At 46.7% G+C, this 144179-nt stretch overlaps 1 protein-coding gene across 1 annotated transcript; it reads right to left on the bottom strand.

Annotated features, from left to right (window-relative positions):
* Window positions 1-79286: 79286 nt before the first annotated feature.
* LOC142589606 (glucose dehydrogenase [FAD, quinone]-like) lies at window positions 79287-132563 on the bottom strand. Its single transcript, XM_075701105.1, has 11 exons — window positions 132281-132563; window positions 120776-120978; window positions 107388-107583; window positions 104473-104610; window positions 102951-103075; window positions 98054-98224; window positions 96148-96295; window positions 91536-91690; window positions 87938-88115; window positions 81624-81840; window positions 79287-79529 (listed from the first exon to the last, which is right to left on the bottom strand). Exons 1-11 carry the CDS (start codon window positions 132432-132434, stop codon window positions 79379-79381), a joined length of 1836 nt encoding a protein of 611 aa, XP_075557220.1. The 5' UTR covers window positions 132435-132563; the 3' UTR covers window positions 79287-79378.
* Window positions 132564-144179: the final 11616 nt, after the last annotated feature.

Here is a 144179-nt window from a genome sequence, read left to right as displayed (position 1 = left end):
GCAGTCAAATCTGCTCCAGCCACCAAGACACAGAGGCCGGCTACCCCGGGTACGTTGGGCCTCAAGACCACGCCTCGCCAGGCGAGATCTGACAAACAAACTAGGAGCCCGCAAGCGCGGGCATCCAGTGCTTCCCAGGAGGCAATGGACACAACACCGGCACGTTTGGTGCCGAAAAACCGGCGTGGCTCTCTTGAGATCGCCAAAACAAACAAAAAACCCATAACAGGGCCAGACGGCGGTCCTGTTACCTAAGGTACACCGCTACACACCTGAACACAGAACATTTCTCATCCTAATAAAATGGCTGTACAAATTATTGATTGGAATGCCCGTGGCATTCTAAACAACTTGTATGATATCAAAGAAATAATACAAGAGTTTAACCCTAGGCTGTTCTGCGTTAAGGAAACACACTTGAAAACATCAAATACAAATTTCTTAACACAACACACATTATTCCGCAAAGATCGCGATGATGGCCATGCCGCGTCTGGTGGCGTGGCTATTGTAGCTCAGAGGTCAGTTGCTTGCCAACACCTCCACCTTCAAACTAATTTTGAGGCAGTAGCGGTTAGGGCGATTCTATTCGACAGGCTGATTATGGTCTGTTCACTCTAGTACCACCCGAACATCGCTTGCAACTAAGGGAACCTGAAACGCTTGTCAATCAGCTTCCGGAGCCATTCATTTTAACCGGTGACGTGAACGCTCATAATACGCTATGGGGCGACTCGCGCTGTGATGCAAGAGGGCGTACTTTAGAAGACTTGCTTTTATGTACCGGTGCGGTTCTTCTGAAAAAAAAAAAGAACCCACCCTTTATAGCAGTAGACATAAATCATATTCTTCAATAGACCTAACCATAGCCTCTCCATCTCTAATGCCGTACCTTGATTGGAAGGTAATAAAACACCCATACGAAAGTGACCACTTTCCTATTCTCTTAAATTTAACAAAACGAGCTGATTGCCCTCCACAGATTCCCCGATGGAAAATCGACTCGTCGAATTGGGAACTGTTTCAGGAGATTACATATTTACAGTACGATGATTTGAGCGCTTTAAACATAGATGATGCTGTGGAATATTTGACACGTTTTATTATTGACGCCGCTGAAAAATGCATAAAACAAACTAACGGACTTGCTAAGAAGCGTCGTTTGCCTTGGTGGCACGACGAATGCAAAGAAGCACGGAAAAAACAAAATAAAGCTTGGAGCCTGCTTCGTGACTCTCCAATGGCGGACAACCTCATTAATTTTAAGAAGGCAAAATTACAGGGCAGGAGAATACGTCGACGTGCTAAGCGAGAAAGTTGGGAAAGGTACATATGGTAGTATCAATTCGCACAAGGATGAGGGTAAGGTGTGGAACCGGGTGAACAGATTAAAGGGTAGGGAAACACAACCGATTTCTTTAGTAAACGCTCAAGGCGACACCATGAAAGATCAGGCAGACTTCCTGGGTAAGCATTTTGAAAATATCTCTAGTGCATCACACTATGCGCCAACTTTCCTAAAGTTCAAGAAACGCACAGAGCGAGGGTGCCTTGCACGAAAGTGCGCAGCAGATGAACCTTACAACCGTCCGTTTAGTATCGCTGAACTGAAGGCTTCTCTGAATTCCTGCAGCAACTCAGCACCAGGTGGTGGCCGCATAATGTATGCAATGATCAAGAATATGCACCCAGAAACATTGAACACACTTCTGTCTCTTTACAACACCATGTGGATATCTGGGCATATTCCATACTCGTGGAAAGAAGCAATCGTCATCTCAACTCATAAGCAAGGCAAAGACCCCGCATTAGCCAGCAGTTATAGACCAATAGCAATAACAAGCTGTATGTGTAAGTTCTATGAAAAAATGATAAATCGGCGCCTAATCTATTTCCTGGAAAGCAGCTCTCTGCTTGATCCCCTTCAATGTGGCTTCAGGGAAGGTAGGTCAACAATAGACCACCTTGTTCGCATTGAGGCAAACATTAGAGAGGCTTATATACACAAACAACTTTTTCTCTCTGTATTTCTCGAGTTGGAGAAAGCCTATAACACAACATGGCGATTCGGAATCCTCCGAGACCTATCTGTGATGGGCGTACGCGGCAATATGCTAAATATGATAGAAAACTACTTGACTAAGCGCACGTTCCGTGTTAGAGTGGGCAATGCCCTGTCCAGGCTATTCACTCAAGAGACTGGTGTGCCACAAGGAGGCGTGCTTAGTTGCACCCTCTTCATTGTGAAAATGAATTCTCTTCACAAAGCCATTCCATCCTCAATGTTTTATTCAATATATGTGGATGATGTACAACTAGGATTTAGGTCTTGTAACCTTGCAGTCTGCGAGCGTCAACTACAACTCGGACTGAACGAGGTCTCAAAATGGGCAAATGAAGATGGCTTCAAGCTAAACCCCCTCAAAAGCACCTGTGTACTTTTTTCCAGAAAGAGAGGCTTGGTACAAGACCCTGATAATATGCTGCATAGCCAACACATGCCACTCAACACTGAACATAAATTTTTAGGCCTAATACTCGTCTCAAAACTAACCTTCATTCCTCATATCAAGTATCTGAAAGCTAAATGCCTTAAAACAATGAACACTCTGAAAATACTGTCACACACAACATGGGGAAGAGACAGGAAATGCCTCATGAACCTCTAGAGGAGCCTTGTATGATCGCGGTTAGACTACGGTGCCGTAGTGTCAGCGGATCCCTTGTGCTCAAGGGATCCGCTGATGCTGTTGTGCTACTCGTCCACAACAATCACCTGTCCATTTTTATTCATGTAACGCTATTAAACCGTTGGTGTACATGTTATACTTATTATACTTATATCATACCTTACTTCAGCCATTCTCATATTTTTATTCCTTATGTATTTTAAACAACTTATAGCTCTCAGTTTTAGGCCTCTCTACAGCCACGTCACATCAGCCATTAGTCCACTTAGTACTCATCACCACTGCTTTAGTGCGCTTTGGCCACACTTGACCTTTGTGCCAATAAACACTACATATCAACATCATCATCAATCTTCAACCCCACTCTTACGCTCTCTCTGTTAAGGTATTGAATCATTTGTTGTAACTCGTCTGCATTATTTCTGAATAGAACAATGTCATCGGCAAACTGAAGGTTGCTGAGATATTAGCCGTCGATCCTCCTAAGTCTTCCGAGTTTAATACCTTGAATACTTTTTCCAAGCACGCAGTGAATAGCATTGGAGAAATTTTGTCTCCTTGTCTGACTCCCTTCTTTATACGTATCTTCCTAGTTTTCTTGTGTAGAATTAAGGTAGCTGTGGAACCTCTGTAGATATTTTCGAAGCTATTAATATGAGTGGTCTGTACTCCTTGGTTACGTAATGCCTCCATGATTGCTGGTATCTGTGCTGAATCAAATGCATTTTCGTAATCTATGTAAGCAATATAGAGAGGCTTACTATACTCTGCGGATTTCTCGATAACCTGATTAATGACATGGATGTGATTCATCGTAGAGTATCCCTTCCTGAAGCCAGCCCATTCCCTTGGTTGACTAAAGTCTTGTGTTGCCCATATTCTATTGGAGACAATTTTGGTAAATAGTTTATATAATACTGGGAGTAAGCTAATGGGCCTATAATTTTTCAATTCTTTAACCTCTCCCTTTTTGTCGATTGGTATAATGTTCGCATTCTTCCAGTTTTCTGCGACTCTTGCAGTCGATAGACACTTCGTATAATGAGCCGCTAGTTTTCGAAGCATTATGTCTCCTCCATCTATTCTTTTGCGGTGGTACGTTTAGCACGCTCGATGTCTCCCTCCACACACACACAAAAAATAGAAATCAGTTGTCGCTAACGCTGCCATGTCTTTTTTTGCCTTGTTTGCTGATTTTGTAATTCACGACTCATCTGGTCTACAACGTAGTTGAAAACGTCTTGCGATGATTACGTCCTTTCTGCGCCTGTATTTTGAATGATAGCTTCATAAACGTTCGGTTGGGGCCACAAGCGCGAACTTTATTTCGAAACATTTCATGAAATAAGCGAAGACGCACCGAAAACAATTCGCGGTCTTCGAGGCTCGAAACTTACTCTAGCACTTGGTTTATTACAAACGTTCAATTCACCTCTGCTTTTGAGGTGAGATGTAAATATAATGATACACGCACGCATAAAACCGCAAAAGAAACTATTAGTATCAGCAAACCCAGATCATAAATTTGCGGTGTCTCCCACAGCGCGCCGCTACGTGCCCCGACACAGTATGGCGGCGCTGCCGGACGTGTCACCACCCTGTACGGAGTAGCGCGGATCGAGGCACCCTATTAGCAGCCCAACACTCGCGCCATCTGTCGTACTGCGCCTCAACCAGACTGACTGCCACGGGCATCACGCAGGCCACGCGGCGAAGCCGGATTGCAGGAGACGGAAGCTATGCGGGAAACAACATTCAGGAGACGCGTAAGAGTCGCGCATCCCCCCAGATTGTATCACTAGGCGTTATCACCTGTTTTTAACGCATAATTGATCGAGTGCATACAGATACCGTGGCAATTGGGGGAGACTTCAGCTTACCGGATATTAAATGGCATACATCAAATACTATCACAGCTACTGGAATAAGCAATACAGAAATGATAAATATGATGAATCTGTATGCACTGCACGAGCTAGTCCTCTAATATTCTGGAAAATATTCCGGACTTGCTGCTAACGAATCGACCTGATCTTGTGCATTCAACACTCGTGATTCCTGGTATAAGTGACCACCAGGCGGTCGTGTCGACGATGTCACTAGCCTATGTTAAGATTACAACCTATGTTAAAAGAAGAGTGTACAATTATAGAAAAGCAGATCTAGATTGTATTAATCAAGCGTTAGACGCCTATTTGATAGCGTTTGAACAGAAGCCGAGTGTAGGAGTGTGGAAACGTTGTGGCGGTTATTGAAGCAAAAAATATTGGAACTGCGTGAGCGGTTTGCCCCATCTTGGGTACTGACGACATGAAGAAGTAAAAACAAACCTTGGTTTACGAAAAGGTTGCGTCAGCTCGCACACAAAAGGCAGAGAATTTATCGCGCCTTTTGCAGAACATCAGCAAGAGAAACAGAGGTAAAACTGAAAGAGATAACTCAAGAAATTAAGTAAGCAACACGCACTGCTAAAGACAGTTATTCGAAAACTAATCAATCATGATTAAAAGATAAACCAAAAGAATTTTGGAGACATGTGAAAAAGAACGGGAAGGATGTAGTAAATATTACCGCTCTCGTGTACGGTGCTGTCACAGTTCATGACGACACTGACAAAGCAGAATGCTTCAAAGCCTACTTCTGTTCCGTTTTCACTCCTGCAACAATGCCTTCTGCGGACGAGCCAGCGCGGCTCGAAACGACAAGTGACATAAATGATGTTGTAATCAGCATGCGCGTCATCTAATCGTTGCTTCGAGGGTTCGACACTTCTAAAGCCTGTGGTGCCGATGACTTACCCACCTTCCTGTTCAAATCAGGTGCTGAACCGCTTTCCAAGTACTTGAAATTAATTTTTGACAAGTCGCTGCTCGAAGCTTCTCTGCCTGATGACTGAAAAACAAGTATTGTGGTCTTTGTTCATAAGTCTGGCCCTAGAAAGGACATTTCAAGCTATCGCGCAATATCACGGACATCCATCGCATGTAAAATACTAGAGCGTATTCTATTCACCAGCACTGTAGCCCAATTGAATACTAATTCTGTGATTACGTCCTCCCAACACGGATTTCGTAAGGGGATTTCTTGTATTACACAGTTAGAATTCACAAATGATATTGCTTCTGCTTTGGATAAACGGCTTTCAGTTGAATGTATCTTCCTCGATTTCAGAAAGGCTTTCGACACGGTACCCCATTCATTGCTCAGAGAAAAAAATGCATAAATATAAAATTCACCTGCAGGTTGTCTCATGGGTTAAAGAATATCTTACCCTGCGCCGGCAGTTCGTGGTTGTAAACGGGGTTCAGTCGCGCCCGTAAGAAGTTACATCCGGTGTACCCCAGGGCTCCGTCCTGGGGCCTTTCCTTTTTTTATTGTATATAACTGATATTGGCGAAAGGCTGACATCGCAGCTAAGGCTGTTTGCAGGTGGCTGCTTGTTATACAGGGTGCACTAGCAGCATGGATGATGCCTGTCTGATCAGCAAGACCTCAATCTAATTAGTGAATGGTGCACGAAGTGGCGCATGCAAATAAACCTAACCAAAACAGTGAACATGACATTCACTTGAAAGAAGAACTCTATAAATTTTTCTTACACCTTTAATAACAATTTAATAGCTAAAGTAACACAGTTTAGATACCTGGGTGTTTGGTACACCCCAGAATTATCATGGTAGAAACAGGTAAACTATGTAACCGCTAAGGCAGGGAGAATGCTAGGTTTTCTTCGTAGGAACTCCAGAGCATTCAGCACGTCTACACGAGAGCTGCTGTACAAAACGTACGTAAGATCCATCCTTGAGTACGCCTGTGTAGTGCGGGACCCTCTGACGGCACGTGACATTGATAAACTTGAGAGGGTACAGAATCTAGGTGTGCGGTACGTGTCAGGTCGATACAAAGTTAATTTAAGCGTTACGAGTGCAAAGGAAGAGCTCAAACGGCATACCTTGGAGGTATGACGCAGATGACTGCGACTGAAGCTTTTTCATTCCATACACTATGGCACAATTCGTATAGAAAGGGACAAATATATAATGCCGGCTCATTACCGTTCATAACGCGTGAGCCATGCGCTACAGGTACGAGAAGTTCCGTGCAACACAGAGCTGCATAAGAATTAATTTTTTTCCCCAAAACTGGGCAAGAATGGAATAGGTTACCTGCCGGTGTCGTCAACGTCGTGTCAAATGATGTATTTTTTGCCCTGTTAAAGTGACTCAACTACCCCGTTTGTTTTACCTTTTGGTCGAATTGCCCATGTGAATGAATCAATGTGCGGTGTTTATTGGCGCCAAAATTGCCCATGTATAACTTACCGTGTTTTGAAACTTTTGTTGAACTTTTGTCGTTCTTTTTTTTTCCTCGCACGTCGTGTAAAAATAGTTTGTGAACGTTTGTTTTGTAAAACCTCCCCCCCCCCCACTGTAATGCCTTTTGGCGCCTGTGGGCACTATATATATATATATATATATATATATATAGAGAGAGAGAGAGAGAGAGAGAGAGACGAGGTTTAGGCAGCCAGCCTCTTCTTTATTCTCTCGAGTATGAGCCCCACCACCAGGACCCAAACAGTGATGATGAGTATGTACAGGCGAAAATATGAAGCGTATGAATAATGCTCACAGAAATTTACCCGCGCGCATGCGGCCAGTCAGGCCACGACTTAGCCAGGAGGGAAACGCCGAACGAATCGTTTGAGGCTCGAAACGTGAACTATCTCTGAACCACGACAGCGATGGTCCGAATAAACGTCGACGGGAGTAACGCGATAGTTCACGGGGGATGTTTGTTCATCAATAATGTAGGATCCATGGAAGCGGGATTCAAATTTCTCACACAAACCGGGTGTACGGATGGGCGTCCAAAGGAGCACTTCCTCTGCAAGACGAAAGGAGACGTCGCGACGAGAGATGTCGTAACGTTGCTTGCGGTCTAGCTGACTAAATTCTGTGTTGAAGCGAGCACGTTGACGACATTCCTCAAGTCTCGAGACGAACTGTTCGGGTATACTGGCCGAGGTGTTAGTTGGAACATTGAAGAAAGCGGCGTCGATTCCCCCTCCTCCCCCCCCCCCCCCCTCTTGAAAATTTTTCGTACTGTCATGCGCTGCCGACCAAAACAACCCCCGGCGTCGGAAATCATGCTTGATTTTGTCTAAAATGTCCTTTTCACGCTCGAAAAGATATTTCAGTGCGAACATTGCGCAATCGGGCTGGATTTCGCGGCAACGCCCATGCACAGGGAGTCGCATGTCGTAACGGTAAGGAGCTCCATCGGAGCACAAGGTTTCAGAGGCGTTTGGATGGCGAGCGGGCTCGTCGCGGCATTTCGCGGAGGCTGCGGAAGGCCGCGGAATCTATAGGGAGCGCTTGGATTTAAATTCTGAAACTTTATGGGTATAAAGTATTCATAAACTTTCGATGCGAAAGGTGTATTGACATTTCCAAAGTAGTGCTTTAGATTTTCAATTCTTTAACTATGTGGTTTTAAATTTGAGGCACTATAACGCAAAACTATTCCAAACATTTCTATTCCAATTCAGCGACTGGTCGAGTACTTTTTTCGCGACATCACGAAAAGCGCGATAGCTCCCCATCTGATATGACGTGTACATAATGGTTATGCATGATTTGACCGAACGAAAGAAAAATAGTTATTTCTAATTTGACGCCTTTTCGCCATTATCCTTCAGCTACTGGTCAAAAGTTTTCAGGCTGCACCCACTTCACCTGTCTCTCACGCGACGTCACAAAACCGCAAAAACTCCCCGCATCAAAGTGACGTGTACGCGTTAAAGGAGCATTAATGAGCCAAAAAAAACTGAATTTTCTTCTTAATAGCCGCAGGCTGCGCCGCTCCGAAAGGAATAAAATATGGCTGCCGCCGATCGCTCAGGCGCTGGACTCGCACCTGTCGAAGCGCACGGGTTTATTTGATTGTAATAAAGGCTTTTGCGTATCCGTGTAATGTTTTCGAGCACTTTCGGCATGTTTACGACCTCGTTCTGCCTATTATTCTTTGCTGAGGATCCGCTTTAGCGTAATTATTAGGCTTCCGTTGCATACCGCTGCTATTGTCGACGAGCCACCGCAAGCTAAGTAATGGAAAGAGACCAATCGCAGGCGTCGACACCATCCTCTTCATCCGGATATCAATTTTCAGTGCAGTGGCTCGGCCCCATCAAATCCCTCTCCACTTGAGCGCGCTGCTCACCTCTTGTGAGCCAATTAGATAAGACAAGCAGCTTAGTGTAGGCAATGTTATTCGTTTTTCAAACAAAGAAAACTGACCTCCTATGAACGAGGAGAGCGTTTGATTGGTTTGTTCAGACAACCCTGTGGTTGACCGCGTGATGCTTGCGCCGAAGGGTACGCAAATTTGACGTCAGGAGATTGGAATAAAAAACATATCGGAATAGTTTTACATTATAAGGCCCTCGTTATAAACATTTGACGCCAAAGGTGCATTGACTTTTCTAAAGTCGTACATCAGACCGTATACAACGAGGCAAGCCAAATTAACACACTATCAGACAAGTTGACAAAGCACACAACGAGGTCCGATGAGAGGAAGCGTTGTGGTGGTTCATTTGTGCCGTCATGCCACAGAAAAGAATATCAACATTTCTTTTCATCTGCGCCAAAGCATCCATGTCAAGACACTAAAGCCACCAAAGGTAACTACGTTCGTGCTTATTTTTCTAGTTGGGCTTTTATTCGCGAGGATACACTGAGCCTCTTCAATTTTATTGTTCTCGCTACGCGCGGGCTGCCAGAGCCAGCAAGAGCGCATGCGTTTTTCTCGTGTAACCCCGACCACCACCAACATGTTTATTTGCCTTGTTTGACGCATGATATATAGTGACTCTGTCTTAGATACGTATACTTATTGGGGACTCATAGGTATATTTAAATATCTTGTTGAGAAGTTTTGTGTATACGTGCAGTGAACTTTGTTTCCAGTGACTTTTTGCCCTCTATCAAGCTGTATCTTCGCATTTGTATATTCCATTGTATCTTCGCATTTCTAATGTACAAAGGCGAGTCAAATGATAGTGAGCCAACCCACCCTGCGCAATAATGGCTTGGTTCATTATCTGCGAGGCATGCACATGGCACAGAGGCATCTCTTATTTACAAAAGTGGCACACAGGTGTGAGGATCAAGGTTCTTTAATGCTCTCATACACTGGGTTGAACATAGTTGTCTGACATAATGGACACTGCAAAAGTTAAACAGCGTGGTGTCGTGCGGTTTTTGACAGATGAAGATGTTTCCCAAAAAGAAATTAGTCCCCGTATGGTTGCAGTGTACTTTGAACATTGCATTTCATTGGCCACTGTAAAGCGTTGGAGCAAGCGGTTCGAAGAAGGACGTGAAAGTTGAAAAGACGATCCAAGAACAGGCCAAAGCCACCGTGCAACCACCCCCAACACAATTACAAAGCTTGGCTAGGCAAGAACGGAGGTTAGGCATCGATGAATTAGCAGGGCGTATGAACATCAGTCGCGGTTCGGGTCACGCCTTAATTCATGAACATTTCGGTTATCCGCTATCGTGTGCGCAATGAATGCCCAAGATTTTGAACTGCCGCCAGAAGGCGGAGAGATTCGGCGCTCTTTACTCATCCAATACGACATCACGATGATGGTGAGCACTTTTTGTCAGCAATTGTGACCGGGGAAGAATCATGGGGCCACTACTACGAGCCTGAAACACGAAGGCAAAGCTTACAGTGGAAACATTTGAATTGATCGCCCCCAAGAAAAGCAAATGCCGTCATTTCTGCCGGAAAGGTGTTGTTGACTTTTTTTCGATCGTCAGGAGCCATTGTTGATCGAATTTGCTAAACCTAGAGAGGCTATTAATCGTTTCCGATATTCTGAAACGTTGGATCGGCTGCTTGTCGCAATCAAGAACAAACAACGTGGACAATTGAGGAATGGAGTCACCTTGCTCCACGACAAGGCCCATCCCCGCGTAGCTGATGTGGTTAATACAAAATTGGCAAAGTTCAAGTGGGAAACGCTTGAATATCCGCCATACATCCCAGACCTGTCGCCTTGCAACTTTCACATTTTGGAGCATTTGGAGAAACACTTTAAGGGAATTAAATTCGTGTCAGACGGTGACGTGAAAAAGTCAGTTATAGACTTCTTGTGAAACAGCAGCCCAACGAGTTTTATCAGACGAGAATCACGCAACTAGTTAGTCAGCGGGACAAATGTCTAAACGCTCATGAAGACTACTTTTGAATAAAGTACCCCGTTTGTCATATATTCGCATTGGCTCACTCTCATTTGACTCATCCTCGCATATTTTCCGGAACTTCTGCTTTTTATGTGTGCTCTCTGTTGCGACTACAATTTCTCAGCAATTACTCGCAATACACGACCGGTGACAGCTGCTTCTGCGCAATACATTCTAGCAAAGGACAGCGTCAGTGAGATTTTTCCCTGGTCGTCGCATACGTATAAAAATGAAAACAAGGTTCTTGAATGATAAAGAGAGAGAGAGAGAGAGAGAGAGAGAGAGAGATATGCAGATGAGAGAAATACTAGGCTAACAAAGTTGTTTTAAAATATTTGCCCTCAATTTGTTCATTTCATGGCCTTTACATTTTTCCTATCAGCGCCATGCACTCCTTTGCTGGTTTCAAACTGATATAGTTCTAAACTTCGTGGGATATTTGCTTTACTTCTTAAATATACAGAAAACATAGAAGCATTTATAACGTTTATTTCGGGCACAATTTTTGAGACTTACGGGTATATTCTTATATGAAAAAAATCATATTTCTTTTTTGTCTTGACAATGCGTAGCGTTCAAGAATCCTTTTGCAGTATCTTTGGGAATGGCAGCGCAGCTGTTAATAATGTTTAATGTATTTGATCCCTCGATAATTTCTATAAGGAGGAGGCAGAGCTGCAAAGTGAGCCCCCTCCCCCTCCCCCCCCCCCCCCCGCGAACGAAAATTCTGGCTACGCCACTGCCAGCGGTGTCCGTCGGAGTTGTAAATGTAGCGAGCACATCGTTGTTGAGCCTAAATAGTCGCAGTTGTCGACGTAGTCAGGCATTTGGTGCCGGAGTAGTTCCGCACAGGCGTTGGATAATGCTGTTGCAGTAGGGGTCAGAATGTTGACACGAGGCGAGATGAGTGACGCGATTAGAAGATAACGTGTCAGTAACTGCTAGAGGTAATAACGGAAGTGGCGACTTAGTTTCATCATCAAGAAGCGGGCAATGGAGAGATGTACTCGAAGATAACAGTGGCAGCGGGCAGCGAGAGAGAGCGTAGGCATCTTGATGCTTTTTCGCAGACTTGTAGACAGCGTCAAAATCGTACTCTTGTAAGCGGACAACCCAGTGACCAAGGCGTCCAGACAAATGTTTGATTGACGACAACCAGCATAAGGCGTGGTGGTCGGTTATGACCGTGAAGTGGCGTCCATAAATATATGGTCGAAATTTTTGTATCGCCCAAACTACTGCGAGCCATTCCTGCTCTGTGATCGAGTAGTTCTTTTCGGCAGCCGTTAATGCGCGGCTGGCATAGGCAACAACTCTCCCTCGTGAGGTGGTATCACGCTGTAGAAGGACAGCACCGATGCCATGGCCACTAGCGTCGGTGTGCAAACAAGTTGGTGCGTTCTCATCCAAGGTACAGATGACAGGGTCGGTGGTTAACGCTTGCTTGAGGGCTTGAAAAGAAAGTTCGCAGTCGTCTGTCAGGGAAAACAGTGCCCGACGTGAGCAACTTGCGCAGCGGCGACACCACGGCAACAAGATGACTGATGAAGCGGCGGAAGTGGGATGCCAGGCCCAAGAAACTTCGTAATTGTATTTGATTTTCAGAGCGAGGGAAGCGAAGCACGGCAGCAACCTTGTCGGGATCTGGTCGAACGCCATCTTTGCTGATAAGGTGGCCCAATACTTTGATGTTATTTCTGGCAAAATGGCATTTCTTTGTGTTGAGTTGAAGTCCACCGTTGGAAATGCATGTGAAAACTTCGTGCAAACGCTCAAGGTCCTGACGAAAAGTTGTATAAAAAATAACAATGTGATCTAAATAGCACAGACAGGTCTTCCACTTAAGGTCACGTAAAACTGTATCGATCATGCGTTCAAATGTTGCAGGAGCATTACATAAACCGAATGGCATGACGTTGAACTCGTAAAGTCCGTCGGGTGTTACAAAGACTGTCTTGTCCTTGTCCGCTTCGTGCATCGGGATTTGCCAGTACCCGGATCGGAGGTCTAGGCTAGAGAAATATTGTGCACCCTGGAGGGAGTCAATGGTATTGTCGATTCTTGGCATCGGATATGCGTCTTTGCGCGTGACCTTATTAAGGGCTCGATAATCGACGCAAAATCGCACAGAGCCGTCTTACTTGCGAACCAGCACAACAGGAAACGACCAAGAACTGGACGATGGCCGAATGATGTCTCTTTTGAGCATGTCATCAACGTTATCTGCAATGATTTTCCGTTCTGCGGAAGACACGCGATACGGGCGGCGGCGTACAATCCAACTGCCTTCGGTTTCGATGCGATGTACTGCGATGGAAGTGCGCCCCAGAAGCTTGCAGTGAAAGTCAAATAAGGCGCTGTGTTTTTGCAGAAGGGCCAAAAGGTCTTCTTTCTGCGCAGTGGTCAGATTGGGATTTCTCGCGGCTGTTAAAGCAGCGGCAGCAGTATGCTAATTAGTTGTGGTAGACAAAGGTGGCGAGTCGGTGTGAAGCGGTACCAGCGAAAGAGGTTCGGTGTCAGTAAAGCAAGTCACAGTAGTGCCCTGGGAGAGCGCAACTGGCGAAGTAGGGTTACGAACAGCTACGAATGCTCTACCGTCCTGAAACCGCGCCAGGCTAGGAGTAAGGCTACGCCCACCAGAAATGCAGTGACCGCTCGGCGCAAGGAACACATCACCATTAAGAATAGTGTCGGAAGTCAGTGTGAGAATATGCTCATTGCCCGCGGGAATGAAACAGTCAGTAGACGTGACAAAACGCAGGCTATGAGCACCGACAGCGGACGAAGATTCAGTGTCCGTCACCTGAATGGTTCTCTGACGGCAAGAGATGAAAGCTGAGGCGGAGGACAGGAGGTACCATCCCAAAATCATCGCATAGGTACACGAAGACAGCATGACGAACTGAATGTAGTGAAGGATGCCGTCAATGAAAACAGGCGCAGTGCAAACACCGGAGGGCTGAACAAGAACTGCCTTAGCACAACGAAGGGGAGGGCCATTATACGGTGTCTTCAGTTTTCGCAATCGAGAACACAAGTCAGTACTAATAACAGAAAGCGATGCACCCGTGTCAACCAGGGCTTCGATTCGGACACCTTCAACACATACCAAAAGTACATTTGACGGGCGCTCCGGAGGAGATTCGCGTTGTCCAAAAGATGCAGCTTTCCCCCCTGAAGCTGCACCATTTAGTTTTCCGGGCGGTGATCGGAGGACGAAGTAGCCGGTCGTAGAGGGGAAGAAGAGCGCCGCATCGGGGATGGAGAGCGACAACGCGGCAAATGCAATGAACCGGCAGTGCTGAAGTCCTGTGGAGATGGGGAGCGTCGTCGATAATAATCGTAGTAAGAACGCCGACGTTGTGGTACAGGGCTAGAGAACTGATCTCTTTCGAACCTGGCATAGCCACGTCTTTCATCTTGCTGACGGCGTCGGCAAAACCTTGAAATGTGGCCACGGATGCCGCAGTAGTAACAAACTGGTCGAGGTGAGCTCCATGCGCTGTAAGACGAAACAGGTGGTGGTCTTGTAGTGATGAGATTCATAGACACGTGCGGTGCCGGTGCCTCTTGCGACGGCTGCTCATTTAATTTTTTTAATTATGGGGTTTTACGTGCCAAAACCACTTTCTGATTATGAGGCACGCCGTAGTGGAGGACTCCGGAAATTTCGACCATCTGGGGTTCTTTAACGTGCACCTAAATCTAAGTACACGGGTGTTTTCGCATTTGCCCCCATCGAAATGCGGCCGCCGTGGCCGGTATTCGATCCCGCGACCTCGTGCTCAGCAGCCTAACACCGTAGCCACTGAGCAACCACTAGATAATATATATATATATATATATATATATATATATATATATATATATATATATATATATATATATAGGCAACCTGAGCATATCTTGGTGTTGGGATAGGTTGCGGGCTCGGGACTTGCGGGCAGGTCACGGCAGCTATGTCTTCTCTCACGATATGGCGTAGGCCGCCCCCAGGAGGCGTCAGATGGATTTCAGGAGGGTTTGACGAAGCTTGGGTGTGCAGTTCCTCACGGATGATGGAGCGAATCAAGTCACGTAGCTCTTTGTCATCAGGACGCCTTGAAAGCACATGTGTCAGGCTGTAAGCGGAGCATATGAAGCTCATCGAGACTCTGACACGTAGTGATGATGCCGGCGACGGTAATGGGATTCAGCACTACAAGAGCATTGAATGCCACAGTCCCAATACCTTTGAGCAGGTGGCGTACACGGTCAATCTCTGCCATCGAGGTGTTCACGTGGCGGCAGAGGGCGAGGACGTCCTCTATGTATGAAGTGTAAGACTTGCCCGAGTGCTGAACACGCTCAGCACGCTTCTTGACGTTATCGGAGCGGACAGACAAGCTCGCGAAAATCTGGCGTAGGTGATGTTTAAAGGTGCTCCAGTGGACGAAATTGAGCTCATGATTAAAAAACCAAGTTTTCGCAACGCCGGTTAGGTAGAAGGCGACGTGAGCAAGTTTTGCGGATTCGTTCCAGTGGTTAAAGTCACTCAGGCGCTCGTATAGCTCCAACCAGTCTTTTCGTCACCTGGAAGCCCAGCTAACACCGGTGGATCCTTCTGAGGGGTGGTGACTGTCCAAGAAGGGGCTCCCGCAGGAGCAGGCAAGGTGCATATCGTGGTATTGGTCTGCTGGTCTTGTGATATGGTTGAGTGCATTTGGTAGAGGCGGCGACCCGAGCGCAGCTCCAGGGAGGTAGCGTAGGTGAAGCTGGAGAGAGACCAGGAGCGAGAGGACGAAGGAACCGGACAGCACACACCACCACTTGTGAGACAAGGTTTAGGTAGCCGACCTCCTTATTCTCCCGAGTGAGAGCCCCACCCCCAGGCCCCAAAACAGTGATGATGAGTACGTACAGGTGAGAGTATATATATATATACATATATATATATATATGTATATATATATGGCGCAGGAAAGAGACAAGCTTTTGGAACGACTTATTTACTCAACGTTTTTGGCTGGTGGACCAGCCTTCGTACTCTGACTCTGACGAAGGCTAGTCCACCAGCCGAAAACGTTTAGTAAATAAGTGTCTTCCAAAAAGTTCGTCGCCTCTTTCCTGCGTATGTTACGTCGGGTCCTGCGTGCTGAACTTTAACGAAACTCCGTATATATATATATATATATATATATATATATATATATATATATATATATATGACGGATCCGTTTGAAAACTTGCCCTCATGTAATCATTTGGAGCATTTGTTGGGAATCGAAAAAAACAGAAAAATTGGAGTACGCTTAGGCTTCGTTTTTAAGAAAAAAACGCTATAGCATTCGAAGATCCCTGACTGCTTCTCATGCTTCCCGGTAACTGCAGCTTATGTTACCGTAATATTTACCGGGAAACACTGGCGGCGAACGCTATGCTTGGTGTATGAGTGACAGCTGCTGCAAGCGTCCATATCGCCGACGTCACTTTTCCAGATATTTTTTTTTGCTTATTACGGAACTGAATTATGTTTTACGTATACTCTGATTACAATCTTGTGCTATAACGTCTGTAGGTTGTGTTTAAGCCGCATTTCACGATTTTTCTAGGTATTTTAGCTTGAGAAATTCAGTTAGTTCTGTAACTTCCTCAAGAACGGCCGTGTACCACGCATTGCGTGCACGTTAAAGAACCCCAGGAGGTCAAAATTAATCCGGAGTCCCCCACTAAGGCATGCCTCATAATCATATCGTAGTTTTTGTACGTAAAACCCAAGAATTTTTTGTTCGGAGCCAGTGCAACATATTCGTAGAGAACAGTTCACAGATGCGTCTCTTTGTGTCAATAAAGTACTTAACAATACTAGCATAAAATGGCACCAATTATGCCAGCAAGTCTACTATAAAAGAACGGCGAACTTTGACGTACGTGAGAAATAATCACTGCGAAAAGGAATTACTTGTTAAAAAATAAAAGGGAAAGGAACAAATGCCACACCAAATGGCAAAAGAATATATATATAATCCGAGAACAGGAGCCCTATATGTAAGAATATGCGGAACCGCGATTTGTGGTCTAAATAGCGGTTATTTGGACCCGTATGCGTTCATCAAACGCTAGCATTGAGGGTAGGAGAACGTTGCGTGAGCTTGATTCTTTCTTTTTTTTTCGAATAAGAAACCTCAAGTTATGTACCGTGCGATCGCGCTTGCTTTATTTTACGCGGCACCTGAAGTGCAGCTTTCAGCACAACTTTCATTTCTAGTGGCAGTTCTCCGGAAGGACACATGGGGAGCCGTCACTTGGTCGCCGATATCCATCATTACAGTAACAACCGGATGTCTTGTCCCGGGTGCAGAGGCCACGGTTGCTAGTGCTGTCAAGGCACGTCATCTCTGTGCAACTGTTCCCGCCGTCAACCCAGTGTTCGTGCTGTGGGCAGCTATGATCGTTCCGGTTTCCAGTGGATGAGACAGGCTGGCCAGATTCACCGTTACCGGTAACTTTGAGAACGAAAAGTAAAGAAAGGCTCGTGACTACATGGTTTATAAAAAGCCCCAGGGGCCAGTAAGCAGTTATAACTATTCGTAAAGAAGAAGCCACCTTGCCTATAGTAGCTAGAGTTACTTCCTAAATATAATTTAATAATTAATTTACTTATTTACAGCGCACTGCAGATTTTGCGAACCTAGTAGGGAAGAAAATTGTTAAACTATACAAAGCAAATTCTAGAGGACTAAACGTATGTTTTAGACGCCAAAAATAAAAAGCAGAAACTGTACATTAGGCACAAGAGTAGAAAAGGGTGCCAATAGAATATGTGATAAAATATTTCACGACTCGTCATCAGCAGCTAAACAATGTCAAAAATGCTAATTCGTACATTTAGAAAGATAGCAGTGACGTTCCCTATGCAATGATTTCAAATATGGACCATATCTGACCCATATCTGTTTCATACATATACTATATATATGAAGATATAAGACCTCATATATTGCTGTGTATCAGTATATGAAGGCGTATATTAAGTAAAATATGGTCAGCGCTTTATTTGTATCACATATGGTCATATATAATTCCTTATACACTGCGTTTCTTATTTTATGCTGCTTAAATGACTTGCACGGTTCCAGATTTGGTAGTATATTTCTATATAGGACATCTTATATGGTTCGTTCCTCTTATTACTTGCTCCTCGTGTGACTTCCGAAGTTCCAGGTGTGGCACTACATGACCACACAGACAGTATAATCGTAAGGAATATGGTAAGGAACGAAGGTTTTCTTTTCAAGCAACAATTACTCGCGATGTGTGGATTTCAAAATGACGTGTTAATATGTAACATGTAGCTTTTCTGATGAATATTTAGCCTTGCCAGATACTTTTGCGCGGGAGATTTGCGTTTGTTCATAATGACCTCCTGAGCGCAATTGGTTTGTTCCATTTCATATCGCTCATGCATTCTATGGTGGGTTCCCGGAGGCACCGCCTTCTCGCTCGTTCCCTTATTTGCAGTGTTACTTTTATACCCCGTATAAACGGTGGTGCAAAGACAGAAAACTGCACATAAAGAAACGCTCGTCTATTCAGACGCCCTCATTTTAATACTTGTGGAATATTGGCCTATAGCTCGCTAAAAAATAAACAATGAAAGCTTCACTCCTAGTTTACTAACTGTATTGCGTAACATTCACAGGCATGGATCACTGTAATTGCGTGAAGGCTTCTTTGTGACAGCATTTAACACTTTCTGGTCTCCAGGCTGGAAAGCCCTTCAGTCAGCCAGGCCCGCGCTTCTCGGACTATTTTCCCAAGAAAGTGTAATTATCACAACGGCTATATCTGGTGAAGCTCTTTCCAGTACGCTACCTGAAAATGAGTTTTCGTTCATTATTAGATTGAATATTACCCTATCACTGAACATACAGAACTGAGGATAGTAATTACAATGAAGATGCACTCGAACGTGAACGGCGAAGTTCGTAAATCAATCAATCAATCAATCAATCAATCAATCAATCAATCAATCAATCAATCAATCAATCAATCAATCAATCAATCAATCAATCAATCAAAAAATGTATTCCATCCACAAATCTGTTCTTTTGTGGAAGACGAGGGCGCGAAAAAAAGTGGATCTATCCACTTGAGAAGCTTCGAGCCCCCGTTTACATGACATACACTGACAGCGTGGAAATACAAAAATGTGTGTACACGTTGAACAATGATAATTCCCTCAGGCATTCATGACAATAAATTCATCGATGCTTTATACAATTGTAACACTGCAAAAAAATAATTCGGACATCTGGAACAAAATTGTATATAATATGTAGCTTTCATACAAAAGAAATGGATCAATCTTTCGCAACAAAAAATGCCTTGATTGCATGGTTCCCAGTTGTTTCTAATTTTATTCCGTATTGATGAAGTTCGTTTAACAGCTTTGGAAGCGTGTGACGAAGCATTTGTTTTGTTAACATAAGGTGTGTAAAGGGTATTTTCCAGGTATCATCTCTGCGTGAATTATAAGACCTTGTGAGTGGTGTCAACTCTGAAAGTCTATGTAGAAGACCGTCTTAATCATATTTATATTTTATGGCTAGATTTAGAGGGTACAATTTATGCACAGTTACAAGATTGTATTTTATAAATAGAGGTCTTGTGTGCGCAGTTTTTTCAGTGCATGCAATGTGACGACGTGCTTTCTTTTGTAACATAAGCAACTGGTTCAGGTTCGTTAACGTGGTTGTGCCCCATACTAAACAGCATAATTTAAATGTGAAAAAAGTAGTGCGTTATAAATATAAAGTTTGACAGCTGTTGGTAAGTGGAACTTGAATTTCGCCAGAATTCCTACTGTCTTTGCAATTTGCGTACAACGTGGTTAACATGGATGTCCCAAGACATATGCTTTTGGAAAACTACACCAAGTGACTTTACTGAGTCAACAATTTATATACGTGAATTCCCTAAGATTAGATTCAAAGTGGATGTTGCAGGGGACTGTCGAGGTGTGAAGATAATAGCTTTTGTTTTATCTATGTTAATTTCAAGCGAATTTATTATGCTCCACTTGTGTAAATCGCAGAGAGCTTCATTAATTTTACTTTCAAGAGTTTCATAATGATGGCTGCGAAGAAAAATTGTTGTGTCATCTGAATAAGTTATGTACTCTGCGCCGTGGTTACCTTGTGTAATGTCATTGATAGAGAAATTAGAGGAAGCGTTCCAAGTAGTCTCCCTTGGGGGGACCTGAGGTAACTGTTTTGCACGTAGATAAATTTCCCTGAATGCAAACATATTGCATTCTATGTTGCAGGTAGGATGTTATAAGCGCGAGCGGTGTGCCTCTAATTCCATATAACTCTAGTGTTTTAGCTAGTGTTAAGTGGTTTAGACGGTCGAACGCCTTTGAGAAATCGATATATATATATATACCAGCTATCAGGCGTTTTTCATTGAATGCTTTCAGAATGATTTCTTTTCGCATGACAAGGGAAAGTTCTGTAGACCTGCCTTTTTTGAATCCAAATTGGGTGGGGCTAATCAAATTGTATTTGTTGGCAGGCCCAATTATTCTAGCGTACATTATTTGTTCTAAACCTTTGGAGAGCACGAGTAATATGGATATCGGATAATTTGATAAGTTGTTCCTTTCTCCGCCTTTGAATAGCGTAATAACTTTTGCTATTTGCATTTTCTTTGGAAAAGCACCTGTCGAGAGAGCTAGATTATAAATATGCGTGAGCTGTGTCAATATGATGTCAAGAACGCACTTTACTGGCCTGATATGAATGTTGTCAATATTACACGTTAAGCTGTTCTTAAGAGATTTGTACACGTTATTTATTTCACTCTGAGTTGTGGGATTCATATACATGCTGGTAGAATTTCTCGAGATTCCATTTACTGCCTCCAGAGAGTGAGAGCTAGTGACTAGATTTGTGAAGTAGTGAATAAGTTCTTCTGCTAATTCAGCTCCTTGTTTAAGTTAATTGTTCAGCGTTATTTTACCAACCTCCGCATTTTTTGGTACCCGATTTAGCATCTCATTAATTTTCCTCCACATTAGGTCCAATGTCTGTTTTCTCCCTATATCGAAGTAACTGTAGAGATAGTATCGCTTTGTATTCCGTAATAAGGCATTAGTTTTGTTTCTGTGTGTCCGAAATATGTCCCAATCATCAGTGTTACGCGTTTGGAGGAACCTGTTAAAAAGCTTATCTTTCTTTTTAATCATTTTAAGGCATTCCTTATTTATCCAAGGCTTGCGCGCTTTTTGCTTTTCCTGTGTACGATATATGGAAATGACGATGTACGCATCAAGAAATAGGCGCAAGAATTCGTCATATGCATCGTCAGATGTATGAGACATGTATACGGCATCCAATACACAACAGATGGCAAAAGAAAGTTGTTGTTTGTGTTGCTTTTATGATTGTGAGTTTCTTTATTGCAATTGCATTCTTGCCCGAATCAGCCCAGCTTTTGGTGTGCACCACGGTGTTTCCAAAGGTAAAATTCTTTGAGACCAAATATTGTCTTAATATACTGCCCCTATGCGTCGGCGCAAAAGGCCACAACGCCAGGCAAGGGAAATGCTCCGTGCTTATCACACGTGCCCTAGGCCAATGCTACCTTCTCCCACAATACCTTGCATCTGTCCATCATCTTTGGCGCTGCAGAAATCGCAGCGCCGCTCCCTCCACTGGTGGTTAGACGCTAGGCATTGTGGGAGAAGGAAGCGCCAGACCGCACGGGGCCCCCACGCTGCAAGCAAGGCGAACAAGCTAGTTTCCGCTCCGACTTCCTATACTGCCTTGAGGCCGCCGCTGACGGTGCACGAACATTTCTGCAAAGGTCCATTGCCCCTGAAGGATTGGTAACCGCAAAATGCTGCTACATCGAAAGACATCTATGGGCACTGAAGAGAGGAAACGCAAGCGCACAGAGGCTGCGCACGTTCAATCGGCCAGCGAGAGGACCGACGTTAGTTAACTACGCGCCAAGGAGGCCAGGAATACGGCCAGAGCTCACCAGGCCCGTATCGCCCAAATGCGTAATACAACGAGCGTCTCCTACGTTGCAGGACGGGCACGCGGACCCAATGGGCATAATTGTAATTGCGCGTGAAATACGATATAATTAAGATACAAGTGAATCATAGACAGGAATTAGACAGGATAGACACATATAATCAACATTTAATCATCGAATCATTTTAACAACAATGTACGTCGATTTTGTCTCCTTTAGCGTCGACACTTGGTTGACAGTTTCCTTTTGATCTATATTTTGTGCGTACACTCGGACAGTGAAACAACATATATGTAATTTCATGCCGAAGTATATTGGCGTGCAACGCACAGATTGTCTTCTCGGATTCGCCTCCTTTATTACATCACGATCTCAGATATCTTGTTCTATAGCCTCAAAAAGAAGCCCACGGCCCCTCGGGTTATCGTTGAACATTTCCTTCTAGGAATAATCAGAAAGTGGTTTTCGCACGTGAAACCCCATAATTTAACTTTTTTTCCTTCTAGGTCTTTTTTTTCTTTCCAGTTTTATTCGTTTTTCAATCTTGTCTTCGTTTCCATTTTCTTCAACCCTTGCTCACTATTTGCATATCTAAGATTTTAAGCTCTTTTTCGTCTCACTGCCTGTACTGTGGACTGCATGCTTACAGGCTACATTTCTAATTATGTTTCGCAGGCGAGAACCACATCTTGTCTTTGCAAATACATGGACAACACTGCAGCCCGTCTGATGCCCTCAGAGACACTCACTGGTGGCACCATCTGTTTTCACTAGCAGAAATTCGTGTATGACCTGCCGCCACGAATACGTCTCCTATACGAGTCATGAATCTCCGCAGACTTTCGCAGAATGAAGCCATCGAGCTCATCACCGTGACGGTGGTTGGCGTATGTAGGCTAAAATATCGCAGCCATATAAGCCGCGCTCTGTTGTAGCCATCGCGAAGTTCTTCTAGATTTCAACTTTTGCACTAGCGTTTAGAACCACTTTGTTATTGGGGCGTGGTGAAGCTTTCTGTGAAATGCCACATGCATTAGGACATCGCGCTCCGCGTCGAGATGAAAGCTTGACGAGTGCCGTTACAAGCATATCGCAATATTCTGACTACAAATACACCCATAGTACCGTAGTACCGGCTGCAGCAACTATAAAAAAAATACTACAGCGAACCAGAACTTCAGGTTTTCAGTATACGGAATATCGGCGAATAGCTTGATACGAAACAGGCGCCACAGTGCAGCTGCACTGGAGACAGTGCACACTGTGCACAATGCAAATGAAGCATGAACAAATGCAAATATGCAAATGAAGCAAAGAATCACGCTGCAAATGAAGCTGCACAGTTTTAAGTAACGTGCGTGTGCGTATGTGTTGCTATTGGTATCTCTTTGGTAAAATAAATTTCTTAACACAGATGGTATTTGCTATAACTCACCAGCCAAGGCCACTTCCAGAGAGATCGCTGGAATGAATGCTAGAAAAAGGATCCTCATTGTTCCCTCCCGTGCAGGGTGCAGCGTTCACGGTGGAGGGCCTGAAATGCCGAAAGGCTGGATATATATATTGCACTAGAGGCCCCTGTGTGGCAGAAACGAGTATTGTGTAAATGGTTTAGAAAGAAGCTTATACCTGCCTGCAAATATTCTGCAGATTATGACGTGTAAGTCGGCTTGTGCGGGTGATTGTTCTCACATTTTTCCTTTTTCAGGAACTGCACAAAGTGGCTGCACAGACGTTATTTTCTTGCAGTAAAATGTTAACAATAGAAAAAAAGATTTCGTTTGGCGTTTCTTTTTTTTTTTTCGCATAGCGTCCAATGCGAGAGTGTCGCGTAGTTTTGCGTTTGAGGGCTACATAACGCATGTTTAAGTAATTTGCGTTGACAATTGTTAATAATTTTAAAAGCAACCTGGCGTTAATGTATTCTGCGAAAAACTTTGGTATTTAGTTGGTAACGTCACTGAGAGATAGCGAATAAGGATTAAAAATTATATTCTGGGGATTGGTGGGCCAAGTTCACGATGTGATTATGAGGCACGCTATAAGGTGGGGCTGCGTATTAATTTTGACCACTTGCGGCTTTTTAACCTTCACCCAATGCAGAGTAAATGAGCGTTTTTGCATTCTGCGGATTCGGCGGGTGTTTTTCACAGCCAAGACATATAAGCCCGAAGTTCCGTTTCTAGTGAAGAAGGATCACGGCAGAAGTATGTTAGCCAGTTTTTGCTAAAGACGCTTAATACGCTTGCTGTGAACGACCCATTTCTTGTAAAGAAAGCCGCCGCAGTAGCACATTCTTTAGAGGAAAATGATCATGTTGGTTTCGGTGTTTCGGTAGACGTGCAGCACTTGCTTCACTCTGTTCCGCAGAATCAACTGCTAGTGTGTGCCAAAGCGTGCACTGAAGAAAACGGTGACGTATCCCTCCAGAACACCATCGGTTTGTCCGCTGATAATTTTCTATCTTTATTGCAGTTTTATTTGAACTCTACTTTTATTGCATTTGACGAGCAGTCGTTTTTGCAGCGCGATGGCATTTGCATAGGGTCTTGCGTAGCCACTATTCCTTGTGACATTTTTATGGCCAAGGTGGACAATACACTGGAACAGGTGTGTAATGGGGGGGCCGGTTTTCAAAATTTTAGGTATGTTTACGATTTTTAATGCTTTTAAAAAAGCAGCCAGCCTTCACCTACCCCTCTACAATAGGCGAAGTTTTATCTATTTTTAGCAAACATAGGGCATGAGTTGCGTTTCACCCATGAACTCCCGGACCTTTCAGTTTTACAGTTTTTAGACCTAAAAATCACGTTCTGTGATGGACGCGTTTGCTGGGGCTACGACGCTCGGGCTAAGGAGGAGTTGCTGCCCTTTGACTCTGCACACTCCAAGACAATTAAGAGAGGAATAGCGGTGTTGTGTATGGAATCGGCTCTCCAAAAATTGTGTACACATCAGAATAAGCCCAGTTCTAATAATCAGGTGAGCCGTCTTTTGGCTGCAGGGTTCCCCGTCTCGGCCTGGACTGCTATCTCAGAAACCCTCCTTCAAAAATTCAAGCCTGTATCGGGAAATACAATGGCTGGGGATCAACGGAAGGCACCTAAGCCTGAGGTGGTCCCTTATACACATAAGCTTTCCCACAACCTTAAGAAAATGGCAAGTAGGCACGGCGTGCCAATTTGTTTCTCTGCCCCAAATAGGCTGGGAAAGTTGTGTCCACGTATCTGTAACGCCAGAAAACGTGGATGCCAGAAAAACCGCCGACCGCCGATAGTAAAATGTTCCACTGGAGTGATGTATTGCATTCTTATGTCATGTGGGAGGCTTTACGTCGGCGAAACTGCTCGCTGTGTCAACGACCGTTTAACACGCTCAAAAAACGAAAAAATAAATAATAAATACGTACATTTAGTTGCGCACGTTACCAAGTGTACGGATTGTGTGGCCCGGTTGAAAGAGACGACGATTCTAGGAAAGAGCAGTGACAATACCGCGTGCATCACTTTAGAAGCCTATCACATTAGAAAATTTGGTAGCAAGTGCCTTTAGCACCCCTTCCCTTGCTCTCTTTGATGCTGAATTTGATCTTCTGGATGCGGCTATCGGGGGTTCAGATTGCAAAGAAAAAGAAAAATAATTGTTTGCGTTTTGTTACGCTTGGCTGGGTGTATTGCGCTTGCGTTGTTGGCACCCTTGACCTTTTCTATCACCCTTGACATGTTTCTCCCCTTCATTGCCCTTGTTTCACTCTGGCATATATAAGGCGGGCTATCCTTGCCAATAAAAGCAGTTGTTAGTCAGCGCTTGTGTTTAGGTGTCTCCCTTCATGTGGTCGTCTGTTTGCGTTGTTACCCATATGTTTTGAGTGATGCACCATTGCAGTACGTGATGCTCGGGCCGGCAAGCAGCAGCCGCAGCCTACGGTGCCAACGCCGCATGCCACCGACGTCCTGCATGCGCGACGAGATACCGAGGAAGCAGCAGCGGCCCGCAAGGTCAGGAGACGCGCGCAGTAGCTAAGCCTAGTAGGGGTGAGAAAGACACGGGCCGCGCCTCGGCTTGGTGGAAAGACGGATGGCTATAGGGGACAAATAGTTACGTAGGCGGATTTACTTAATCAGGTATGCTATATATGTTCTTCATCTAGCATTTTTGTATACATCTCTTTAATCTTTATTTTTCCCTTCAAAATCTACCTTGTACGGCTAGTTATGACTGTTATCAATCTCTTCCCTGCTTTTTTTTTCTTCAATACTCTAAACGTCTCTTGCTTATCTCGACTGCTGATCGGTTGACGCTTCCGAACACTTTAAAGCCCAGTGCGTTAGCAAGGTGTTCGTTACTGGGTAAATCTCTTCGCATTCCACTGGGGTGTGCTGAGTGGTCTCCATATTTTGCTGCAGCATACACATGCCTCATCTTGATGCGAATGTTTGCTCTGGTATGTTCTTGTCCTTAGGCAACCAGCTGCAGCTTCAAATAGCAAGGAACTTCCGTTTGTGTTTTCTCACAGCAAGCAACACTGAGCTATCGCTCGGCAAACTTGGCTTAATCGCGTTCAACGACGGCAATTTTTTCGATTCATGGGTCACATAATGTTTCCGTATTTATAAAGAGTACCCCCCTCAGCACTTGCAGTGGCAGTTTCTTACGGCTTCTTTTCTCATTTATTTTTCATTCGTGCATTCAGCGGCTGCAGAAGTTCAGCCTATTCAACAGTTTCAAGTCGGGAGCAGTACCTGAGGTCAGGCCACACGTGTAGCGCAATAATTTGCTCTGGTTTCTCGCAGTCAGTTATTAAAAAAAAAAGAAAACAAGAAGTGCAACGAGGCGCATGATTACATTGGAACATGGTAGAACTTTAGTGGGGGCGTGATCAGCAGGGCAAATGTATTTGTTCGTTCTAGAAGTGCTGACAGCAAAAACAATTAAAGGTGAAACGAACGCAGTCTATAAATAATCATGCAAACTTATCGGTGATCCCACGTAGGCATTTCGGTTTTAAATTTTTATGAATAATTGTGCATGGCTGTCGGCCCGTCTGTGTTTGCAAGAAGAGCATCGCACATAAACCACACGCTCTCGCTTTTCATTTTGAACCGTCTGCACATAGTACTCGGAGCAGGCGCTCCCGAGACGGAACATCTACACAGTTCCGTAGAAACTTCTGCGCATAATAGGGATAAGACGTGAAAAGCAGTAACTGATTGCTCTGCCACGACAAAGCAGCCGTGCAAGACGTCACATCGATTGAACAATCACTCAATGTGCATGCTTTTCAATGCAAATGAAGCGGCATGTCACTTTCCAGAATGTACGTGTTATTGCACTGTCATGCTTTTTTTATGGATTGCTTTAGCCTGTGGTAGATTTACACGATGGAGGGTGATACCGTATTTGCACGATTCTAACGCGCACATTTTTTTTAATAAAAGGTACGTTGAAATTTCCATGTGCGCTACAATCGTAACTAATTCCACTCAAGCTCAATGCAAGGTAGCTAGCCACACTGTCATCGAACGGATGGTTCTTTTTTTTTTAATGCCTTGGTTACCGGTCGCCATCTTCGAATTTGCTATAGGTGCGGCCATTCCAGCGCATTAGATGGCACTGAACATGACTTTCTGTGGTCCGTAGACAGCGAAAAGGAGGTGTCGTCGGACTACGACAACGACTAGCGGCAAAGATTAAGCTGTGTGTGCGTCTGTGTGCCTTTGTATGTTCCGTAGCCTTGTTTCAACACAGTATGCGTCGACTCAGGTTTCGTTATAGTTGATGGGCGCGCTAGAATCAGCACCAAGTTATTTTTTATATATTTTGGTGGTAATATATATAACTGCGCGTTGCAATCGGGGGCGAGGTAGAATTGTGCAAATACGGTAATTTCTAAATAGCGACCTGCGAACAAAATGTGCAACAAGCTTTTTTTTTTTTTGATCCGCGAGGCGCTGAAGGCAAAGGGATGCTTATTAGCACGGCGACGAAAGCGACATATGAGGTAGGAAGTAACGGAGCGCGCTCTCTGACCCACCGCTTCGGTCCTTCCTCGCTTTCTTTCATCGTTGCTCTAAAATGTCCCCTAAAGGGAAGCTGAAAGCTTTTTCAGAAAAAATGAGTGCAGAGCAGTACGTCACGGTTTTCAACCCTCTGAATTCGAATATCGCATTGAAATTGAGTGAAAGAAAGCTCAAACAGATTTTATTTCGACGAAAAGTGCAGCAGCAGACTCGGGGCAGCTCGCGCGCCTCTTTTCCGCCTGTGACTGGTCGGGCGCCTCGTGACGTCAACAATGGTGTTCGTCCGGACCGACTGCTGCTGCTACACATGAAGCGCGGTGCAAGGTAGTTTGGTGCTGTTTTGCTGAGCCGGTCATGGAAAATTTCGAGAGCTTGCGTTTCTCTGAGGAGTTCGTCGTTAAGCCCAAATTCCACGCGGGCGACGGGCGACGGCTTCGAGTGACAAAACGGGCCGTCGCTTCAACAGATTGCTCGGTGTTGTCGCTTGATCGCTCGTTTCTAGAAATCTAGAGCTCGTAGCTTGTCGCCCGAAAGTGCTATGAGCAACTAGCCAATAGTGCGAAGCCGGAACTGGATGTACATAACTCAAATACTACTGTGTGTCGCGCGGAACGAGCAAACTATTGAATTTTACACGTGCAATAATAAGAACCTAGTGCAAGACCTTCATAAATATATTATGCTCCTTTTTACAGTAAAATACATCAACTTAAATTGATAAAGCATGCGTCACGCTACTTTCGGCGTGTATATAGCAGCCCTCATACCGGTAAATCGTCGCTCAAAGCCGTCGCTCCCGTGGAGTTCGGCTTGTAGGCGGCGAGTGAAAGCGACAGCCATCGCCTCGCATGTCGCTGTCGCGTGCAAGATCACTCGTATGGGGTTTATACTTTACTCCCTACATGTACAAGCCGATTTCGAAGAGCCGGCCTCTCCAAGAAGCAAGAAATGCTGGTGCAAGCACTACTTTCCATGCGAACGAAGGCGAAGTGTTAGCATCTCCTTGTGTTGGAAATGTTCTTTGGCGGATATGTTTTTTGCTAAGCTGCATTCAGCGATCCAGTGAGTACGCTTCCGGGCAAGCAACTGTAGTGTTATGTTCCTGCATGCCTCCTCGTAGAACGTAAGCGGTGATGCAATCTTCGGCATTTGTGCGTTGCCCCAAACCTGTCGGCAATCTACACAGACGGTTTAAACGCGGGAAAATTTACCGGCTGTTGTAGTACGTGTAGTATAGAACCTTCGATCATCAGCGCGCCATCCGCACGCTACTCGTAACCGGCGAATTCCGTCGGCTACGTGAGATGGTGGGTTTCTCTATGTGTGCGAGAGAAGGGGGAGCGCAGCGTCCTGGCGAGAGCCGTCTTTCCAACACATGCAAACTTTAGTCTTGCACTCCGTTATGGTAGCTGCATGCAGGCTGTTTCACAGCACACGTGCGAATAGAAAATTCGCGGCGGTTGGTGATGAATCCTGCGTCAAGGGTGGGAGATAAATATGCACCTTCCGTTGAGCGTGCTAACACGAAGGAGAACCCAAAGCACGTATTAAGGATAAACCCTGCTAGTAATCGTCGTCACGAAAGTGGTTAGAGCACAACACTGTTGTTCTTGAGCGCTTGAAGTTGTTTCGCTTCACAGCAGCCTCCCACTTGGCTGAAAGCTTCTTGTCTTGCGGGAACTAATGGAACATCGGAACATCGTCGCGGCCGCTGGTGTTCGTGCAACCGTAGGCTGCACAGAACGCCGGCATGATCGGCTTACAAGTTCAATTGATGCAGCTTACGTCAACTACCACTCTATATACACCCAAACAAAGGAATGTAGGGTCGAGCGAAGCAGATTAGGACGGCACGCACGTAGAAATAAGCACGGTCAGGCACGGTTGCGGAGACTGCGAAGGAACGGAACACCAGTGCTGACGTCATTACGTCACGGTTTCCAGTCTCCGCTCGCATCGTCAGCGTCAGCAGCAGCGCGCGGCGCTCGACGGGGGGCGGAGCTACAGCGCAGTTTTAACCGACGGTTACGTCGCTCCTAAGTGAAAAATCCCCCCCCCCCCAAAATTTTACCTGCATTGTTTATAAGGTTCCCGCATCCGTATATGAGCGTCTTATTGAATTCGACAGACTCTGTAGCTTTCCTTTAATGTGCATACCTACTCGCTATTTTGACTACCACCAAACGTATGATCGTGAACGTCCACCGCCCTATGCGTGTTCAATAATGATAATTTAAGACGAAGCATATTTTGGCTCATTGCGTATGCAGTAGGCAGAAAGGTAACTTGCTGTGTTCCCTTATTTTGGGTCTCTTCAGCAAAAAGGTTTCACGTGACCGACCGTGGGATTAAGCATCGGCCCACAAGCACAACTGCCTGGTTGTCTAGCCATTAAGCCACATATTTAAGTTTATGATTGTTGGTACCGACGCGCAATCGTGAAAGACAGTACGAACATCGTATAACAAAAAAAGTCAGTTTCCCCATAAGGGCGAAGCAATGAATGCGATAGCAACATGTACAAACAAAATTGGAACAAACATAAGCTGACAGAGTAAAAACGAGCGGTTGTGCTAGGGGTCCTCTGTTTTAATCCAGCCATCGGAGAAACTTTCATTTATGGTTATTATTTAAAGCCAACGTTTTTCTTAGCGACTTCACCAACGCTTTTCTGGCTTGAGAATACTTTATTTAGCATACTTGGGGAGGACGTGCGTTCAAGCTTTTAACTGACAATCAAGGTATGATTCGTCTCCTAAATTTGACTCTGCTGGCCAGCTTGTAGATTGATTACAGAAAGCCGGCAGTTCACGTTTGGTGTTGCTTATTGACCAAAAGAGAAATCCCATGGGGCAGATACACTGTGAGGACTACATGTAGCGCCGAAACATTAGGGGTGCACTGATAATCTCAGACTATAGGCGGCCGTCGATGATATGCATCTTGTTAAGGGACTGCTTCGTGTCCTCAGACCAAGCGCGTCCGAAGTCACCGTCATCGTAAGCCTATATTTATGTCCACACGGTGAAGGACCCTTTCTGCGATCTCCATATACCCGTCTTGCGCTAGGTTATTCCAACTTGCGCCTGCAGAATTCCTTGTTTCACCATCTCGCCTAATTTTCTGCTTTCCTCGACGGCGCTTCCCTTCCCTTGGATTTAGAAAGAGTACTTTCTGAAACAGTCGATGCGAATCGAATAGTGCCAAAAGGTAACAGAATCGCATTGACTATTTTTGTAAGTACTTTTTTGAATAATAGCCATCCATTATAATAAAGCAATGCTTCATGTGATTGTAGTATTGACATTAGTACGTTTTTATTATTAAATTACACTTTATGAGGTAATTTAGAAATAAAAAAGTATAAATGTAGCATTAGGGATACATAATCAATTCGCAAACTTGGAATTCTTGCGAAGATATGTCCATGTGTATTATCAGAAGGGTGTCTTAAAATTCACTCATTGTGAGCCTCTTAGTATCTGTTATGCCTTCGAGGCGAAACTGAAAATCAGTGTCGACGGCGGCGGCACCAGAGCGAAAAATACGTATTCCCTATTTAGGAATGGCTGCCGAGATAGGTGGGGCCACTATTATATAAAATAATGTTGCAATGAAGTTTATTCAGATTTATACGGAAGAGAGCACACAATGCTGCGTCTACATATATATAGTATCAAACAATACTCACTGCGATTGGCGAAAAATAACTGAAAATTGCAGTTTGGCCGAAAAAATGTACGTCCCTGAGTGTCGCAGCTAGCTCTACTACGTTATGCCCGCTATTGCCGGAACGAAAGTTATTGCATTGTTAATTGAACTTCCTATTTAATAATGGACAGTTGACGATTTGAAGCAGTCAAAGATTATTCGGAATATATCTGGGTTCATGAATGGTAACTAATCAACCGAATCGCATACGACAATATTTGAGTTCACAAATGTACACACACACATTCACACATGTTCTTGATGCCTACTAAGGACGTTGCTCATTTCTCTACGTCTAGAAGCCATAAAATGCAACGGCTGCCTGAGCGTCAGAAATAGCCGACCTTGAAAGTCGTGATTTGTGCATTGGAAGCATAGCGTGTAGCTGCGCTTCTTGACGACTGTCAAGTAGTCAAAAAAATTACAAAGGAGAACTCAGAGCAGCCAGTCCGTAGAGAGGCCGGCATGTTTCCTGGCTGCGAGTTACGGAAATACGGGGTCCTGAATATTTCGCTGCGCGTGTTCGAAAAAAGGCTTTTGCGCTCACCGCTCCGCTGTTCTTGCTCAAACTTTGCAGAACGATCGCATTTTACCGGCGACTTCATTTAGTATAAAATTTGGCATGGTTAATTCCCTGGTTTTGAAGAAAAAGTGCAAATTTGCATGTTTTTCTGCGGTTTCGAGTTGCTGCCGCGACAGCGCAAGCATAGACTTGTGCCGCCGTCAGCGGCAGAAAACAGCGTTTCAGGGAGGGCTGCCGCATGTTGCCCGCCCTTGGGACTGGCGGCTGCCCTACCACAGTGGCATCGGAGCCAGCTGTGGAAGACGACGGCGAATGCGAGAGCAGTGACACGAGGGCGAATCCGCGCGAGGCGATCTCACGTGACTTTCTGTACCAAGTGCCGCGTTTTCAAGGCCACTGTCTGATGAGGCATTTAAGGCTTTCGCCTTAATAAGGCGCGTAAGCGTAAAACCCAGGCTCGTAATAATAAGGGACAAATCGACTTGCACGCAAAGTGCCTCGAGTGGCCAATCGTGCGGCAATTTCGCTTGTATTCGCGGATTGCTTTCACGCTCAGAAAAACACTTTTATGTAACACATATTGAGCAAAATAACGCTGTATCGGAAGTTTTTCATGTTGCTCTACAATTGTCTGACACTTTCATCTAGCTATAATATTTGAGACTTTGTATATTTAAGACTGATTATGTAGTTAGGCGGAATGCAAAATGTAATCCGAGTACCTCCAAGCGAAGGCAAACATTACTTTGGCTCTCTCCAGCCATGTGGCACGTCCATACTTTAACGTGAAAGCGTTAAGGGCCCCGTGTCGCAGGAAATCCGGTGTCGGCATCGGTGCCCGCGTCCCATGAGCGAAAATCGCCGAATATATTTACGTGTATTACGTATATGCTACGCCTTGCTATATGATATGCGGCTTATATTGCCACACCATTCTATCACTAAAGTTGCGCATGCTTTGTCTTACGTTCTTGACATGACTAATAAAAATCGGGCCCCTCGGTTAACCCCTTTCTCGTTTTTTCGTGACATATATTTATTTCTCTGTATATTGAATGACAGCCTACAAACAAATCTAATTAAAGAAAAGAAAGCGCCGACTGCGCATTGTTGTGCCATACTACGAGCACCACGTGGCGACCACGAGGCGACGAGAGCTCCCACTTCTCCGCGACGAATCAAGAATTCGACGCGCGTGAGGTCATCCCCCTGCCCCGCCTGGTTCCTGCTGACGAGCACTCGCCCAAACCGCTTCCTGCCGACGAGGGGTCAGGGATTTAAGGGAGAACCGGCCGATTGTGAGAACAGAGTTGCGTGCAGCCGCCCAGGCGGTCTGATGTGCTCCTACTGCTACCTGTACGCATGATGTATCGAATGTATCGAATGATGCTGGGTTGATGGGTACACGAAAGCTCATGGACGCGGCGTCTTCAAAGGTGCCAAGTCCTCTTTCCATCTGACAACGGTTCCTGTACGCTATCATCCACTATCTTTAAATATTGTATAAAGATTTTCGTTTCTTCGTCTGTGGAGAGTCCGTCTTTCGTCCTCCACCCCGAAGTCACAACAGCATGCGTTTCATGTTAAATCGTCTCAGACTGAAGTATTAAAAGTGCTAAACAATAAGAAAAACCTGGAAATTGCATAATTTTTTAGCGCGGCTGTGCACTATCTCCGGGGTCGGTCATGCATGAGGCCGCGTTTCTACCACAATGCTCGCCTAATGCACAGCCTTCGTCACCAGCGTTTTCCGGTAAACATCACGGTTACACAAGCTGCAGTTGCCCGGAATCCTGAGAAGCACTCAAGGCTCTTTGAATTCTATCGCGTTCCCCTCTTAAAGGCGAAGATTCAGCGTCTTCCAATTTTTGAAACCTTGGTGCGTGACAGTTGGGACACCCTTTATTTCCGAAATATCACGGCAACAGCGAAGGCTCGCCGAGAGTGTCAATATAATTACTATAGCAATGATTATATATATATATATATATATATATATATATATATAATCAGGGGTGTAAAGCTCACAGGCAACGATGCCTTCTTCCGTCCGAATTCACGCACGTTACTGGCGATCCGCCCAGACAGAAATAAATGGTAGTATCCATCATCGCTCAGTCTCATCTCACGCTCATGGCACAATAATAGGTACGTTTCATTGTCATTATTGAAATCGGCCGTTTGTTTTGACGCTGCTAGGACTACAAAGACGGCGCCGCACCGTAAATGTGCTTTCATTTCCAGTTAGCAGATGACAGTATAGCATTAGCACTGGTGATGCACTGACGATGCGAAACGCTCTAAAAGCGTAATTTTTCGCTGAATCATATGTTTGCTACTTTCCTATATGTGATGAAAGTGGTGATCAAATGCCATATAGACGCCGAGCAGACGATGCGGCGCGGGTGAAGTATTATACGACCATTCGCAGTTATTTCCGGATAATTAGGTTGCTCGGATTATCTGAAAGCATACACATGAAACAAAGCCCCGTGTCACATTCATGTGAACCTAGCTTGTGGTTACAAGGACAATTAATTATTTGCGTCAGTCTACAAACTATTTAAGATACATGGACACGATGACAAGGCAGACGCCGAGCAGACGATGCGACGCGGAAATATTGAGGGGCATTCGGCCTTCCTATTGGCTAAGGAATCCTGCAGCTTCCACAGTGCTACAAACTACTAGGACAGAGACAAAAGGGAAGGAAAGGCAGTGAGTTTAGCCAGTATAAGCATCGGCTGGCTATCCTGTGCTGGGGAAAGGGGGTAAAGGGAATAAAAGGAGAAAGAAGAATGAATAAATTGAGGAAAATTCACACAATAACGAAGTGCTCCATGCTACAACATTCAAAGACGGTCGCACAGTTCACAAGCCCTTAAAAACTTGAGCAGAGCCCTTAAGACCTTGAGCGCCGCAACCCGTCTGTACCAGTGCCCGAGAACGTTTTCTTCTGTGAAGGGGCGATTGTCCACTTTTTTTCGGCGTGGTCGCGAGCCCGTTCCTTCCATATTGGAATGGCCGACATCCCTACTAGCGACACCTGCCGCTGCGAGGAGATGATCGAGCGCCTACTCTGTGACTGTCCCCGTTACAATGTTCATCTTGTCGTTCCTGGAGGAGCGCACCCTCAGGGTAGGGGTGGGCTGATCGAGGAGCTCCCCTTGGCCGGTGGCAGCGGGCGTGCCACAAGGGTAAGTGCTGAGCCCTTTCCGGTTCAACCTGGCCTTGGCCCGGCTTCCTGCTGCCCTGCCGATCGACCCCGACTATCCGGTGAGTGCCTCCATCTACGTGGGTGACATCACCCTGTGGGTGCGAAGCCCCCCACACAGCCACCGCAGCGCGCGCTCGGCCCTGCAAAGAGCCCTCGACACCGCCGCTGCTTACCTGAGCAGCGTTGGCCTTGCCATCTCGGCAACGAAGACACAGGCCATGCTGCTCCACTCAAGAGCAGCCGCCCGCCGCACAGCTACCCGGCTGCACCTGGAAGGCGTCCAGTTACCCTGGAGCACGGTAGTGACTTACCTGGGGCCGCGCATCAATCACCGACTGTCCTGGCGGCCTGCTGTCAAGACCCTGCACGTCCAGGTCCTCCGGGTCCGCAAGGCAGTCTCCCAGCTTCTTGCTCGAGGACAGGACTGTACCACTGGGTGGGCACTGCGGCTGTACGATGCAGCAACCACCTCACGCCTGCGGTACGCCCTCCCACTCGTGGCACTACCACCTGCCCGTCTCAAGAAGCTCGAGCTGCAGCATCGGGCCGCGATTAGGCTCTGCCTGGGCGCTCCCCGCAGCTCCCAAGTCGCTGCAACCTTGGCCGAGGCGGGAGCATGGCCCCTGTCACTCCTCCTCCTGCAGCAGGGGCTACGCCATGTTGACCACCTCCACCATGGACCAGACGGCAGTGCCCTGCTCTCCCGACTGCGCTCGCGGCCCCAATCACAGATGGGCAGACTCTTTGGGCTGTACGAAGAGGTGATTGGGAGGCCTCCAGTGAACAACGCACAGCTGCCTCCTCCCCAGAGACCACCCATACCCATCACCACAGAGCTGCCCGTCGTTTCCAAACGACGCTCCTCGACTTGTGCCCTTCAACAGGCGGCTGCCTCCCTCCTGCATGAGGACCACGGAGGAAACCTGCAGATCTACGTTGACGGCTCGGTGATGCCGAGCACAGGCTCGTCAACTGCGGCCTGCATGGTGCCCCCCTTGCGGAAGAGCAGGCAGCGTCGGCTCCCCGACCATGCGACGTTAACAGCGGCAGTGGTAGCAGGCCTCCACCTGGCTGTGGACTTCTCATTTCATTTCATTTCATTTATTGAAGCCTTAAAGGCCCGGAGGCATTACATAAGGCGGGGGCAAACAAAGTATGAGGAACTCTTCATCACGCTAAAGAGGGAAAAGAGGAAGAAAAGATAGACGAAGAATAAAAAAGGAAACGACGCTCAGGAGGGAACCGAGCAAGCAGTACTATCATCAAAATCACTGTAAAAAACCATAATATCCAACAAAATACATACTACATAAATAATATTAGAACATATTATGCGTGAGAACGAATCACTATCAATTAATTACTTAAAATTACTCGCAGACGAGCTGCCAGCGACCCCAGTGACCATCTACTGCGACTCCAAGGCGGCACTTCTCAGCCTGCAGAGGCCAGAAAGGGCGAGCCTTGGGGTCGCCCTGCTCTCGACAAGGCTGATGGCGCTCCAGGAGGCGGGCTGCTCAGTGTCCCTGCACTGGCTTCTAGCCCAGGTAGGGATACCGGGCAACGAGGAAGCTGATGCACTGGCAAAGCGTGCCCACCACTGCGTGGTCCAGCCCAGCCTGGCAGTGACAGCCAATGATTTCACAAGCTACAAGCTTCGACGCCATCTGCTGGCTTGCCATCCGGACAAGCGGATGTCCTTGGGCCGCCCTCCGCGACCATTTCCACAGCGTGGCCTCGCACGCAGGGAGACCTCCCTCCTTCTGCGACTGAGGATTGGCTGCTGTTAGACGGGTGCTCGCAGCCACCGGCACGGCATCGTCGCTTCTCCAACCGGCGCCTCCTGTGATGAGCCCGAGGCCCTGGAGCACCTCCTGCTGGCCTACCCTGCTTACCTGCAGCAGCGTGACCGCCTCCTGCAGTAGTTCTGACGCCTGGGGCTTCCTTCTGCACGGCAGGAAGACATCTTCCGTGGTCGCAACGAGCTACCAGCCCTCCTAAGTGTCGTCGAGTACCTCGACTCGTCGGGGCTCTCGGCGAGACTCTAGGATTTTTTGAAAAGACGGATAGCCTTACGGCTATCCAAACAACTCTAGGCTACTCGAGCTGCCCCAGCCATCTGGCTCCTACTGCATCACCGCCCCCTGGCCTTTCACCAGATTACCATTCCTACCGGACCCACTGGGCCCTTCCTGCCGTACTGCTCAGCCGCTGCCATGGCGACACTTTAACCCCCTACTTTCATATCTCGAATTACGAAGGAACAGCGCCAACGAAGACGATCACAAGTGGGGAGAACGACACAGGACAAGCGCAAATGTTTTTTTTTAGGCTGTCACATAAAAAAGGGCCCTGTATTTTCGAAACATAGTTCAGGACAACAGTCATTTGGGCTAGAAGGTGCATACTTGAATTACGAAGGAACAGCGCCAGCGAAGACGATCACAAGTGGGGAGAACGACACAGAACAAGCGCCAATTTCAGAAGCGCTTGGCGCTTGTCCTGTGTCGTTCTCCCCACTTGTGATCGTCTTCGTTGGCGCTGTTCCTTCGTAATTCAAGTATGCACCATCTAGCCCAAATGAATGTTGTCCTCAACAATCTCATATCTCCTTTGCTCCCACTATCCCCCCCCCCCCCCCCTGTTGCCGCTGAGCCGTGCTCCCGCAAGGGCTACAGAAAATAGCGTCAACCTTTCCTTACCCCTTCAAGAACCACTTCTCTCTACAATGTGTCAAGAAAAAAAAGTACTAAGATGGACTAAGAGGTGGGCACATGCCTGAGCAGTCGGAACAGAACACCCACAAGAACATGCCGCTTGCGAGCCAGCGCATTGAGACGCTAGGCGCGTTTTATGTAGTGTCAATGAAAAGAACCCTCCACGCGATTTTCGCTGTCGTGAATAACTACGCATGCAAATACTAATTTATTCTTTTTAATGCGCTCGCTAAAAACATTACTAACACTAATTGTGTCATTTTCCTTTGTGTCAGAATTTGAATGGCAAGTGGCGAAAGATGTCTTGGCGTTTTCGTATTCCAATCACACAGACGGGTGCACAGAAGAATCGGTCTTCTGAGACCTTAAAGGGACACTAAAGGTGAAAAATGATTTCTTCTGCATTAGTAAATTACCGTTCTACAACACCAAAAACACCACTCTTACAACAATAAGACGTTTGGTAAGCCAGAAAAAGCGCAAGAACGAAATACGGGTAGCGACGCCTACTTAAGTTCCCCCACCAGGGGGCTGTGACGTCTTGGATTTTGATGGTATCTTCTAGGGCCTACTAAGTATATATAGTCGTACAGATTGACTACATTGTGTTCTAATTGAACCAAATATAAAACATGGCAAGTTTCGGGAACCATTATTTAGCCAACGCGGCCCTAATGCGAAAACATACTTTGGAATCCCTGACGTCACGCTGACGTACCGGCGCTGGGGTTTCGGTGCCAAATTCAAATACTGATACTTAGACTTCCATTTTCTCATCTAATAACCAAAATTTTTTTTTAAATGACCGTCTGCAGGGTTCTCAAACAATGCTTCATTAGTCTAAACTGATTTATTATTTTGCTTTAGTATCCCTTTAGATTAGACAGCTTTGCTTGCTAGAACGAAATGTAAAATAGCTATGCAGAGCCTGTCCACACATGCCATCGTTTACCCACACGTATGGCAGCCATGATAGTACCTGCCGGTGCAGGGCTCTTGCAGCGGAGCACCGCGTCTCTCACATCGAGCAACCGTGGTGTCACGTGTTGTCAGAACGCTGCAGCTGAGGGGCTGAGTCCGGCGCTCTCCTATTCCCTTTACACGAGCGGTGACGCGATAGACAGTGGTGCCATTGACTCCGCACCCCTATCTCAACTTTGACTCACTCACGTATACCTTGTCTCATGGTAGCTACAATGCGACAGACTCGGACAGAAGGCATAGAAGGGGACGCCATACGAGCAGGTGTCATCCGGTTTTAACGCGATAGCGTTAAGGGCCTCGTGTCACAAAACAGCTGAAAAAAATTGGAGGACACTTAAGCTTCGCCTTCAAGAGTGGAACGTGACAGCATTCCCGTCGACCAGCCAAGCGGTGTACGAAAATGCGCTACGGCGCAGTGATCACTTACGAGGCGCCCCGCATCGGACTTTGCACCCACCAACCACGCGTGAGCGTCGAGCAACGCAGCGTTCGGCGCGGCAACGAAACGTGCGCCTGAGCAAGCGGAACCAACCAAAGAACTCGGTGTCTCGGAGGGGGAAACGATGTACGCCAGCCAAACGTCGTGATCGGCACGTGCAGAGAGATACAGATAGTGATCTAAAGAAAGAAAGAAAGGAAGGACGCTTGATTCTGCAACCCGTGAGGGAGCACGGCGAAGCGTCGTCAGGGGAGAGGGAGTCGGAGCCGCTACGCGCCTGGTACCGGTCCCCGCACAGCCCCAATGCGCGCGTGGCGCGCCACCTGTCGGGGCAGTGCCGAGAAGAGGGGGTCTTCTGTGCTTGCCGCAAGATGGCTCTGCGTGTGCGGAAAGCGCAGAAGAAATGTAGCGGAAACGTACTTCGCTACGCGTTTAACTGCGACTTCTGTAATTTACATGCTCATAATTACCGATATACGCAGCAGTATAGCTTTCTACTGCACGTTTATAAGGCAACACCGCATTCACTAGAGGCGTTTCTTGTCCAACTTTGAACGATCGAACTCATGGTTGACTTGAGTGGTAGCGTCTCCGCCTCCCACTCCGGAGGCCCTGGTTCGATTCCCACGCAGCCCATCTTGCAAATTGTTTTTATTTAATAATTGCCTGCCGGGATATTTCGCTCACGGCCGACACCGACGACACCGGCTTTTCTGCGACACGAGCTCCTTAACGCTGTCGCGTTAGAATGCTATCTTGTTAAAAGGGGTTCGTGTATAATTTCCCTGTAACAGAGTTACAGTTTCTCCTATATTCAAATTACAATCCCACGCTGTCATGTATGTAGTTTGTACTTTGCGATTTTTCTACGTATTCTACCTTGAGATATTCAATTAGTTCAGTAACTTTTCTGCACCACATGGAGGGCCTGCTTGAATGGGTATGCGTGGTTCGGAACTCTTTTTGCCGAGGCGACTTCCGACGCCGGACGCCGACACAGGATTTTCTGCGACCCGGTGTTTATGAAAAAAGTTTATTTCAACAAAAGCCGATGCGAACGTTGCGGCCCTTAGCGCACTCGCGTTAAAATCACGTGTTGACGTTGGATGTTGCTTGGCAAAAATCATTCCGAACCACAGCAACGCAGACCCTCCGTGTGACGCAGATGCGTTACTGAACTAATTGAACTCCTCAAAGTTAAATACGTCAGCAAAAAGTCGAAGTATGACCTAAACACAACCTAAAAACATGATAGCGTCGGAGTTTAATTTTAATATACCAGAAAAAAAATATTTTTGTTGCGCAGAAACTCAAGCACAGACACCTTTTCCGAGTTGCGCAGCCCGCTCGGTTCCTTGCAACAACACCATCGCGCTCCTCTCCGCGCAATAGCAAAACAGCTACGGTTGCCGGTAAGCTTGACAAGCAGTTCATCTTAGAAATCTATTGCGTTCCACTCTTAAAGGCGAAGCTTAAGTGTCCTCCAATGTTTTATTGAAAGCACTATTGCGCTCTTCCCACACTGAAAAGCTCTCACGTGAATTAATGGACGCTTATCACATTAGAAAGAAAGGCTCACTCTTAGTCAGCCATCCATCTCGCTACAAGATAGCGAGGTTGCCTTGTTAGATCTTGCGCAAAGCCACTGAGTTGCCGAGTGCCTTAATAACTTGTTTGTTACGTTGGTTAATCAGTCGTTACATGTGTATCACAGTCAAAGCATGCGCCATCTGAGGTATGAAGGTTGTCTTTGATAGTGTATCTGCGTATGCTGCGAGTGCGGGTGTTAGTGATGGGATACGTGGTATTAAATGTCTTTTTTTTTTCTTCCAGTAAACTTCAGTGGTTAGTCAGCGCCGTATTGCGTCCACTTGTACACCTTTTGTCCACGTCTGTCGCGCTGTAGCTACCATGAAGCTCCACCAACTCGCCCAATTTTCCATCTTATTGAAGGCGTTGTCCTTCATCAACTTCAAATGTTTCTTTAAAAAAAATATACTCTCGACGTGTCGCAATGAGTGGGGTGCATCGGCGGCTTACACATAGCGCATCATGAGGCCTCCCGTACTCTGACTGCCTCCATCTGTATGGAAATCATCATTAATGTTTATTAATGAAAGCCAACGTCTTTCTTTCTTAACGACTTTACCACCACTTTTTCGTATCGGGTATGTTTCAAGTTTCTTTGATGGGCTGATCCCATAAGTAGTGCGTAGCCGCACCGATGAAATTACATCATTTTAAGCTTTGAGAGCAGTTATTGTTTCGCGCTTTTAATGTTTAGGTCTGAGAACATTTAAAATGAAAGGCATGCGCTGTCAGTGTTTTTGTTTCATGCCATTTGTTCGTGGAATGCCATTCTCGAAATTCCGAGGAATAATGATTGCCAAGAAATATAAGACCAGTTATGAGCAACTTTAGTGAAACAATGGTGTGGCAATATAACCCACATATACCGCATGTAATACAGCAGGGCGAGGAATATAGCATACACATACCTAAATGTATGCAGAAACTCATAGCTATGACGACACCGACGGCGACGCTGACGGCGAAAATTCGCTTGGAGTGTTCACATAATTGCTATCGCCATAATAATATATATATATATATATATATATATATATATATATATATATATATATATATATATATATATATATATATATATATATATATATATATAGTAATGCACGTGGCAGCACTTCAGAAACAGAATTGTAGACAAAGCCCAGCAAGGACAGCCACCTGCATCTCAGACAGCATTTGTAGTACTAGCTGTGAATTGCCACATCACACACAAAAAAAAGATTAATCAGCAACCCTCTTTTGCGCAGTATCCGCACGTAATGTTAAGCACCGAACTATCGCTTCATCAGAGAGAGAGAGAGAGAGAGTCGTACCGGTGCAGTTGGAACAATAGAACAACTTGACAATGGTAGATATTCGGCCTGGTTGTTACGACACACTGCAAAAGAAGCGCAAGAGAACAAGGTCTGAAGGACACATCACAGCACGTGTGCTGTACTCTCTTTCTGTCCTTGTTTTTTTCGTGTGCAGCGGAACAGCATTGCATGCTAAGGTCCGCTTTTGTTGCGACACTCTAGCACATTTGCAGTGGAGGTATCTAGCACTTTTTGCATAGACCTGTAGATACAGAAGTCGCGCGCAGACAAAAGCGTAAGGAAGCACACCCCTTTTTTTAATTTCTAAAAAAGATATTCTGGTTCGCAGTGAAATATATTAATAAATTTATATGATGCTACAAATGCTTGCAAAGGTGTTCTGTTTCTACACCGTCCATTTCTTGGCCATGAGCCGAAAGTTACACCTTCAGAGGTGTGCAGTGTGCTAGCGAGAATCAATCCCAGCCAGGAATTGAGATGTGGCTGCGTTAGAAAAAGCATGATAATTTTATATAAACGACTGATAGTTTGACGGGGCCAAGCCCACGCTGCACCACACCACGTAGCAATGCGCCGCGAGACGCCTCAAGAAAACACTAACGAAACCACAACGCGAGAGGGATGGGATGCCATGCTCTCCAGCTCGGAGGAGGGGGCCCATAGTGCTGTCATACTCCAGGCAAGCAGAAGAGCTCAAGCCAACGGGGCCCTAGAGTAGGGGCCACGACCAATCTGAATACTGCTCGTCATATTTTGTACAGCAAAAGTTTGTTACTACTTCTATAAGCGTAATTAATAAATATGAACGCTTTAGACTGTCGCCTGAATTTAGAGATATTTTAGGATATTCAGAAACAAATGTATATGGTCTATATCCTTGTATAAATTTGTGTAAAGTTTCTGGCTCAGATTACCTAGCTGAAACCAGACCATTGTTTATTAAACATAGAATATCTCCCATCCATCATCTAGTGTTATTTACTATACTGCGCGCCTTGAATAACTTGAGCTTACCTCGGCCGCAGTTCATAATCCAACTGTCATCTGTGACACAAACGCACACTTATGCAAGCACCAGACGCTAAGAGAAATGACATCTACCTCGACTTCGCACAACGTATGAGTGAATAAACATTTATTTGGTCCAGCAAAATGCGATGAAACGCGCACCCGGCTAATCCCACGACGGGATTGACAGATCTAGTTTGCCGGCCCGATCGCGGGCGCGCTGGACGGCCAGGATTTGGTCCTCAAAGACGGGACTTCGCAGGAGCGCGTCCGACTCTTCCTTGGTGAACTTCGGGCCCAGCGACCCGCACTCCCAGAGCATGTGAAATGTTGCATTTCCTGGTTCCTTAACACAAACAAAACCATTGTTCAGCAATTTTTGAGCATGTGGTGGGCCCAAACCCAAATTAGGGTATTCTTTTTATATATTTTTCCCACGGTTGGAAAGGAAAAAATACTGCTATGTATTGTGTTTGAACTTCATTTACTATATCGTAGTGTTGAATTGCAATTATGTCTTAAACTTCCACTTCTGCTGTACCCTTGTTTTATGCTTTTTTTTTCTTCTCGGTGCATTGTATATTTGAATTTTGCTTTTGTCTTACATTAACTTTAATTTTAATTCTGCATTGTGTACGGTTCCTTGATTCATGATGTATGTGAAATGGTATTTTTTTCTCTTCACTGCTGCCATTTTCTAAATGGGCCCCGGACCCCGTCAAGCTGCTTCAAGGCAGCTTTTTGTCACGGGCCTATTTCTCTTGGAGAAATGAATGAATCTTGAATCTGATGATTGGTTTATAAATTAACAGATGATTGCTTATTGTTCTTTATAGAGATCTTTTTTTTGTGTCTTGCACTGTATGACTTTCTGTTCTGATCCTCTATTAGATACCAGCTGCTTTGACCTCTACAGATGCGGCTGACAGCTTATACAGAAAATAATTAAATAAAAAAATAAATTATTATTATATGGTTTTGTTTTAGGAGCTACTCATCAAGCATGTTTTGGTGAGCTCTTTGAAAAGTATAGCAAATGGGCTTCCTGTATACGCCCATTATTATACAAAGTACGTTATAAAAAACAAGAATATGGTTAACGTTTATTCTTCATTATTTCATAGACTCTCGCGACACACTCGGGGTCCAGCGAGGACTTGCAAGGACTGCTCTTCCGTTACTACTCGTCTCAGTAGCTGAGGCAATCCGCAGGAAAAGAAAGAAACCTAACATCGAAGCTATGGTCATCGAAGAGCAGTCCACAAAAAAGGACCGTAAGGTAGTGGTGGTTCCACACAAAAAATTAATCGCCCATCGACTTAAAAAAAATATCGGTGAGCGGATTGGTGTGCGTGTAGTTTTTTTCTGCCCCACGCAAGCTTTGTTCAATATCAAAGAGAAGCACCCCCATCAAGAAACAAAAAGTCCAGTTGAAGTCAAGCACCGTAACCGTTATGTGGATTGTGTGCACGGGGTTGAGTACAGAATTTCCTTGAAATGCGGCGCATGTTACGGGGGTTGGACAGGCAGGTGTTCGAACGATCGTCTGCGTAAACATGCGAATAATGTTAATGAAAATGAAGGTTCTTTAGTTCTGCATTGCAGCGCATGCGGATGTACGCCTCGGTTCGGAAAAAAAAAACAAACGTAATCTTTACACACATCCCTGGCCTTATCACGAATTGAGTTGGCATTCTTATACAATAGCAGCGCGACCAGTGAGTGGGGATGGTATTTTTGTTTGTCGTTTTTTTTTCTTCTGTTTTTTGTATATAGCACCTTGTATCAGGCAACAAAATTTCAGTTAGCAGTCAGCGCTTGTCCTCGTTTTTTCCTGCGTCCCCTGTCCTACTTCGCGCTGCACCACACAGGGTCATTATGACGGCCGCATTTATATTCCCAGCTGTGATTCGGGACATCACTGAAGCATCAATAACCTTCACTGTAGTAACATTTTTAACACTGCATGGGAAACAAACTAAAGGAATTTTTCATAGAGAATAGAGAATTTCACTTTGATGAATTCAGTATCGGGCACATATATTATACTATGAGAATTCAGTTTATAAATCAACATTCATATCGGCGAATGTCTGTTTTGGCGATGTTTAACATGCCGCCAACTGGACACAGTAGCATCGTCTTGAGATAACGTCTTAACATTATTATGTTTTCTGGCCTTTAACCCTTGCCATTTGGCCTATGCATACAAGCACTAAAGAGCAGCCATACAAGATTATACGAGAATAATATCCACCTTGGTAACCCTGACGCAAACTAAATTCACCGTGAGCTCCCTGGGACTTTTACTTTTTGCGATATGAGGCGCTAGGAGTGAGTCTGTCCGCTTCCGAGCAGTATTTATTTATTTATTTATTTATTTGTTATACCTCAAGGGTCCCATAAGGGACATTACATGAGGGGTGGGTACAGTGGATATAACATAATTAGAGTAAAAATTGTTGAATACAGGTCGAAAGAATACAAGTCAGTAAGTACAAGGCGCGACAAATACAATAACGATGCGTAGCAGTAAACACGATAATCCTATGGGTCGACGTGAATGTGTGTGATTTATTCGACGGCAGATTTGAATTCTGCATGCTCGGTAATCGTAGCGATATGGCGGGGAAGGCGATTCCAGTCACACGCAGTACGAATAACAAATGATTGATGAAATGTTGAGGTGTGGGCACATGGACGAAGACGGCGTTTGGATGGGTGTTTCGTGACGTACGATGGACGGGAACGATGAGTTCGGTTTTAGGGGGCAAACAGGGAAAGAACTTGTGATAAAGATTTTATCGAGAATTTCTGCGGCGATGAGCCAGCGCGAGTAGATCAAGTTGTGATTTTAGTGTTGTGATGCTAGAGTTGGGGGGGGGGAGGTAAGAGTAATCACTCATGATGAATCTGTCCGCTTGGTTCTGGACAGTTTCGAGTGTTTTAATTAGGTTTAATTGGAAAGGGTCATAGATCGCACTAGCATAATCAAGTTTTGAGTGGACTAGTGCGTTGTATGTCAAGAGCTTAACAGAGGAAGGTCCAAGGGGGAGATTGCGGCGGACGTAACCCAAGACACGGTTTGCAGAATTAGTAACTTGATTAACATGGTTGGTCCAAGTTAGGTTGTGGGAGATGTGAACACCGAGAGAGGTATTTATTATGAAAGAAAAGCTGAAAGGTCGGCCTGAATCAATGTTCTGGCCTCCCACTCGGCGTTGGGGGAAGGGGAAAGGGTGTAGAAAGAAAGAATAGAGATGTTGGTTATGAGGATGAAGATGGAGGTGAAAATCTTGCACACTCCAATACTCTTCAAAGTCTCTTGTCCAGTCCCCTCTCGTGCAAAAAATTTGCTGCGAGCCTTCAGACTATCAGGCTGATTACGAGGATCATGCGAAGCTCCCTATAGAACTTTTTCAATTAATGGTCCAACGACAAATTTTGACAGAATGTCTGTTAGCGACTTTCTCTGTGCATCAAATCGCGGGAAGTTGCACAAGAGGCGTTCTGTCGTCTCAGGAATACCGCATCCCTCACAATTCGGACTGTCTGCCCATCCAATGAGATGCAGATAGCGCCGGGAGAAGGCAACACCTAATCGTAACCTGCGCAGCAAGCTTGCATTGCACCTTTTCGTGTTCGGTGGTATTCGTATTTTCATCTCTGGGTCGAGTTCGTGAAGGCGGCGATGAAGATGACCTAGCGAGGCCCAATATACTGCGGTATTATCGCGCAGAAGCCTTTGCACTATGGCATTAGTGTCTGGTCGTGAAAATGGGATGGACACTGGTGTGGCATTAATGTGGACCATCTTTGCCTCCACGTCGGCGAGCTCATTTCCATGTAAGCCACAGTGTTCCGGAATCGACTGAAACCTTATGCATGGGCTGGCTTTTAAGGCGACATCATATGATTTGATCACCTCTTCAGCAAGGACATAGTAAGGTCCTCGTTTAAAGGTAGAATCGATCACTTGAAGGGCCGGCTTGGAATCGCAAAATATAGTCCAAATGTGATGCGGCTCCATCGATGTATAACGAATTGCCTCCCGAATGACAACAATCTCTGCGGCCTTTGACGTAGTTTGGTGGTCGAGATGGACATGCTTGCCGATCCTCATATTAGGTATTACAAATGTCGTGGTTGAATTGGCTGTTGACACCGACCCGTCAGTAAATATGTGTATGGAAGAGGCATATCCTTCAGCTATATGGATTAGAGTAGGTTTAAGTCCACATGAGGTTATACGGGATTTTTTCCTGACTCCAGGAATAGATTCACTATAGGTCTTGACATAGTCCATGCTGGTACGGCCGCTGCTTCTGCTGTAGTAAAGCCTGAGGGAAGGACGCTCTCACGACGCGAAAGAGATTGCGAGAAAGTGCTGTGTGGACGTAGAATGCAAATGGTCGATAGAGGGTGACGTTCGTGGCGGGTCAATAGTTGAAAACATACCCTTAAAGGTTCGCATGAGATATATATGTCTATAGGAAATGCACCTGCTTCCGCAATTACGCCCTTTGCCGAAGTGCAGCGTGGCAGACCAAGACATGTTCTCAGTGCTTGAGCTTTTAAGCTCTCCAGTGTACGTAGGCAGGAAGGGCGAATGTTTGTAATAATCGGTAAACTGTATCGTAGGTAGCCCTACGAAAAGTGATTGATATAGCTGGAGCAATGATCTGACGGGCGCCACTTCATGCCTTCTACGTATTTAGGCATGTGCATAAAGCTGCTTAATTTGGACTTGAGCATCGACACTTGCTTAGACCAAGACATGTTTCGATCAATCATCACTCCTAGAAATCTGTGGTGTGTTACAAACGGTATGGGTGTGCCATTAATCGCAATCTGGTAGCGGTGCATCGCCTTGTGGGTAACTGCAAGGGTCGCAACTTCGCAGGTGCCAATTGTAAACCTCCCTACTGCAAAATACTTCGAGGTGACCGACACTGCACTTTGCAGTCTTGCACGAAGTTGTGGCCGAAAAACACCAGAAGACCATTGCAGATAGCGTCAGCATATAGCCTCATACTGGTAGTCTGTGGCACTATATTGGCGAGTCCAATAAGGGTTATATTGAACAACGTATGTTTGAGTAAACCTCCTTGAGAAACGCCACGGCTGATTTGGTGACGACTGGTCTCCCCATCTGTCGTCGTTATACATGTGGCCCGGCCTGTAAGGTAGTTCATTAACCAGTGAAACATCATACTTCCAACTCCAAGTTCTTCGAGTGCGCCAAGAATGGCGTCATGCAACGTATTGTCATGTGTACCTTTGACGTCCGAAAAGAGTGCTCCTGGCAAGCCACGGCGCTTCTTATCCTGCTCGACGAATGACACCAAGTCATTCACGCTGTCAGTGGAGGATCTTTCTTTGCGAAAACCCGTGACCATGTCTTGGTAAAGGTTGTACTTTTCGAGAAACCGCTCTATGCTCGTCGGCACAATTCTCTCCAAAATATGTAGGAAGATATCGCGTGAGGTGTCTTGCCAGGCTTCAGAAGCGCTACAAGCTACAATACGACAGCTTTTCCATTTCTCCGGCACAGTGCCTGAGCTCCGCGATGAATTGGAGAGAAAGAGGAGACCAGTGCGTGCATCTTCCCCCAGGGAACGCAGCGCAGCATATCTGATGCCATCAAGTCCAGCCGCTGGCGATCTTCGAGATGAAGCCAGTGCGGCGCCTAGTTTCTGCATTGTGAACGTGATGTCAAGACAGTCATATGTGGATGGTGGGGCTTGTCGGTCGATTGTTGCATGTGGACCAGAAGCTACAGCCACAATCACTTTGCAGTAGTCCTCTGCAACCTCCACGTCGCTTCTACATTGTACCACTGCCAGAGCACGGAATGGGTACTTTTCTTGAGGGGGAAATTGTAAGATGCGCATTACTTGCCATATTTTAGAGAGTGGCCTGCAAGGATCAAGGGAAGTCCAAAATCCTCACCAGCACTAAGTGCCCAGTCTGCCTAGATGGCGACCGACATGTCGTTGAGCTCGGCGACATAGTGCGGCCTGAGGTAGATTTCGTTCTTCGGTATTTCCTCTAGGCGCGACGACGGACAGCTCGTAGTTCTTCATATTCGATGTCGATGGAGCTTCTAGGTACCGATAGGCGTATGAATTTTGTCGTGTCATGAAGAGCTGTGGTAATATGTTCTAGATCAGGCGGCGAAGATTGGTCTGAGCAGGCGTTGTCCACCAATGTGTGATAATCTTGCCATTTAGTACAACGAATGCGAGGTGGAGGAGCTTGAAGTAACCATGACAGTTGTACATATGTAGGTATGTGGTCACTACCATGCGTCTCCAGATCTGTGCACCAGGTGGTTGAGGGTAGAAAGCTTCTCGACACGAATCCAAGGTCTAAGGAGCTGCTATATGTCGCGCGCCGGAGAAATGTAGGGGAACCGTCATTAAGGGCTGCCAAACGTTCGGTATGCATGAAGTTTGCCAATTCTTCACCCTGTATATTCATCGTAACACTGCCCCATAATGGTTGGTCGGAATTGGAGTCTCCGATGACTATATGTGGTACAGGGCACATTCGGACGACAGAATTCTGGTGTAGGCGATAAATCTGTCTTTCGGTGGTATGCATCCTCCAATGATCGAAAACACGCACTGATTATGTCTTACCGTCACACAGATGTATTCGTTAGAAGCATGTTCTACGACCATATGCCGGGCGTACAGGATGTAACGACGTGTGCACAGCAGAAATTTGCTTCTGCAAATGTCTTTCCTTGATAAAAGTTGTAAATGTCGTCATAATCGGAAGGGATATGGAATGTTGGGCTCGCAAACAACCACAAAAGGGAACTGATACTTGAATATGCGTCGTCAAAAATCTGAAAGGCGTCCACGCAGACTACACGCGTTCCACTGCATAACAACAGATCGACGCATGCGCTCTTCAAAGGGACAAGTTCTTCCTGACAGCGCCATATTGAGATACTACCCTATAGCCGCTTCTCGCGTCTCTAGGATATCAATAGTTTGTAATGGAGTCAACGCTTATGGCGTGCGTAGACTAGTAAGCACATCACGCACCGTGTTCATCAGTTGTCGAAGCCTATTCTGGACTTTGCCTCCATCAAGCTTAACAGCAGGACGCACCGTAGAACCTTCGTTCGCGGGATCCTTCTGAGAACCTATCGATGGCAGGCAAGGCCAGGCAACCTCAGCAGCATCTTGCCCGGGTCCAGTCCCTGCGGGCGTTCAAGCCGGCCTCAGTATACCGAGAGCGATCGCTCGGTCTGTCCATCCGTTTCCCGATTTTGTTAATGGTTGTGCGGACAAGATGCGGGGTGCTTGTTGAGGCTCCGGTTCAAGTGGCCTGGTTGTACTGCTGGCACGCTTGTGCTTTTTCTGTGAGTGGCGTGGCCGTTGGCGCACCAATGCAGCTGCCTTCCCGCGGGAAGAATTATCTCTCGCCATCTTCCTCAGTATCCCTGTTTCAAGTACGATTTTTGGACACAACTTTGAGGTCGCGTCATGTGATCCAGCACAGTTGGGACAATTTGGGGCATCCGCTTGACAGTCTTCCATTTAGTGGCTCCCGCCACATCGTTGACATGCCATGATGTTCTTGCAGGCTGCACTCAAATGACCTCCCTGCTGGCATCTGTGACACTGCAGAGGCTTTGGCATGTATGACCGCACAGGATGCCTCACATAACCCACCTTTACAAACGCTGGTAAAGAAGCTGAGTCAAAGAATATCTTAATGCAACGGCACTGTCCGAAGCGATGAACGTGCAATATTCGAGCTGTTCATGTCACAAGTTTGGCGAGATTCTCGTCCGTGATTTCAGAGTCCACGTCGGAGATCACACCAATTGAGGCATCTTTCCCATACACATTGAAAAGACGCACCGGTATGCGGCCAAGTGTCTAAACTCCTTTCAGATTATCTAGTACGGTTGCATTTGTTGCGTCAACCGTAAGTACGTTCTTGAGGGAGTTGATGCGAACTTCGTTTATCTGGCCTGGTGCTATGTGATTGAAGAATTCTGTTAGGAATTGTCTAGTAAGACTGTTCAGGTTGTCACTTGTTGATGCAGCCATGTGTACCATATCGTGAAGGACTGGGTGCCCTTAGTCGCCGTCAAATCCCCGCAGGGGCGTCTGCGTCAGCAGGCGTTTGGTGTGTTGCGACACCACGTACCCGAGCACACGAGGGTTGGACCCCTCCCGCGTGTAGCCGTGCGCGGCTTAGCCGTGTCCGGGGAAAAGGGGATCCTGGGGGTTGAGCCAATGCCGGGTGATTGGACCTTTACGGCCCCTCGGCGGCGGCAACACACCCCTTTGGCCTCGGCTTCACGTGGACGGCACCCCCGGACTGACCCACCCGGGGGAAATCGGCAGTCGCCTCTTCCTGTCTCTTCCTCTCGAATCTTCGTCTTTATCTCTTACTTTTTGAACTTTCCTGTCTTCTCCTCTCTTCCATTTACTTCATTCTCCTCGGCGGCAAGGGCTAACCTTGTGTGGGATAGCCAACCTTGGTTATAACAGATTTGGTTATAGTAGTGTCGTGCAGCTGGCGCATGCAGGCCGTCTTTTCACGGTCCTGCAGCGTCCCTTTGTTGGGCTCCATGCTGGGTGGCTGGCGGCGCTGCCGAATTTTCACACATATCTATGGCAAGTTCTTTTCCAACACTTCCTGATCGCCCTCACAAACGAGGGCGCACCGAAGAAGTTTCAAGTTTCTTGGCCGAAATAATTACAATTTTCCAAGATTTCATGTTGTACATTCGGAGAAAAAAGAAAAGGCAGCGAGAATGATCTCACCTTTTCTTGTTGCAAAGACACTTAGTGAAGCTTTTGGCCCAGGTTATAAAGTCTCTAAGTTGGCAAGTGGCGACCTCCTCTTAGAACTGCGTGATAAGACACAGTACGAGAAACTCTCTAATCTAGTATCCTTTGGGAATCTTCCAGTGACGGTCACACCGCACCGCACAATGAACACCACCCGCGGAGTCGTTTCCGATGCCGATCTCATGGAACTGACTGAAGCCGAACTACTGGAGGGCTGGAGCGATCAGAATGTGAAATGTCAAGAGAATAAAGATCAGGCGCGATGGCAAGGACATTGAGACCAAGATCCTAATTCTAACCTTTGCATCAAGTATGCTACCTGAGACCATTGAGGCTGGCTACATAAAGATCCGAGTCAGACCGTACATCCCCAATCCTCTCCGATGCTTTAAGTGTCAAAGATTTGGCCACAGTTCACAGAACTGCCGAGGCCGCCAGACTTGCGCAAAATGTAGTGCCCAAGAACACCCATCTGACAATTGCGAGAATGCTCCACACGGCGTGAACTGTGATGGGGAACATGCCGCGTACTCGCGGTCCTGTCCATCATGGAAAAAAGAAAAAGAAATAGTCACAATCAAAGTTAAGGAAAATATATCGTTCAAAGAGGCACGCAGGCGGGTAGCATACCTGCCAAAGAAAAGCTTTGCCGAAGTGGCGCGTCAGGGGGCCGCGTCACAACGGCCTCCGGCGGCTGTCCGACCCACACGGTGTGAGTCGGCAGTTACGCCATCTGCCCCCACGCTGGTTGCAGCTAGCGCTGCTCCGCCAACCGAGCAGAAGGGACCATCGACGCCGAAGGTGGGTGCAGCCGAGGCTGCCCCAACCTCCCCGGCCTCTTCCAGCGCTGGCAACAGCCGGCGCAGCCAAATCCCTTAGGGAACCCCATCGACCTACGGGCTGGTGGGCGCAGCGGTCTTGCCCTCCAAGGCGGGACTCCCTCTGAAAACTTCTCGCTCGCAAGAGCACGTGTCCGGAGCCTCACTAGAGTCAATGGACACAACACCTATCCTCAAGGCGCACCAAGCGCCTAAGGAGCGGCGAGGCTCCCTCGAACGCTCCAGAAAGGGCAAAACTCCCGTTACAGGGCCTCGAAAGGGCTCTGTAATTTAATCTCTGTAATTTTCATAATCACTACTTCTTTTTCTGTACACACAGCACCTATTGACCTCCAATATGGATACACAAATAATTCAATGAAACATCAGAAGTCTTCTTAGGAACCTTGATGATGTGCAACAGCTTATCCAAAAACACAATCCAACAGTGCTGTGTCTATAGGAAACACACCTAAAACCATAACATACAAACTTTCTCCGACCGTATGTCAAGTTTCGCAAAGATCGCGATGATGCTGTCGTATCATCAGGCGGTGTTGCCATTTTGATTCATAAAAGTATTTCCTGTCAGCTTTTACAGCTGCAAACGCCCCTTGAAGCAGTGGCGGTTCGAGCTGTTCTTCTAAATAAACTCGTCACCATTTGCTCGCTTTACGTACCCCCACACTACAAATTAAACAAACATGAATTTCAGTCATTTATAGACGAATTGCCAGAACCTTATGTTGTTCTTGGCGATTTCAATGCGCACAGCTCCCTGTGGGGCGACACTCGTGCAGACGCGCGAGGTTGTCTTGTTGAACAGCTCCTTTTTTCTTCAGGTGCGTGCTTGCTGAATAAGAAGGAACCCACGTATTACTCCCTAGCAAACAGAACCTTTTCTTCAATACATCTTAGCATAGTTTCCCCGTCCATACTGCTCGAACTTGAATGGGAAGTTACGAACAATCCTTGCGGGAGCGACCACTTCCCTATACTGATAAGAACATCTAAAGAAAACGAATATCTTCCACAAGCTCCTAGGTGGAAGATAGACACAGCCGACTGGGAGAAATTTCGAACTCTCACTAACATCTCATGGGCCGACATGTCTTCTTTAGAAATTGATGCTGCTGTGGAGTATCTTACATCATTCATAATAGATGCCGCATCAAAATGCATATCCGAAGTGAGTGGTCTGGCATGCAAACGACGTGTACCGTGGTGGAATAGCGAATGTAGGATCGCCCGTAAGAATCAGAAGAAGGCGTGGGGGTTGCTACGCGCTTCTCCCACTGCAGAGAATCTTATGAACTTTAAAAAAGTAAAGTCCCAAGGCAGGCGTATCCGTCGACAAGCCAAAAGAGAAAGTTGGCACAGGTTTTATCGAGTATTAACTCGTTCAGAGATGAGGCCAAAGCCTGGAACAGGGTTAATAGGATTAGAGGGCGGCAAATATATCCACTCCCTCTGGTAAACACACAGGGTGATACACTGCAAAACCAGGCAGACTCACTTGAGGAGTATTTTGAGAGCGTGTCAAGTTCAACAAATTATTCACAATCCTTTCTCAAATACAAAAAAATAGAAGAATGCAAGCCACTCATCAGAATATGTCGCCAGAATGAACCGTACAACTGTCCTTTTAGTGCTGCCGAGTTGAGAGCTGCTTTGAGCGCATGCAAGAGCTCTGCGCCGGGATCTGATAGAATGATGTATAAAATGCTCAAAAACTTACACAATGACACGCAAGTTACACTACTCACACTTTTCAACACCATCTGGGATGCAGGGTACCTTCCAACCGCATGGAAAGAAGTCATTGTGGTCCCTGCTTTGAAACAAGGCAAAGACCCTTCCTCAGTGGCAAGCTACCGCCCGATAGCACTCACAAGCTGCATTTGTAAGGTGTTTGAAAAAATGATAAATCATCGACTCATTCATTTCCTTGAACAGAGCAAAATGCTTGATCCTTATCAGTGCGGCTTCCGAGAAGGGCGCTCCACAACTGACCATCTTGTACGTGTAGAAGCAAATATCCCGGACGCATTTGTACACAGGCCTTCTCCATGTCGAGGAATATGGATAAGAAAAACTGCTTATGACACAACGTGGCGCTACGGCATCTTGAGAGACTTGTCAGAAATGGGCATTCATGGCAATATGCTAAACATAATAAAAAGCTACTTGTCCAATCGTACATTCCGGGTAAAAGTCGGCAATGTACTGTCACGTCCTTTCATAGAAGAAACTGCTGTACCCCAGGGAGGCGTGCTTAGCTGCACGCTCTTTATCGTGAAGAGGAACACGCTTCGTGCTTCATTACCGCCGGCCATTTTCTATTCTGTCTATGTGGACCACATTCAAATTGCTTTTAAGTCCTGTAACCTCGCAGTGTGCGAGAGACAGGTACAGCATGGCTTGAACAAAGTATCAAAATGGGCAGAGAAAAATGGATTTAAACTAAACCCTAACAAACGTTCTGTTCTTCTTTTTAGACGAAAGAGAGGCCTGATCCCGGATCTTTGCTTAGAACTGTGTGGACACCAAATACCTGTAAACAAAGAGCACAAATTCCTAGGTATTATACTTGACGATAGACTCACTTTCATTCCACACATTAAATATCTGAAAGAAAAATGTCTAAAAATAATGAACCTAATGAAACTTCTATCTAAGGCTACGTGGGGTAGACAGAAAGTGTCTAATGAATATCTACAAGAGCCTAATTCGGTCACGATTGGATTATGGTCCCGTAGTGTACAACTCTGCCGCCCCGAGCGCGCTAAGGATGCTGGATCCTGTCCACCATCTGGGCATCCGCTTAGCAACTGGCGCTATCAGAACAAGCCCGATCGAAAGCTTATATGCCGAATCGAATGAGAGGCCGCTCCACTTGCAGAGATCATACATCAGCTTTACGTATTTCCTTAAAGTGCACTCTAATCCTGAACATCCATGTTTCAATACTGTCACTGATATGACGTGTGCTACAATTTTCCGAAACAGTCCGTCTATAAGACAGCCTTTCACGCTGAGTGTAAAGGAGCTTAGCGATGATATGCATGTCCCTCTCCTGGAGCACCGCTTAATGCGCCCAACCAAGCTATTACCTCCTTGGGACTGGCAGGTCACAGAATGTGATGTATCCTTTCTAAATGTTTCAAAGCATGCTCCAGAGGTAGAAATTCGAATGCATTTCCTAGAACTTCAGTACAAGCACTCATGCACAGAGTTCTACACAGACGCTGCCAAGTCACATGCCGGAGTATCCTATGCAGCCGTCGGTCCTTCTTTTTCGGAATCCGATGTACTACATCCAGAAACAAGTATCTTTACGGCAGAGGCCTACGCTGTATGGTCGGCTGTAAAGCATATAAAGGAATCAAAACTTCAAAAAGCCGTTATATATACTGACTCCCTAAGTGTGGTTAAGGCCTTAATGTCACCCTACAAACATAAATATCCTGTACTTACTGAAGTCTATTCTGACATGTGCAAAGCTTATCTATCTAACCAGCAAATCATCATATGCTGGGTACCCGGCCACAGGGGAATCGAAGGTAACGTTTTGGCAGACCAGATGGCTACGTCAATTGCACTCCCTGCTGTTAATAATACTGCTTTGGTGCCTCTCACAGATCTGAAACCTTACATACGAAAGAAACTGCGAAACCACTGGCAACGCATGTGGGACGCAGAAATAAATAATAAACTGCACGTTATAAAGCCACAGTTAGGTTCTTGGCCCTCCCCAACAAAATCTCGGATAACAGATGTCCTATTCTGTCGCCTCAGAATAGGACACACATTTGGCACCCATAATTATCTGCTTACCGGTAGTGAACCCCCAATCTGTGGTAGATGCTGCGAGAGGCTTACCGTCCTCCACGTGCTCCTGGAGTGTCGGGAAGCCGAAACGAAGAGAAAGAAACATTTTCCGCTTGCTTACCAACATTACATCCCTCTACACCCGGCTATGTTTCTTGGTAAGGAACCGCTTTTTGACACCAAGGCAATCCTCAACTTTTTAAATGATGTTGTCCTACATGTAATAAGACCATTAAACTCGTAGCGCATCCTCTTTCCAGAGGATGCCGCTGTGATAAATTTTTTATGTAGCACATGCCTCTAGGCCCTCGCGTCTCAAGGGCTCTAACGAGGCAGTGGTGCTCTAGTGAATTTTAGAATCTTATATATTTTCTATTTTGCATCATTTTTCTACGATGGATTTTAATTTTCATAGTATTCGTCATTAGTCATCGCCATAATTTTATAGCACGCAAATTTTACTCACTTTACAGCGACTATTTTTAGGCCACTTTACAGCCAAGTCACATCTTCCATAATACATCGTTAACACTACCACTTGTCATGGCGCTCTTTGGCCAAACCTGGCCCTTGCGCCATAAAACACTACACATCATCATCGCCGTCAAATCACACCGTGGTGATGTCCGGCGTAGTTTCCTTTTGAAACGGCGGCTTCTGAAGACCGTGAATCCACTTTCTGATTCCATTGCCTCTTCTGTGGAGCTATTTGCATACTCGGTGAGCCCCACGCTTCCACGGGCAATGTCTTTTGTCTGGAGCTATGCAGGTGGTGGATGGCAGACTCCAAGTAGCCTTGGCAGAAAGCCTTCCCCCTTTCTAACGGAAGACGCCCTCGTGAACGTGGCAGATGACGAGAAATCACCACAAAATGCAGGACGAAGCCTACAAGAAAACGATGTCACTTCGTCTTCCTTCCTCAGCTTAACGATGTGAACACCGAGACATTTGAACGAGTCACCGGGAAGTATAAGACAATTTTCAATGGTGAGTGAGTGAGTGAGTGAAACAACTTTGTTTGGTCCACAATAGACGCGAGCAAACTCAACGGCACCTGGTTAGGCCCACTCGGGGACCATCAGGTGAAACCCTACGGCCCTCTCGCGAGCCCTCTGGACGGCCAGGATTTGAGAGGTCTGGTCCTGGGCCCTAATGAGCTTCATCATTTCATGTTGTGTGAAAGGGGGACCGGCAGAGGTGCAGCCCCACAGGGCATGCTCGAAGTCCGCATAATCACCGCACAGAGGGCAGTCCGGGCTTGGGAACCGTTCGGGGTACATTCTGTGCAGCGCTGCGGGGCTTGGGTAAGGGCTTGTTTACAGAAGTCTGAGAGTGACTGGGCCCTGCACAGCGAGTAGTGCGGCAAAGGCAGGAGTCTTCTTGACAGATAATTATGTTTGCAAATTTCATTGTACGAGCACAGAGGCTCGGGTCGACCAGGAGTATTTTTAATAGTGTATTCATGAGTTGGAAAGTAGCGACGTCGGTGAAGTGAAATTAGCACAGTTTTATTAAGAATATAGTGCAGTATAGTGTGAGAGAGAGAATTAGCTTTTCTTATCATGATCGCGTGTCTTCATCCTATAGTGAAACCTTTAATTCATGACTCCATTGCTCCATTGACTCTTGTCCTTTCCTGACTCATGTCCACTTGTCCTGTGGATAAGCTATTGGCACTCCTGATGGTCGGAGTTGACCAGCGCAGCCTCTCGGGAGGAAGTGGTGGGTATAAGGTTTTGGCGAGAGGGGGGAGTAGCCAGGGTGGCATTCGCAGGGGAAGTTAGAGTTACTGTATATGGCTCCGTATACAGTAACTCCATGAGGAGTGGTGGCCTCTGGGCTTTGTTCGACAGAAGGGACCGCTGGCGAGATATTGGTGACTTCGGTTTATGACGCGAGCAATAGCAACCGCTGCAGCTGCTTAGTGGCTATGTTGTTAGGCTGCTAACCACGACACCGCGGAATCGAATATCGGCCATGGCGACCGCATTTTGATAGGGGCGAAAATACCAGCGTACTTAGCTTTAGGTGCACGTCAAAGAACCCCAGGTGGTCCAAATTACTCCGGCGTGCCTCATAATCAGATCGTGGTATTGGCACGAAAAACCCCATAATTAAATTTTTGCGCCGGAGCAATAGCGGAGTTTGACCAGCGTTAACCACTTGACGTTGGCTCGATGGTGGCGGTCAGTCGCTGGGTGCAGCCCGAGAGTTGTCAAGATGCAGGGCCAATGGCCCTGGTGTAGTGGAGTGACGGTGAAAATCGTGCGTGCCTTTAATTTGTGATACAAGTTGCCTTCTTCACTCATCGTCGTAAAGGTAGATGTGGGAAGGTAGTGCATGGATGAGAAGTGAGCCAAGCATTTCACTCACTGCCGAAAAGCGCCAAGGTCAGGTGACATGAGCCCGCATTATAATAAACGTTCTTGCTTATAGAACACTTATTGACGTGACGGGATGCGGACCGGGCTATGTCGTCGAAGATTACAACATAGTGGTTGTGACCTTCATGTGTCAGAGAATATATGGCACGTAAAATGGACGGTTTATATGACGGTATATGGACGGTAAAATGGACGGAATATATGGCACGCAGCTGACGGTTTTTTGCAAACGATATGCAGGTACGTGACTGAAGGGTGGCCCTCCGTCGCAGAAGATGACAGCAGAGAAATGACGGAATTCTGGAAAAGGCGACACGAGTTGTCTGTAGAGAAGGGGCTGTTGTACTGAGGCCATCGTGTGGTGATACCAAGTGAGGCGCGTGAGAAACTGTTGAAGATGCTGCACGAGTCTCATCAGGGGGCATCTACTATGAAGACAAGGGCGAGGGCTAGATTTTGGTGGCCAGGTCTAGATCGAGACATTTGTAGAATGGTCTCAGACTGTCGAAGCTGCGTGCAGGCTCTGCTGTTGCGTTTCGCCTGCGACACGTGGTTTTGCCGGCGCGACTGCGGCGGGGCGGCAGACATTTTGGCCCGATCGTCGTCGCCGCAACACTCATCGCCAGGTGTTTCCAGGCGCGTCTGCGGCGATGCGACCGCCTAGGGATCTCGTTCCAGTCATTGTGCCCGAAACAGGCGATGCCAAAGCAGGGATCTCATTCCAGTTATTGGGCCCGAAACAGGCGATGCCAAAGCAGGGATCTCGTTCCAGTCATTATGCCCGAAACAGGCGATGCCAAAGCAGGGACCATCTTCTCGTTACAGTCATTGTGTCCGACCGGCAGCGCCACGACAGGGTGCTACGAGATCGTGCGCAGCGCCACGACAGGGTGCTACGAGATCGTGCGCAGCGCCACGACAGGGTGCTACGAGATCGTGCTCGACATGGTGCTACGGCATCGCTACGACAGTGTGCGTCACCATTAGCCCATTGTACATTCACGTGCTCGTCTTTTGAGGGGTTCCTTCTTGCCCTCAACTGCGAGAGTATAAAAACAGCTGCCCCCGGACGCCAAAAGGAGGGCTCCGATTTCTTCAGTTGAGTGAAGTGCTCTCCCGTCTCTCTACTTCGGTCAAACCTGACCACCAACTCTTTGCGATGTTAAAATAAACAAGTTGTTTCGTTGTTACCAGTCGACTCATGCTTTGCCGGGACCTTCGGATGCTTCCAGTTGTACCCCAGGCCGCCAGGCCAACGCTACCCTTGGGGCTTGCGACCCAGGTACCACCACGGGCGTCAGCGCCGAGTTCCCAACAGATCGTACCAGCAGACGGATCCAAACATCTGGTTGGCAGCGGTGAGATCGCCTACGACTTCAAACAACGGTCTGCCAGCGGCGAGATCGCGACAACGGAGGCCAGCAGCAAAGAGATGCAGTTGACAGTATGCTGAGCAGCTCAACGACGATCCGGGAGCAGTGCAACGAGCCCTGTGTGACGACTGGTTGCCTGCAGCGGAACGACTGCGCGGAATTCCTGCCTGCGAGGTTTGGTGAGTGCGGGACTTTCTTCTTCTGAGCTTTGCCAGGCTTTTTGTTAGTGTCAGAAACAGAGCTGGTAATTGTGGTTGTCGTTGCTGCCGGGTTAGTTTGCGGCAAGACAATAGTAAGCAGTAGAGAAAGCAGCATTCAGAGCAGCCATGGATTTGAAGTCGTTGCGCAAACCGAAATTGTTGGAGCTTGCAAGAGAGTTGGGTCTGGATGTCTCGGACAAACTCAGAAAACCAGAACTGCTAAAGGCTATTCTTGAGTTAGAGGCTGAGGATGACGAGCTGTCGGAATGCCTTGAGACTATTGAGGAGAGGTCAAAAAGACATGAGCGCGAACTTAAAGAGCAAAAAGAGAAACATGAGCGCGAACTTAAAGAGCAAAAAGAGAAACAGGAGCGCGAACTTAAAGAGCAGAAAGAAAAAGAAGAGCGCAAACACGCTTTGGAAATGAAGCGTCTCGAGGTAGAGATGGAACGCGCTCGTAATGGAAGTCAGGCACACGGTGCAGGAGAACGCGTATTGTTCAAAATGACTGACCTGATGCGGCCGTTTAAGCTTGGAGAGGACATTGGTTTGTTCCTGGTTAACTTTGAGCGAACGTGCGAGAAGCAGGGGTTCTCTCGGGAAACGTGGCCACAGCGCTTGCTCACTTTGTTACCCGGCGAGGCGGCCGACGTAGTCGCTCGCTTGGATAGAGAGGAGGCAGAGGATTTCGACACAGTAAAATCGAGTCTGCTAAAAAAGTACCGGCTGTCTGCGGAAGCGTTCCGTCGGAAGTTTCGGGAAAATGAGAAAGGCAGAAGTGAGTCATATACAGAGTTTGCGTATAGGCTTATGTCGAACATGCAGGAGTGGCTCAAAGAAGAGAAAGCGTTTGGTGACCACGATAAAGTTCTGCAGTGCTTCGGGCTAGAACAGTTTTATAGTCGGTTACCGGAGAACGTGCGATACTGGGTCTTGGATAGGCCAGACGTGAGTACGGTGGCTAGAGCCGCTGAGCTAGCCGAGGAGTTTGTGACGCGTCGAGCTCGCGGAGCTAAGGACGGTCAAAAGGGTGAATTTGGCTCGAAGTTTGAGAGGCCGAAGTTCACACCCATGAGAGCAAAGGGGAACACGCGTAGTGCGGATGCGAGTGGAAGCAGTGCGACCGAACCTAAGGAGACGGCGGCAGCCGAAGCCGAACGCAGAAAGCGGTTCGAGATGAGGCGTGCGGGCGTTTGTTATACGTGCCAGAAGCCGGGTCACTTTTCGGCGCAGTGTCCGGAAACAACACCAAAAGTTGTGTTTTTTTCAATAGGCAGCACTGACGAGAACATGAAGCTTCTCGAGCCTTACATGCGAGACCTCCTCGTAAACGGGAAAGAGTGCCGAGTGCTTCGCGATTCCGCAGCTACGATGGATGTAGTTCACCCGTCTTACGTAGAACCCCATATGTTCACGGGCGAGTGCGCATGGATCAAGCAAGCCGTGGAAGCTCATAGCGTGTGTCTGCCGGTAGCAAAAGTGCTTATTGAAGGACCTTTCGGAGCGCTTGAGACAGAGGCGGCAGTGTCATCTATGCTGCCACCCCAGTACCCGTACCTATTTTCAAACAGGTCCGATCACCTCCTGCGAGAAAAGGGGCTTTTGTTTGGTGAAGCTAGTGTTCAGGCCTTAACCAGGTCGAAGGTTCGGGAGCTCGCTGCAAAGGCGGTAGTTGCGGGGCCGACGTTATCAAACAACGAAAAAGGGTCAGAGGCGCAGCAAGCTGATATTCAGAGCACGCCCGAACTGAATAAACTTGAGTCTGTAACGTTAAAGGCGCCAGATACTGGAGAGGAAAATCCCGATTCGGGAAAGTTAGAAGAGCTATCTACTGATTTGCTCATCGCGCCTACGTCAGACGGACTTGATAGGTTGCTAAAAGTCAGCCGGTCGGCTTTGATAGCCGAGCAAAAAAAGGATGGCAGCCTGGAAAACGTGCGCTGCAATGTCAAAGAAGGTATCGCCAGGAAAACTGCGCGTTTTGTGGAAAGGGGTGGAGTCCTGTACCGGAAGTATCTAGACCGCAGAGGAGTGGAGTTCGATCAGCTGGTCGTGCCTCAATGCTATCGTCAGGATCTGTTGCGCTTGTCACATGGGGGTTCGTGGTCCGGACACCTAGGAGTTAAGAAAACTAAGGACCGTCTCTTGCAAGAGTACTATTGGCCAGGGTGTTTTCGGGACGCAGACCATTTCGTGAGGACATGTGACACTTGTCAGCGGGTGGGCAAACCAGGGGACAAATCGAGGGCGCCGTTGAAATTGGTACCTATCATTACGGAGCCTTTTAGACGGCTCGTTATTGATACTGTGGGACCTCTGCCGGTAACAGCCACGGGGTACAGACACATTTTGACTGTGATCTGCCCAGCGACAAAGTTCCCTGAAGCAGTGCCGCTTAAAGAACTCAGCTCAGTTGAGATAGTTAATGCACTACTGTCCATATTTGCGCGAGTTGGTTTTCCTGCGGAAATCCAATCAGATCAGGGCACAGTGTTTACTAGCGCTTTGACGACAACTTTTCTCGAAAGGTGTGGGGTAAAGCTGTTACACAGCTCAGTGTACCACCCACAGTCGAATTCCGTTGAGAAGCTCCACTCCGTCATGAAGCGCGTGTTGAGAGCTTTGTGTTTTGAACATCAAACTGACTGGGAGCTGTGTCTGCCTGGGGTGATGTTTGCTTTAAGGACCGCGCCGCATGCAGCTACGGGGTTTTCGCCAGCTGAACTGGTGTACGGTCGCTCGCTTCGATCTCCGCTTCGCATGCTTCGAGAATCGTGGGAAGGTAGGGGCGACGACCCAGTCGTGGTGGAGTACGTGCTTAAGCTCCTCGAACGCTTAAGAAGGGCACAGGAGTTGTCAGGTGAAGCAATGGCAAAGGCCCAGCAGAGGGCCAAGGTTTATTATGATCGGACAGCCAGGGCCCGTCGTTTTGAGGTTGGCGATGAGGTCATGATATTGCGCACATCGCTAAACAACAAACTAGACGTGCAGTGGGAGGGCCCAGCGCGAATTGTTCAGAAACTGTCGGACGTTAACTACGTGGTAAGTCTGCCAGGAAAGCGGAAAGCACAGCAAGTTTACCACTGTAATCTGCTCAAACCTTATAGACAAAGGGAAGCAGTGGTGTGCCTGATGGTAAACGTTCCTGAAGAGCTTCCGGTCGAGCTTCCGGGACTAGGCTCAGTGACGAACAGGGAAGACACCGGTCAAGTCATTAGTGACCTTATCAGTAAAGCACCGCTGTCGCCCGAGCAGAAAACCGAACTACACCAGCTATTACAAGAGTTTCAAGGTCTGTTCTCTGAGAGGCCTGGTAGGACTTCTGTACTTACTCATGATATTGAACTTACCTCCCCAGAGCCAGTACGATCCAAGGCGTATCGGGTGTCACCCCGCCAGAGCGATATTATGGAGGCTGAGGTAAAGAAAATGCTACAGCTCGGTGTTATTGAGGCAGGTGAGAGTGATTATACCTCCCCTTTGATTTTAGTTGAGGTACCGGGCAAGGAACCTCGTCCTTGCGTCGACTACCGCAGGCTTAATTCCATCACTAAGGATCAAATTTATCCGATCCCTAACATCGAGGAGCGCCTTGAGAAAGTTAGTAGCGCTCAGTTTATTTCCACCCTAGATCTTGTCAGGGGTTATTGGCAGGTTCCACTTACAGAAGAGGCTAGTAGGTATGCGGCGTTCATTTCACCAATGGGAACATTCCGTCCTAAAGTGTTGAGTTTTGGTTTGAAGAACGCGCCATACTGTTTTTCAAGTCTCATGGATAAAGTGTTGCGGGGACAGCAAGAATTCGCTTTACCGTATCTAGACGACGTAGCGATATTCTCCGCATCCTGGTCTGAGCATATGACACACTTGCGGGCAGTGCTAACCCGCCTGCGCGAAGCGGGCTTGACAGTCAAGGCTCCTAAGTGCCAGTTAGCACAGGCCGAGGTTGTCTACCTCGGTCACATGATTGGTCAGGGTCGTCGCCGCCCCTCTGAAATAAAAGTGGCCGCAGTGCGAGACTTTCCGCAACCGCGCACAAAGACCGATATTCGGTCGTTCTTAGGTGTCGCCGGCTACTATCAGAGGTACATCCCTAGGTACTCTGATATCGCGGCTCCCCTGACGGATGCTCTAAGAAAAACAGAGCCTCAAACAGTCGTCTGGGACGAGACAAAGGAAAGAGCTTTTAGCGCCCTAAAGAGTGCCCTAACAAGCCAGCCTGTGCTACGATCGCCAGACTATACAAAAGGGTTCATTGTTCAGTGCGATGCTAGTGAGCGAGGCATGGGCGTTGTACTGTGCCAACGGGAAAATGGAGAAGTAGAACACCCCGTCCTGTATGCTAGTCGTAAGCTGACCAGTCGTGAGCAGGCGTATAGCGCCACCGAGAAAGAGTGTGCATGTCTCGTGTGGGCCGTTCAGAAATTGTCATGCTATCTAGCCGGCTCAAGGTTTATCATTGAGACGGATCACTGCCCTCTCCAATGGCTGCAGACCATCTCTCCCAAAAATGGCCGCCTCCTGCGCTGGAGCCTCGCTTTACAACAATATTCCTTTGAGGTGCGTTACAAAAAGGGGAGTCTCAACGGTAACGCCGATGGCTTAAGTCGAAGCCCCTAACGTAGGAATCAGCCTCAAAATTGTTTGTTACTGATGTTTTTCTTCCTGAGGCAGGATTTTTTTTAACATATTGCTTTTGTTTAGTGTTTCAAAGTGATGATATGCTTTCTAGTGCAATTTTTCAATTTGTGGACGCGTTCTGAGTGATGCTAGACTACTGTAAGGAACTAGGCAGTGGTATAAAAAGGGGAAAGAGCCTGGCAGGGCTTAGTGAGGGTTGTGCCGTACTTGCTGACTGAGCGGTTGAGTTTTCAGCGTAGTTCTTACGCTTGCCGGGAACGAGAACAAAAATGTGAACTCTCCCGAAGTCACTTTGCAGTGTCCCGTGCGAACCTGAACGAGAGAACGAGGCCTTCTCTGTGCGCTGCGCTCAAGAAACGTCAAGGGACGCCCGACTTCGGTTATGAGCATCATCGAGCGACATCCCTCCGGACAGCGGATGCAGTCCCCTGTCCATCGGGATCTCCTTCCCCCGGCGGGGCGGTCTGTTGCGTTTCGCCTGCGACACGTGGTTTTGCCGGCGCGACTGCGGCGGGGCGGCAGACATTTTGGCCCGATCGTCGTCGCCGCAACACTCATCGCCAGGTGTTTCCAGGCGCGTCTGCGGCGATGCGACCGCCTAGGGATCTCGTTCCAGTCATTGTGCCCGAAACAGGCGATGCCAAAGCAGGGATCTCATTCCAGTTATTGGGCCCGAAACAGGCGATGCCAAAGCAGGGATCTCGTTCCAGTCATTATGCCCGAAACAGGCGATGCCAAAGCAGGGACCATCTTCTCGTTACAGTCATTGTGTCCGACCGGCAGCGCCACGACAGGGTGCTACGAGATCGTGCGCAGCGCCACGACAGGGTGCTACGAGATCGTGCGCAGCGCCACGACAGGGTGCTACGAGATCGTGCGCAGCGCCACGACATGGTGCTACGGCATCGCTACGACAGTGTGCGTCACCATTAGCCCATTGTACATTCACGTGCTCGTCTTTTGAGGGGTTCCTTCTTGCCCTCAACTGCGAGAGTATAAAAACAGCTGCCCCCGGACGCCAAAAGGAGGGCTCCGATTTCTTCAGTTGAGTGAAGTGCTCTCCCGTCTCTCTACTTCGGTCAAACCTGACCACCAACTCTTTGCGATGTTAAAATAAACAAGTTGTTTCGTTGTTACCAGTCGACTCATGCTTTGCCGGGACCTTCGGATGCTTCCAGTTGTACCCCAGGCCGCCAGGCCAACGCTACCCTTGGGGCTTGCGACCCAGGTACCACCACGGGCGTCAGCGCCGAGTTCCCAACAGATCGTACCAGCAGACGGATCCAAACACTGCCCATGCCACCTGCACGGAACCCCGTCAGCTGGCCGATTTCGCGAGAGAGGTGGTCACGGCTGCATGCCGACTACGCAGGGCCCATTGCAAACAAGATGTTGGTAATCGTTGACGCACACAGCCCTTGGATAGAAGCCATTCCAGTATCTCGAGCAACCGCTAATGCAACTGCCGATTGCATGCGAACCTTGTTTAGCAGGTTTGGGTTGCCCCGCACCATAGTTACGGATAATGGTACGCCCTTTACCGGTTCAGAGTTTGCTGTATTTGTGCAGAAAAATGGAATCGAGCATATTCGCACCCCGCCTTATCGCCCTCAAAGCAATGGTCTCGCCGAAAGGGCCGTGAGAACTATCAAGGAGGGCTTAAAGAGAATGCCTGGTGTGGAGTTGGAAACTGCTTTGGCTAGAATTCTTTGTAACTACAGAAATTCGCAACAGGCTTCAGGGTTTTCACCGACTGAACTTCTTGGGTACCGTTTGCGTACAAGACTAGATATGTCTTCCTCCCAAGAGCCACGAAAAGCCAAAGAATCCAGCGGCTGATTCCGCCAGTTGGTACTTCGCCCCTGGAGATGCCGTCTATGTGCGCAGCTACGGCATAGGAGAAAAGTGGACACCAGGCAAAGTAAAATCGACGAGTGGTGCCCGTTTAGTCACTGTGGCTACCGAGGACGGTGTCGTTCGACGCCATGTCGACCAGATCCGGAAACGTTCATCAGACACAGACGGAAGCATAGAAATATCAAGTCCCGAGGAATCGCCTCCGACGACCTTAGGGGCACCGAAATACGAGACTCAAGACCTTCCCAAAGGGCCTGTTCCTGACTTACGTCGGTCCACAAGAACCAGAAGGCCAGTGGAACGCTACGGCTACTAAGGGAAAGGAATGCTGCAGATAACCTTTTCGGAGCCACGTGTGCCTCTCCGCGCATGCGTCGATGGTCCCTCTTTTCCTTCTCCCTTTTCTCTCCTATATATATTTCCGAGCTGGAAATAAAGCGTCGTCTTTTTGCTCTGCGAATCGGCCTGGATTTCATTATGTAGCTGCCGGCCTTTGGCCGGTAGAACGTAACACAAAGAAATGGCTGAATGCGGTGAATTAATGCAACAATATTGTTATAGTATGGCATGTGGTGGCAGTGCGAGAACGGAAGAAAACGAGGTCTGCTGTTTTCATGGATTCCGTCTGCATGGAAACTTGCTAAAATAATTCCAGTTCTTAAAAATCATGTGGAAGGTTACACAATAGATAAGAATGGACCAATCGCGCTAACCTCAAGTCTGGCGAAATTAATTGAAAGAAACCTATATGCCCGTATGCTTAAATTTGTAGAGCACAAAGACTTGCTTAATTCCTGCCAAATTGGATTCCGGCCATCATGCTCAATCTGGCATGCTCACGTGGACTTAGAAAGCAGAATAAAATTAGCACGGCGCCAAAGGCAGATAGGTGCTATTGTGACACCAGACATCTGCAAAGCCTATGACAGTGTATAATACGTAACTTTATTCGGTATATTCCGAAATCTAGAGTTTACAAATTATGTTGTAAACTGGATTGTGAATTTTTAAATGGGAGGAAACTCTACTGCTCTCTGAGAAGCTTTTCTTTGAGCATACCTAATCAATCACGAGGTATCGTGATTGATTAGGTATCGTGGTCAATCACGAGCTGTCGATTCTTCAATATTATTTAACGTTCTGATGAGTTCCATTCCTCGGCACTGACATGTACAAACATATGTGTAAGCAAACGATATCGCTTTCTTTGCATGAGGCAGTGATATTCACTTCCCATATTATCGACTACAGAACTATCTCTACGCCGTATAAACCTGGTTAAACAATATTCGCCTTTCACTTAACTTGAGGAAATGCCCGATGTTGGGTTTCCCCCTAAATAATACCGTTAACATATCGCTATCCTACCGTCTCGAGACTGTACCTCAAGTGGAGTCGGTGAAGTACTTAGGTCTAGTCTATGACGGTTCTTTCAGTTGGCTTGGCCATGTTCACCATGTAGTTAAAAAAGGAATGAGAGCAGTTGACATGCCACGTAAGCTATGCAACAGTCGGTCGGGGATGAGGAGAGACCCACTAATAATGATATATAAAATGTATTTGCGGCCCATTTTAGAATATGCATGTGTGCTATTTTCTGGTGCGCTAGCTTATAAATTACGCCCCCTTGTGATTGTGTGGGAAGCCCTGCGATTATGCTGGGGATTACAGAAATTTGAGGCAAATAACGTACTACTTCAAGAAGTCAGGTTGCCTTCAATATTGTGCAGATTGCGGTTGCTAACGGTGCAAAAATTCTTAATATATACGAATTCCCTATCAGGAGAATGGAAAACATATCCATTTCCAAGCCTGCATTATTTTTCGGAGTAAACTGGCCCCGGTTTCCTACATAACAGGAGGTCTTTGTAAAAACGTTGATTAACCTCTTAAATGTACGTATTTGGGAGGTGCTACCTATTTGTGATGTGCGAGAGAGTCTACGAATCATCTGTGATGACATCTACCCAAACAATGCAGGATTTCTCTCTCATGATATAATAAATGGACTATTATAAGATCATTTATTGAGTTTAGGTATAAATACGGCCATTGAAACAGACGCCTCAGTGTGGAGAAAAATCTGGAATTGGCATTTTGCTCCTGCTCTAGACTGGTCATTCTCAATTAGGATTCCGGACTACTTATCCCTATTTCTGGCTGAATTTCTAGCTGTAGTGTTAGCCTTCCGTGAACTAAATTTCTGATAATAACGGATTCTTTATCTTTATGTACATCGCTCACAACAAATAGTTGTACTAACCTTTTACGTACACTTCACTTTCTAGTGCCTGCCCATATAAATTTAATCAGAATATTTGTCGTGCCAGGTCATAGGGAAATATAAATTAATGAAATGGCTGACAGACTCGCGAGAGTGGTCCTCAGTGGTCCTGTACTATCATTACTTACAGCGTCAGCTTACCTAACTACTATTAGATTCAGGGCATATGCAATTGCTCTAGACTTTTTGAACCCAATGATAGCAAATATTTCAGTACATCGACACCTCCTATTTTCTTGGTCACAAGAATTCCTTTCCCACCAGAAAAACTGAAGCAATTTTTACCCGGTTAAGCTGTGGAACACCATTATTGCTCCTTTATCGTCACAGGCCTGATCTGGCACCCTGCCCTCTGGGCCCATTTTGTGCAGTAGACGAGACCACGGATAATTTTTTTCTTATTCTGCCACCGTTTTTCTTCTTTAAGGAAAAGCATTTTAGAACCAACGTTCACGCAACTTGGTAATTTTTTTTTTCCATTTTAAGTATCCCTTCTCTAGGAGCTTCCACTCTTTGAAACTACCACAGGGATGTCTGCTCAGCCGCGGAGGAATTCATAGTTGCTTCAAGACGATTCTGTTAAGTTCTTCATACATTATTTTTATTCGTTCCTACATGACACTTTTACCAGTTTTTGTAATACCAACATCTTCCTAATACCATCCAAATCTTGACCAATCTCCCGCAGTGGGTACTCACCATCGATGAAGGATATCGTATCCTATCCTATTGCGATACTGTGGTTCGGAGCGCTCGCAGTTGCTTTCCGGTGCAGGTCTCCTACACCGTCACATATTGTGGGACGTGCAGGGTACGTTCGCTATGACGCTGCGCTGGACCTACGTGGTGGAAGCCACGTCGGTTCCGTCCCGATGTCTTCAAATGACGACGCCCCGTCCACATCAACCCAGGCTTCATCACATCTAGTGCTATCGCACCCTCGTGACCCAGCGATTTTCACAGGCAGAAATGGCACGGACGTGGAAGAGTGGCTCACCTGGTATGGAACGCGTCAGCGACCATAACAAGTGGGACGCGATACTCGTTCTTAGACAAACGAGCAGACAAAGAATGTCGGAATCGGGTAAAGTCGGCCGTGTGCTAAAGATAATTGCAGACGACGCATTCAGTTTGCTTTTGTGCACGGATTGTGTGACAATTGATGCCGTCCTTGCGGCGTGTCGATGCTTCGAACATGGTAAAAGCCGACTCATTGCTCAGTGATCTGATCGCCTGCCAAACACCGCGGCTACTTCCTCCTGCATCGACGTTCCAGCGTTTCGTCAGCCGTCAAGTACCCCTACCGTGACAGACATTATCCGTCGGGAACTGGAGGCCATAGCTGCAGCGATCCGTTATCCTCGACTGCTAGACATTGACGTGACGACTGTATCACTCATTCACTCTGTCGTCCGACCAGAAAATGCCAACATGGAACTCCCCAGTCAAGGAAGCAGAAGTCCGCTGCTAAATGCTCCAATGTTGGTTCTTCCACATATCCACAGGTTCCAAATGTTCCAAATGTTCATGTTCTTCCACCATGTTCTTCCAAACATTCAGCGGTAGAGCTTGCGTCGATGAACTTCAGTTCATGGACGCAAGCCCTACCACTGGATATTTCCCTAGCGACGCTGCATTCCTTGCAGCACTGACCTTTTTCGGCACTGTGTACTGATCCTCAGGTTTAGTTGATTGCTGCAGAGTCGACTTCAGCTTCCACGTATGAGGACCCATTACGCTGAAGGATCTCCCCAGACCTGCAACGTGATTACGCTGACGCTCTCTGCTCCCTCGTAGCGTGGGTCCGTTGGGTCAGACCGTCATACTCTCCGTTGGGTGAGACGACCATTGGTTCGCATTGCATAAACACGGGCGATGACCTTCCCGTTCACCAGAGACCTTACCATGTGTGAGCACCCGAACGCGCCATCATACAAAACGAGCTCGACAAAATGCTTGAGAAGAACATTGTAGAGCCTTCTTCCCGTCCTTGGGTCTCCCTCGTCCTATTGGTGAAGAAAGAGGACAACACTTGGAGGTTTTGCGTGGATTATCGCCATCCCAACAGAGTCACCGAGAAGGACGTGTTCCCTCTTCCACGGATCAACGACGCGTTAGACTGTCTGCACGGCGCCAGTTACTTCTCCATTTGCCTCCGCTGTGGGTACTGGCAAATTGCTGTTGACGAACACGATCATGAGAAAACAACCTTTGCTACACCTGATTGCCTCTACCAATTTAAAGTCATGCCGCTTGGGCTCTGCAATGCCCCTGCCACTTTCGAACGCATGATAGACTCTCTTCTTCGAGGCCTTAAGTGGTCCATATACCTCTGCTATCTTGATGATGTTCTTGTTTATACGTACAACTTCGAAAGCCATCTCCATCGCGTTTCCGCCGTTCTTGCCGTTTTCTTAAAAGCCAGTTTACAGTTTAGCTCTGCTAAATCCGATTTCGGGCGCCGTCACATCAAAGTCCTTGGCCACCTCGTTGACGCTGGCGGCATACACCCTGATCGCGACAACGTCCGTGCTGTAAAAGAATTCCCGCTTCCATTCTCGTCGAGCGGTATCCATGACTTTATGTTCCTACTGTGGACTATTAGGACTATGTTCCTACAGTCGAGGCTTCATCGAGGACTCCGCTGACATCACCCGCTCCTTGACTCGTCTTCTCAAGGAAAGCGTTTTTTTTTTCGTGGGGACCTGACCAGGCCGGCGCCTTTTCCGAACTTATTACTAGACTTGTGAATCCGCCCATTTTGGCTCATTTTGACCTGGCCGCCGAAACCGAAGTCCGTACAGATGCGAGTGGTCATGGCATCGGCGCTCTTCTTGCCCAACAACAGAATGGCTTGTCCCGCGTTATTGCCTACGCTAGCCGACTTCTTTCTCGTCCTGAGCTGAATTATTCCACAACCGAACGCAAATGTCTCGCTCTTGTGTGGGCCATCGCGAAGTTTCGCCCCTACCTTTACGGGCGACACTTCTCTGTGGACGTAGATCACCATGCCCTCTGTTGTCTATCTTCGCTGAAAGACCCTACGGGATGGCTCCGCCGCTGGGCATTACGGTTACAGGAATACTCCTTTTCTGTGGCGTATAAATTAGGACAACTGCACCATGATGCCGACTGCCTGCTCGACATCCTGCTTGCCCACCTGATCTCACCGACGATGACACTTGTGCATGTGTTCTAACCATTACAAACTTTCTCAACATTGCAATCGAGCAGCGCCGTGACCACTGTTTACAAGCTATCATCGATCGCCTCACCGCACAACCCTCGAGTTCCCCACTCCGGCTCTTCATTTTAAACGACAATGTCTTGTATTGGCGCAACTTTGATCCCAACGGCGCCGAGCTTCTTGTCGTTCCAGAACACCTATGCTCGGATGTGCTCGCGCACCTTCACGATGGCCCCACCGCTGGCCACTTAGGCGTCCCTCACACTTAGACCGCGTCCGTCGGCGCTCCTGGCCTGCCCTTCACCGTTCCGTTCGACGATACGTTGCAACCTGCGTGAACTGTCAACGCCGCAGGAGACCTTCCTCGCGTCCAGCTGGCCTACTGCAGCCGATCGACATTCCCGGCGAACCGTTTTTCCTTGTTGGCTTGGACCTGCTTGGAACTTTCCCTATGTCAGCACTTGGCAGCCAATAGATTACGCTCGCCACAGATTACGTGACTCGCTTCGCTATCACGCGAGCTATCCCCACGAGCTGCGCCATCGATGTCGCCGATTAGCTCCTTTGAGATGTTATTATACAGCACGGTGCTCCTCGTCAGCTCCTAATGTATTGCGGCCGTTGTTTCCTTGCCAAAGTCGTTGACGATATTTTACAATCCTGCTCCACTCATCATCAGTTCACGACAGCTTATCATCCCCAAACAAATGGACTGACTGAGCGCCTTAACTGCACGCTTACCGGCATGCTCGCTATGTATGTGTCGGAAGATCATCGGGATTGGGACTGTGCATTAGCCTTTGTCACCTTCGCTTATAGCTCCTTGTGCCATGACACTGAGGGTTATCCACCTTTCTGTCTTTTGTATGGCCGTAAAGCACTGCTGCCATTTAGCGCTTTTGGAACTTCGCATAGCAACAATAGCGCTTTTTGCAACTTCGCAAAGCAACATGCTTTGGCTGATTTATGAGATTCTAGTGGCTAACCTTTCATTTAACGTCGGCACTGATCATAACATTATTTCAGTTGATAAACGAAATTTAAGTTTGTTCTTTTAGAATATGCACAGGTCACAACAACGACGTCGATTTGTTCTTGTTGGTTTCCTAAAAGCCGTATTTATGATCTCATTCATGAATCTTGGCTTTCTGTTTATTTTGCCCTTTGCTCTTCGTCTGAACGGCTGCCACATAACTTCTGACGCCGCGGTCTAACAGTAGCACACCTGTTTTGTTTTTCTTTTCCTCCAATGGCTCATTGACTAAACCTATACAAGCACAGTGACAATGGCGACAAACTGTGACTTTGTATGGCCTCGCGTATGACCTTGGCCCTGACTATGCTAAGAAATGCTTCGCATTTAAAAATATGTAAGAAGGTTCATCATCGCAAAAAATTGGCAACAGGTATCGCACAGTCGGGGGGTTGATGTCGAAGTGTTTTTTTTTTAATTCGCTAAATCATATCCCAAAAGAGGACGGCATTCTTGCAGCTAATAAAATGTTCAATTGACTCCGGCACATCGCACTGACGGCAGTTAAGACAACAAACGAAAACACCTTTTCATTGCAAGCACGTTTAAACCGGCAAGTTTTCAGAATGGAGTTCTTGAAAGAAAGTTTTTGTGTTAGGAGGAATAAACATTTTGCGAACTCTTTTTAGTACACCGAGAACTGGAAGTCCAATGTATATTGAGCGGTGAAAAAGGACGACGAAAACATGGATAATTATTCCTTGTATACTATCTTGCGCGACGCGGCTGTGTACAAGTGCTAAATGGAAAACAGGGCTCGAAGGAAGGAAGTGAACCTCATAAGTGAACCACCACTAGCACGGTCTTGCCGAAAACTTGAAACACTTAATCAGGTATGGCATCGCAAAATTAAACAGCAAGCGACGTTGGTGTAGTTGGTATGGCATGCTTTTGCAGTGCGAAACAGCGCGACGCTTGTGTTATTTATTTTCTGTCAGTTCTCGTCTCGTCGCGCTTCCCGGTTTCCTAATTCAAGAGAGAGAGATATAAGGAAGGCAGGGATGTTAACCAATCAAGCGTATGGCTGGCTACCCTACGCTGGGGGACAATGTGTTGGACGAAGATTGTCTTTGTGCTTAAAATGAAGGATAGTGACACAATAAATGATCGATGTTCTCATCGCATCCGCAAACATCACATGCAGGACTATCAGTCATTAAAATTAGTGCTCAGTAAGCTTTCGAGAAGGCAACTCCCAGAAACAACTGACACAGAAGAGACGCTTCACGTTGGTGCAGTCCGGCCGGAGGTTAGGACTGCTCTTCAAATACATAAAAAATTTTACCTGCACAATTACCGAATTATCCGATGCGAACTATCACGAAAAAAGAATAAGAGAGAAACTATTGGCCACGGGAAAAGGTGCACTAATCCCAGCCTGTGCCAGGGTGTGGGAACGAAATGTTTTTCTTTCTGGTTTCAGTTTCGTTCCACTCAAATAAGTTCCGTTCCGGTTCTCCTTCGGAACGAAAAAAGTATGCTCCGTAATGGTTCATAATGATTTTGGCTCGCATGCAAAAATTTTCCAAGCAATGTAACGTTTAAAAGATAGTATTTTTTTAGTAGTAAATACATGTATAGAGAGTAGTTTTTAGTACTAAAACATAAATTATGAATGCGGAGATCACGCTCAGTGCCTTGAGTCAAGGCACTGAGCATGATCTCAGAAGCAGCACGTCATCGAGTGTACATGCCGAAATGTGAGACCGCTGTTCCAATAAAAACGAACTTAAACACACATAACACAGCGATAAAACTTCGCTCTTTCATACTTCGCTGTGGTTTTCGCTCGGTTACACTGCCGAGAGACGCCGACGCTCAACGCAAGAACGGGCGCCTAAAAGCTGTGCTCTAAAGCATGCCGCTTCGAATGATTCACGCAAGCGCTAACGTCATCAGGCTGCGGCGGCGAAGCGGAGACAGCCTGCTCACGAGGAGTTACATGATGCACCAGCGTTATCGGAACTTTGCGGCAGAGTGTACGCAGAAGCTTTGCGAGCGTCAGCTGCTCGGCGCTACCTCTGTTGGTGCCATCATTCACCATGCACAGCTGTCATATCCTTCTGCGCTGGACCACGCAACTTCATTTTCGGCGCATCATGACACCCTTAGTGACCGACCACTGCCTTATATAACTGACGGTTTCTTAGGGCAACGCTAACTTTGCATCGCCTTTCATGCATCTCACTCCGTGACGTTTTAACATGTGCACCGTTGAAGCGCTGAACCAACAATAAGGCACTTGAATAGTCTTCCTGAAAGCTATCGATCTCAACATTCGCAAAGAAGTTTATATGTGTGCGCGCGCTTATGTGTGTATTTCTACCGGTTGTATGTTCACGGCTTGTGTTGTGTCATCTTTCACCCTGCATCTCAACCGAGTAGCATAATAGGACATCCGTAAAACGAAGACGTTAAAGCCAGCGTCTTTATAATTCTCCTGTGCATCCTTACAAGCTTATAGCGACTATTCTCACGTAACTCTTGCTGAAGTTTACTATTATTTGTTAGACTGTTTTGAATTCGATAAGTTTTATGGAATCACGTGCGTTGAACGACCCCGCACACAAACACAAGGGACATTTTGTTTTCGCAGGATTCTTGGATATTGGAGAATTATGTGTTGATGCTCCTCCTCAAATCTTTCAGCAAGGCAAATTCAGAAACTCCGCTTTGAACTCTGGTCATACTCCGGTCATGAATACGTGGGGCTTAAGGAGACACTAAATAAACACGCTATTCAACTATATTTACTGTAGCTGTATCAGTAATTTAGGCTTCTAGACTACCGAAACGGCTACTCTTACTGGTAAGCCATAAAAAACGCGAAAACGAAAGAAGGTGGCCGAGTGAGACGCTACCTTGAACCTACCCCACGAGTTCGTCGTGACTTCATCTGTTTTGACAGCGTCTACATGGGCCTTGTTAAGTTTTTATTGGTAACAATATATCACATTGCATTCTAAAGAAGTCAAAGCTTGTACTTAGCGTTTAGATAAATTATACTCCGCTAATATGGCCAAATGGCCCTTCCATCTTTTTCGTGGCGCATTGCAGGTCAGCGCATTTATCACCTGAGTAGATGCCATGTCGAAGGAACGGATCCATTGTCAGATTCCGTGGTCAACGTTTAAAGCACCACAGGCAAGAACCGAGCTTCGGTATAGGTAGCTAAGCGTTATGTATAACTGCGTGCACCATTGATGTGGCGTCGGTGGCAGCCAGATAAAAAAATGCATTATTCGTCAAGCCCGTCCACGTTGTTTCTCCTTTTCGCTGACGTTCTGAAGAAGCGAAATGGCATCACATCACAGCATCATAATTAAACTAAGCGTATAGAAGAATCTTCGCGAAGCTAAGCAAATTCTGTCTTAGATGGCACGCAATGTGTCTTGGCGACAAAGTGTGTCATGCGTACTGCAGGCGGGCACCGTGTACCCACTTCATCCTGCAGTGCGCTCGCGGCTAAAGGCAGGTGATGCTGCCCGCCCACTCTAGCTAGAATTACTGTATACGCCCCCACAGGAAGCGTAATTGCGCATTTGATTTCCGTTCACCACTCTCACTTTCATACTCTGAGCGCGATACAGTGGTTCAAAAAGCAATCATGCAGCGCGTAGTGATCGCTAAAGCACAGATCAACACAGTTGGTGATGGCAGGGCGATGGCGTCACTATAGTTCTGCCCTGTCCTTGATGACCAATTTTAGACAACTGCTCCCAAAATTTGCACGTCTCCTTTTTTTCCGTCTGATGCGAAAATTGCACTCTATATTTTTTTCCACCTTTGTCTCTTGGTCTCTATCTTGGCTCATGGAAATAGATATTTCTCTTCGTTCAGAAGTAATCGAACGACTGTGGTAACTCACACGTGTTCGCAATAAAGTGGTCCTCGAGTGTCCCAAATAAGGCGTGTTGACTATGCTGGTCGACCACGATCCCTGATGTCGAGATGAGTTTGGCTGCCGCGAATCTGCCGAGTGGATTTCCTTACAAGCTTGGCTCATATTGCACGGAAGGTGCCGGACTTCCGCGCAACTCTGCTCCCCGTGGGAGCAAATACGGGGTGTGTTCCTTAGACGACACAAAATATCGCCTCTGACGGATAATGTAATTGTAGTCTATGAGCAGGATTACTCGATGCGACCTACATTCTTCGCACGAGAAATTAAATGCATATTCAAACAATTAAAAAAGTCACAGATTAAGTTCCTAAGTAATTAGTTTAGGGCACATATTACAATTTACGAAGTGTAGCTGATCAGCTTGCAAGACATGTCGCATCGCTTGAGACGACTTCTAAGAATCCCTACTGAAAAAAAAAACGTATTCATCATAACTCCCATATGTTTGTACAAAAACATCATATGAGGTGTGGGAAAAACAGGTTTTTATGTGGAATCCTACATGCTTCGTATCGAATTACTGGACATAACAGTTCAGACATGTTTTTTTCAATAGTAGTCGTAAGGGTTGCGAGAAAAGCGCCGTGAAACTTGCGGTCGAAACGCGATATTGTTCCACTTGTTTCTTCAAAAGCGCTGTTTTATACATTGAAGCATAAAAGTAACTGGAACGCCCATGTATTTCGCCGCATATATTGGGAACAAATGTGTAGAAACCGGAGTCACACTGAAAATTCCTTCCAAGTGGAAAGAAATTTCAGGGTGACAACCGCCGGCTTTAGTTTGTAAACTACAATATGTGCCGTTAAGTGACAAATTAAAATGTTAACTAGCGATATTTTATTAATTAGTCTACTATACATGTCAATTTCTCATGCAAGTAATGTCCGCCTCTTCCGAGTAATTAATCCAGCTCAATGACGAAAAATATGCTGCTGCCACAGCTGATTTTTAAAAAGTTATGTGGAATCTAAAAGAAAGTACCCGGTACAGTAGTTCCTACTGGCCAGTTGGTTTGGTAGTAGCTGTGAAAGAATCATGTTAAAGGTTGTTGCACTTCCAATGCTTTTTGCGTCTACGAGCCTCGGCATCGCTTAAAGCAATTTTTCTCTCTCTGTGATCATCATCCGGGTTTCTTTAAATTTTTTAATTGATAATCGAACCACCCTTGATTCGAGGTTGGCCGGAATTCTGTATAATAAATACCAATAGTCGAAGGTTCCCGATTCGAGGTTTTACGTTTTCAGCAGTAATTGGGATAGTAGGTACCCTTTACAATGTCGCTTATTGTAAGAGCAAATAAATAAATTCAGAAGCAAATGAAGATTGTTTGGTTACCTTTCAAAAAGTGCTCGCGAGTAGTGTTCTTGATGAGCTCACAGAAAACTGAAGCCAGGAGTTTCGTGTAGACTTCAGATGTAACACAAGGTATCGAAGAAAAATGAAGAAGGTCGATGAACATTTATTTGAGTTGATTCAATAAAATTACGCACTATGCTGCTGTAGCAACGGTGAGTAATGATGAAAAAGTATACTTCTCTGTTCATGCTGCATTCATACGAGCGTAATAGTCTTCCAGTACCATCTTAGCTCCTTTGTCGGCGATCATCATGACGGCCGCATTAATGTTTCCAGCTGGGATTCTGGGCATCACTGAAGCGTCCATAACTCTCACGTTGGTAACATTTCTCACCCTGCATGGCAATAAAAATATTCGTTAATACATACGTTTATTATGACTTAGGAGGGGGACGCAGACTTTGTATAACGGAAACTCAGCATGCAAACTAATATTTAAGTGGGCAAATATCCATTTCCTGAGCCTTGTGTTCAACCTGATGCCCCAACTGGGGACCACTTCACCGTCCCTAAAAGTACGATTGGGGCCAGTTGGTTACACATGTTTGAATGAACGAGCTCTTATGCATTGAGATAAACTAGACGAAGCACACAAAATGTCCTTAAACGATATTCTTACGAGACTGTATTTTTCTGACCTTCAGCGCCTCACGTTTGTGGCAATGGTCTGCTAGTTACAGAGCCAAATTACCGCCCGAGAAAATCGGCAAAAATTAATTATCCGCCATGGTGAGCCTTGACCGAATTTCAGCTGTCAGAGACCTCTGTGGGGCTTGTTTCTTACGACACGACAGCTCGGAGTAGATAGACTCACTGTAGACCAAACTTTAAACTTTCGTCTATCACCATATCCCTGCGCTGAAGATGTCCTTCGACAGCGTTCGCTCGGTGAGGACGGCCTGTTGCGTGCGTTATGTTTCACGATTGAGTCAAGCACGAGAGCAACAGTGACGGTGTGTTGGCAGGCGTGAACCCCGCCGTTCCTTTCATCGCCAATGTCAGGGACTTTCTTCAGTTCACCATTTCCACAATAGTCGGTGTAGGAGTGAACATAGCTAATAAGGCGGAAGTCATGTCAAAGTTCCAAGCTGCTACTTGTAAGGAGCAAGATCGTTCGACCTAACCTAAGTTATGTAAATGATCGAAACCTATTGAAAAATGATTAAAGAAACACTAAAGAGAAACATTAGGTGAGCTTAGGCTCATGAAATATTCTCCATTTCGCGCTAATAGGTCATTAGAAGCAAAAGTGAAGGTCAAAGTTTCAATTTTCGAATTTTGCGACGAGACCACAGCGTAGTAGCGTCAGTGTGACGTCACAGATTTCAAAGTATTTTTTTTCTTATTAGGGCCGTTGTCGCTGAATGAAAGCTCTTGAAGCGCGCGCCATGTTTTGTCGATAGCTCCGCTAGAAAATAAGTCCACGTTTGCTGGTAAAAAGTCAACTAGACTCGAGTAGACACCGTCAAAATCCATCATGTCACGGCAAGCTAGTGCGGGAAATTCGACATGGCGTCGCCACAAGTATGATACTGATTTATGGTGTTTTATGATCATATTGGTACCTTTGGCTAACCAAGCCTCTTGTCACATTAAAAGTGAATTTCTTTTGGTAGCGTAAGAGGGCACTTTACACACACAGCTCAAATATTTTATCTTTAGTGTCCCTTTATACACTGAGATAGTGACCGGGATATATATGAGATATATGGATGTGTATGGATATATATGGATATATGAGATATATAGGCCGGGATACATGAGATAGGGACCGGGATAGTGAATGGGAATTGTTTCCTCGTGTTCTTGTTTTATTCGCGCTGTTCAACCTCAGTTCTAAATAGACCGGAATACGTACTGGACAAGGTGACATATTATTTTATGTTCAGTCATCCTTTAATACACTGAGATGGTGACCGGGATACGTCCTGTACAAGGTTATCAACGAGGTTCCTACGAAATTACGTCATCAGTATGTAGTACGTTACGAAAGAAGTAGTGAGGGACGCGACGAAGACGTGGTGAGAAGCGGCAAAACGCAATGAAGTGTTCATGGAACTATGTCCAAAGCCTTGGTGACTAGTACTCCAGCGTGTATTATGTCATCCTCATTCCGCAGTTTTCAAAACGCGCGTAAACTCACATGTGCGTGCCCTTCCTTCTTTGTGTTGTATATAAGGGACATCCTGGATGATCTTCAGTGAAAGCGCGGAGCCTGAACACATGCAATTGCTTCAAAATACTAAAACAACTAAAGGAAGCAAATTAATTTGTATTCTGGCCTGAGAGACACATGGCAGTGAGCGAGAACACTAAGCTGAGCCGAACCCTATCTAACGCAGCGTGCAGGTGGTTCTCCTGATTGCATGGTAATCGGTTTCACTTTTCAAAGATTGGTAACAAAAAGTATAGAGGAACCGCTGACTCACTTTAGTCTCGAGTCGACGACTGAATCCTTGTGGTCACCCATAGAGCATGTGCAACATACGTGTTGTCCAGGGAAAGCAGCCTGCCGGACAAAGCATTCTATGTACTCCGGTGACCAAATGGTGTGATTCTCGCAGTTTGGGTAAGACCCATTCCAGATTTCAGCACCAATGTTTTTCATGGCAGTCGTGTTGAAGAGGTGCATCACTTTAAGGGTACCTGGTGAGGCATTAGTGCGGAAGAATGAAAAAAGAGCAATCAATTCATTAAGGTCGGGTCGCTCGTATAGCCAACGTTGACTACGCTGTATCTACGAACATACTGAACAATACTAGGTTTACAAACTACCGCGCAACACCGAATTCATGTTTGTCACCTTGACGGTACCTATTATAATTTTTGTAATATCTCCAATGCAATCTAGCAAAATATACATTCTATTAAAAAATATAGGTTATGTTTTATTTTTGTTTTTACCTCACCTACATCAATCACTAATAATTGCTTTAACCACGAAAATTTTACTGCGTTTTAGATTCTTAAAAACATTTCGTCTCACTCTATATTTAGTACAGTCCGCTGTTAACAGTGAACACGAATTACGAAAATTTCGAATTCAGATTTTAAGGTACACTGGTATTAAACTCCACAAGCAATCACCAAAACGATGTCTTTTCTCTACTCCATTAGGCAGAATATTAAATTTCTTTTAGTACAGGAGTCATCTTCTCTGTCTTTTTTTTTCGTGCGCGTCTGTGTTGATATCGTGGAGTATTCGTAACTGTTCTTCTTGTACAATATAGAATTTGTAAATTACTCCGCCCTCGATTCATTAGGAAAGTTCTATCAAAATACTTTCGTGTTGCAATGTGATATTGTGGTGCCAATTTCATTCTGTGTCTATATTGTGTTTATTCTCGCCTCTAAAGTAATGATTGTGAAATATTATTCTAGTAAACAGATTGGAAAATACGAATGTTTTATAGTGTCTTATGTTTACTTCACAAAGCTGCAAAAAGGTGCAGCGAGTTCACTATATTTCCAGTCGCATTGTGTGTCTCATTTTTAACCAATCATTATCATCTGGTGAACTACCTAAGGACTGGAAGATCGCTAAGGTTGTTCCCTACTTCAAACCTGGTTACAGACACTCTCCTGGTAATTGTCGATCTATTTCACCAACATGAATATGCCGCAAATTGCTTGAGCATGTTATAGATTCTCACATATTTGTAAGCGTCAGTTGTTAAATTATATTGGACAAGTTTGAACGTCAGCAGTAATGCTTTAAATAACGTTCATAAAGAGCTTATATGACCGGCTCAATCGAGGAATAAAACGCGGGATTCTTCGGTTTGAAACAGAGCAAAATAAACTGCTTAACGCCCGGCTGGAGTGCAAGAGTTCAATTACTTCCTAGGCCGACGTACGTAAATACAAAATGGCGGCATGTGCCCAATCATTGTGGGGTTTATGTGTGGAAATTAGTCCGTTCTCAAGCTGACCAGTTGTAAACGATGGCAATGTTGCCAATCTGAGAAAGAAATCTTAATGTAGTGCACATCATAGCGAGGGAGAAAAAAATTGGAGGACGCTTAAGCTTCGCCTTCAAGAGTGAAACGCGAGAGCGTTATCGCATCCCGTTCTCACCGCTCACTCATTCGCTCGGCATGCTCTTGAGTGACACAAAGACATAGTTTTCATATACAACACTTCTAAGTTCACAGCACAACTCATGAGGCGCCCCTCACCGGACTTTGCACCCACCAATCAGGCGGTGAGCGCCGAGCAACGCAGTGTTCGGCGCGGCAACGAAACGAGCGCCTGAGCAAGCGGAGCGAACCAAAGAACTCGGTGTCTCGGAGGGAGAAACGATCTACGCGAGCCAAACGTCGTGGTCGGCACGGACAGCCGGGCCGCGACGCGCCATGAAGGCGGACGCGATCATGGGGCTGACGCCTCGATGGGATCATCCTCTATATCGCTTGGGAGCACCACACAGACGCATGACTCCTCGCCAGCAGCACGGCACACATCGCAGGGGACGCTTTCCCACCAGACGCGCTACGGCGCAGCGATAGGCGTCCTGCATCGGACGCTGCACCTAGGAATCGCGCTGTGAACGGAAAGAGGAGCCGCATCGCCTAAACACGACGGTTCGAGTGACGCACGCTGGAAGTTGAAAGGGGAGAGAGCGAGAAAACTTATTAAACGCAAAGGTATTGGAACATCCTCGCCCCGGTCCCCGCACGGCCCCAATGCGCTCAAACGAGACGAAGGGGAGATGGATGAATGTTATGAGCGTCCCCTTTGGAACGGAGCGGTGGGTTGCGCCACCAAGCTCTTGCTATTATACTGCCTAATGTCCTACCTAAGTTAAACAATAAAAAAATAAGCACTATAATCTCCCACACCCAAATTTTCTGATCCATTATTGCTAACTGTGCTTTTGTACGTCTCTGTTTTTTGTCGTTTCCCTACATTTCGTCCACCAATCCTCCAATCGCCTCTTACTAATTCCCATTGAGGACATGTTTATTTTACCACTGCCCCCGCTGAACCCAAGGGCTTCAAAGAGGCCAGTGGTGCTAAATCGACCGCTGGGTAGACGTCTTCACATTCTAATAAAATATGCTCCATAGTTTCCCTAGCTTTACCGCAGCAAGCACATGCTTCTTGTTCCTTCTTATATCTCGCTTTATAGGTGCGTGTTCTAAGGCATCCCGATCTCGCTTCGAAAAGTAATGAGCTTCCCTTTGAGTTATCATAAATTGTTTCTTTCCTGATTTCGTTTTTTCCTCTTAAGTAGTTACTCATGGCAGGTTTCCTTTCCAATGCCGCCACCCATGAGATTATTTCAGCCTCTCTGACTTTCCGCTTGACCTTCATTGTTGCTGTGTTGGCCAGCCTAGAGGCGACATACTTGCTGGTAAGCTTCCTAGTTCTTTTCCTCCACTCTGAATCAATGTTTTTCCTGTACGGATACCTGAACACTCTCCCAGCTCATTTACTTTCTTCCATATTCCTCAGGCGTTCTTCATACTCAATTTTACTGCGAGCTTCCCTCACTTCAAAACTAGTCCAGCTCATATCACCCTGCACAGCTTCATTTGTAGTTTTCCCGTGAGCGCCCAATGCGAGGCGACCCACTGACCTTTAGTTCACATCGAATCCTGACTGTACCCCTGATTTAAAGCAAACAACCGCATTTCCAAAAGTAAGTCCTGGAACCATTACACCTTTTCACATACCTCGGAGGACCTCGTACCTATTGTATCCCCATAGCTATCTGTACTTCATTATGGCTGCACTTCTCTTCCCCTTCACTGTTATTGTTTTTTCCTGTGTTTACATATATCTATTGCCTTCGTTTATCCATATACCAAGGTATTTATATTCTGTTACCCGAGGTATTTCCTGGCCCTGTATGTCCACTGTCCATTCACTGCTTTTATTGAATACCATAACACCTGATTTTCTAACACTAAATTTCGAACCTAAATTGTTGCCTTCCTGTCCACAGATATTAGCCAGTTGTAGCAAATCACTTTGCTTGTTAGCTAGCAACACAATGTCATCCGCATAAAATAAACCTGGGAGCTGCTGCTCAACTACTGTACCCGCCTGTTTGCATGAGAGATTAAAGCCGATATTACTTCCTTCTAGCGCCCTCTGCATCCTCACCATGTACATCATAAACAGCAGCGGGGATAAAGGGCACCCCTGTCTCAGTCCCTTGTTGACATGAACTTTCTCCTCGCTTCTCATCCCTTCCCATTCAACGCAAACGGAATTTTCTAGGCAAATCTCTCTCAAAAGCTGTAGACAATCGTCACCTAAGCCTTCCCGTTTCATAATATTCCACAAAATGTTGCGGTCTACGTTGTCATAGGCTCCTGTAATGTTTAAAAAGGCCACATATAACGGTCTGCTTTCTACTTTTGATATTTCAATACACTGAGTAAGAACAAATAAGTTATCATGTAAACGCCTACATATTATGAAGCCATTCTGAAGTTCTCCCAAAATGCCATTATTCTCTGCCGATGTTTGAAGCTTTAATTTGATTGCCTGCTTTGCTAGCCTGTATATTACCGATGTAATGGTCAACGGTCTATACGAGTGAATTCTATCTTTCTCCCCCTTGCCTTTATAAATTAAATTCATTCTACTTTGTCGCCAACTGTCTGGTGTTCGTCTATCTTTTAAAGTTTGTTCCACTGCTTTCACCAGAGCTTCCTTACTTTTTGGTCCTAGTTAGTCTTGGTTCGAGAAGCGGGCGAGTAGCGCGCCACCTGTCGGGGCAGCGCCGTACATAGCGAGGAGGGGGTCTTCTGTGTTTGCCGCAAGATGGCTCTGCGTGTGCGCCCAGCGCAGAAGAAATGTAGCGGAAACGTACTTCGCTACTCGTTTAACTGCGACTTCTGTAATTTACATGCTCATAATTACCGATATACACCGTACTATAACATTCTACGGCACGTTTCTAAGGCAACACCGCATTCACTAGACGCATTTCTGTCGCGCTCTCAACCATCGGACTCATGGCTGAGTGGTAGCGTCTGCGTCTCACATTCCGGAGAGCGTGGTTCGATTCCCACCCAGCACACCTTGCAAATTGTTTCTATTTGTGAATTGCCTGCCGGGATTTTTCGCTCACGGCCAACGCCGCCGATGACACCGACTTTTCTGCGACACGCGCTCCTTAACGCTTTCGCGTTAATACATCACAGGAAGATAGATGGAAGCCCAAAGTGTATAAACAAATTATTATTAGTGGTCACGGAGCCAACATTTCGATAAGCGAACTTGTTTTCGTCAGGCCACCAACCGCTTTCATTAGCAGCATTTTCATGAACACGTAGCTCGCTCTCTTCCACATTGAATGGGGGAAAGGGGCGAACAAGCTGGTGCACAGAGAATGATGAGGCAAGCAGAAGTGTACATGGCACTGTTGCATAAACAATCAAAGATATGGTTCTCAAAATAAACGACAGCTTGTGTGGTCCGCAGAAATAGAAGGGACGCACTACTGATATTAACGAAGTGTGCTGCTGACGTTGATAGTGCTGTTTGAGGATGGCAGCAGGAATTATCGTCGACGTGCTTTTACTACAGCGGGCATAACAGCCTGACGATGGTGGCGTGACCACGACGGCGAGATCACGCTGGAATGGCGACGATGGAAACAATGACGCCGCGACGACGACAGCAGCCTTACCAGGATGGTATGACGGCAACTGAATCACCACGTTGTGACGACGATGAGATAGCAACGGTTGCGCACCTCTGCTCTCTTTTCCGTTTGTTTATTCCTCGGGGATCCAGCGACCATTCACTATGAAATCATGTTGTCCCCTTTCAGTGTGCTAGAGAAGACGTACTTAACCGGCAACATGAAACAGCGCATCTCGACAAGAGAGATGCAGCGGGCTTCCGCGGTGATCGCGGCCTCGATACCCTGAGCCGAGGTGTCCCAGGTGGTGGTGATGATGATTTATTGGCCTCACCTTTGAAACGGCGCAGTGGCAAATAGTCACCTGCTTGCCTGCTTGAGTAACTCAGATATGCTATACATGCTTCTCATTCTAGCATTCTTCGTATAAACCTCCTTAATATTTTTCTCTTCCTCAAAACATCTATATCTGCCTTGTACACATGCCCATAACCTATGCCTGTAACATACCAGGTCGTATCAACCTCTTCCGTCTATTTGTTTTTCAACAATATTTTTAACATTTCTTGCTTATCTCAACTGCTTATTCTCTTCCTCCTCCCCATAGAGGGTGTGCGGGAGTGCACTACGCCTGCTTAAACACTGTTAAGAAAGCAACTTGTCGGCACCAGTCAGTTAGACAAGGTGTTTCAGAGTGCTGTTGATTCTGTAAACAAAAGCGCCTCTGTATACGGATTCAGCAGAGCACTTATAAAGCGAGTTATTAAAAAAATATTTTCTGGTAATTTTGTAATCCCTCACGTAATAACTTAAAGGTTAGCATACCTTTTTACTCAAAACCGAGTATGTTGTAGTGTCAAAGCAAATGCGGCACACTACTGTAATAATCATACCTTGCTGGTATGATTATTCATTACTCACCACCTAGCCCAACTTTCCTCTTTACTGAACTACCGTAATAGGCACTCATGTAATGAAAATGTACAAAATGCAGTAAAATAAATTAACACTATGCTGTGCTTTACCGCTCGGTCCGTTATGTCACAACATTACGTCATGGCAACAACGTTATGTCATCTATGGCGACCTAGCAATGGCGACGCCGTTATGGCGACGCATGTATTCACTTGAGGCACCCACCATTTACAGTTCTGTCGACATCCTCTTGCTCAGACAAAAATTTCAGGTCTATGAGTGGCGGTCCGTTCGGGTCCGTGTTGTTGAGCTTGACACTGCCACGAGACTTTGGTCGCACCATGCCCACGGCGTTCATGAAGCCAGTATTGTTGAACATCGGCATGTAGTATTTTTCGTACGTCTGACAGAAGAACACGAATGGGTCATTGATAAATGGTATGCTTCTCTCCACTGAAACTATCACAATCCTAAAATTTAGAAAGCATAGGTTATGTAGAGATGAAACCGATAATCATGCGCGTCGCTGCACTGGAAAGTAAATGTTTGAAGCTTACACTAAAGCTAGTTAGCGAGTTTTTCACGGCGGAACTACTATATTGTTAAAATAACAGTATTCCAAGGATAGACCGTTGGGGCACACCATATTCTACGTTATTGATCTGGGACTTCGCAACATTTTTAACTGTATAATGCGTTTTAATAAAGTACGAAGTTAGCATATGCTGGCGGTGGTGTCGGGTATGACTGGTTAAAAGGCGCGTTACCTATGACGAAGGGTCGAAGGTTAGCCTTTTGTTAATTAGTCGATTAAGAAGTCTCTGCCGCAAGTTCTTCCTCCTTGCTTCAAGTGGAAGAATTTGGTGAAGTTCATTAGCTCTGATGATGAGTCAAATTACAGAACTAGTTCTGCGCAAACCGAACAGCTTGTCTTTGAATTCTTTCAAGACTATTAATGTTAGAAAGAGTGTGTCGAACCAGAGAATGAGGAATCTCAACATAAAGTACCAACGTATGCTGGTTTATTCTTTCAACAAATTACGACCGTAAAACACATTACAGCAGAGTCTTGAAGCAGCAGAAGTACCTACGGTGCGGCGAGCCGCGAACCACGCAGCATGTATGGTCGATTGGTCCCTATGACGAGAGGCGGCTTTTCCGGGGCAGGCTGCCTAGTTATCCCGTTTGATGTTATTGAGGTTGTTGATAATGTGTAGACGTGGAAGGTGTGCCTCGCGAGACGAAGCTTTGATGCGACGAAGGTCACAGAAATGTGCGTGCAGTTATGGCGATAGTGTATCGCCATAAGGGCAAAGATGCTAGTCCACGCAGGCATACTCTAATTTTGGCTGGACAGTTGTGGAATAGGCGACTAGTCTGACACCAGAAAGCGCTTTGAGAGGGCAGCTCTTATGCGCCGGTTCCTGCGGCGAGCGTCGGCGTCATTTGTAACCGAGTGAACGAGCACAGCGAAAGATGAGAGCGAACGCAGAGCGCAGCGGCGGATGAAAGACACAAGGAGTAAAGCAGAGGGGAAGGGTTCCGTGGAACCATGAGACGAAGAGCGGAGGAGGAGGCTATGGCGAAAGGGTGACAAGAAAAGCATTGGGCGGCGGCAATGGCTACGAGATAGCGCCATAGTACCACGCATCGTCTGGGAGGCCTGTCTGCCGCAGCTGCTGGGAATCGCGCCCACGTGTCACCCACGCGCTGGCTCTCGCGATCTCCAGATTAGAGAGGCAATCGCGCCACACTTCGCTCTGTTGACAACATCTCGCATGAAACAGATTATCCGCGCCAGCGAAAATATCGCGAAATGAAAACACGTATTTTGCTAAGCTCAATTTTCGCATTAGGGAGTATCGTGGTCATGGGTGAATTTTTAAATTATATTTAAAGAAACACACAGCTTTCGGACGGTGAAACTGCATATGTTGCTGATATGAACATCCCAGGATAGATTTATAGTAGGGTAACGCCTAAGTACTTGTCATTAGTCAGTGAGCGGGGAACACGCTACATTATAAATATGGGAAAGTGGTGCCCCTTTTCTTTTCTTTTTTTTTGATAACCGGGAAGAGTACACTTTTTTGATTATCGATCATTCGTGATTGTTCGCGCTAGTGAAAATGTTAGTTACACCTGTGTTGAAGTCCTCCTGATCGTCAGGGCAAGTTACCTGATGCGACAAAACACAACCTTCTGCAAGCAACCTTATTTGAACATTGTGTTAACTACACTCACAATATCGTTTTCATATAATAACAAAACAAAGGGCCTGAAAGGCTGCCCTGTGGCACTCCATATGTCACCAGAAGACAGTCCCAGTGCGGTCCTCTCACATCTACAAATTGTTTGGGATTATACAGATACACTGCAATCCAAGGTATAAACATTTAAGGAATGCCAATTTTTCTAAGCTTTAATATTAATGTATCGTAATCAACCTCATCAAACACATTGCTAAAATATCAAAAAATAAATCCGTCCAACCTTTACTATCGATAACCCAAGCGAATGAATTTATAACTAGAACAAACTAAGTAACTGTAGAATATCTTTTTCTGAAACCATGCTGCAAGTTCGTTAAAATCGAGTTCTGTTCAAGGAATTTATTAGTGCATTTTGAAATAATGTAGCAGTTAGTTCACAACACGTAGATACTTTTGGCCTGTAGTTTTCTAATAAGATTTCATTGCTTGGATACACTCCGCATTGTAGTCGTTCCCAGCCGAAACCTGGTATATTAAAATCGCCAACTAAATGAATTTTGCTGTTTGCTGACTGATGCATGTGTGCTTCTAATTTACCTAAATAACTGGGTGGTGCATCTAGTAGTCTGTGTATCGCATACCGAATAAAACTGTGGCTCCAACAAGACAATATTGTGCATAGACACTCCAGTTCAGGTAAATTGTGGATCAAAGCAGCACGAAACTGCTTTTTTAATTACAGTTGATCTATATTTGCGGGAAAAAAAGTACATTTTGGTGGGAAAATATGAAAGTAACCACGAAGTGGCCTGTATATAACACATGTATGCTGACCATGTATGTTCAGCTGTGTTCTGCGTAACAAGAGAGATCTTCCTCCGTAAAACCTGCGCATATAATGTCGGCTCACAGGAATCTCTAAAGCACACCCACATGTTAATAGAATGGCGAATTACATTTGTCAAATTCTTTGATTTACATTATTTACTTTGATTTAGCCACTCAGTACGTGCTACTGGGTCACTTGGCCACTCCTCCAGAATGGGCGTGTCCCATTGCGTACGGTTCCTACCTAAAACTCATTTATATCTTTAAAGCACACACACCGATCGGCTAATAGGATGGTTAGTTATATTTCAAAGCCTTTTTTATTTACCCTACTTTTCTTGATTTAGCTTTTCGATGTATGCCACTATGAGTATGTCTTCTTGTCAAATCCTTCAGAATGGCTATGTGCCGCTCTGGCACAAGAAGTACATTATCCTTACATGTTGCTTGATACCGGTGTCGTACTTTTGTCTGCGTACACCTGTCATCACCAAATTGAACGCATCATCATTAGCGGTAAAGCATTGCATTGACCACTGTACTTAAGCTTCACGACGCATAGATTCGATCATGTGCATTGAATCTACATATTTTCTGACGTCGCCGTCGTGCTTCTCAATGGGGCGTCTCTCACAGCCTCTTACTGGTTTCGGGCACCGAACCTCAATATTCGATCAAATAATTAATAATTTGCATTCTTTTTTATTAAGTGTAAAAGTTTTACATTTTTTGCGCTCGAACGCGGTTGCGCGTAAGAGCTGCTGCATACCAGCGCGGCTTACCTCATTCGAAACGTACGGCGACTTTGCGATTCGTGGGTCTGGAAAAATGTCCGCAAGTTCCAGCTCTATGTCGGGGTAGTCCTGAAGTCCACTCGAATCCACGCCGCTATTGGTGAACAGCAGTGCTTCAAAGGCACCCGGTATGGTGAGAAGTCCTGCGTTGGCAACGGAAAATTCTTCTAAGGTTCTCAACAGAAATAGTTCGCCGCAATGTTCTGATAAACGCACAGTGAAAAGCACTGCTGTATTTTTTATTTGAGAGAAAGAAGTTTCGACAAAATGGTGCACATAGAGTGCACGTGTGGTTTAAACGTTTTTCGATGGAAAGGGGCCTAACTGATAAAGACCGTCATTTAAAGAAGAGGTGCATGGCAGAGTTGTGAGAAAGGCGTATATTTTTTCCTTCTTTTTTTTCTTTAGGCATGGGCTCCTTTTGGGCCTATTATTGTCTTCAAATACATGTATGTAGGCCTGCTTCCTACATAAAATGCAGAAACGTCGTGTTGAACTTATTATTAGTAACTGTGTATAGTCTTCAGGCGGGTCTTTTCGTCGAGGTGTTGTTCTATGCATTGTCTCTCACGTAGTTGTTGTCCCTGGACAGAGTCACTGACTTACGGCAGATGGTGGCATAAACTGCAGATACGATTAGATCAGTTATGGTGATTGCGTAGTCAGCGGGTACTTGCCTGATGTCAAAGAATGATTTGTGGCCAGCACTTGAAGCGACCAGCGTGTGTGCGAGTGCGGCAGTGTACTCGTACATGGACGGAAATATCAGTTTGAAAATTTAATGAATTGATATAATACTAAAAATAAGGGCGCCCCTTTTATGTGGCACCGGCTTCTCCGCCGTTGCATGGCAAACAAACAAATTACATCACAAAAAGCTAAGGGGCCAGTAGCGCACTTCAACATATGTATATGCCCGTCTCTTTGGAGCTGTTAGCATGCACACTCTTCGAATATCAAGCCTAAGCACTTCATATAGCCTACTGTATGAGGCACCAGAGTGTCCAAGCTGTAAAACTGTCATGTCGTACGTTACACCACCCGCCGCTGTTGGCCTCGTGCGCAAATCATGGCGACAGTGTGACCGATGCTCTATATATTATACTGACTTCAGCTGAGGGCTCTCCTTTGCCGACTGCTACGCTCCAGCTGCAATATCTGCACTTTCATTCGTTTGCTACAGCTCAAGCTGCGTGTCTGGGCAGCATGAAGTTCTCCACTCACTGCCTTTACTTTTTTAGAGCGCAACTCTTTGGCGTCCGTTCCTGGGTTTCGCGTCGTCGTCGGCCTCGTAACCAGCTCCGCCCCCCTTTCATCCCCTCAGCGCTAGCAGCGACCGACTGATACCGCTGGATGCCGCTGACGCCGCTAGAGAGTCAAGATAACGTGACTGCATAGAACACCGTCGCCGCCATGCAGAAAGAGGAGGAAAGGGTCCCCCCCCCCTGTATCGGCGTCAGCGGCATCAGTCAGTCGCTGCTATCTCTTCCCTCCTCCCTTTATCGTGTTGTCCGCTTGCTGCGCGCGCTTCTGCCCCCATCGTTTGCCGCTGGGTGTACACGCCGCCCCCCTCCCCCCTCTTCCTGCGAGTCTCCGGTTGTCAAAGCGCCGGCTCGAACTTAATTCCTTTCTTCGCTCCTCCTCCAATGCAACCCCTGTGCGGTGGCAATCAGAGAGCCAGATCGGTGGCGGCGGATCTGTATATGTGCACCGCCCGAGCCGAAATTGCCGCTGCCATTTGCCCTGTGCGGTGGCAATCAGAGAGCCAGATCGGTGGCGGCGGATCTGTATATGTGCACCGCCCGAGCCGAAATTGCCGCTGCCGTTCGCCACTGCGAAATTATCTGCCAGTTCTTTCTGAGCCATGAGCGAGACGACCGATGGAAGTCCTCCGTCTGCTGCTGCTGCTGCTGCTGCTGCTAAACGAGCTGCCAGAGCAGAGGCCCAGCGCCGTCGCCGTCAGAATCCAGAGGTGCGTGCCGCCGAAGCAGAAGCTTACCGTCGCCGCCGTCGAGATGATCCAGGAGTACGGGAAATATAAAAAAAAAATTCTGTGATAGCGCATACATGTGTTGCTCGATTTCTTTGCCTCAATCTATCGAAAAGGTGAAACAGCTTATTTGCTGCGCTCAAATTTCGCATTAGGAAGTAACGTAATCGTCGGTAATTTTTTTAAAACATGTACATTTCTTTAGTTCTTCCGGCCGTTTTTCGTGCTTTCACCGCCGATACAAAGGCGCTGATGCTATGCGAAGGGCACGTACCGTTGCGCAAGACCATTGAGGCGTCGGAATGTTTACATGATTCCGCATGTTTTTCACATAGCTCTTTAACTCCCTCGAATAAATTCGGCGCATTGATAATAACTATTCAGTGGTTAGCCAGCGCTTGTGCTTGTCAATTGTCTCGTCCACATTTAGCCTTCGCACTGTACACGGACGATAATTTAGATGCTGTGGTTCCCGAGCTCGTCATTGCGGTAAATGCTGTAAACATCTTGATGATGCAGCGCAAACAACGGAGACAGAAGGAAAAAAATACAGGACAGCGCTGTGTATTCATACAGCGCCGTCCTGCATTGGTATAACTATATGCATGATTGTATGTATTTGTATGTGCACGAGTAACCATAAAAGCGCCGCCCTGTATTTTTCCTTCCTTGTGTCTTCGTTGTTTGCGCTGCCTCGTCAAGATGTTCAGCCATTACCAACCAACTTGCCCAAACTTGGATTTGTCTACTTGAGTGGCGTTGCGCACCGCGCCGAGTTGCACGTGCTCGCCAACAGGCGAGGGCATCTTCTGTAAGGGCTGCTCCAGCTCTCGCCTTGTGAACGAGAAAGTTAAGGAGTCTGACCCAACTCGCGGAGCGCTTCGAGTGAGTTCGTGTATATCATGGCTCGCCTGTTAGGCGTCAATGAGCCTTGCATAGCTTGCTGTGTGATATTTTCCACAGCCACGTTGAACATGTGGGCGTTGAAGCCCACATGCCGTAAGGTGTTCCTGGTACTCGCACTGCAGTAGGCGGCCATGGGCCCCACTCTGGTCTAGAATGCGGATGTCAGTGGCCCTGCGGTGGGTGGAAGGAACCGAGGCAGCGTCGGTAAAGACAGTGCCGACAGTACTATCACACCAATTGACTAAAGCTGCTCGTCGAGGCACGTGGGTCTGCTTACTTGCCTTTGACGTGATAGGCTTATTCACCAGGATCCTTTCATCTTCACTGGATAGCATTTTGTGAAGTATACTCGGGAAGTTATGAAACATGGGTGTGTATAACGGGAGCAGCTGACGTCTGGATTCTGTCCATATATATATATATATATATATATATATATATATATATATATATATATAGTCATATTATAAGAAGCCAACAAACACTGACACCAAGGACAACATAGGGAAAATTACTTGTGCTTAATAAACGAAATAAAGAAACGATAAATTAATGGAAATTAATGTGGATGAAAAAACAACTAGCCGCAGGTGGGAACCGAACCCACAACCTTCGCATTTCGCGTGCGATGCTCTGCCAGTTGAGCTACCACGGCGTCGTTTTCCCATCCACTTTCTTGGGAATTTATGTGTCCTAGTAGAACCCTGGGAGTGTTAGCCAGCGCTACCACTCACAGACCTTGGCGGCGGATGTGGAACATCCTTTTTGCCGCAGGCGTCTCGAGAACGTCATCTTTTTGGGTGAAGGCAACTGGTAAATAAATCCACATATGCTACCTGAAGGCATCAATGTTGCCGGATTCTAGACCCTCGTTGTGTAATCAACGAGAAGAAAGGGGTTAACCGAGGGGCCCGATTTTTATTAGTCATATTATAAGAAATCAACAAACACTGACACCAAGGACAACATAGGGGAAATTACTTGTGCTTAATAAACAAAAGAAAAAAAAAGATAAATAATGGAAATTAAAGTGGATGAAAAAACTTGCCGCAGGTGGGAACCGAACCCACAACCTTCGCATATATATATATATATATATATATATATATATATATATATATATATATATATATATATATATATATATATATATATATATTTACGAGGTCTATAGCGATTATGGTTTGTTTCTTCAATGACGGCTTCGATTGAAGCAAGACCTCAGAAACGGTGGAGTTCTGTTCTCGTGTGTCTATGAAGGTCTTTTAGGACATGAACTGATTCGTCTTATAGTGCGAAATTTATAATTGAGGAAAGTAACCTGATGCGGACATAATATCCATAGGTACTACAGCGGTATGAAAACTGAAACCAACGTCTATAAGTAGTAGTACTTGCGTGTGGCGGTCACTGCTTTTTTCCCCTATTCGCGCTACACACAATTAGCCGAGAACGATACGCGCCTGATCCTAGATTGGACCCCAGCCCTTGAAGACAGGCCCCATCAAAAACAATAAGTGGGCACGCTACTCGCCTTTGTTATCAAATGTGGCTTTCCTTCCGTCATTGAGCATCGCTGAAGAGGTATTTATGAATGTAAAGCGTCCAAAGTTTCTGCGATCTCATGAACAAGTGTTTTTTTTTCTTCTTCTAAACATTGACGTCATGCAAGAACCGTCTGAGTATGATATGAATTGTCGTTACCTGTCTGAGTTTTATTGTACTCTTCGATGCTCTGATTTATGTTGAGTAGTCCTATTTCATCCTTTGTCGTAGTTACAACGAGGCCAAGGAAAATTATGTGATCCATGAGTCCCACACCGACTGGAAGGTCTGCCACCACAGGATTTATCTGGAAAAAAGACTTCACTTATTTACACTGTTCCCATCTCAATGTAGTCGCGAACCATTTCAGAAAAAAATTCAGAGTGTTTTAGCTAAGCAGATTGACAAACCTATCCACTCAATCGGCGAGAGAAAATACTGACGCGCATGTGGAGAATGAGAGCCACTGTCCATTCAGTTCTATCAGGGAATAGCGCGGCACCTTGCTTTGTCACATATTTCTTATTACTATTTGCTCAAGCTGATCATATTTTGTGATATTAATATACGTCATAAGCAGTTCAGAAAGCTGTTGCAAAGTTAGAGAACCATCAGGTAAAACAGTAAAATTATTGCTATTAGAGTTCGTCGAAGACTAAGCCATGCTTACTAGCGCGAGGAGGAAACAAAGACTTGAGAAGAAGGGAGCAGAAAGGAAGAGCACTTAGCCCTTGCTCTGTTACTTCCTACTCCTTTCTTCGAAGGCATTTGTTTCCTCGTCGCACTAGTATGCATCCCTTCTCAGGGAAGAGTCCGGTTCAATTTAACCAATAAAGCTTGCTGCGTATGGCGAGACATGGGAACTAAAAATAGATATTTCTTGAATAGAGAACTGTCGGTTCATTAAGTGCTTTAGCATCAACATCGTACAACTATCAACTACGTGTTCAGCTCAGCTACTAGTCATCGTTTGTTACACTTAGCATTTAAATAGTATACTACAACCTTTCTCTGTGATTTCTCGACTACAAAGCTCGTGTGACAGGATGTCTACTCCCTCAAGATTTCGCTGTCATTGGGAGTGGCTAAGCCTCGTTGCACGAACCATCCAGGGTTCGTTGCTATAGATAGGCGACGTTAAAACAAGCGCGAAATTCAAACACGTAAATTTACTTTGAGCAAACCAAGCGAGATAAATACCTTTTAATGTCTTTGTTATTATTATGTATTATTACCAATGTGAAAAGTACAAAAGCACGTAACGAGATCACGCGCATAATATGTATTTTATATGCACTGTTTGATCTAGCCACGACAACAATATGCCGCTGAGAACGCATGTTATTGACGTCAGAAAAGAGCGAAACTAAAGAATGATGCCAGAAGCGCGCCATAGTTCAGTATGCATGAAAAACGCTATGTGCTCGTGCAGTGTCATGACCCTAATTTTCCTATAGAAAGAAAGTAAAATTCGCTTCCGATAGGGTAACATCTGAACCTTTTAATTTTTTTCCCTCACTCTCCACGTTCTATGGTTCTGCGCTTGGCACGGGCGTATGTAGGCAGGCGGGATTATGTGCCGACTTGTCGGAAAACTTTTAACAATTTCTACGAAAATGTTCTCGCGATAAAAGGAACATCTTTTGAATTAGCCAAAGACATCACTTTTCTCCCAAATTATTTTTTTTTATTACACTACCTGAGAGCAAGCTGGATTAGTGTTGTCATTTGCCTATGGCGGTCATTGTGGCAGCATCGTAATTTCGATGTTCAACCGAGTCATTCAGTATATCATCTCAACCACGAATCACATTGTCGTTCCCAGTAATGAAAATTTTATCCAACATATAGTGGTTCTATAAAAATAATAGTTCAGACGATAGAATTAACTTTTTTTCCTGCATTCTTCATAATTGTCATGTGACCGTTCATGTTTTTATACTATTCAGGTGGATTTCACGAGATATAAATTTGTTCTGCAAAAAGCGCTTTTTGTTTCAGTTTATGTGCTGAAACATTGCAGAAGTCGCACAACATAGATTTGGGTCGTAGGGCATACACTCACGCTGCTATTCTTCAGATCCTCTTCGGGTCCGATTCCCGACAGCATGAGCAGCTTTGGAGAGTTGATGGCTCCCGCAGAGAGGATCACCTCGATGCCGATACTTACATTCATTTCTACGCCGTTTTTGGTGAAGACAACGTGAGTGGCCCGTTTATTCTCATCAAAAATTAGCTGTACGCACCAAGAGAAAAGGACAAGAAAAGACAGTTAAAATAACTTGCCATACGCATGTGAATGTGACTTACTGAAGGTGTACGCTTTCCTTATTCTCTAATCTGACATGCCTGAATTCTTTGTATTCTGGTTCCTTACCTAACTGGCATTTAATATTCACATCATCACGAATCTGCTTATCTTGTTGTATCCATGAGTGTGTGTAAAACTCGTAACAGCCCTTTGGCTTGCCCCTTCCGCTGGCAGTTGCCAGTCTGCTCCTCGCTTTCCCTTTCCTCTCAAATGTATATATGTTTAAAAAAAACAATAATAATAATAATCTGACTTGTTTCTTTAGGTTGTTTTTTCCAGCGCCGCCTCACGCGTATAAAGCTTTAGTTTATCGCATTCGTGATTAGGAAAATTGGTAGTAATTGGCCAGACAAAACGCAGGAGCGTCAGCCAGACAAAAACATACGATTTACCATCGAAAATCTTGCGGCTACTACCTCCTTGTCCTAAAGACTTGACGTTTATAGCAGACGCAAGTGCATATCGTCGCACTGTTGACGCACCGCATTTGCATCACGTAACTCTTCAGGCGCCACCTGTTCCTTTAGACATACGTGCGAGACCTGACGGTTCTCAAACCACAGTAACTTCAGTTCCTGTTTCATTTTGCTCAGCAAATGTACGAATTTCTTTACATTGACCTACACATGTATCAAACGTACTTGTGTTAGCAATATCCCCAATATCTCCGTTAACACTGGCATGTATCATACAAATAATTTGCCGGCACTAAAAGCAATGACGGAGACGGGGCCCTAACAACATTAAAGCTACACTGAAAATTCACCAAAACTGTGCCAGTCTTCTTCACAGGTTTTCGCTAAAAGCGGTATGTACGCGTCGTTACGGCCACCTTGCAAGGCACCGAGTTTCCAGACTGTGACCGGTGCCATGTGAACGAACCTGTGAAAAATGTGCTATGTGATTACCCTCAGTACATGGAAGAGTGATCGGGTTTGTGTGATGGTCAGGCACGTACCCAGGATTTTTTTTTTGGGGGGGGGGGGAGGGGGGTCAGGGGCAATTCAAGGTAACTTTTCTATGCAGATGAGCGAGGGGGGGGTTGCCTTTACTAGTACAAATGTGAATAATGCCCATCATTCGCCATAAACGTACGTAAATCCTGAAAGCAGAAATAAAATAAGGTATCTCACAGGTACGCCTGTGAGATACGCCTCTCCTTTAGTTGGCAAACAAGGAACCACATCAAATGGACTCGCGTAGGAAAGTAGCGCAGGAAGAACACTGCCAAGAACAAGTGAACAAGCGAAAGTGTAAAATAAAGATTCCTAGTAGGGTTTTTTAATTAGCTCTGAAAGAACTATAGAGAAATGTATGTGATTGCGGAACAATAACACTCCTTTTGTATCCTTCGTTTACTGCTTTACAAAGTTAAGTGCCAAACTAACTCGTATTGCTTTTTGGGAAGTTGCGTAACTATGCCAGCCCCATACAACCGCGTCGAGAGCTGCATTTCTAGACGTACACTCTTAAGCAAAATTACACCCTTTTCCCACACAACAACAATCGTCATCTCTCTTGTCTGCATTTCCTTTCTTTAAAGCGGTGAGCCCGGTACCTTCCAGTACACTCTTAAAACGGTTGCACCCTTTGGGGTGTAAATTTGTCCCACAACAATAATCGTCATCTGCCTTGCTTGCGTTTCCTTTCCTGAAAACTCGGCGCTCGCTACTTTCCTGTCGATAATGCTGCGTCACACTGATAACGCGGCGCCGTTCGTGACTGGGAAGTACCGGGCTCGCCGCGTTAGAGAAAGGAAACGCGGGCAAGACGGATGACGATTGTTGTTGTGGGACAAGATAAACCCCAAGGGTGTACATTTTTCTAAGAGTGTAACGAACGGCATGCGCGTTAGCAGCATGACATAGCACTCCCGACAGGAAAGTAGCGGGCGCGGCGTTTTCAAGAAAGGAAACGCAAGCAAGGCAAATAACGATTATTGTTGTGTGGCAGAAATACACCCCAAAGGCTTTAACTTTGCCTACACTCTACAGTTACAAAAATGTACACCCTTTGGGGCTTATCTTGTCCCACAACAATAATCGTCATCTGTCTTGCCCGCGTTTCCTTTCTTTAACGCTGCGAGCCCGGTACTTCCCAGTCACGAACGGCATGCGCGTTATCAGTGTGACGCAGCATTCTCGACAGGAAAGTAACGAGCGCCGAGTTTTCAAGAAAGGAGACGCAAGCATGCAGGTCAGATGACGATTATTGTTGTGGGACAATATACACCCCAAAGGGTGCAAGCGTTTTAAGAATGATAAGAAAAGTTTACACCCTATGAGTCGTATCTTGCCACACAACGATAAACGTCATCTAGCTCGTCCGCATTTCCCTTCTTTAACGCTGCGAGCCCGGTACTTCCCAGTAACCAACGGCATGCGCGTTATCAGCATGACATAGCATTGCCGACAGGAAAGTAGCGGGCACGGCGTTTTCAAGAAAGGAAACGCAAGCAAGGCAGATGACGATTATCGTTGTGTGGCTGGTATACACCCCAAAGGGTGTAAACCTTTCTTAAAGTATGACTATAATACTGCGTCCACCGCAGAAAGTTAGAAAAACATTCACATAAGCACATAAGAGAAGTGGCGACGTCAGGTGGCTCGACTGATAACTGTAGAAGTGTCATTCAAAGCACATGGAATTATTCTACACTTCCAGCGGTGTTCCTTCTCTACTTATTTTTTAAATAAAAAGAAGTTGATCCATAAATATTTTCGCAAACAACGGCTAAATTTGCTAATTTTCGCTTTTCATTCCTGTTTGACTGCTTTCTCTGCTCTCTCCCTTAGATCGCTTAATTTCTCAACTTCTTGCGGCTCTTGTTTCCTGTTACCAGTTTTGCACGAAAGGGGCTGTATAACTAGGGAAAAACCAGACGAGCTAACAAGTGACATTCATATTCCTTATGGGTTTAACGGTTATTGCAGGTTTTGTTCATGGACGCTGTTTCGCATGATCTTATTTTCCACCTTATCTGAACCATATCAAGGGTGTATGGTTCCGATGATCTGCCAGCGTCGCTGTGAGCCGTCACTCGAAGATATACTGAAGAAAAAGGAAACGTTTAACGCAACTGGCGTATTTTCCGGCCGCAGCTCGTTCCACGAGCATACAGACCAGTTGAGTACGAACTGAATCCCTTTCCTGGTCCCTGGATCAGTCTAAACAAAGAAGGTTGAACTAACGAATCAACAGCGATGTGCGTGACCGTTAAACAGATGATGACAACTGAACGCAACTCGAGTTAATTGCGCGGGCACCGAATCGATCAGAAAACTGGTCTTCACACCTCAGGTGAGGCCGATAACTACCGCCATCCAAAAGGAGGGAAAAAATAACAAAATGTTGACCGCCGAGTAGCTGCCAAGTCTGAAGATTGATTTGGCGGCGCTTTAGGAATGTGTGGGAGGAGTGGTGGCGTCGGGCGGGTAGGAGGGAGGGCGGAGGTATGCCGATCAATTCCGCTTCCCCCCCCCCCCCCCCCATTGGGTACGTGGCTGGTGATGGTGTTGGCCGCCTCGGCAGTCAACCGTTGTCGGAGGCCTTTATGGGCCCTTTGCGTGACTGCGAAGGTTAGCTTTGAGGACATCCAGGCCTTGACATTTTTTTAAAAATACAGATCTCAACTCTAGGCGATGAGTTGACTTCCCCGTGAAGTATTTTTAACCTTTCTTTTGCCGTCATCGTTACCCATCTTGGACCTATTTCTCTCCCTTTTAACCTTTCCTCTGCTCAGAGTAGCTGGCTACAGGATTGTACCGCAGGCCGTCTTTTCTGCATTTGATATCATTAATCTTTTCTCTCTCTGAAGGCCGATGAATAAGGCAGTGACACTCTATTCGAGCATTCGCTTTTATTTATTAATATTTTTTGCGACAGCAATTATACAGACCCTCGAGCCACATTCTCGCCGTCAGCACCATCGATGCCGTGCGTTCCTGCTCAACTGCGCATGCGCGGCACGCGTGCGTAGGGTTCGAGCGAACCTCTCCAGAGCATGGAGTTGCATACAATTTTTGCGGGAAACTCCGTGCTCCAGATTCGCGTAATGCGTTTGGCTGCAAGAACGACGAATTTAGGTGGACGCACCGTCAATGCTGCGTCCAACCTCCTCGGGCGCCGAGCCAGCACCTTCCGCTTCTGGCACGAGGGTTGTGCGCTCGCACACAATAAACACGCCAGCGTTTCTGCTGAGTACGCGCAGTAAAACGTCACGCTAACGTTATCCACTGTTTCAAATGGCGCAGTCTGTAACGCCAACGGTTTCCCGGCCATCTAGTCTCGTGCACCATCGAGGTGCGGTGCTTGCAGCGCCACTGACGGCGCTCATCGCGCCCAGAGCAAGGTGCCTCGATATAGTGTACCGCTTGCGGGCGTGGCGGTCGAGGCACCCTACGCCAGCGTTAGTGTATACTCTGCCAGAGACGTGACACACTATGTAGCAGGAGTTGTCTCCCCGCATGAGTTAACTTGCGTGCTTCGTCGTGCCAGCATGTCGCACCCGCGTATTTTGAGAACACCATACGAGGACGTCAAGCGCACCGCTAAACCTTGCTATCGCAGCCAATATGCTTCGTTCGCCCTCAAGACGCAACTGCCAACTTTGTGTACTGTGATTATATTCTATTAGAAAGGCAGTGCTCACCTTAGTGACGGTGCTGTTCAGAGAAATGTGAAGGTTTGTTCGGTTTGCTTGTACACTCCGTATGAAGCACGTGCTTGCACTCATTCTCACCCCGAAGGCAGTGTTGGATTGCACCCTCGAGTAACCTGCGTGAATACCGAGGCCCCTCATTTCACGCGAATAAAACAGGCAGTGTGCTACGGTAATGCTGCTGTATTATTGATCCTAGGTGAGAGTACATGACGCAAAAAGAAATAAAAAAGACCTTGCTTAGCTGCTGGGGCTGCGCAAACGCAGCTGTCTCCATTTCCTATGTTCGCAAATAAAAGGAAAGTAATTGGATATAACTTTTGCGTAGAAAGTAGCGCTACGGAAAGAAATTCGGACTGCTACAATTACAATCCGCGTACTACAAACCTATTATGTACTGCAAAGCGAGAACGTAAGCCTTACTTTCCTCTTGGTATCAAATATGGAGAGAAGCTGCCAGTTTTTTGAATAACAATGCCCTTTTTTTGAATTCCTAAAAGATAATTCTGTACAATCCCGAATTATGTCGCCTAATATTTTTCACTGCAACTTTGAACAGAGCTATTTCTCAGTGGAGCTGACCCGGCGCATATTTCACCTTCACAGATAAGTCGCCCGTGGGCATTGCGTCATATATACGGTAAGATTTTGCTTGCAAGCCAAGTACATGTCCGGGAGGTATGCATGGGAGGTATGTGCATACTCATGCGCATGTGTTATTAAAGTAAAAAGATAGCACATGTATCCCCACACGTTTCCCGACGTGTTAAAGATGGTAATTTGAGTACTGAACTATTCACATATGTGAGAATTTCGTATATTGAGCACTTCTCTATTGCAAAAATATAGTATCGAGTTTTCGTTTTCGTTTGTTTAGTCTAACGTATCCACAAATACTGGTGAAAGCAACAGGTCTGGCATCGGCGCCTATACAAGAGTTTAGAAATCTATAAAAGAGAAATCCGGAGTTCGAAAATGAGGTTTTCTTTTGAGAAACGTAGGAAAGATAGGTGACATATATCCCATGTGTCCCAGCTAACGTTAGCCAAGCGGTTAAAATAAAAAGAGATGAGAAAGAAACACGGTGAAAGGTACAACCATAAACCCTACGGTTTTCTTTCATTACAGGTCTGACGACCAAACGCTGTGTATCGCACTGTGTCTTTTTCTTCATTTTTTTTTGTTTTAACAGCTTGACAAACGTTAGCTAGGACACCGCATATATGATGCGCGGGTAAGTTAGAGCTAGGTAAAATGGATAACGTTTGGGCAATCAATAATATTACATAATGAGATCATTACGTATCCAGTAAGCCTAAAGGGAGTGATAAAGAAGGCGTCTGAAAGGGATAAAGATGATACATTCTACCGTTATCTTTCGTTCGGTCACTTTGGGCACTAAATCATATCAAAAGTATAAAAGAGTGTGGAGCTGAAATCACAATCTTTGTTTATTTGGTTCCTTATTAGCGAATGCGAAGTCAAGCATGCAGAGAAGAGTTATTATTCTTACCCGAATGGTTCGCGCCGTTGTAGTCGACGTAGCTGTAGTGAGACTCGCTGCACGCATTAAGGAAAGCGTAGCTCAGTGACGTGTTGTAGCGGGGATAGTTGATCGGCGTCTCTCCCGTCATTCCGTGGTACTTGGCTTCTGCACTGGGTGAAAGTGTGTCGGTGTCACACAAACGTGATTTACGGCTGTGTGTCGGTTTCCTTTAAGTGCCCATGTATACAGCTTGAAGTAATTAATTGCTCTGTACAGCTTTCTGTGTTGAATGGTACCTTGTTTTAATGGCACCGAACGCTCGTTTGGTGGACTTCCTGTCTCCCCCCTCCTTACTCTGTCTCTCTCTATGTGACTCTTTTCGTTGCTTACGTTGTTTTCTAAGTTCAGGCGTAACGTTGCCTGGTCTTCTTTCGGGGTATATCCAAAACGTGCCACAATATTTTTTTATCATTTCATTGCACATGTATGTGTCCTTCATATCGCTGAGTTGTATCTATGGTTCTAGACGTAGCCGAATAAAAATTACTAGTGCTATACCGTAGGTATCCAAATATAAGTCAACGTTCTTTTTTTTAATGTTCCCCAAAATGAGCCACCGACCTACATTCGTGAACAAAAGCAGCAAAAGCGCAGAGCTAACCGACTTTCTCCGTCGCACTCGCTGAAAAGTCTGTCCGTTGATTATCTTGACTGCGTTTAAGTTATGCTGCGTGTTTAACGCACTCGGTGGCACCGGGGACGCCGACAAAAGAATCTGACGAGCACGACTTCCGTGAAAGTTCCGATGAAGAAGCAGCTTCAGGCATCGACTGGCAAGACATAGTATAGCCGAGGTTACGATAAACAGAACTGCGTCACGTTGTAAGTCTTTTTCGTTTCTCTAGAAAATATATGGGTCGACCTATATTTGTATTATATTTTTTTGGTTCTCCGTGAGCTCAATCTATAGGTTCGGCCTGTATTCGTGTTCGACCTATCTTCGAGTAAATACTGTAAATACATTTACAATAGGTGGTCCCGATGTGTCACTTAGGCGACCTAAAGTAATCAGCGGACAAATACCACGCCATACAGAGAGAGAGAGAGAGAGAAACTTCGCTTTGTTTTGCACTTTCACAGGACCCTTAGCCTAATTTCGCTGTACAAACCGATGGCATCGAGGTGCAGGGCGGCCCACGTCCCGCCCTAGCCCGTATGCGGGGTAACAATCATGCCCGCATATACAGCTCAGCTCATAAGACGTGCGTGGCACAGGAAATGCCACATTGTTGTTCGAAGTTTGTATTTCACCGATCAGTCACACGGTAATAGTGATAGATGACTATTTTGTGTACGAAAGCTTCCAGTCACATGTTTTTCACCTATCTCTGCAGTGCTCTGTGTCTAAAAGCAAAATTAATGTCAGCCAGTATGTACGAGTAATTGACCTTAGTCAAGGTGACCGTCTGCGAAAAAGGAGCGTCGCTGCCTGTTTCGTTTTCGATCCGTTTAGTTTCGTTTTGACTGGTTAAATACCAAAGCAGTTGGACAGGAAACCACGAAAACACGTAGCTATTATCGCAGAAATTCTTTAACACTTCGGATAAGATGAATCGCAAAAACGTCGATGAACAAAATAGTGCTTTCTCACTGTTACGGGCGCACTTGTCGTCTGCCTCCCACTAATTCCGGCGTGCGATCGCTATCACGCTCGCCTATCACCGTTTTCAGCATGCTTTCAGTGAGCAACATCCTCACTGCAGATAGAAAAATTCTTGCAAAAAAAGTCAGTGCCCTTCCACTCTGTCAAGAAGGATGACCAGCGAAGCGGTTTATGTGGGCCCCTTAATGGCGAACTGCAGCTCCGTCGCAGGTCGACCCGGCATTGCACTATCTTTGGGATTTTGTATCTACACACGGACACGATCCTGAGGGAACTAGTCCTGAACAGCTTCGCTGTAAAATGTTCCATGGCATTTTCCGCGTTACCCTTTCAAGATTACGCGCTCTGACCTGTAAGCTTTCCATTGCATTAAAAAGAAATAGGTACCATGTTAACTGGTTGTCGGTCCCTTTAAGGTGCACAGCATGGTATACCGGCCTCTAAGTGAGCCGTATGCGCCTTCTTCTTTTTTTGTCTACAATGACAAGACTAAACCAACTACTTCTCACTTCTGAAAAATGGCCACTTCATCTGCTTCATTCGCTATTTGAATATATTACGTTGAAACTGCCGGACTAACCATGTGTTTTGATTGATTCCGTCACAAGGCTAGCGAAGACTTGAACCGCCTTGCCCCCGCCATTGCTTCCGCTACGTATCGAGAAGCATTCCAGTACCCTGTCAACAGTCATTTGCAGTCACAGCTCTTGCGTATGTATTACCTGTAAACTTTTATATATTCTTCCTACCCATACTCCTCCAAATGAAGCCGGACGCCCCTGAGTGGCCGTTTGAAGTCCTGCTGTGCGTCCTCCTGTGTGTGTGTTCAGTGCTCCCTCCCTCCTTTTCTCTTTCCACCTGCTGTTGCCTCCGATGTAGTGCAGAAAACCAGACACTCGTCTGGTTCTTTTTGCTGCCTATCGTCTCCTTATCTTAGTGTCTATCATCTCTCTCCAAAAATGCCATGAGAGAAACTATAAGTCTTCTGTGAAAACCGGACACCAGTCGGAAATGTGCGCGCTGATATAGAGAACACTTTACGGTATTGCCTGGAAAGTGTCATCGCAGCTTGATTCAGCATTGGCAGCAACAACACTAAAAGGCAGATGGTTTTCTTTTTTTTATCTGTTTCAGTCATACGCTTATAAATGTAAGTCGCGACTTCAATAAACCAAAATTTCACATGTATTACCAAAGTCAAAAGCATTAATTAGGCACAGAGGGCGATGTCTCCTACTTGGGAATCGTCCAAGCCGCCTTAACAGACGGATCGACTCACTCTCTTCTTCGGAGACGCCGCTCACATTGAAGTACTCGATGGCCTTGAAGTTGGGCAACACACTGGTGTAATTCCAACCGGTGGCATTGAACTCTTTTTCCCACAAGTCAAAGTCGTGCCTGCTCCCGCGCACGAAGTTCATCGAGTTGATTGAACTGGTACCGCCCATAACTTTGCCTAGGGTCATCACAGCCACCTGTTCCCATGGTCAAGAAGCAAATAAATAAATGAAATTCGGCACTTGGAACTTGAAGGCTTCATGTCGAGCCTGACAAGATTGGTTACGCCCACCTCAAAAAGAAAATTTACCATATATTGAATTCTCTATTTTAGCAAGGCCCAAAGGCCAGCCAAGGTAATGAACACTATTCGCGCTAGTTGAAAACAGCCCCAACATACGGCACAATACAAGAAAAAGAAAAGACACGATAATTGTTAGACGTATCCGCCTGAATAGGTGCCGATGTTCTCCGACTATGTGCGCTGGAGTTTCGAGGCGCCGCGAAGCTTTGCCTCAGGTGCTCCTATGTAAATACACGTAGAATTAGCAACATTCTTTCTCGGCATTCGCTGCATCAAATTTTATTAAGTTGGTTTCGCTCAAAAATCACGTTCAACTCTAGTGACTGTGGGGGATAGATATTTAGCTGGGCATGAAATGTATGGCGAAAAATAAACCCTCAAATGTCAAAATTTAAGCACACTGAAGCCTCAAGCGTACAACTCTCGCTCAGAAATAAAAACGATATCACAATTCTGTACGCTACTTCTATTCAGACAAGTAAAACAAACAAAAAAATGTATAAATATTAAACAGTGCCGGGAAATCCGCCGCTAATTCGTGAGGAGGATTTTCGCAAATCCTTCACTATCATTTATTTATTTATTTATTTATTTCATTTTAGTTTAGTTTTTTCTTAGGGCTTACAGGAAACACTACAGAGGAGAGAATCTAACATAGTATCAGAAATAACATGCGTAGTAAGGAGACATGATAAAATAAAAACAGTGGTAACAATATAAAACAATGGCGCTTCACTACAGTATAGCGCAGCATGAAACAGAGTAATAAGTATCAAAGAACCATTAACCACTTTTATACGTGTTTGCGCTGTCCCCCCCCCCCTCCTTTGTAATGCCTTCGGGCCTTCAAGATGATAATAAATGAAATTAAATAACACGCGGAAAAGACGACAAAAGTAAGGATGTGTAAGGATTTGGTGTGGGATATGTGTTAAACGGCATTATTAAGCGCAGTAAGAAAAATATGAGGACCAGTAATCTAAAATAGGCCGGCAGGTAATTCCAACCTCAGCATCTTTTTGGAAGTTAAGGTACGTCAGTGTTTGGACGAGTTAAGGTACGTCGGCGTTGTACGTTGAAGAGCGCCTATTTTATGCTGATGCTCAATCCGAGAAGAAACTTTATACCAATTTCACGTAATCTATAAGCTAAGATATCGTTCTTGTAATTTATATGCTGTAAATAGGGAGGTTTACAGAACTGAGATATCTGTAAATTGCTATGGGGTTTCTCAACTCAGTGCTTCATTTTTTAAGCTTTATTTTCTACATGTTTGGTCAGAAAGATCAGAGGCCCTAAATAAGTACTCTGCCTGCTCTGGTGTGCATAATACATTTCATTCAAATTTCTTCAGCAGTTGCCTGATCATAGCATTTCTGTTTCACACTTACTTCAAAGGGAGATGGAGCTGGTATGAGGTAAATCTTCCGCTTAAGTTCTGTAGATTTATCGGGGTGCTATTGTACACAGGTTAATATTATGGCATTAGTTATATTTATAAATATAGACTTCTGAAACTTCTCGTCACTGATTCTGGGCTTCACCCTGCAAGCCAGCCTGCTTTTTTTTATCATGCCTGTCGAATGGTGGGGTCGGATTGAGCCACAATGTAATTTTCGTTATCTTTTATAGCATGGTACTTTTATCTCCTTAATGGTACATGATTTAAATGACAAAGAGCAGACAGAGGGTTGAAAGACGCGCATTTGACCTTGTAACTTGCACTTTGTGCCTGTGGGTCAAACGAAAGCTGTACTCGAGCTTGTACAGACATGAATATTTCACTTGGGTACAAACGAAGTCAATCTAGGGACGATGCATGCATTGAACAACGAAAGTGCATGTGTTACAATTTCATCTTTTCTGATAGCACCACAATCCACATCCGCCGCCAAGGTTTGTGAGTGGTGGCGCTGGCTGACATTCCCAGGGTTAGTTCTAGTAGTAACATATAAATATACCAGAAATTGGATGGGGAAGACGGCGCCATCGTAGCTCAATTGGTAAAGCATCGCACGCGTAATGCGAAGACGTGGGATCGTTTCCCACCTGCAGCAAGTTGTTTTCTTCATTCACTTTCAATTCCATTGATTTGTCATTTCTTTATTTCAATTAGTAAATACAAGCAATTTCCTCTGTGCTGTCCTTGGTGTCTTTGTTTGTTAGATATGTGTAAAATATGGTTAAACTCTAGGCCACAATATGGCGCCGCCAGTGTGGCCAATCACGCAAACGTTTCGTCTCACCCAGTATTCCCAGGCCCGGAACACTCTCAAGTTCAACAAATGGCCACAGAGGGCGAAAAAATTGATCGAGCGCCGCTGCTAAAACAACTGGCATAGTACACCAATTAAAAAGTCTCCCCGCGAGCGCATTATATCCCGCTAGAGGTGCCATAATAAGCGCAGTTTTAACCTGCAAACTTCCTTCAACAATAAACGAATTGTTTTTATTACATGATAAAGAGTACAAAATTATCATTCCCAATTTTACATTGTACTCTTTATTACCAACTTTGTTGTTTTTTGCCATTTTAAACGGAAAATTGCGTTCAGCATCATCGACCTCCCACGTGACCTCTGGCCTGGATTAAAAATTTTTACCGGTATGTTTGCGTGCACGTCAGGTACGGATTCATTGGTTCGTACATCGGTTGATTATTCTGTGCTAAAACCAGGCTAGTGCGCTTCGATATCTCGCGTTATTTAACTTGGGGTGTAAGCCCGAAAGCTAGGTTTCAGTCGTGAGCCATGTGGAACACGTCTGCATCGAAATGAGCGACGGATCCTGCTGCGACTGGAGACGGAAATACCAGTGAGTCGTTTAACATCGCTGCTTCAATCGCTATGTAATATATTCGTCTCGTTAACTTACAGGGTGAGGCAAGTTAACGAACTAGATGCTGCGCATTACGTATGGGCAGCCAGGACCCTCCGTTGCTGTTTCCGAAATAAACTTTCAGTTGCGAGGCCATCATTAAACAGACATTCACGCAAGAGAAAGTGATATCGGAACGCGTGTCACATTTTTCATCTCGTTGTAGCTGTAGCCATGGGTGAGTGAATAGCCTTATCAATATATTTTTTTCGAGTCCGCCGGAAAATTCTTTCGTCCACAGAATCTAATAACCCTTTGATAAACTGAAGCTAAAGTACTGGATTTAATGTATTAAACAGTTGCACGGAAGATAATTCACCCATATTTTGTACCTCTTGGTTCCAAATGTTCTTGCTGTTCAGTTTGGTTTACCTCAGGGCATTTATTCTTGCAGTAGTGAATCAGTGCATAACGTTCATGCAGAAAAAGAATGCATCATTTCTAATAGCTTCATGTCTTTCATCTATTTGCTTGTGAAACCAGCAGTGTGATTTCTCCTAGCGTGTAAATGAGCGCACAAATCTTCTCATTTGTGTTCTTAATAGTACTTAAGCTGTTGACATGCATTGTAGTTAGGCAAGCATCAATTTTACGGAGAGTAACATTATTTATTTACCATGCTGCTTAAGCACCATAGAACAAACAGTGCACATTTGCATGTGTTCGGCAGTCACAAACCATTACAATATATATGTCACACCTTTTCGCATATTATATTGCAAAATTGTGCTTATTCACTTTCTGAAGCAGTCAAAATTTCTGTTCCAGACATGCAGCAATGAGGATGGCACAAGTATGAAGCAACACACTCCATGCATCAAACAGAAGCTGCTGCCTGCTATAACAAGGTCATTGTGTGGACTTTGGCTGTTACTACAAGGTTCAGAAATAAATATGCTACTACACCTGGTTCAGAAATAAATATGCTTGAAATATGCTCTATTGTCTTGCTAGTCTTGAGATAGATGTCATTTGTTTGCAGCGGATGATATGAACGTTTGTTCATGTTTACAGTTCAGCATAATTGGTTCGAACATAAAAGAAAACACTACATGAGTTAGGTAATCTCTGCTGTATCTCATGCGTCACTGTTCTGCCTCAACAGAGTCTGCGCCAAGTACATCTTGGTCATCACGGGAGCACCCATCTACACCAACAGGAAGGGGCTGGAGCAGAATTGGCGAGGCTTTACACCACGAAGAAAGAAGCCATTCCGGAATTATTTGGATGAGATATCAAGTCTACGGACGACTGTGTCAAGAGTGAAAAGAGCCTCCGCCATCATTCCACCAGCACGGATATTGGCCGAGTCATCCAGTTACCTCAACCACAAGAAAAGTCTGTGTCTTCAGATGAACCTGCAGCCTCTGAACAAGCACAGACGACGCTGGCGAAAAGAATTCTTTCAGCTTGCCCTTCCTTAGTGAGCTTCCTGGCCTTGATAAATTCCATTTGTGCCAAGTATAATTTTTTTCAATGAATGCAAGCTTTTTTATTCCGCATTCTTGTTAGAGATCATTCCTCTTCCTCATCCAAACATTAAAGGGAGACCGATTCTTTGCTTATACCTAATACTAGCCACTGTCTAGCAGCACAACATATCTGTAGCAGTATGTTATAGTGTACGTTGCCATGAGGAATTCCTCTCTTGAAATAGCTGATGCGGCATTGGCGTGTGTCTTGCATTGATCTTTACGCTCTGTTCTATGTAGCATTTAACTTCTCTAAATTTTTGGGCCTTTCAGTGCTTGCAAGGTAGAGTGGCTTCTTGAATGTGTCCCGAAGCACTTTGGGCAGTAAGCGTTCGCGACTAGAACGATAGAGCAGCGAGAGGTAGTATAGCCGATCGAGCACCGAAACAAGGTTTTTCTCTCTCGTCCTCGTTGCCTCTCTCCTAGCCACAGCCCCAGTCCTCCTTGTTTTACAGTACAGTTATCTCCCCATCGGAAAAGGAAGCCGCCCCGCCGACCTACGGGTAGGACAACACAGGCGGATCATAGTAGGACTTGAGACGCTGGGCATTCACAATTTCGCGTCCTTGACGGCAATGATCCAAAGGTAGCTCGAGGGGTTCCACGATATAGTTCACTTGAGACATTTAATTGATCACGCGGTATGGGCCCTGGTACTTCAACGCGAGTTTCGGTGACAGTCCAGGGGTAGAGGCTGGAACCCAAAGCCACACTAGCGAGCCAGGAGCATAAGCTACAAGGGCATTGGAAGTTCCTCGATGGTGCTTCTGGCGCTGCTGGTCTTCTGGCGTAAATATACGGGAAACCTTGCAACACTCTTCTGCGTGTGCAGCAGCATCGGATAAGGTAGTTGTTCCCGTGGTGTCAGGGCGGTACGGAAAGATAGTATCCATTGTGGAAAAAGATTCGCGTCGGTACAGGAGAAAGAAGGGCGAAAATCCAGTGGTAGTCTGCGTGGCGGTGTTGTAAGCATAGGTCAGAAAAGGTAGAACATGATCCCATTTAGTTTGGTCGGATACAACCTACATGGCCAGCATGTCACCAAGAGTGCGATTAAAGCGCTCGATCATGCCATTAGTCTGCGGATGATACGCAGTAGTGGTGCGATGAATGATGTAGCATTTTTTGAGAGGAGCCTCGATGACGTCGGAGAGGAAGACGCGTCCTCTGTCACTGAGTAATTCCCTGGGAGCTCCGTGGCGAAGGATGATGTGGCGCAGGAGAAACCAGGCGACGTCACGTGCAGAAGCGCCGGACAAAGGGGAAGTTTCCACATAGCGCGTGAGATGGTCGATGGCCACGATTACCCGGCGATTTCCGGCTGATCTGGTTGGAAGAGGTCCATAAATGTCGATGCCTACTCGATCAAAAGCACGTGATGGGCAAGGCAAAGGCTGTAATGGGGCGGTTGAACGACGAGGGGGATCTTTACGGCGTTGGAAAACACGACAGGAGCGGAAATAATGACGGATGAATCGATACATCCCCCACCATTAGTAACGAAGGCGCAGACGCGTGTGTCTTCAGTACACCTGCATGCGCGCACTGGGGATCGTCGTGGAACGCTGCACAAATATCCGAACGCATATGCCGCGGGATGACAAGCAACAATTTGCGGCCGTCCGGGAGGTAGTCGCGACGGTAGAAGAGCCCGTCGCGAAGAGAGAAGTGATGTGCTTGGCGACGTAATGCGCGATTGGTAGTGGGTGTCGATGGGGTGGACAAGAAACGCAGCATGGACACAATCCATTGGACTTTCTTCTGCTCCAGAAGAATGTCCGTGGCAGCAAGGGAAGACAATGAGGCCTTCGGGGAGCTAACCTCGTCTGTTAGTGGCGAACGAGACAAGGCATCCGCATCCGAGTGTTTTAGGCCAGAACGGTACAGCACTCGAATGCCGTACTCGTGCAGTCGAAGGGCCCATCGAGCAAGATGACCGGATAGTTCTTTTAAGGACGACAGCCAGCACAGCGAATGGTGATCAGTTATCACGTCAAATGGACGGCCGTAAAGATACGGACGGAATTTGGTTATGACCCAAATTATAGCCAGGCGTTCTTTTTCTGTTTTTCTGTTGTTGTTCGATTCATGCTTAGTGAGTGCACGACTGGCGAAGGCAACCACGTACTCATCGAAGCCAGCCTTTCTCTCAGCGAGAACGGCACCAAGGCCAATGCCACTGGCATCCGTGTGTATTTCAGTTGGAGCACTGGGGTCGAAATGGCGCAGGATTGGTGGTGACGTCAAGAGACGACGCAGCTTTGTGAATGCGGCATCGCAATCCGGTGACCAGGCTGCAAGGTTGTGGCCACCATGAAGAAGCTGCGTTAAAGGTGCTATTATGGTGGCAAAATTGCCGATGAAACGACGGAAGTATGACGCTAACCCAATGAAGCTGCGCAGTTCTTTCAAGGTCGTTGGTCACGGAAACTGGGCAACAGCTTGTAGTTTCGCCGGATCAGGGAGTACATCTTCTTTCGACACGGCATGACCGAGGATGACCAGCTGCCGGGCAGCGAAGCCACACTTCATGTTAAGCTGGAGGCCAGCATCGGCGATGCACTTTAGGACGCGTTCAAGTCGAAGGGGGAAAGAAAGTCCGGTGAAAAGATAACGATGTCTAGATAACACAGGCATATCTGCCATTTGAGGCCACGCAAGATGTTGTCCATCATTCTTTCAAATGTGGCAGGCGCGTTACACAGGCCAAATGGCATCACGGTGAATTCAAATAAACCGTCAGGTGTGTTGAAAGCCGTGTTTGGACGGTCTGACTCAGCCACTGGCACTTGCCAGTACCCGGATCGTAAGTCTAAAGATGAGTAGAATTCGGCGCCTTGGAGGCAGTCTAGCCCGCCGTCTATGCGGAGTAGCGGATAAACGTCCTTGCGGGGGATCTTATTGAGTCGCCGGTAGTCCACGCAAACGCGAATTGTGCCATCTTTCTTTTTTCCCAGCACTACAGGAGAAGGAGGAGGAGGAGAAACATTTATTAAATAAAGAAAGGACAAGCAGGTGTCTTCCTGCTTGTGCGGGAGGCGCCCTTAGTCCAGGGCCCCTGCGGCTCTTGCTGTTTTCCGGGCCCACCGCACCAGTTGCTGCTGGTTACGAGGGTCCGAACTAGTCAGCACGGCCTCCCACTGTTCGGGTGTGGGGTTGGGTATTTGCGGGGCTGCCTTCACGTTGAGGCACGCCCATGTGGTGTGATATAGGGAGGCGTAATCATTTCAAAGGGGACATTTGCATGAATATAGAGTAGGGTGGATTGCGTGTAGTCTGCTTAAATGTGGGTATGTATTGGTTTGTAGCTGCCTCCATGTTACGGCGTCTTCACGTGAGAGGGTCTTGTGTGGAGGTGGGTATTGTCGTCTGTTCAATCTGTGGTGTTGTAGTATGGCGTTGTATTGTAAAGGTACGGGCTCCATGGATGCGTCTGTATCCCTCTCTTGTGGCGCCCGGGAGGCATGAGCTCGGGCTACAGCGTGCGCACGCTGATTTCCACGGAGGGACTCGTGTCCTGGAGTCCACACTATTTCAACGTCCGGGAATTGGGAGGCTTGTTTGAGGAGTCGGTGGGCGATTGAAGATATTCGACCTCTCGCGTAGCTACGGCAAGCTGCCTGGGAGTCGGTAATAATTGTGATGTACTCGTTTGTCAGACTAGAGGTGATGGCCAAGGCGATGGCTGTCTCCTCCACTACGAGGGCGCTGGCAGTGCGGACCGCCATCGAGACCACCTCTTGTAGGTTATAGTTGACAACGCTGGCCGTCATGGCTGCTTTTTGGGTTTACTGTGCGGCATCTGTGTATAGTGTGGTGGGGAGACTGCCATATTTTGTCCGTAGAGTTTTTGCGCGAGCTTGGCGACGATCGGCATGATGTTCTGGGTGCATGCTTCTGGGGATAGGGGCTACCTTGATGTGCTCCCGGAAGTTGGGGGCCAGATGGAAAGCCCAGGGACTGTGCGAAGGTTGTATGACGCTGCGTTGAAGCATGTCTCCAACTTGCTCAGCGATGACGCTACGCTCCGTGGCGGATACACCATACGGCCCGTGGCGCAAAGGCGCATGGTTGCCGGTGTCGATGTGAAGGACAACAGTGGAAGTACGGCCTAAGCGAGATTGTTGTAGGTCGAATGACGTGCGAAAGTGGTCTAGGAGATGGACGATCTGGGCGCGGTGCGCTGGAGTGAGGTTGGGATCATTACACTGGTAAAAATGTTGGGTCACACGGTGGCGTGGGAGGAGAAGCTTGAAGAGCCAGAGCATCAACCGGAGGAAAAGCCGGGTTGTCAGGCACGTCGTAAAGGAAGCTTGGTTCGATTTCGTCGGCATAGCCAAGACACTCATTGTGGAGCAGGCTAGCAGGGCAAGGAAACAGGTTCAATACATATAGTGCGCTGAAACCTTGTCGAATGGCAAGAAGGGCAAAAGGAAACAAGAAAGGATGACGGCGAGCAACAAGCTTAGACGGCATGAAAAGAACTGTGGAGTCGGAAAACCCAACGCAGGAAACGGGTACAAGGGCGGTAGAGTACGGAGGAACCTCGGTGTCGGCGGTGACGAAGACACGACCGGAAGCGTCATCAGTATCTTCAAAAACGTTGGTACAGAATGGCGACGGCGCGAGTTCAGCACGGGCACAATCTATAACGGCATGATGAGAGGACGGAAAGTGCCATCCTAAAATCATGGCATGGGAGCTGCGAAGGAGAACAACGAACTCAACATGGTATAAAGCGCCGCTTATAACAACACGCACGGTACACTTCCCTAAGGGTTCAATTGGCGCAGCGCTTGCTGTACGTAATGAAATGGCTGAATATGGCGTTGCGACTTTTGTAAGGGTAAGACGAAGCTGGTACAAAATCACTGACATTGCTGCTCCTGTGTCTACAAGTGCATGAACGGCAATGTCTTCTGCATAAACTCCGAGGACGTTCGCAGGAAATAAATGAGGTCTTGAGGAGTTCGTGGAGATCGCAGTTCTTGCCTCCAGAACTGCGGTCCTTAGTTTTCCTCTCGGATAGCTTCAGGGCGACGGATCAGCGGCGACAGAGAACGCCGACGGGGAGACGGAGACCTACGGGTATTGAAGGTTCGGGAAGCAGGAGGCGAGGCTTAGAAGGGCTGAGCGGCAGTAGCGGAACGGGACGGAAAGTCGAAACCATTGCCTTGTGCCCTCGGAGAATCCGAAGGATACCATCAGAGCTGGCGGCAAAGCCGTGCTACATGCCCAGGCAGGCCACACGAATAACAGATAGGCCGCTTGTCATGGGTGCGCCATGGATTAAGAACAGCGGGCGGAGACTGATGGAAATATTGGCGAGGTGGGCGCACGGGCTGTTGTGGCGGCCAGTAGCTGCACGGGGGGGGGGGGGTTAGACCCCGAAAAGGTAGAATGGTACGTAACCAAGCTTGTCAGCTTCAGACCATTTGTTGTGGGCACTCACTCGGTTGTACGATTACAGCCAGTCCTCTACGTCACGATAGTCAGTGCCATTGAATATGGGAGGATCCCGTTGGCGTAGCGCACCAGGACAGACGACCGGAGGCGGTGCTATGGTTGGGTCGGTAGGACTACTCCCTTCAAGCATGGTATATGTGACAGAGATCGTTCGGCTTCGGAGTTCCAGGTTTGCAAAAGGTCCAGCACCTACCACCAGATGTCGCGAAGCACGTTCGGCAGTAAGCGTTCGCGACTAGAACGATAGAGCAGCGAGAAATAGTGTAGCCGATCGAGCACCGAAACTAGGTTTTTCTCTCTCGTCGTCGTTGCCTCTCTCTAGACACAGCTTCACTGCTCCTTATTTTACAGCACAAACGAAATCTTTTTTATTTCCATATTTAATTCCTAGTTTCATTCAGGATTGCTATTCTTGCTCGACAGCCAGCGTTTTTGCGCAAGCTACATTGAAGTGCTTGATTGCGGAACCTGGTTTCGCTGCTGTCCGACTTGGTACTTGTCACCATGTTACGTTTCTCGTATGTGGGAGCCTGGTCAGTTGCATTGGGAAACAGTCTCTCTAGGCAAGCACCTGCTCCTACAGTCCGCACAGTGACATAGACTGCTAATTTACACGAACCGTGATTGGTGCTCCCAGTTCCGTCATTTCCTGCTGCTGCCATGTGCAAATTTTGCTTGTGGCCTTCCGCGGACATAATTTGGCGTCAACGGAGACTCTCATACGTGATTACATGGTTCTAAGTGTATGAAGTTGATATACACATGTGTGGAAAGGCCTGATAAAGTGGCTGCAAAATGTTGATGCCCACAAAACCGACCATGCCCATATTTAGAGAATGTGGGGCACCAAGTATGAGTTACACATTAGTGGCATGCGAACGAACAAAAAGAAACGTGCAGGTTGGAAAGGAGGTAACGCTAAAATGCCCGGCATTCCATGTCGCTGTGTTGGCTGCTGCAGCAGATGCTTGCGTCACCCGATTGCTTCGCAGTGCAGGTTGCTCATCTTAAACGGCGACTGTCGGCGCAAACACGTGGGACACATTGTCCAATCTGCTTGCGCTGCTGGTCGTTGCTTGTTACCAGACTACCATGTGGGACGAATGCAAGCACTATGCTTACAGTCGGATGGTTGAATGTGCCACAAGCGACCCGTGTGCGTGCGTGCTCACTGTTGTCATGTTGATCGTAGCCAATGTATAGTGTATAGTGCCAATGTATAGATTGGGCGTTATGTTAGAGTATGCTGAAGTGATTTGATTGCAGAGTCTTGTTTCAATGCTGTCCCACTTGATCATGGTTGCCGTGTTACGTTTCTCGGATGTGGCGGCCTGGTCAGTTGCATAGGGCAACGGCCTCACGAGGTAAGCACCTGCTCCTGCAGTTCGCACAGCGACATAGTCTCCATGTTTACGTGCACTGTGATTGGTGCTCCCTGTTCGCCCTTTCCTGCTGCAGCCATGGGTAAAGTGTGCTTGTGGCCTTCTTCGGCCGCGATTTGGCGTGAACGGAGACTATCATACATAAGAACATGATTCGAAGTGTATGAAGTTGATATCCACATGGGGTGGAAAGGCCTGCAAAAGTGGCTGCGAAATGGCGATTCTCACAAAACAGACCATGTCCATTTTGAGAGCCAGTCCATTTTGAGTGTGAGCGACACATTAGCGGCCACTTAAAGAACAAATATAAACGTGCAGGTAAGAAAGAAGGTAATGCTAGAATGCCGGGTAGTTCATGTCTCTGGGTAGGCCATGGCAGCAGGTGCCTGCGTCACCCGATTGATTCGCAGTGCAAATTACGGCGGCTGTCAATGCAAACAGGTGGGGCACTGCCCAATTTGCTTGCGCTGCTGATTGTCACACGTTACCAGACCGCCGTGTTTGACGACGAAAGTGAGGAGTTGCAAATGCAAATTTTATTTCTGCTCTTGTAGGAGCAGGGTGCACTGCTTTTCTTCTGTCAATAAAGTCGCACGTCCTCTTCACTCACTTGTGGCTTGTTTGTATGGGCCTCAGTAGAGGCTGTTTAGTCTCCTGGCAATTAAAACGCGGCAGCTGAGGCATGCCGCAAAGCCAGCAAGGCGAGCACGGCCCGTACCCAGCGTACGCCACCAATAAAAAGCGGCCATATTGGATATTGCACTAAAAGAAATGCATTTCCTATCCTGTTTAAGTAGCGCCATCTGTCGGGCCCTCTGATAAGTTCCATGCGCTGCCGCTTCTTATTGGCGTACCACTGTAGAAGGTACTTTCCCTTCTCTAAAGTTGGTTCTTTATTCTATGTTATTCCGTAAACTCCCGCACTTTAAGGACAAACTAAAACTTTGTATTATGAGCACTGTGTTACAAGACCGACACAGCACTCTTGGGTTCTACATTTTGCGCTCCGGCTACTTCTTTCCTTTTTCCGACTAGCCACCGAATTCCGCCACACTCGCCACACAATCTTCCCTGGCATCAAAACTACGGGAGAAAAAAGAAGCACACGTAAGTTTGTGCTTGAAAAATATTCGTAGTTTTATTGAACACTCTATTACAGAAGATCAATTACAAGATCGATTGAAAGATCGATTACAGAAGTTGCGTTCACACAGGGTATCTCGCATCCGGCGACGAATCCTCATTACAATGGAAAGTGCCAAGCCTTACAGAGAAGAGCAGTGACAGGTGGCACTCGTTGCTAGCTACGTCGCTGCGCAATGCATTGACGTTCACGCCGGCCAGAGCAGTGGGCCTTCTCAGACGTGCATCGATGCGAATGCGTGTTTCCTTCAACGGTGAACCCTTTCGTACGCAAGCACATACTTTAAACATGGTAACGTTTATTAAGGCGAATGCTCGCAGTGTGACGCTACGAAAGCTTCTCTTTAAGTGAGTAAGATGAATGGCAGAGGAAGAAACAACTACGCGGCGCCTGTGGGAGCCGAAGGGCGAACCCCCGCAAGAATCTGGAGGCGCTCCACCAATTGAGCCACGGCGATGGTTGTTCCACGGGCCACTCATACAGAAATACCCAATAAAGTACACTGTAGAACAGCCACCACCGCCGTAGCTCAATTGGTGGTGTATCACAGGCGTGGTGCAGGGGTTCTAAATTCGACTCCCCCAGGCGCCAAGTTGTCCACTTTCATTTCCCTTTTCTTTATTCATTATGCGTGTCAATAGAGAACACAGTTCATTTGCCCCGTGCTTCTCCGTGCTTCATTTTATAAGGTAAGCTGGCATTAATACTGGCCTAATGCAATGCGGCGAAAACTCTCGAACTTACTTGTCCTGGGAAAGAGAGGCACGAATTGGTTTGCGGTATCGTGGTGTACATCCAGGTGTTGCTAGGCTTCGCTGCAAAGGGAGCGAAGAAAGGAACAAGCAGATCGGCCGTCTCGTTTAGGCCGGCCTCGAGGAGAAGAACCTTGAACGTGTTGTTGGCAGACAGTCGGTTGGCCACAACGCTGCCCGCAGAACCAGCGCCCACTGTAATGTGCATAGAGGAAGAACACTATTTGGCATCGAGATATCTGCATACATGTACAAGTGCCACATATTTTCGTAAAGGAAGTTTGTGCCCTGTAACATTTTATCGCGATAGAAAATATACGAACCGCCAAGGGTACGTGCCGATCGCTGAGCGGAGGCTGTGCAGCGGAAGTGTGAAGCGATGCGTATACGCGTGGCTTAGAGTTACTGTTCTTTATGTGATTGATGAGGGCTTCTGAGGGCTAGTTATGATAAATAAAACCTTAGAGAAGGGAGGGAGGGGGATTACCAAATCCATTACTCGTTCGTCTCCCAGTTTCGGAATAAAGCGAGGTCGACAGTGAAATATATCGTCTCTTTCAATTTGCTCACTCATTCGCTAAAAATTGCACAAACATGCTCAACGTTGCGTTTTCATTAACAGAGATGGTTTGAAGGTCAGACAGCTCGAAGGTTGTGTTCGTTACTGAAACTCTGGAAAATGGCTACCCTATTCCCAAAGGTATGAATGGTAGGTCATTTATTGCATGCATGTTAATGTATTGTAGCGAAGAAGACTGGCGCGCCCTATGGACGCGCTATCACATCGGCCCGCCGACGAAGAGGGGCTCGCGCTCTCGGTGTCTGACGCTCGACTGAGACGGTCGCGTTCCTGACTGCTCAATAAACCGCATTGCATATTTGGTAGAGCAGTGCTGGGTAGTACTTCCCCAACCACCCTGGAACTACGTAATCAGACACTGCCGGCCATCATGCCTGACGACGCCAGCCAAATAACACCTCCGGCATCGCCAACATTAATTTGTCCTGGTCAACGTGATCCTCCGATCTTGAGCGGTTCCGACGAATACGATGTAGAAAATTGGCTCTCGACATATCAGTGGGTGAGTGCCCACAATAAATGGGACGACGCTGCAAAACTCAGTTACGTGAACTTCTATCTCACGGGTGTCGCTAGCGTGTGGTACCACAACCACGAATCCGATCTCAGCACCTGGCCAGATTTCAAGGCGCCCATTACGCAAGTCTTCGGTCGCCCTGAGGTGCGGAAGCTCCGTGCCGAAGAGCGCTTGCACAGCCGTTACCAGCAACCCGGTGTAAACTTCACCAAGTACATAAAAGACGTTGTGGACCTTTGCAAGTGCGTCGATCTATCGATGACTGAGTCTGACAAGATCAGTCCCGTAATGAAGGGAATCGAAGACGACGCATTCCAAATGCTGCTCTCGAAAAGCCTGCAGATGGTGGTCGAAGTCGAGGAACTTTGTCAAAGCTACGACGAACTCGGGAGGCAACGTCTACTCACTCGACGTTCTTCGGTCCCCGATAGTTCCATTGCAACTTTAGCTGCTGTGACTAACAACGACCATCTGCTCGGCGAAATCAAGGACTTTATACGCTCCGAAGACGCCCGCCAGCTATCCCTACTCACCGCCGTCCCAGGGCCTAGGCCGTCCTTGGCTCCTACGTTGCGTCAGATGCTCCAGGAACAAGTGTCCAAAGCTATTCAGTCCTCTCGTGCAGCGCCACCATTGCCTGTACCTCTAAGGTACGCCGAAGTTGCAGCACGACCACCTCCATCGACTTTTTAAGCACCACCGTTTGCTGCACCGCCACGTCCAATCCCTCCAGTGCACACCACCAGATCACCAGGTAGCACGGGGCCCTGGCGTACACCCGACAATCGTCCCGCGTGCTCCTTCTGTGGAATCCCTGGTCATGCGGCACGGCACTGTCGCCGCCGTTTGTGGCTTCAAGGTAATGACCAACCTGTCCGCTCCTGCGCTTCGCCAGTTTCGTCCTTCTCGCCACCAAATGACTCGCACTTGCCGTCTACGAGCAACGTCATTCCTTGTGCCCGTGATCGTCGCTTGCCATCCCCCTTTCCCCCATGCGGCGGCGTCCGGCCCTATCGGAGCAGGAAAACTAGCTACCGCAGTTCAAGACGCGAGAACTGCGTTCCAGTCGAACCACACAAAGCCTGGCTCTCTTCCGACGAACGTAATCGAAGTATCTGTAGAAGAAGTCGTCACACTGGCATTAGTCGGTGCAGGCGTCGCCGTTTCAGTAGTTACGGAAGAACTTTGCCGCAAGCTTCGAAAAGTAATGACGCCCTTATCTGCGCTGTCATTCCGGACAGCAAGTTCCCTGTGCATTACCCCTGTTGCCGCATGTAGCGGCTGCATCGTCATTCAAGGATACACGTATACAGTCGAGTTCGTCGTCCTCTCATCCGTTCATACGACGTCATCTTGGGGTGGGACTTCCTTTCCGATCATCAGGCATTCTTTGATTGTTCTGGCGCCGAAGTTGAATTTTCTCAGCTTCCCGATACCCGTTTACATGACTTTGACGATTCTGGTGACAAACTGGCCGTTACAGAAGACGCCATGATCCCTCCTCGCTCTTCTGTGATTGCGAATGCCTGCTCTTCTTTCGCCACTGACACTACTGCCCTGTTTGTCCCATCGGACATTTTTGTTCGCCGACGGTGTTCCCTTCCCTTCGCTGTCCTAACTGTCAGCGGTGGCTGCACGCGACTGCTCATTTCGAACACTAGGGCCACGCCCTTCGTCTTACGTCGTGGCGAGTGCCTTGGACGTCTTCAGCCTCTTTGACAATCTTTGACGCACCTCTTCACAACACCTGTTCAGACGTGAACTCGTTGACTTATAGCTTGCCTTGTACCCAGCCTACGCAAGACGTCTTCCATAGCTCACTAGATGCCTTCCTGAGCCCTACGCAGCGTTCTCAGCTTCTCAACCTTCTACTGAAATACCAATCTACGTTCGACTGTCAACAAGCCCCACTAGGCCGCACATCGACTGTACGTCACGAGATGGACACCGGCACCCACGCACCACTGCGCCAGAGGCCTTATCGTGTATCAACCGCGGAGCGCCATGTTATTGAAAATCAAGTAAGCGAAATGCTTGAGCGTGGAGTGGTTCAACCCTCTAATAGTCCCTGGGCGTCACCTGTAGTCCTGGTTAAGAAAAAAGATGGCTCAATTCGATTTTGCGTCGACTACCGCCGTCTTACCGCCGTCTTCTCGAAAAACTGTTAACTCTCACTTTTCTTATCATTTGGACTCTAACATAGTTGACCACACCAGAGAATATAAGTACTTAGGAGTTCTCCTTACGCACAATCTTTCATGGACTAAACACATCACCTCCATTTCAGTTAACGCCTCCAGATCCTTAGGATTTCTGCGCCGCAACTTAAGAAGTGCGCCTTCACCACTACGAAAACTAGCTTACATAACTATTGTACGGCCACAAATTGAGTACGCCTCTTGTATATGGTCTCCTCATAAAAATTACCTTATCGAACTCCTGGAGAGCATCCAGACTAGAGCGAGCCGTTTCATTGCAAGAAATTATAGTAACCAGCCAAGTGTAACCCAAATAGAAATCGATCTTTCGTTGCAACCACTACCTACTCGCCGTGATATTGCTCTTCTATTATTATTTCGTAGATTCGTTCACCCAGTTGGCCTCACCTTATCAAACCTGAAAAAAGCATCCTCGACATCACAACGACTGAACAATCAGTTCAGCTACACCCGAATTTATGGCAACACACACGCTTTTAATTTTTCAGCTTTGCCCCGTGCGGTCCGTTTATGGAACGCTCTACCAGATAACATCGCTTGCCAATCTAAACACAGTGCATTTCGCAATCTGCTAACCGATCAATATGCCGTTTCAACTGTCTAAACACGTCAAATTTTTTCTACAAGTTAAAAAAAGAATTTCAATGGTCCCAATTTCTTTACAATACTTACCGCTGTATAACATGCAAGAACGTTTACAATGTTATTATGCTATTATGTTATTTTTTGCCGTTTATTGTTATTGCTCTAGATATTGTATTTGCTAATGTATTAATTTTTCATGTTGTGTGCACACTCCTTTCATTATACTGATGTTTATTTTTTCCCGATTCCATACTAATGTTACCGTATTTCCCCCCTTACACTATGCTTTCTCGAAGGCCTGTAAGGTACATGTAAATAAAAAAAAATAACTCGCAGAGACGTTTACCCTCTACCGCGCATCGACGATGCTCTGGATTGTTTGCAAGGCGCAGAGTATTTTTCTTCTCTGGATTTACGCTCAGACTATTGGCAAGTGCCTATGAATCCTGCCGATCGCCTGAAGACAGCCTTCGTGACCCCAGACGGCCTATTGAATTCAACGTTATGCCGTTTGGGCTTTGCAACGCCCCTGCTACATTCGAACGAATGATGGACAATCTCCTACGCGGGCTAAAATGGAAGACATGCCTATGTTACCTTGACGATGTCGTCGTCTTTGTTCCAGATTTTTACACACATCTGTACCGTCTCGAACAAGTCCTGCAGTGCATCACCGAGGCAGGCATCCAGCTCAACTTGAAGAAATGTCGCTTTTGAGCCGAGCAGCTTGCAATACTTGAAGGCCGTCAGCTGGCCCGTTCGTTCACGGTGGAAGACCGGAGTCCAAACATTCCGTCGCGATGATGACCGACCTCCCTGCACCTACCAGCCGGACTCACTAGTCTAGCTTTGGATACCTTCAAGCACCCCTAGTCTATCCTCTAAACTCCTCGCTCAATACCACGGTCCCTACCGCGTCGTACAACAGACGACGCCAGTCAACTACGTCGTCGAGCCGCTGACGCCCACTGACTTGAGGCGTTGCGGACGCGAGACAGTGCACGTCCAGAGGCTTAAACCCTATTACGACCCCCTTGTCCTCGCTTCTGTTTTAGTCGCCAGGATGGCTCCTTCTTCTCCAGGGGGCAGTTGTAGCGAAGAAGACTGGCGCGCCCTATGGACGCACTATCAACATCGGCCCGCCGACGAAGAGGGGCTCGCGCTCTCGGTGTCTGACGCTCGACTGAGACGGTCGCGTTAATGACTACTCAAGAAACCGCATTACAGTATAATATAATTCTCACCATAATTAGCTAGTCTATGTGATCGATGAATAAATATAATTAATCAGTTGCTTCATACAATCAGCGCAATAAGTCCTGAAATTTTTTTACAGGCGTTAACAAATAGGAGGGAGTGGCAAGACAAAAAGAAGAGGGGAGGGGGCGGGGGGTGACACGCCGAGCAGCAACTGCGGGTGCCGGTAAACGGAGTGACGCAAATTAGCAAACGTCAAGTTAAATATATCTATAATCCCTTCCTCTGGCGCTGCTGACGCCGATGCTTTTCCTTCGGTCTCGCCTCATGCACCATCGGAGTAGGACGCCTGCAATTACGCTAGCGGCGCTCTACATCACGCCAGCACTCTGAGACGCCTTCAGCCTTATGCTGAGTATTATCTGCTTCAATGTTGCGCCCTCGTGTGAAAGTGTCGATTTTGTTGCGAAGCTTACATCCGCAATGTGAAACTCTAAGGGCTTCTGTAGAGCAACTCCTCAAGGGAGGCGCGACTCTGAATGAGGTGTTCAAAGTGGGCGTTCTTATTTAACATGAGAAATATACATTGGTGTTATGCGAAAGGTCCAAAAGCGATATGAGAAATCAGTAGCATTTAAATTTTACTATATCTGTATATTATCCACTTTAGCTTCGTAAAACGTTTTCTGCTTGTAGTTCTCGAGCTCAATAACGTAAAATTATTCCAATATGTTTTCATTCAAACCTCCTGACGTCAAATTTACTAGCTGCTGACGCAAGCATCGGGCGATGACCCGCAGCCTTGCCTGAACAGCCAAATCAAACGCTCTCCTCGTCTATAGATCACTTTTGTTTGCTTTCAAAAGGAATAAAATCGCCTACATTGAGCGGTTTTTCTTATCTAATTGGCGTCAGAGTTCGGCCCGAGGTAAAGCTTCCTCAAGAGGATGCTTTAGCTGGGGCCCAACTCCGACACAGCCTATTCAAGTACGTGTAAAACGCAAGAATGTTTTTCTGAGATAACCCCTTGACCGATATTAATGAAATTTGCTGCATTTGAGAGGGAACGTTAAATTCTAGTGACTGTTACACGCGGAATTTGAGTTTAGGGGCTTAATGTTATTGAAAGAATTTTAAAACATACGAAAGATCGAAAGAAATAGAAGCACAAATTTACAAATTAATAGCTCACCGTGAAGAATACTAATAGCGGTTCCGTAAACGGCATCCATTAGATAATTTAAAGCGGACAAATTCTATAGGTCAATATATATATTACATGAATTTGTTACGTTGTGTACAAGGGTTTCCCAAAAGCTCTATTTACACATTACTAACGTATAAGGTGTTCCAGCAAGTACGGACGCGAGAACAAGTAAAAAGAAATGGACAGGACAACGCTTGACTTGCAACTGAAGTTTATTGGGAATGCATTCCACAAATCTCCACCAGGCATTCGTATGCAACCAAGAACAATAACAAGGTTTATAGTAAAATATCAACAAAGTATATACACGTACACAGAAGCCAAGTCGCACCCTTTCCCGACAAGGGCAACAACACTTTAATTAACATGATAAATTTAAACATTGAAGCTCTTTATCATTGATACGGACCGAAGATTCACTCACACATGTATGCGCGCCCAACTACTTGATGTGGAATGCTTCGCTTATTTCTCTTTCCAGTTTACTGCGCTCTCTCCCCACAATCTATACACTATCAAAAGCTGGTCGGCAATCGTGCTTTTTGCAATGCAACGGCAAGTTCCCTTCTGTAGCTGTATGTAACAAATAGCGATGCTCACGCATGCGGTCATTAATGCAACGACCTGTCTGGCCAATGTAGGACAGTCCGCATGAGAGAGGAATGTGATCGGTGATTGGCGATCAATCGGTGACCTTGAAAGGTAGTTGGCCTCGGAGTGCTCTCTTCCGGACTTGCACACCACTTTCACAACGAATTTTTGAAGCCTTAGGCTCCAACACGCTAGGCGACCGGACGTATCCTTCAAGTTCGCAAGCCAGCAAAGTGAGTGATGATCGCTGACAACACTGAAAGAACGGCCATACAGATACGGGCGAAACTTCATAACTGCCCATACCAGAGCAACGCATTCCTTTTCTGTGGTCAAGTAATTAGACTCAGCACGTGAGAGCGTCCTGCTTGCGTATGCAATGACTCTCTCGGCTGAGTCATGCCTCTGCACGAGTACAGCGCCTAGACCTACGTTGCTAGCGTCCGTATGAATCATGGTAGGGCGTCCTCGTGAAAGTGAGCCAGTACAGGAGGTGTTTGCAGGCGCTGTCGGAGATCATTAAACGCTGTTTGTTCTTCTTCGCCCCATACGAAGGCAACGTCTTCTCTTGTAAGGTGCGTTAACCGTGCAACTATATGTGAAAATTGGCGATAAATCTTCAGTAATACGGAGCAGACACCTAGGAAACGCCTCACTGCCTTCTTGTCCGTTGGCGTTAGAAAATTTGCGACGGCCGTGATCTAGTCGGGGTCAGGGCGGACGCCTTGTTGACTCACAACATGACCCAAGAACTGGAGTTCCTCGAAACCAAAGTGACACTTTTCTGCTTTCAGTGTTAGGCCGGCGGACCGGATTGTTTATATAACCGCCAGCAGCCGTCTGAGGTGTTCCTCGAACGTTTCCGAAAAAAATATGACGTCGTTGAGGTATACTAGGCGTGTCTGCCACTTCAAGCCTGACAGAACCATATCCACGAGTCGCTGAAAAGTTGCTGGAGCTGAGCATAAGCCTAAAGGCAGGGCCTTGAATTTGTAAAAAGCCCATCAGGCGTTACGAAAGCAGTCTTTTCTCTGTATGTCTCGTCAACCTCGATTTTCCAATAGCCACTTTTGAGGTCCATCGACGAGAAGTAGCGGGCATGCCTCCGCCTGTCGAGGGAATCGTCGATACGCGGTAATGGGTATACGTCTTCCTTTGTCACCCGGTTCAGCTTATGGTAGTCGACACAAAAACATAGACTGCCGTCTTTCTTTTTGACCATCACTACCGGCGATGTCCGTGGGCTTTTTGGTGGTTGGATAACGTCTTCGTCGAGCATTTTCTTCACTTGCTCTCGGATCGCTTCGCGCTCTTTTGGTGCTGCACGCTACCGGTTTTGTCGGATTGGTCTCGCTGTCTCCTCCGTGATAATCCGGTGCTTCGTCAGTGGCGTCTGACCAACTCTGGATGTCGACGACAAGCAATCGCGAAACTAGAGAAACAGGTCCACAAGGCGCTGCCTTTCCGCTGGTGATAAGCTCGCGCTCACGTTAAAGGAACATGTAACGGTGGCGAAGCGTCTTGCTCTCCTTGTTGTAATGCAAAGCATTCGGCGAATTCCGCAATCTCGTCGAGGTAAGGAACTGCTGCGCCTTTTGCAATGTGTCATCCTTGCTTGCTGAAGTTTACCCGCCGTGGTTGCTCAGTGGTTATGGTGTTGGGCTGCTGAGCACGAGGTCGCAGGATCGAGTTCCGGCCACGGCGGCCGCATTTCGATGGGGGCGAAATGCGAAAACACCTGTGTACTTGGATTTAGGTGCACGTTAAAGAGCCCCAGGTGGTCGAAATTTCCGGAATCCTCAACTATGGCATGCCTCATAATCAGGAAGTGGTTTTCGCACGTCAAACCCCATAATTTAATTTTTTGCTGAAGTTTGACAGCAGTAGTTGTGTTTGCCCATGCATTACTTTGAAAAAATTTCTGGGCGTAGCAATATCTTGAGTGAGAAAAAGCGTAATTATCTACTCGGCAATAGCTTCCCAATCGTACTCTGTGTCGCACCTGGCGGAAACAAGACGGCAAGATAACGGTGGTATGGTCACGTCGTCTATGCTGCGCCAAGACTTGCGCTGTAGCACTGCACTTTCGTCCCCAGGAAAGGTTAGTATACCTTCTGGTATGTTGATGACGGCGCCGTACTTGCGTATGAAGTCCGTACCTAAGATTACATCTTTGCAACAGTCGGGGAGAATAACAATATTTTCGACAAATGATGAATCGCCTATGTTTACCCTTGCAGCACACTTGCCAGTCGGTGTCAGTAGCTGGCCTCCAGCACCTCTAATGTGCGGTCCTGACCATTCCGTTTTCAATTTGCGAAGTCTCTCCGCCAGTTTTTCAGTTACGATCGAAAAGTCCGCCCCAGTGTCTACTAGCGCCATCACGTCGTGGCCGTCAAATGATAAAGTAACATCGGCGCTAACAATCTCGTCTGTCGTCAAATCATCTGGCTGTATCGGCTTCACGTTCGACGGCAATGGGGGATTTTCGGCACTTTGACGTGTGGCAAACTTCCCCCGTGAAATCACGGCCTTCAGTTTCCCCGGCGTGGGCTGGGAGATCACCCTCGGACCATGTGAGTGGAACTGCGTGTCGCAGCTGGAAAGCTATGTCCTGGAGAAGGGGAGCGCGACAGGTAACTTGGAGAATCAGCTTGCCAGTTAGTCGAATTCGCGTCGATGTTCGCTAGGCTGCCTTGCAAAGCACGACGAGAAGCAGTGGATGGAAACGCTTGGTACCCTTCGACGCGATAAGGGCAATGACGGCAGATATGGCCCGCTTCCCCACAGTGGGAGCACAAGGGCCTGTAGTCAGCTGTGCGCCAAATGTCACTTCTGTGAGGCGGTGGTCGCATCGGTTGCTCCCTATGATGCCAAGGGGATGCCTGTGCTGACTGCTGGTGATACTGCGGCGCCGGCATCGGACGTGGTGGTCGACGGACAGCACCTGCGTAGCTGGGCTGCGACTTCTGGGAATGTGACTGCGGTGTGGGCATCGGAGGTGGTGGCGGACGGACATCTGCGTAGCTGGGCTGCCACGTCTGGGAATTTGGCTCGGGAGCCGCAAACGCTTGCTTTATTTCTTTGCGCACAACTTCAGCCAACGACACAGCTGTGCATTGATTTGGCGTGGCAGTGAGCTTATTAATTTCTTCCTGAACAATTTCGCGTATCAGCCAGCGCAAGGAGCCCTCGTCTGTGACCGTCACTGCTGCGGTGCTTGCCGGTCCAGTGCTGGTCAGGTGATCATACAGGTGGCTGCGTAGGCGTAACGCGTGCTCTATGGCCGTCGATTCTTTAGTAAATTCATCGACGCTTGTCGGCGGGTTCCGCACAAGACCGGCAAACAGCTGCTCCTTTACGCCGCGCATGAGGTGGCTGAGTTTTTTTTGCCTCGGACATATCGGGGTCCGCACGACGACAAAGACGAGACAGTTTCATTCGGCTTTTGAATCCGCGATTCTAGAAGACGCTGCGTGTGGTCTCACCTTTCGGTGCTCCCGAATGTATGGAGGAACTGGCGGCAGAACTCATTCCAACTAGGCCAGACTCCCTCGCGATTTACGAACAACGTGCAGGCTCCGTATTCAAGAGAGAAAGAGAAATACACAGGGGATAGCTTCTGTCCAGCATGTCACTCATTATACTTGGTTACGCGCACGTATTCCTCGAGCCAGTCTTCTGCATCCTCGTAGGCGTTGCCGTGGAAGCTCACGGGATATCGAGGTGTCAAAAGAATCACCTGTGCAGGGCCTGGGTCTGCCATGGTTTGGGTACTCGCGGAAACAGGCAGAATCCCAGAGAGGAGACCAAATTATGGGCTAAGGCCAAGTAGGCGACGGCTGGCGGGGTGAACCGGTGTTTTGACACGCGGAAAACGTCCTGGACTTGATGTGGGGCTATTGACAGGCGTCCCGAACATTTACCTCGCACCTCCACCAGTGTCGCTATTCACAAGCAGCAGGAACTGATTAAAAAACGGCAGGACACTTTAATTGCCGGCCAACTGAAAAACGATCGCGCAGGAACCGCTTCTTCTTTTCCGCGATGCGCGAGATCTTTGTCGTTCTCTACGTGGCGCGTAGTAGATGTGGCAATATATATATATATATATATATATATATATATATATATATATATATATATATATATATATATATATATATATATATATATATATATATATATAGCAACTGGTCACTCTGTCACCATAATAGCTTTATTCAGCTTACTAACTTGCAGCCATAGTACTATCTGTGAATGCAAAAAGTCCCTAGAAATCAGTGCTGTCTGTTTTACGGTTTGGTTTTCCTACCAAATGATGTTTTGATGTTATATTATAAAGATAAATGAACTGGCTCATAATTCTGTTTTGTGCAATGAAATACTTCAGTTGTAATAAACACAACCTCTATTTTCTCATTGGGCTCATTTTAGCCCATCTGAACCATTATCGCGTCTGACCAAATTTCCGGCCAAGAAGTTCTTCTAAATAATGACCAAGAAGTTAGACACTCAAAATACGGCTCATAGTTAGGAACCCTTGCTCTAGGTAAACATTCTTTTTTTTTTTGGTCTCGGCGAAAAGCACATTGACTTACCTATTACGAAATCGTAGCAGTTCAGAAGACGCTCATCGCCGCCCGCTGAGCCTTGATTTCCATCTTGGGTATTCTGGTTTTGTTCATCGGAAGAAGCGTTGCAAACAATGGCCAATACAATGACGACGGCTAATTTTACCGTTAACGTTGCCATTGTGACTCAGCGTCTCTAGCAAAAACAAAAGTACAGAACCCTGCACTCGCAAGGGCTGAACACGAGTTTCGTTTTTCTACAACCCTGCTAGTGCAAGTAATGTACGTCTTGATACCGAGATATCCACTAAGGTTGGGAGCAAGCCACGGGACTATATAGTAGCATATTGGTACTACGTATGTCGCGTTAAGATTCCACCAGCCAATGAGAAACGCGCGTGCCGCATAACTCGTTTTTAATACAACTGACATTTACTTGCTAAGAAGTTGTACGTTGACACTGAACGCTGTTTAGCTTCGCAGCAATGGCTGTCGGGTTAGTCCCGAAGGAGGCACTTTTTAACCTTATGAAAACGTAGTTCGTCATTAGTGACATTTCTGAGAGCAGCGCTCATTTGTAAAGTTCGGATTTTTCCTAATTGCGGTCATCTACGTGTTTCTCCCTTCTTTTCGTATTGACCGTCGCACTTATGCTAAGGATGGGCTTAGGCTCGCTCGCGACTGGTAAAAAATACCTAGAAATATGCTTGAAGTCACCTGCAGTAGAATACCTGACTGCGGCAGAGTGAATTCATTGACGTAATGACACTCTTGATGTCTTTCATGTGAGGGCAAAATAAGTAAGAGGGAAAACAAAACATGTGCCATAGTGTTGGAAGTGGAAATGAAAAGCAAGCATGACGCTGTTTAGTGGCAGTTCAAGACCAGTTGTTAGTACAGGGTATGCGTATTGCGGTTTTTCTACTTTTTTACTTGTTTGCCCTTGGTAGTGTCTTCTGGTCCTCGCTGAAATGTCTTTTCTAGTCGCGCATTTGCCCGTGTGTATTAGAACCTGTGCACAACAGCTTTTATTGTTGTATTTAATTTTTCTTGCTACTTCAAGCAGCTAAACATTTCCTTTTTTTAAGAGGATCAACTGTTCGGATATAGCTGCTATGGTATTTTATTCAGTGTCTGTTCAACCGGAACGCACGAGACAACAACAAAAAGGCGGGGGCACGGTATTCTAAACAAGTGAAAGTTCTTTGCACGCGATTTTTTTTACACACTCGATCGTGAATAGTAACGGAGAAATAACACAAAAATGTGCAAGACTACAAAAACTAGCGTGTCGCGCCGCTATTTGTAAACAAACGGGTTTTGATTTTCAATATCTGACTTCCCATTTGATCATAACGGAATTTGACGTCATTGTTCGTGAAATACAGTAAGCGCGACGAAAACATTTCGATGTGGTGACAATCATTTAGTTCTATTGCGCTGTGACACTCAATATCTAGATTTTTTTTGTTCACTGCTTGCTCACAGAATCGTGACAGCCTGCGGCATATTATCCTTACGCAGCAATCGCCTGTAAACAAGTCCATTAATTTCTTACATCCCGCCCTTCACATTCATGACTGGCGTTTGTGTTGATCATTAGTGGCGGATAACTGAGGCGTCAGCCTGAAGGCAAAGTTTCAACAAGGACACTCGTCTTCATCAACGCAACAGCGGCTTCCCTTCTTCTTCTATGCCAAACGTCAGCAGTCGGTGCGATAGACTAAGATGAGGGCTGTGTGAATGAATGTGGAAATCTTCAAAAGAAAGGCGTAGTTGCGGAATGACTTTTGTTGTAGCGAGGTAAGGTAGGCAACTTGCTTGTTTCTTTTTCTTCTCCCCTTTGAGCATTTACAGTTCTCCTTACCCGGTCCTTACCTTATTATTTCGTACCTGCTAATGCTATTCGCTCCTGGGTGGAGAGAAATTTACGTAAACACGGCCAAAAAAATCAGTCGTTCCCCTAAAACCGCCTCAATAGGGCACACCTCTGGATAGAAACGTTCACTCCAGGCTGGAACGGCACCCTTTGGCCCACTTCTGGGTCAACTTGATTCTCTATCCTCCCCTGCACCGTTTGTCCTGCTTTGACGTGCCCGTCGTCCTGCTTACCACAGCATTGCTAAATAAGCATAAACATTGTTCCTTCAATAAGTATGCCAGTTGAGACTTTGATGCTCCTGACGTCTTGTACTTTTCTTTGTCCTTGTGTTTGGCGCGCTACCCAAAGTAGAGGAATATGAACAGGTCAATATCAATAGATCAATAACAATATCAATATTGTTACGTGGTTAAAAACAGTCAAACGTGTATTTACCGAATATTTACAATAATTATAGCAGCTGACAAGATGGTAGACAGCGCGCGAAGACCAGAACATCGTCTTCTTCCGACGATGATTAAAACATGTTCTTCGTCGGCGTGTCACATGACCTCGGCGGCTGAAGCACCGGCTCGGTGCTGGTTAGGAAGCGGGCGAGTGATACAACTTAAGACGCGCGGCGTGGACCACGTCGGAGCAATGCTGAGCCACGGCTGGCTCAAGAGGGGCGATTTCGTACGTGACGTCAGTTACTTGACGCAAGACACGGTAAGGGGCGGAGTAGCGTGAAAGTAACTTCTCCGAGAGACCAACGTGTCGCGACGGCAACCAAAGAAGAACGAGGGCGCCCGGTGTATAATGGACGTCACGATGGCGGGCGTCATATAAGCGCCGCTGATTGTCCTGCGACTCCACAAGTCGACGTCGAGCAATATGGCGTGCTTCTTGTGCTTTGAGGATGGCTTCACGGGCGTACTCGGATGTGGAATTCAGACTAGCAGGCAGAACGGTATCGAAAGGTAACGTAAGGTCGCGGCCAAACAAGAGGAAGTATGGAGAGAATCCTGCGGTATCATGGCGAGACGAATTATAGGCGAAAGTAACTAATGGAAGCGCAACGTCCCAGTCGCGATGGTCATCGGAGACATACATGGACAGCATGTCAGTAAGTGTGCGGTTAAGGCGCTCGGTTAGACCGTTCATTTGTGGATGGTAAGCAGTAGCAAGATTGTGTTTAGTCACACACGAGTGTGGAATGTAATTGACAACTTTAGAAAGAAAGTAGCGGCCTCGGTCGGTCAGGAGCCGTCGAGGGGCGCCGTGGTGAAGGATGACGTTTTCTAGGAGGAAGTCCGCGACATCGGTTGCACTGCTTGTCGGAAGAGCCCGTATGATTGCATATCGGGTGGCGTAGTCTGTTGCTACAGCAATATACTTGTTTCCTGAAGCAGACGTAGGAAAAGGGCCTAAGAGATCAACACCTACACGGAAGAATGGTTCTGATGGTACATCAAGTGGTTCAAGGTGACCAGCAGGGAGTGTTGTCGGCTTTTTGCGTCGTTGACAACGATCACACGCAGCGACATAACGGCAGACATCACGGTATAGACTAGGCCAGAAGAAACGCCGACGAACGCGGTCATAAGTCAGTGACACACCAAGGTGACCTGCAGTCGGTACGTCATGAAGCTGGGTGAGAAGAGTCTGACGCAGATGCTCAGGCACAACGAAGAGTCGGTCAGGGCCGTCCGGGCGCATGTTAGAGCGGTACAATATACCATCTTGAAGTTCGAACATGCGAAGGGAAGAATCGGGCGTCGTTGAAGTGAGCCGTTGAATAAGGTGTTGCAAGGAGGCGTCCCAACGTTGTTCGGCTCCAATGTCGGGAAAAGCAGCCATAGAGAGAATGGTTACAGGTATGTCGGCCGCAGAAACGTCAGGAGGGTCGACAGAATGGCGCGACAAGCAGTCCTCATCTTGATGTAACCGGCCGGTCTCGTATACAACTGAATAGTTGTATTCTTGAAGGCGCAGAGCCCTGCGGCCAAGGTGGCCTGAAGGATCTTTGAGGGACTAAAGCCAACACAGAGCGTGGTGATCAGTGATGACTGTGAATTGGCGGCCGTACAAAGAGGGGCGGAATTTACCCACTGCCCATACGAGAGCCAGACACTCGCGTTCGGTGATGGAATAATTGCGCTCAGCAGAGGAAAGAAGGCAGCTGGCGTAGGCAATAACACGTTCTCACCTTTGTTGTTTCTGCGCCAAGATAGCTCCAGTACCGTGGCCACTGGCATCGGTACGGACTTCTGTTGGAGCTGACGCATCAAAGTGAGCGAGAATGGGCGGGGACTTAAGCAGCCCAATCAGCTCGGGGAAAGCACCAGCTTGCTCAGGGCCCCAAATGAATGTAGCGTCTTTCTTGAGGAGCTGATTGAGAGGGCGCGCAATGTTCGCAAAATGTCGGACAAACAGACGGAAGTAGGAGCAAAGGTCCAAGAAGCTGCGAACATCCTTGGCACACGTTGGTATGGGAAAGTTTTTGACTGCCCGTATTTTATAGTGATCAGGGCGTACACCAGAATAATCGACGAGATACCCGAGCACAGAAATTTCACGACGACCGAAGTGGCACTTGGACGAATTCAGTTGTAGCCCCGCCTGACGGAAAACAGTTAGGATTGTCGACAGGCGCTGGAGGTGTGTCGCAAAAGTCGGATAAAAAACGATCACGTCGTCCAGGTAACAGAGGCAGATGGACCACTTGAAACCATGTAGGAGGGCGTCCATCATTCGTTCATATGTGGCCGGGGCATTACATAAACCGAAAAGCATCACGTTGAACTGATACAGGCCATCGGGAGTAATAAAAGCTGTCTTCTCGCGGTCCATGTATGTCCTCGACGGCAATTTGCCAGTAGCCGGAGCGAAGGTCGATGGACGAAAAATATTGTGCTCCATGCAGGCAATCCAGGGCATCGTCAATGCGTGGTAGCGGATATACGTCTTTCTTTGTTACCTTGTTGAAGTGTTGATAATCGACGCGAGATCGCCAACTGTTCTCCTTCTTTTTAACTAGTACAACAACAGGGGATGCCCATGGGCTGCAAGAAGGTTCGATGATGTCTCGAGAAGGCATCTTGTTAATTTCGTGTTGGATGATAGGTCGCTCAGTAGGCGAGACGCGGTAGGGTTGCAGATGGATCGGGCTCGCATCACCGGTGTTTGTTCGATGTTTTACGACAGATATTTGTCCTAGAGGGCGTTCTCCAAGGTCGTATATGTCCCAGTATGAGGCAAGGAGGCAGCGTAGTTCTTGAGAACGCTGGGGAGGAAGGTCGGGAGCAATCATTTTTGTTAGGGCATTCAAGTCTGAAGGGACAGGGGGCAAAGCAAGAGTTAAACACGAGGAGCTGTCACAAGTTAAAACCGATATGTGGTAGTCTCTGGCTGGCGTTATTTGCACCAGGCATATTCCGCGCGCGAGTACTTGTGTGCACACAAGCGGAAGGCAGGTCGTGCTGTCCGAAATGGGAACGACGGTGTGAGGGAAAGCGACGCTATGCGAGATCTGGACATCCGGATTAGGAGGTACGATGTAGTCACCGTCTGGTACAGGTGGAACAGGGGAGACACCTATATAGGTAACGGCACGGTGAGGGAGGCGAATATGCTCTTTGGAACATAGCCGTATCGGAGCACTATCGGGAGGTTCAATAGCAGCAGGTAGAGCGAGTTGCACAACACCAGCGGAACTGTCTATCAAAGCGGAATGTGTAGACAGAAAGTCAAAGCCCAGGATGAAGTCGTGAGGGCAGTGCTCTTGTACAGAAAGCAAAACAGAACTATGATGTCCGGCGACACTCACGCGAGCCGGACACATGCCAATAACGGCCGGTGCTCCACCGTCGGCGACTTGGACCACAGGCGAAGGGGCACGAGTGAGAAATTTCTTGAGACGATTCCGAAGCTGAGCATTCATCACAGATACGTGAGCACCAGCGTCGATCAGAGCCGTATTAGGTACACCATCCACATTCACTTTAATGAGGTTCCGATGTGTAGGCAAGGTCAGAAGAGGATTTTTGCGTCGGGTTGGTTTGCCAGCATCACCTCCAGGTGCTGCACCCGTTAGTTTTACGGAAGGGTGCGCCGGAAAGAGCTAGGGGATGGTGATCGGCGAGATGGGGGCCATTGGGAGAAGCGACGACGTGGCGAAGGAGAGCGGCTAGAGCGGCTAGGACGAGATGTGCCGCCAGAATTTGCTGGCTGCATTTGCGGGGCGAACCGAGGAGCAGCATGAGGGCCTTTGAATGGGTGGTAGGACCAGGGGTCGAATTTCACGAAGACTGGCAGTGACGTGAAACATGGCCGATACGGCCACAAGTGAAGCATATAAGCCTGTCGTCTGGAGTACGCCATTCGGCCGGGTTGCGATACCGCGTTGGGGCATTCAGGCTGCGGGTGCGTATGACAGTGCTGGACGGAGTGTAGTCAGGCCGATTGACTTAGCAGATGTTGGTCAAGTCAACGTTGGTCAATTCTTGGCGCACGAAAGACTGCATCAATGAGACGGTCGCCTGGCAATTGTCGGGGCCATGGGTTGGGGTCGTGACAGGAGATGCGGCTTCTATTTCACGTCGGATCACATGGAGGATGTCATCAGAACGATTGGGTGTGGGCGGGCTGCGGAGATCTTCGCAGTGGACGTAGAAGCCCTGTTGGGAAGGCGAGGAAATGGCTGGGCAATTCGGTGACTCTTGGCTTCTTCAAACCGCCGGCCCTCGGTAATGATGGCTTGCACAATGGAAGGATTCTTGAAGACAAGGAGATGGAAGGCATCATCTGCTATACCCTTAATGACATGTGCAACCTGATCAGGTTCGGACATCTTCGGATCCACTTTGCGGCACAGAGCGAGCATGTCCTGGATGTACGTGAGCTAGGATTCAGTGCACGTCAGGACACGCGAAGCGAGGTCCTGTTGGGCGGCCCGCTGACGTCAAACAGGCTTGCCAGACAAATCTTTGAGTTTCTGTTTACAAATCTCCCAGCTGGCAAGTTCCTCCTCATGGGTCTGAAATCGGACGCGTGCCGTGCCCACGAGGTAAAATATCAGATTCGCGAGCATGATGGTCTGGTCCCAGTGGTTGCTGGCGCTCACCCGTTCATATAGTTGAAGCGAGTCTTCAACATCAGTGTCGTCAGCGCCAGAAAAGCTTCCTGGTCGCGGGGTTGGGCTAGAATGACGGTGGGCGTGGGTGCCGACGGGCCCGAAGCACCCTCACCTTAAGCTGGCATTGTAGATGCAGCCAAGGAGCGCCCGCTGCGTAAATCCGTCTTGCTAATCATCCCGCAACCTCCACCAAAAATGTTACAGGGTTAAAAACGTATTTGAAGAATGTTTAAAATAATTATAGCAGCGGACAAGATGGTAGACAGCGCGCGAAAACCAGAACATCGTGTTCTTCCGACGATGATTAAAATCATCGTCGCTGCCAGTCTTCGTCAGCGTGTTACAATATCAATAGAATAGGAAGACGATGAGGTGTGCGACCAACGGATGTGAGCTCCTCAGGGACCCGCTTTTTCGTCTTAATTTGTCAGTTTCCTCGCTTGACCTCAGCACTCAGTAGCCAAAATTTAGTCGACGACTTCCCGCCCCACCAGGCGGGAGGACTTTTTGGCCTCCAAGCCATATCAGCGGCTCCCACGGCAACCGAAGGAGTTGGCAAAGAAGGGACCCCGTTCTTCCCGGCGCTTGCCTGATGCAAGTGGAGAGATGAACGCTACTGCTTAACAACAAGCGCCCGCGGTGCAACCGGCTGGCAATGACCACGTCGACCCAAGTGCGACAACGGATGCTGACCTCGAGGCGAACTCTCTCAAGAGGGCACGTAGTGATGATCATGAGCCGTACAGCGATACCACAACAGTTGAAACCACCGACATGGAAGCGGAAGACAGATCTTTCACCACGGTGACGTACAAGAAATCACGCCAAGCGGGAATACCAGTGATTTTCAAGCTCATAGACCCGGAAGCGTCGTTTTGGAAAGTGAATCCAAACAAGTTGGCCAGTAAGATTATTACCACGGCTAAAGAGAAGGTAAAATCATTTCATGTAACGAGGGAAGGTAACTTTTCCGTCAATGTGTCTTCTTTCGCTGCCTATACGAGAATACTTGAGTTAACTCATGTTGGTGGCCTTGCAGTAGAACTACACGTGCAACCATCGTACACGAAAAATCTAGGAAAAATAAGACATGTTCCAATTCAATACACTGAAGACCAACTACTTGATTACCTATAACATAGCGGCGTCATTTCCGTTATGAGGCAGACCAGATGGCTCCGGCGAAAAGATGGAACAGTGGAACCACATGCACTTCGGAGCGTCATCCTACAATTCTTGGCTGACAAACCATTGCCGACACGCGTCCTACTTGGATTCACGAGTCATCCAGTCGAAGAATATTTAGAACCTGCAACTCGGTGCCACAATTGCCAGCGATTTGGCTATGTTGCTAAGTCTGTCCTGCCATGGCCAATTGCGATGCAAGATCTGTGCGGGAGCGCATGATTATAAAGCCTCCACCTCTAGAAATTAACCCAAGTGCGCCAACTGCAACGGAGACCACACAGCTTCATACGCTAGATGTCTCAAGCATCAAGCGGCTTCATTACTAAGGCGACAAGAAATATTACCTGGTGGGACCCCGAAGCAAGGCTCGCCTCCTTCGAACTTAGATGCTGTCAACCCAGTGAAAGCAGCTCCTCCATCACAATTAGCAGAACGCAAGAAAATGCTTGCGATGGTGGCTAGTGGTTTACAGATGAGCGCCAAGCCAAGCAGGAAAGGGAGCCAAGGAATGACGTCGCCAAGTGTTGTCGACCGCCAACATGAGTCTCAGCAGGAATTCATCCCTTTGAGAACACAAGCACCTGCACATGTCTCATGTGAAGCGGAATCATCTCAGCAGCATATGGTGGTGTCTATGCTCTTTCTTCCGTTGAAAGCAATTCTGAGGGCATTTCCTATGGCAAACAACCTTGCAGAGGTGAGCGGAGTTCTTTCGTTAGAACCACTGGTACTACAAAAGTAGCTTACAACATAGCATAATGGCTCGCCAGATGGATAACTGTTTTCGAAACACAATCGTATTTCAATGGAATGCAAGTGGCGTTCGATCTAAGAGTAGACACTTCAGGAAGCTTGTTTCGTAATACAGGTTCCCCGTTGTGTGTCTTAACGAAGCTGGTGTAGACCGTAATTTCCGTCCTTCGAACTACGTCATATACTCAGCTTCACGAACTCCGAACCCTAGCCGAACTATGTTATGCGTCAGACGCGACCTACCTTCCTGTCTTCTCTTCTTTTCGAACTCTCATGTGCCTGAGTTCGTTGCCTGTAAAGTTTAGTTTAAAGAGCTGCTAGTGACCATTGTTTGCGTTTACATGCAACCAGCATCGCGCATTACTGAGTCAACTTTCATGAATTTCTTTCAAAGGATTCAAGACCAGTCTTATTCTGCGGGGACTTCAATGCTCATAACCTTACCTGGGGCAGTAGCCACACTGATGCAACAGGCAGGTCTTTGGAAAAGGCTATACACTCATGCGGCCTTGTTGTGCCCAATGAAGGATCGATTAGCTTTTTAAGAGGCTACAATTACGCTAGTTGTCTTGGTAATACTATAGCCTCCCGTGACCTTACGCGCGGTATTGGTTGGTGCACAGATTATGAGACACGGGGTAGTGACCACTACCCAATTCTCATAGCGCACCCCCTTACGCGTCCGTTAAGACCTCCCAGAGTAACTAAACCTACTAATTGGCAACTATTTCGAGAATATAATTCTGCGGTACTGAACCAAGTAAATGACCTGGACACATTTATGTCATCGGTACTAAGAAATTACTCTAGGGCTACGCGATACACAACTGTTCCGGAGGGACATGACAGTGTGAACTGTTTTGTGCAGACTGTGAATGACTCGGAGCAATTAGACGGAGAGCAGAGCGTCGCTTTCGTCGTTCTGGATGGCTTGTAGATTATCAAGAAAGTCAAGCTGCACACAGAACATCTAACCGGAACATGCAAAAACTCGGACAGCAACGATGGTGTGAGTTCTGTACCTCACTTACCCCCTTCACTCCCTTGCCGGAAATTTGGAGATTAATAAACGCCCTTGGCCATCCGCTATCACAATGTAGTTCCTTCAAAAGCCTTGGTACAGCTCTTGGCGTATCTGAACGCGAAATCGCAAACACCTTCTGCGCAACAATCTCTTTTCCTTGAAGCAACAGAGTGAAAATGCTTGCAATTTATCTCATACCCAGTTGGATATTCTGTTCTCTCTAAAAGAACTGCTCCACGCTCTCTCGAAGACACGCCAAAGAACAGCGACTGGTCCTGACAACATCTCTTATTGTACCTTGAAAAACATTGGCCCAACAGGCACGTCCACTCTCTTACACGTCTTCAACAAGATGTGGGAGGAAGCACATGTTCCTATGAGTTGGAGGATCGCTAACGTAGTCCCATTGCTAAAACCTGGTAAAACGCCACTGTCTCTGGACTACTTCCGTCTTGTTAGTTTAACGAGCTGTGTATGAAATGTGATGGAAAAGATGATCGATATTAGACTGCAATGGTAGATAGAATCCAGCATTTGTCTACCAGATCAAATGGCTGGCTTCAGAAAACGCAGATGTACAATGGACTGCATCTTTGACTTGGTAACCTTTGTTGACCACAATATTAGCTGTGGGAACATTGCTGTTGCTGTGTTTATTGATATTAAGAAGGCCTTTGACTCGGTTAGGCACCTTCATGTTCTGCTTGGACTCGCAACTTTCGAAGTGCATGGCCGAGTCCTCAAATGGATCGCGAACTTCTTGAAAGACAGAAAGATATATATATATATATATATATATATATATATATATATATATATATATATATATGAATACAAATGACGGCCAAAGCGACGAATAGACCAGAAATAACGCAGTTCCACAAGGAAGTGTATTAGGTCCACTTCTCTTCAATGCAGCAATAACAGGTTTACCAACAGTACTTCCAGCAGACATAAACATATCTATGTATCCTGATGAGATTTGCATATGGACATCGAACAAGTTTCTAAGAAATTGTCAAGCATCGGTTGCAGAAAGCTTTGAACGCATTAGGTGATTATTTAAGAGAACGGGGCATGAAGATATCTTATGCCAAGTCAGCGGTTGTACCTTTCACAAGAAAAAAGGTTAGAAATATTGGTCTTTGAACAGATGGCCATGTAATCGAGCTGGTTCGGAAACATCGTTTTCTCGGCGTGATTTTAGACCACCAGCTTCGATGGACTCATCATTTGACCGCTTTGGAGGGCCAAATTAGTTGTGTTATAAATGTTCTCCGCAGAATCGCAGGCACGAAGTGGGGTGGAACAACTGCATTCCTGCTTCACGTCGACTCAGCACTTGCGCGTCAGAGAATTGCTTACTCCACCCCTATATTGCACAAATTATCTGCGACGTCCTTCCATCGGCTGCAGCTATTACAGGCTCGGAGTTTACGAGTATGCCTAGGAGTTCCGCAAACTACGTCCAGTCACCTCACTATTGCAGAAGCGCGGGAACCGCATTTCAAGGTGATTCGGAGCCTGGAAACATGCCGACATCTCTTCAGAATTTTTACCCAGCATTCTGCGCACCCACTTCTCTCTCTGATAGAGAAGCGTCCGGGTGCACAAATACACGCCTTGTTTCAAGAGCATAAATCACGACTCCCACGATCACTTTTTTGAAATGAATTGAATTGAATTTTTATTCTCCTTGAACAAATACACAAGGAAGGAGTAGCCACAAAAAGCTACTTAGATTAGTAGCTTGACAAGGTGGCTGCCCCTTTACACAGCAGCAGCAGCAGTAGTTATGAGACAAATTTCATACAAATGACTGCTTTCATACAGATCTACGGACAATGATTGCGCAACGGAACATAAGCATTTTGCAAAATACAATAGGAAGCTTCACATTTATGAGCAAAATATATGAAAATAGATAAATAAATACATCATAATTCACAGGAACTGATCTCGC

This window comes from Dermacentor variabilis, chromosome 8 (assembly GCF_050947875.1).
Source record: "Dermacentor variabilis isolate Ectoservices chromosome 8, ASM5094787v1, whole genome shotgun sequence".
Classification (NCBI taxonomy): Eukaryota; Metazoa; Arthropoda; class Arachnida; order Ixodida; family Ixodidae; genus Dermacentor; species Dermacentor variabilis.
The sequence above is the reverse complement of the archived record's forward strand: the minus strand, read 5'-3'. Positions and strand labels throughout refer to the sequence as shown.

Coding starts and splice junctions, on each gene's coding strand:
- LOC142589606 (XM_075701105.1), bottom strand. CDS start 132,434: ATGGCAACGTTAACGGTAAAATTAGCCGTCGTCATTGTATTGGCCATT. Junction 88,116..91,535: donor CGCCGTACGTTTCGAATGAG/GTAAGCCGCGCT, acceptor TTCTTCTGTCAG/ACGTACGAAAAATACTACAT. Junction 81,841..87,937: donor TGTCGACAGAACTGTAAATG/GTGGGTGCCTCA, acceptor ATGCCTCACCAG/GTACCCTTAAAGTGATGCAC.